This window comes from Urocitellus parryii, chromosome 13 (assembly GCF_045843805.1).
Source record: "Urocitellus parryii isolate mUroPar1 chromosome 13, mUroPar1.hap1, whole genome shotgun sequence".
NCBI classification, from domain to species: Eukaryota; Metazoa; Chordata; class Mammalia; order Rodentia; family Sciuridae; genus Urocitellus; species Urocitellus parryii.
In genome coordinates this window covers 2,534,963-2,678,808 of record NC_135543.1, presented here as the reverse complement: position 1 = coordinate 2,678,808, position 143,846 = coordinate 2,534,963, and the positions used below count along the sequence as shown (strand labels likewise).

The 143,846-nt window shown below is 52.8% G+C and overlaps 1 protein-coding gene across 2 annotated transcripts; it reads right to left on the bottom strand.

The window, feature by feature from the left end:
• Nucleotides 1-32,245: 32,245 nt before the first annotated feature.
• Nucleotides 32,246-130,946, bottom strand: Znf516 (zinc finger protein 516). Of its 2 annotated transcripts, none has more exons than XM_026388680.2 (6): nucleotides 130,911-130,946; nucleotides 88,540-90,482; nucleotides 49,608-51,074; nucleotides 43,211-43,318; nucleotides 42,367-42,434; nucleotides 32,246-36,154 (listed from the first exon to the last, which is right to left on the bottom strand). In XM_026388680.2, the coding sequence occupies exons 2-6, from the start codon at nucleotides 90,314-90,316 to the stop codon at nucleotides 36,110-36,112; spliced, it is 3,465 nt and encodes a 1,154-aa protein (XP_026244465.2). In that variant the 5' UTR covers nucleotides 90,317-90,482; nucleotides 130,911-130,946; the 3' UTR covers nucleotides 32,246-36,109. The 2 variants fall into 2 exon arrangements, with proteins under 2 accessions (XP_026244465.2, XP_026244466.2); XM_026388681.2 differs by having other exon boundaries at nucleotides 43,211-43,315.
• Between the last annotated feature and the right edge of the window lie 12,900 nt (nucleotides 130,947-143,846).

Genomic DNA, 143,846 nt, shown 5'->3' with positions numbered 1-143,846 from the left:
CCTCGCCAGCACTGTGATCCTCTGTCCAACTGATCACAGCCCGGCTGAGACAGGAGCTTTGTATCCCGCTCTTGACAGGCTTCAGCATTGAGTGTCTTTCTGTGTGCTTTATAGTCCCTCATGCACCTTACTTGGTGAAATGTCAGGTTTTTTTGTTGATTTCTTTAATTGGGTTGTTTGCCTTTTTCTAATTGAGTTTTAAGATACTTTTGTAAATTCTGGTTCAAGTCCTTTATCAGATAATATTTAGCATTTTCTCTAAGTCTCTTGCTTGTCCTCGGTTTTCTTACTGGGGTCTTTGGAAGGAGAAGGTCTTAAACAGTGCTCAGGTCTGGTTCACCTACAGGTTTTGCTTTTGCTTTTTCATGGACCATGTCCTTGGTGCAACCTCTAAGGAAGCTTTGCCTTATTAAGGTCTTAACAACTTTTCTGTCTTCTTTTGAAAGTTCTTGCCTGGGTTGATTTCTGTGCTGGTGTCAAGGGAGGATCTAAGCACTCCCCGGGGCCCAGGGCTTCCCCCTGCATCTTTCTCTCAAGTCAGTGGCTCGGTACCTCATCAGAAACCAACTGACTGTAAGTATGAGATTTACCTCTGGACTCTGTTTTGTCCTGTCTACCTAGAGGTCTGCCTGTATGCCACATTGCCACTGTCTTTAAAAACATGGCTTTATTGAATGTTTTGAAATTCAGAAGTGAAAATCCTCAAAAATTCTTATGTTTCAAAATTGTTTGGGCTCATCAATGAGCTTTGCATTACTATATTCAGCATTTGCCTGACATTTTTGTAAAAAACAACCACCACAAAAAAGAAAACTGGTGAAATTCTGATTGGACGGGGATGGGTCAGTTTGGGAGAAGGGCCCCATTAGCAATAGTGACTCTCCCGTCCATGAGTCGGCCACGTCTCTGTGAATCTACATCTCCTCTGACTTCCTCTGTGGCTCTGTGGTTTTCATGGCAGGGTCCTGTGCTTCCTTTGGTAAATGACTTCTGCCCATGTTGTCCTCTGGATGCTGCTGAGAGTGGAACTCTGCCCTTTCTGCACTGGCAGCTGCTCCTGCCCTTGGCCTTGCCCTTGTGTGCTGTGGCCTTGCTGCCCTGTTTATCAGTGCTCAGTGTGAGCTACAGTGGAGGGTTTCTCGGGATTTTCCCATCCTCTGAGAATGAAGTCTTTCTGACCTCTTGGTTGTCGTGGCTTTTAGTTATTTTTCTTACCTGATTTTGCTGGTTAGGACCTTCTGCACGTGGAACAAAAGGAGCCAGAGCCCATATCCCACCTTGGATCTGGACGTAGGAGCAGTTTCTCCTCACCACCCAGGGTGATGTGGGCTGAGGTCTGGCTTCACCGCACACACAGAAGCCCTTCAGCAGGTCAAGGGAGAGTCCCCTCTCCTCCAGGGGCATTGAAGGGCTTTGTTCTGAACATGGCTGCGATCTGTCAGAGAGTTTTTCTGCATCTATCTTGTGTCCATTGTCTATCATCTTCGAGGATGTTTTGCTGTCAAACCAACTTTGAATTCCTTGGCCTGGTTGAGGCATATGATCTTTATGAGACGCTGTTGGACTTGGTTGCTAATCTTCCAATGAGGCTTTTGCATTTAGATTCATGAAGGATGTTGGTCTGTATCCTTCCAGGCCATTCAGAGGAGAAAGACTGGTGCCTTCTCAGGTCTCTCCTGGGAAGACTCACAATCCTGCACGGGCGTGGACCTGTGTTAATTACCAGGAATAAGTCAGCACCTTTCAAAGCCTCCTGTGGACATTTCCTTCCCCAGACCTTCCTTTCAGGATTCTGGCCAGGTTCTCCCACACCAAATGGTATCTGCAAACTGAGAGGAAACAGTTACAACTGATGTTCGCAGCGAATGCCCTGGGAACAGAGATGTCCCTGCAGAGTGAGCTCTGAGTCCAGTCGAATGACAATAGCCAGCTGCTTTCCCAGGGAGCTGTGAGGCCATGGGTGCATGTGCCTCCTGCAGTGCTATGAGGCTGCTGTTTCCTTGGTGGCTGCTGGTTCTCAGGGGTGCAGCAGAGCTTGAGAGACGGCTGGGGTCGCCGTGTTGGAGCACCCCAGGCCCCTGTCTTAATGGAGACACTGCAGTTCTCCTTTAGTAAGTGTTTCGTAGATTGTTACAAACCTTTGGTTCAAGCTTCAGTCCTGGAGATGGAGAGTCTGAAATGAGCTTTACAGGACTGAGGTCCAGCAGTCTGCAGGCTCCACAGGACAGCCCTTCCCGCCTCACCCAGCTTCTTCATGGCCGCGGTGGACGGCCACACCTCTCCAACCTCTGCTTCCCTGGCCCCCTCCTCCCTGACTCTGGCCTCCTGCCTCCCTGTGCCGGTCTGAAGGACGCTGCCTGACAGTGGCACTTGGGTGATCCAGGATGCTCTCCCGTCTCAGGGTCCTCGACGCCATCACGCCTGCGAAGTCCCTCTGCCACAGAAGGCAACATATTCACAGGCTCTGGAACTAGGACAGGGCCGTTGCTGGGGAGCCGTTATTCTGCCCACCACAGCAGATTTAAAGAGGTCCTCACTGCCATTTCCAGAAGTCCTGCCCCTGTCCACCCCCGTTCTTAGCATCGCAATTCTACACACTGAGCTGATGCGGGGCTGTGCCACCCACTTGGACCTGTCCGCTCTGCTAGGTCATAGCTCATGACCAACAGTCGGAAATCTCCCCAGCTTACAGCAGAGGCACACTTACTGGTCATGGTATGTGCCACTGTGGGTCTGCAGTAGTTCTGCTGATCTCTGATCAACTTTACCTTTCAATCCCAGCTAAACAGAACGTGATTTAGGAGTGTAGTCTCAACCAGGGTTACTTTGCCACCAAGAACCAAATACGATCAGAGGCACACCTGTGCAGGAGGCACCTTTAGCATCTCTGAGCATAATCAGTTTGCTGCTAGTTCTAGAAGAGGGACTCCTATGCCTTTCCAACCAAGGTAAATCTTCTTGCTAATCATCTCACTCAACAGTTTGTTCATAAACTTGAGAATTTCTAGCTCCATGAGAAGCAGTTCTACGTATAGAAGAAAGAGCTGAGAGAAAATACAAATCTGAGACAGCTCTTGTATCCAAGTATTTATAAGAAAATAAACTACATCATTGTTTGAATTAAGGAGGAGTGAAGGAACATAATAAAACAAATATCAGCACTGGAGAATAAATAGATTATGCACAGAGAGAATTTCTTATGCAAAATAATTGATCAAGCCAATATATTTGATCAATTCATAGGCTCTTCAAAAAGGAAGGTACCTATGCACAATCACCAACTGTGTGTTCTGAAATTGTATTATACTGATTTTTAAGTAGATAGACCATAAAAATTAAGTTTTGCTCAAGCTATTGTTAAAACTGACTTGCATTATCCCAAAATAGACATTCCCCCAAAGTACACTGAGTGCAAAATCTTGGGCTGAGAGAAACACTGTGCCCAGTGGAAACCACAGAAAGTTTATCCATGTGCAGAAGTAGAAGAGTGTTTCAGACACCTTGAAAGTGTTAAATATGTAAGTCTGGAATATTATATATTATGATGTTCTACCAGTAGACTCAAGTGAGTCTTATAAATAGGACAAACAGAACACAGATGCATTCACTGTGAAAGGCGGAGGCTAAATCAACATCTAAATAGTTTCCTACCACGATTCCATGATCTTTCCCCACCCACCACATCTGGAATCCTGGTCTGACTTCACCACAAAGGCAGCTCATTGCTGACCCCACTCAGGGTGCTTGGCTGGCCCTGCCTGGCAGGAGACCTGGTGAGCTCACAGCTGGTCCTCTCCTCCTTGTGGAAGGGACTGCACATGGGGACACCATGAGGATTTGGGGCTCCTATCCAGATGCCAAGAGGAGTTTCTCACTGAAATAGGGGGGCAGCAGAGAGGCTCCTGTTCCCCTCCCCTCCCACTCCTTACCTGTGTTTCGATCACTGGGTTCAGAAAGGGAAACGGGGGAAGGGCTTGGGCTCCGGGGGTGCGGGGGGGGGGGGTTCAGCTCACCATTTCATAGTGATGTCAAGTCCGGGGCAGGTGAGACGATGGCAGAGCCTGCACCTTGGGGACATCTGCGTGTTGTCTTCTCTGCCACTCTTTCTGCCTGAGCTGGGAAGTTTCTCAGAGGTCTCAGAATCAAAAACTAGACTTCAAATAAGTGGAGAAAAACATGGTTTATTTAACATGGTTCACATTTGGGAGGATAACTGACCAATTTGCTGAGAAAAACAGGAAGAGAGAAACCCCACCAAAATCCGCTTTCCAGGGTGGGAAATCCTCCCGGCCTGACCCCTCAGCCCCAGGGTCTGCTTGTGCCTGGAGGAAAGGGACATGGTAACCACACAGGCCGGCCCTGGAAAGCAGCGGGCTCCTGGGTCTGGTCCTCACACCCACTTACCTCCAGGGTGACCTGGCCCAGGACACCCGGGACTGGTGTCATGCTTCAGGATGGAGGTGGATAGCCCGGTACATGCCTAGTGCGAGGAGGGGAGGAAGGGCGCAGATGTCATGTGCCTGGTGGAGGGGACAGGGGCTAAAGAACCAGCAGTCACAAGTCCACCACCAAACCTGGGTAGTGACAGAGAGTCCTTGGAATGTCCAGCCCAAGTGCCACTTGTGGCTTCTGGATGCTCCACCAAAATGCACCCACTGCCCTCCAGAACCTCCAGGGCTGCTGTTCACTGTCCAGCAGAGAAGTGACCACCCTCTGCTGCAAATCACACTCCCTGCATTGGTCTGTTCGAGCCAAATATTGAGTGGCTTTGGGTTTTAATTTCTCCTGAGGTGCTGCCCAAGTCCAGCGCTCCAGCTCTCAGGAGAGAGGTCCTGGCCTCACTCCGCCCCGTGCCTGCTGCATCCCACACTGGCCACCCCACGCAGCCCTGCCTCTTGGCATAGACCTCTGGCGTGCATCTTCAGGCCACAGTTTTTTTGGTGTGACCAGACCCAGGAAAGTGGTTGGTGTTAAAGCAGCCTCCAAGCCCCCGTAGGGCACACAGTGCCTGCTGACAGGTCCTGCGGATGACCGCGAGGCGTCTGCTCCGACGTCACTGCAGTGCAGCTTCAGCTGGGAAGCCAACTGCTGTCTCCTGGGCTCCCTCGAGGCTGGTGACCTGACTCCTCTCCCGAGGAGCCCACAACTACAGCGTCACTGACCAGGACAGGAGCACGTGCAGCCCTGGTGCACAGGGGAGCCTCTGCGGGCCCCACGTCTCTGGAGCCAAGGCTGACGGTGGCTCTCCATCCATGCATGCAGTGAGGACACTGTGGTGACTTTGGTGACCTTCTGCTGTGCAGATGGAGCTGAGGAGGGGAGCCCTGGAGACAAAACATGGCAGCAGCCCCCTGGCTGGGTAGACTGCTCTACCATCGAGGAGCCAGTCTGCTACACCTCGGCCTCCACAGCTCAGTGACCTCCAGTTCCCCCCATGGACATCAGCCTCCATCCCACAAGGACACCAGCCTCCCACGGCCCACTGGCCTCCATCCCTCTGCTCAGGATCTGCAGGGATTCCCTCAGCCACCGAGTCCTCACTGACCACATCTGATGTCAGAAGTGGGAGGGGTGCAATGCTCTGGGGTGGCCCTGGGGTGGCCCTGGGGCGGCCCTGGGGCTAGGCCACCGACCACAGAGCACAGGAACCGGAGGTGCATGGCCCTCGTAGAGACAGTGCCACATCAATCTCGCCTGCGATGCTGTCACGGGGATGTGACACTGAGGAGAGCTGTGGGGGTGGCCAGGCCACAGGGGCGCCAGGTCACCGGGATGCAGAGGCCCGGCTGTGCTCCAGCACCAAGGGCTGGAAGGAACAGAGGCTCAGGCTTCTGGCCCCAGCTGTGCGTGGACAGCCATGCGGCTTTGCAGACCACCACTTCAGGGGAGGCTTGAATCGCAGCATGGCTGGAGGGCTGTGTGGTCGGCTGGGAGATCCTGGCAGTGGGGTTGGGGTTGGTGTCATTTGGTAGCACGGTATAACCCCAGTTCCATGGACCCCAGAGCATCGCCAAGCCTCCCCGAAATAGCGATGCTGGTGCCAAACGGATGACAGAGCCACAGTTGCTGGAAGTCCCACCCTGCAGACATGGCCGACCCCGTGAGGAACGGAACAGCCAAACCCCAACTGCCATCCTCAAAGACACTCGTGTGCTCCCGAAGGACACAAGTGACATGCTGAGGGGCCACAGCCCCACCTGGTTCTCCTCGGGGTCGGCTCCTGAGTCAGGAGTGGGATTTGGAGAGGGATGGGTCACCCTTCATGGAGGATATTGACGAAGATGGCAGCGTTTGGTTTGGCTTTTGAAAACGAGCAAGGAATTCTCCGGTTAGCGGTCAGAAAACACACTAGAGCCACCTGAGAGAATCACCTTTGGGGAGAATACAGTGGGATCCTGAATCACTGGGAAGCTCAGAGGAGATTCGTCTACACAGCAGGCTAATGCCTTATTAATGATGCTTTCACTGCAGGAATGAGCCAGGACTTAACCTTAAAGCTAGACGGTACCACCGGGGTAGCAGGAGGGTTAGATCTGCATTGCAGACACCTTGCTGGCGGGCGGCAGAGGGAGGTGAGCTGGAGGCTGGCCAGAGGCGGCAGCTGGAGGCTGTGCACATCGGAGACAGGTCAGGATGCATGGTGGCCATCAGGGCTGCCCGGTGCCCGGGTGCTTAGGAGAGTGCCTCTGAGATTCGTGAGGTAGCACCCTAAGGAAACCCGACCTTTGGGTTCCTTCTTCCCACCCCATCCTCAGGCTCCAAGGCCACCATTCACAAAAGGCCTGTGTCATTACCCAGAGCCCCAGCGCCCATCATCGCCACCTTCAGTTTTCTCTCCTCCAGATGGGTCCCAGATCCTGTACCCTGAGGATGGTTCCAGGCAAGAAACACACGGGGTTTTGCTCACTACATAAAAGAAGGCCTTTTAATTCAAACAGTAAGTTTAACAAGCACAGCAGCCACTCAGAGAGAACAAGAGCGGGTGGATGTGTAGAGAGACTCTCACTAGGGAAAAGGCAAGCCCCGGACACTCAGACCCGCGGCAGGAAGGGGCGTGTGCAAGGACTGGGGTGTAAATGCACAGCCCAAGCACAATCGTTCATTGGAGATCAATCCCAGAGTGTCAAAGGGCTGTACTGGGTAGCAGCGAGATTTAAATTGCAGAGATTTAGGCCCAGTGCCACAAGAGCCTTCCTTGGATACTCTCAAGCGGGATCCTGGGCCCAGGAGTGGTGTGGCTCTGAACCCTGGGAGATGGAACACGGCACTGGGCACATGATCTGGGTAGCAGAACTCCCAGGATCACTGCTTTCCTAACACATGTTGAGACTGCTGGGATTCAAAGCTAGACCACGTGGAAGGGTGTTTCCCTGCTGGGTCAGAGATGGGGATCTGTGCTGGCTGAGGACACACCTTGCCCTCTGGGCCCTGCTTGATCTGATCACACAACAGACTCCCACACCGTGGAAGAGATAGGGGACAGACAGGTGCTTATGGCAGGAACCTGAGGTTAAGGGAATAACTCTATAAAATGGCCCACTGTGCTGACCCCCACATGCTTTCATGTCCTAGAAGCAATTTACCTGCAGCCACCTTTCCTCAGCAAATGTTACCTGCAGGAGAAATGCAGGCCCAAAACAATGTGCATAGAAGAAACCACATCACCCTGAACGGGGAGACTGTGACCCTTTTCACAGACCGGGTCCCGAAACTCAGGGAGATCAGGAAAATTCCTTCTCACCATAAAATCTGCACAAACGTATGGATAAAAAATCCAGTTAGAACCAGTCAGCATGGGTCAAAGTGACCCGCGGTTGTCAGGGCAGAGGGGAATTGAACGCCTGACGTCATCCGGCTGTCAGTCAAAAGTCAAGAGGTGGACGTGGGCGGGACTCTCTGGAAACTTCCCTGGGATCTCCAATAAAGCTGGAGAGCAGGAGAGGCACTCTGTCCCTGTCCTCTCTCCCTTGCGAGTGTCCACTTCCCTCTGCCTGTCACTCTGCGTGGCACGTCTGAGCTCCTTCTGACTTGATCAGCGTCTCGGGATGGAGGGGTCCCTCCGGCTGCTTCAGATTCCCAGGGCCCCAGCCCTGTCGCAGGAACAGCCTCTGAGACAGGCTCCGGAGGAGACTCCAGGAAGTCACGGCCCCGTGAAGAGACGCCTCCGAGGGCTGCGGCCCGGGCCTCTGAGAGAGACTCCACGCTCTGCCTTCTATTTGGATCTCACGGGGAAGCCCAGAAGGGAAGAAGAAGAAACTGCTCTGAGTCGGACACTTCCTCTTCCTTCCTCCTGAAGGAGCCTGCCCGCTGCGGTGCTCTGACCAGGTGTAGACACACCGACGAGCCGCCTTCCTCACCATCATCACTGGGATAGACAAGAGCAGGGGCTCTTATCAGAGGTCATTTTTCATGCAAAGTACTCCACGGCGTTCCCTGTCATTCAAAGGGCCTCAGGGTACACCTACACCCCCACATTAGTGGGGCTTCAGGTTGTGACCTTTTGTGGCACTTGGAATCCAGAGCCTCTGGTGAGCACCCTATTTACACACATGCTGCAGTGGGAGCGGCCCTCCCTGGAAACGCAGGAGGGGCTGTGCATTCATCTGCCTTTAGTCTAGACTGCTCGTGAACTCTGCCTGCAAAGCAGGGTGCATTAAACCCCACCGCTCTGTCTTGCAGGCGGGTTTCCATTAGCAGGATGCCAGTTCACCCCCGGAGGAGGACCAGCCTTTCAAACCAGGAGCGCCAACCGAGCGAGGGCCTTCCAGTGAAATTAATAGCTGCCACTTACTTGAACTACCTTGACCGTCTGATCCCATTTATGTGTTTCTGTGGAAGACAAATATCCATGTCCAAATTAGTCTTGACTTAATGGCCTCAGTAGGATTTGAAATGCTGGAAATTTCCCGGAAGTTTTAAGAACATCACTGAATTATTGCATCACCGCCTTATAGGAAGAGACCACCCATCATGATCTCCAACAATAGGGAGCATCTCTCGTTTGCACTGCATGATCAGTATCTGTTTTCTTCTCTTAGTTCGAAGGATCATGTTACTCCTCTGATGGAGACTTCTGTGCCGAGTCTCACCCTGCCCAGCTGACTGGGCCCTGAGTACAGGCCCTACCTCAGTGTTAGCAGTGGCTCAACAATCTGTTGGCTCACCACGACAGAGAGGTTAAATAAAATTCAACCTAGCACACAGGCCCGTGAGCTATGGCCCAGGCCTGCCAGGGGGCGGACCACTGCCTTCTTATGGGTTCCTGGGCCACTGAGACCCAGGAGCACGTGAGTTTACGAATCTCCCTTAGTCTGATACTTGCACTGCACTGCGGTCTGGAAAGACACACATATCCTTGTTTTCTACTTTCAAAACTCATTTCCCCCGTAAGGCTGGACACATGGGCGGCTCACTAACATCGAATTTCAGAAAGCCTTTCCCCTCAGCCTGATTCCCATCCCAAATTTTTGAACATCCCTTAAAATATGTTGGGTTGAGAGAGGTGTCTCGTGAGAGTGAGCCTTTTTAAGGGAGCATTTCTCTGACGTCATATTTTTCAGCTGTGTACTCTGCCTGAAGGTGGAGTGTGTGATTCCACTGTCTGCACGTGACAGTGACGGGGCAGATGCCCCCAGAGTGAGAGCAGAGCCGGGCTGGCAGAGGCAGTGGGTGTGGCCTGTGGAATGTGCAGCACTAATCCCTCTCACACCTCCTCCCAACACAGAACCCACGCATGCTCCACTGTCCCCCTCACTCTCTTCTTCAGTCCTTCCTTGTGACCTGCTTCTTCTCTGTCACCTGTCATTTCTTTGTCCTCATCTTCCAATATTCTCAAAAACTCTTCCATGCTTCAGACCCATCACCCACCAGACCCTTGTGAACAAATGATTCGCCAAAGCCACACCATATTGTTCTCCATCCCATGGAACAGAGAGCGGCAGATACGAGTTGATGAGTCGCCCTGTCTTCCTAGCATCTAGAAGATGGGGATCTTTGAGTTTAGTTGGAGAAACAAGCATGGTTGAAATAAGACCCATGACCTTGGAAGGGAATCTTCACTTTGGCAGAAGAAGCATTCAGACTGTCTTTTCACTTCTGCATATTAGTTGCAGTCAGAAAGCAGGTTTGCAAAGTAAAAGCAGCTACCATGTTTTAGCCCCCACTGTACGCTACTATTGAGCAGTGTAAGTGACGTCCACCACTGCTGGGAGCCAATGCTCAGGGACGGAAACCAGCCTGCCTCACGCCATGACCACGTCAGTGCTGCAGAGAGGAATCTGAACTCGGGTCTGCCCCAGCCAAAGCTCTAAGTCATGAGGAGGTCAAAGATGGTCTCTCCTCTCTCCTCTTCTGAGCTCATGTCTGCCTCCTGGCTCTGTGGACGACACAGAAGATTGGCTGGTTCTGAAGAGGAGCTAGTGCCACAGAGCCTCAGCCTGCCCTGGCCTGAGGGAGGCAAAGGCCAAGAACAGACAGGGGAAAAGCCGATTCCCCGCTCATGTGAAACAGCCTGGCTGTGTCATCTTAGTGATCTGCTCTGTGGTCTTCCTGGACCTACCAAAAACACAGGTAAAAACGCACAAACAGCCTGAGGATCATCCACCGTTTGGGATGCTCCACCCCACAGAGAACTTCCAGAACAGTGGGGAGTCACGTCACAGAAAATGTTCAGGCAGAGAATCATAATAAGTATCTGGCCAAATTAGCAAACCAAGACCAAGACCCAGGACCTCGTCCTCGCCAGCCACCTGGGCCCTGTCAGCCTGCAGCCCCAGCACAGCTCCTCTCAGGACCTCAGACATCCACAACAAAGCCGCTTTCTGAGACAGGCCACGGGCACACTGAGAGGACGGGGCCCAGAAACCTCGCCCACCAGCACCACCCTACGAGGGCAGGCAAGGACAACGGCCTTGAGCATGGGGGAGCCGTCCTCTCTGCTGAGGGTCTAAGCTTCCATCGCAAGCCCAGAGACATGCAGTCCTGGGAATACAGGCAGGAAACTGAGGTTTTTGTTTTCTTAGACATAAAAGTGAATCTCTAAAAAAAATGCCTCCATCATGGTCAGTAGAGTTGCATAGCGGGGGAGGGTGCAGAGGGCAGAGAAAAGAAGCCCACGTTGCAGGGCCCCAAGGGGAGACAGCCGGGCGCACTGGAGGGAGCCCAGGGGCCAATGGAGCAGCACCGTCACCCGGAGCTCCTTACAGCAGTGGATCCGAGGCTCAGCTTGCCGACGAGGCTGTGCTCTGCAGCCTGGGACAGCCTTCCCCCGGGCACCAGTCACCCCCACTTGAGGTGGGACCCTTGCCTCTTCCTCCAGGAGCCCGGTCAGGTCTCCGTGGTGGAGAGTCTAACTGCTGGTAGCCTAGCCTGCAAATGGAAAGTGGCTCACTCTGCACAGCATGTGGGCTTGATGAAGGTGTCTGCGCACTAACTCAGGAAGGGAGGAGGGGTTATTTATTTCCCACATCAGTTGGGACTCTGGTGGGAACGGCGCTCAAAAAGAAATTCAATTCTGTACCACAGCTTTGTCCTGGACATCCCGTCTCATCACAGAGAGAAATAAGTCCCATGGAGTCTTACGAACGTGTATTCTTTTCTTCCATGGGAATATTTACTTGACTGATCCCTGACAGTTTTAGAAACAGATACAAATGCATTTTCTTCAGAAAACAAAGCCACACACAATCCTTAACTCGTTAGGATGATTTAGCAGTGGCTCAGTGCTGCTTTGGGCTGAGCACATTGGGAGAAGTCCCATGCAGATAGATTTTGGACCAACACTTCGTCACCCACTTGAAATATTTGCCATTAAAGACCATGCCCCAAATCCTATGAAAAGACTGCCTTCATTAGAATTGCCCTGCCAACATATGCTGAGGCAATTTTTAAAATTAAGTGTAAATAAACATTATTTTAGGTCTGTGGTAGCAGTGGGGTAAAGACCTGGCAAGGAGGCAGGCTCATCTCATTCCCTACACACGCAGGTGTTTGCTGAGGGAATGCAAGCATGGTGACAACAATAGTTACACTGTGGTACCCAAAGCACCCTTACCTCCTTCCCCTTCTCAAAAAGGGAAAAGAAAGAAAAAGAAAAAAACCTCATACCCAGAAAGGAAATAACCAGTGTGGAAGCACAGAACAATCACACAGTACATTCAGTGGATGCGGTCTCATCTTGTCTTTCATTGGCTTTGTGTGCACAAAAGATATAAAATAGCCCTTTGAGAATTCCATGAAATAACTCTACTTTATGATCAAATAGCCCATAAAATGCACAAGGAGAGCCATGAATATAATTTTTATACCCAAATTGAATTCCAAGCCTGGGTGGTTATTGTGCCTTCCACTAGTTGACTGGACTAGTTATCTTGAGCAAACCACCTAGGAGAGGTCATGAGCCCCATTTTGTGCTGGCCACTCAACTTCCCCTTCTTCCCTGGCCATAGACAGCTCACCTGGTGCCAGGCAGCCTTTCTCTGATTGACTGTTCTCAGTTCTGAAGCATTTGTACCAGAAAACGTGGAGCAATCCATACCCCCTCGCTCCACAGGCTGAGCCAACTGAACTGCCCATCATGTCCCCCTGGGCGGGTGCAAGGGGAGCATGGTTTTTAACCTGCAGTCTGGACTGGTTTCATTAAGGCAAACCCTTCCCTGGAGTTATCCATGGCTTCTCATGAACTAGGCCCTGAATTCATGAACTAGGTGGTGAGCTGAAATGTGGTAGATGAGAAACTCAGAGTCAGGAGAAGCCAGGAGCTGACCTGAGCCCAGCACCCTCAGCCCACCCCTGAAAACACCACCGTCCAGAGGGTTCCCCGAGGTGGTGCACCTCAGGGCTGTCGGAGGATGCTGCCGGGTCCCCAACACAACAGGTCTCAGTTAAGTTCCACACCCAGGCCATGCCTCAGTCTGTCACACCTCTTGGGTCACCCATGCGCTCCTTCACAGCTCTGCAGACACCCACTGCCCCTCCCTGTGGAGTCACTGCCCCTCCCTCTGCATCCCCAAAGTAAAGCCACCCTTCTTCATAGACCAGGCAGCACCCACACTGTGTGAAAGGCAGTGGCCCTTTGTCACCCCTCTCCCTTGTCCACAGTGACGATGGTGCGAGTAGGTGCCCAGGGAGTCTGTGCAACAGTCCAAGTCCTTCGGGGCTACTAGCCAGTTTCCAGAAGGGACACTTTCTCCAGAAAGGCAGGCCACCTGGGTCCTGCACCTGAAGACGTTCCAATCCAATTATAAAAGAGAGGTAGCTGTCCCCATGCAGGCCTGTGACACAACTAGAGTTTCCAGGGACAGAGCCTCTCTGCAGAAGAACTCTCAGCCATGGAGGAGAGCTCACTGGGCCTCCACAGCTAACCTTCAGGCAGCTGCAGACAGCAGTGAAAACCTCAAGGACACACCAGGAACCAGCCACTCGAGGGCACGGGTGCCTTCGAGAAGCGAGGGAGGAAGGCCTGACACAAACATTGCCATGAGGGGCTCCTCCGCCTGGGGAGCGGATGCGCATTCATTCTGGGGCGTGAGCAGAAGGAATCAGAGCTGCACTGACCGGAGACCCACCCACACCTTCCAAAGAGGCCCTTCTCCTGGGAAGCTAGGTGCTCCCTGGCTCAGCAGCCTGGACAGCTACCCCGGAGCTGGTGGACAGCTTGGACAGCGATGCCACAGTGGAGTTCAGGGTCCACTGCCAAGGGGAGCCTGGCCCAGGACAGCTGCGAGTCTTGAGAACCCCACGGTAGCCGTCTTCCATCCATCCCCAGGTGAAAGCCTGTAAGAAGATGTCCCTCTGCTTACCTGTAAAAGAACAGTGACTTTACTCGTATTGTCACAGCTCCAGTCTCTTGACAACAGTGAGTCAGCACACCAAGACGTCTCCAACACTCACGGGAAAGATTTTGCCATTTAAATCTTCCAGGACAGGGCTGGGGCCGGGGCTCAGCGGTAGAGCACTCACCTAGCACCTGCGAGGCCCTGAGTCTGATCCTCAGCACCACATAAAAATAAATAAATAAAATAAATGTATCATGTCCAACTACAACTAAAAAAATAATATTTACCAAAAAAAAAAATCTTCCAGGACATATTCAGAGAGACAGGCAGCTGTGCTAAGCGATATTAACATGTTTATTTTTTAAAAAATAGAAACTCCAAATTGACAGGTTGCTCTGCCTTTAAAGTAAGATATTCAGAGTTCATAAGAAACCACCAGGAGAAAACAGAGACCTCTGAAGAGCTTTATTCAGGCCTTTTTCGAATTGTCCGAGCGTATTCAAAGTGGTCAAATGCAAAGATTGTGTAATTGCCGGGACGTCCAGGCCAGTCCTGCACTGGCTACAGGTGGGAGCTGGGATCTGGGTACTCCACTCCAAACAGTCTTAAGTATCAGGAGTTCCCGAGGTGCGTTTTGTCTTCACTCTGCGGATCATGTTCCTGCCACTCATTGCCAGAGACTGGGAACAAAAGCCTGCTGCTTCAATCTCAATTTGTTACACTAAAAATGCAAAATTAAAGAAAAATGAGGAAAGTTTAATATTACCAGGGAATGTGATTGATAACATTGTGTCATGTTACGATTTTTAATATTATAAACTGAGTTTTATGTTACACTCTTCTAATAGTGACATATTTAACATTTTAAGACTGGATATAATAATTTTATGGGGTAAAATGGATATTATTAGATGATTATACTGTAGTACTTTGTCAAACTCTTGTATATTAAATACAAAAGAACTACAATAAAAATAAGAGAAAATCCTGCCCTCCGCCCAGTGAGAGGGGATGGTCCTGCCTTGGTCCTGTGCTCAGGATCTGAGTCCTGTCCCTGTGGCACCATATAAAAGACGATTCTTCTCCACAGAGGATCTAGCCTCGTCTGTCACTAGCTAGCGTGCTGCATCTTAGCCTCCTTCTCAGGCCTGTCCCCAACTCCTTTGTTCTTGGAATACACTTCTGTGGCCAAGTGGAACGGCGTCTGGAGGAACAATCCCTAGGTGGCCAGGTAAAGAGGGGAAGTGGGTGACAGCAGCAGGTGCAGGCTGCTGGGCTGCTAGGAGCATCTACTGCAGTGGTGCCCCCGAGCCTCTGATGGCCACAGAGGACAGCTCCACCCCGCAGCGTGTCCACAGGGGAGGTTTCTTTGGGATAAATACTTCGCCTAGTTCCCGAGGCAGGTAGGCATGAGATAGAAGCAGGTGGCGTCCACAGAATACAGAAATAAGAAGAGGGCCAAGCCAGGCTCTGCACTCCATCACCAAGAAGGGAGCTGTTGGGATACTACCTCCCGCCAGAGGTGGGAAATGAGGGAGCTGGAGGTCGGCGGGTCCAGTCTGAACAGGGCTCTCAGTGAGGTGTGAAGGCTGGCACTGAGGCTGAACAGCCTGCCAGCTCCAACTGCCACTAATAACCAGATGTCACTGCCCGAGGCTCCGTGTGGAGTCAGGCGTTCCTCCTACATTCCCGCTGGCCTCACGGTGTTGCTGAGGTGTGCACTGCTACATCCACCCACAGGTTCGAGAATAACCCTGCTGCTGACCCCTTCCCTCCACACACACTCTGGCTCACGGCTGCCCTGGGGCAGGAGCATTGGGATGCCCAGGGCTTTCTTCCACTAGAGGAGCCTGGACAAACAGGAGGTGCTTGTCCTCGTTTTGTTCTGACTCCTTTTGAGCAGCAACCTGCTTCAGGAATGGAAGAGAAAGTGGAGACGGCCAAGAATCACCAGAGTCTTCCTATAAGGTTCATGTGATCTGACACAAGCAGAGGTCTGACGGGACATGCCCAAAGAGGGAAGCCAAAGTGTCCTGCAAGTGTGCAGGGCCACTAGGTTTATGGGACCCAGACCTGGGAAGTCCTGGTAGCCCACCAGCTCCATCTAGGTGAGGACACAGAGGAGTACAGAGCCTTCTCCAAGGTCATCCACACATTCACCTGCATCACATCCTGAATAGAGTGAAAGTGAACACAAAAACTCGGCTTCACCTTCAAATGCTGAGCAGACTTAACGGCTGCACAGCTGGTGAGGTGTCTCCTCCCTGGCTTCTTATTCTCCAGCCTACACATTCCACCTGTGTCTAGGTAGCTACGTGGACACAGACGTGGATTTAGGTATCACTGCAGGTGCAGGTCCAGGGAGAAGCAGAGCTCTGTGCACCTTTGTATATACCGTGGGCGTATGTAGCCATTCCCAGTGGTGTTTCTGTTGGGCTTCACTATTTAGGAAGCAGGCTTAGTTAGATCAACAATGAGAACACCAGGGCAGTATGCTCTTCCTGACCTTGCCCTGGGCTGCATGAGAGGTCACAGGCCCACTACCTGGCCGTTTGGATTGATCACCCAACATACTAGTAAGAGCGTAGGCCCTGACATTGGTAAGCACCTGACTTTGCTCAGATTCACAGAAGAGAAATGCAGCCCAAGGTCAAGACTATGCAGAAAAACATCTATCAGTAGATGCACTCACCAACCCGCATTTTGGATCTGAATGATGGATTTGGAGTGACGTGTTATCTCAATAATTCAGGTTCCCTGATTCAAAGTCGTCTTGCAGAGGAAAGTGGAGAAGAGGAGGAGGAGAGGAGTGGGAGGAGGGCTTCGTTCACATACTGGCCACTTTAGGGGAACCCAGGCTGTGGGGCGGCCCCGGACGCACGTGGAAGCAGCAGTCCTCAGCGCCTGCTTGAGCCCTTTCCTGTCATCTGCTTTCTGGAGGTGCAGCTGGTTCAGTAAGAGCTGCCCGCTGTCCCCTCGAGTCAGGCCAGTGGGCGGGAGTGCAGTGCGCGGGCAGGCTCTCAGCAGGTGGGAAGGAGAACCGGCGGCAGGGGTGCAGGTGGTGCCCACTCGGCTGGGTGCTCCTGCTCACCCGCCTGGCCTCTGCAGAAGGCCTCCCTGGGCCTTGGTGGGCCAGGGGCTCCAGCAGCTCCTCCTACCCTCAGCACATAGTCACTGTCCCTCAGACCTGGCTCCACGAGGACAGAACCCCTTGTCTGGCCTCAGAGAATGAGGAAGACCCTTTCCACCACCCAGAGGTACTCCCCAGCCCAGCTCCCAGGAGCACACCGGCACCCGGCAGTGACTCACAGAACAGGTTAGCACAACAGATGAGGAACACGGCTCTCGGTCCCTGAATTGGCTAACGGCGAGTTTTATTTCCAACATGCGACACTCACACCTGAGATGGTCAGGCATGACCACCAGGCAGAGGGTGAGCAGCTCCACAGCAGAGGACCCTCCTCCACAGATGAGCTGTGTGCACCTGGGGCCCAGAGCCACCGTGGTACGGTGGCTGCTACAGTGGGAACAGTCAGACCCTGGAGCCACACGGCCCAAGTTCAAATCCTGGTTCCGCCATTTCTTAACGGTGCCACCTTTGATAAGTTAATTAACCTGCCTCAGCCCCAGAGTGGCAACGTGAGCATCTCCAGATCCACTAAGTGCAGATAATAGAATCGTCCTTAAGTGGTTGTTAGTGGATAGAAATAAGATGCGTATATGAAGAGCACTGTGATGTGTTGTGTTTAGACCAAAATAACTCATTAAAATGCCACGGGAAGCAGCGACGTGGGAAGAGGAGAGAGAGGGAGCCAGCTTTGAACTCGGTGGGAAAAGTACTGGGAGGCAGCTGACGCCTCAGCCGCACTATTCCTGATGTCACTATTTATAAAGCATGTTAAGTGGGTAAGATGTTTTGCCAAACACAGACAATAACACGGTCTCTGTTTTTACCTGACAATCACAGAGGACAAGCCTCCTAGGAAACCAGCAAGCAAGGTGCTCTGGTTTTGTTCTAGAGCAAGAGGATTCTTGTTGCTGCTGCTACTTCTCCGTACTGTGTAGGTTGGCAAAGTCAGTTAGTGGTAACCTGCAGGGTCCCAAAAACCCAGAGAAAACACTAGGAACAAAGAGAAGGGGTCTTCTCATCAGCTAAAGGAATGGATCCCGTTGCAATCAATGTTAGAGTGGCACCAGAACTGTAGAGAATAACAACCAAAAAAAAAAAAAAAAAAAGAAAAGGAAAACTGAATCCTGGAGGAAATGATTATAAATAGCAATAAGTCTATGCTCTCCACTAGTCCAGGCCAAGAAACAAAAGAGGCTCTTCTGGGAGGGCCAGGCAGCCCCACGATGCTTCACCGTGCACAAGGACCCCTGCTCCACTCCTGACAGACATGTGTGCATTAGGAGCCCAGGGACCAGAGGGCCATGTTCCTGCCCCATCCCCCTGCCCGCTCTGCGTCTGGACACCGAGGGGCTCGTTCTGCTCATGACTGCTGGTGATCCTGAGGGATGGCGGCTGTGTCTGGGCTCCTGCCCCATCGAAGCCGAAGAAACGTCATCTCACAACTCAGGGTGTTTCTAGGGAGCACTTTGGTTGAGTTTCAAATTGTCAGAAATTACAAAGCAGCCATTTTTAAAGTCATAGTACCACCAGGCTAATTGCAGGGACCACTTTATATTATGACATGTTGGTGGCACAATACAAAGGTACCACGTGAACTTGTCAAAACAAATAAACCTTTTTTTTTATTTATCATGAAATCTTTATTTCAAAAGAGCTAAACAAATTATGGGATACTGACAAATGTCGACTACGTCATGTGCCTTAACACCTGCAGGAAAACCCTGGAAACGCCAGGAAGGGACTCGCACGAAGCCGAGGCCCCACCATGCTCGCCAGGTGGCGGCAGCACATGGCCCCGCACAGAGCCCCACACAGAGCACGCCCGGTGACCAGGCTTCTCCTGGCCTGCGCGGCGCTCAGAGGCACCACTCACCGCGCAGCTTGCGAGTGTCAGAATCCCAGGAGCCGTGGGGCCCTGCGGCTGGGAGGAGGATCAGGAGGACGGGTTGCAGGGCTGGGCCCAGAGGTGGGGCAGCTTCAGAGCTCTTCTCTCTTTCCAGTCAGAGACGAGACGGGGACCAGAATGAGAAAGGCCAGTAGACCACAATGGAGGCGGCTAGTGCCGACCTGAAAGAAGCAGCCTGCCGCCGAAGGAGATGGGTGGGAAGGTGGCGCGAGACCCAGCCCCCCGCCTAGGACCGGCCGTTCAGGAGGCCGGCTAGAGGGCAGCCCTGGCACATCCGTGTGCACACGGGGAAAGAACCGAATGTGCACAGTCGGGGTGAGCAGAGTGCCCTCAGAGCTGTGCTCTTAATTCTCCAAGAAACTGAAAGTAACTCACAGGCCCCTCGAGGCCAAATTGGTTAAGTAAGTAATAGATCCACAAAACAAATTGGTTACAACTATTAAAAATAATGCTTTTTAGCATACAATCAAATCAAACCAATGGATCATAAAAGAGTATGCAAATATGACATCATCTAGGGGTGCGGGTGTGGGTGGCGGCCTGGGAAGGAGCGACGTGGAGTCCCAGGCAAAGGTGAGTTGGCAGGGCTCTCTCCTGCGCAGGGCTTCAGATGGCTCTGTTTGTGCTTACTCGCCTCTTTTTTTTTTCCTTAAGCACATGTTTAGTCGAACATTAAAGGAGAACTCTTTGGAATAAAGAATGTAACATTAAAAGAAGTGCCCGACATTCCGCCGAATGAAGAAGCCGAAGTAGAGGAGGATGGGGAGGAAGCCCGAGACCCCGGCAGAGGAAACGGAAACAGCCTGGGATCCACCCGCGGCTTCCTCCTGCAGCCCCGACCAGTCAGGTTCAACAGCTCCCGACATGCAGCAGCAAGCACTGTCACGGCCTCCTTCAGTCTGAACAAAATCCCTAAAAATACCCAAATCCCGCCATGAGGCCAGAGACCCCAGTGGAGGGTACTTGACTTTGGAAGCCACACTCCAAGGATTTGATGGTCATCATTAGCTGGAGAAGCAGGTCCCACGATAGGCTACCCATTGATTTTTTCCTACCAATGCATTTAAAAGGACAGTGTGGCTGAATCTCAGCTGAGGCCAGCCTGCCCAGATGGGAGTCATTCATGAGACAGGCTGGGGGCGGGGGGACCACCGTGACAGATCCTTCAAACAAACAGGGGTGTGAGAAGGCCAGGGCCACTCACGTCTGCAGGGGACCGCTGCCGGTGGGACAGGGTGAAGCCTGCTAAGTGAGGTGAGGTGCTTCTCACAGGGTGACACCAAGTGATGTCACCAGCACCTGGGAATGGGAGGTGCCGGGAGGCAGTGCTCCTTTGCCAGGAAGCCTGGGAGCCTCACACCAGGAGCCCAGGGGCCCAGGCTCTGGCCTCGCAGCAGCCAGGTTCCAGAAAGCTCTGTGGCTGGGGTGGCTCTGCATGCCGACACCTCACCATGAAGGCCACTTGGCCGGCCCTCCCCTGCGTGGGCAGAACATCCTTCATTGACCTCCCTTCTAGGTGAAGCCCCTTGGAAGCAGGCTGGTGGGCCGCCCCTTCTGCACACCAGAGCACTGGAGACCCCACTCTTTGTTTTTAATCACTTGCTGCCAAAACACCTGCAGGGGGACTGCTGTTCAGAGGAGAGGGCTGGAAAAGAAGGCAAGGATGGATCGACTGCTCCTGGGCCATCTCTCCCCAGAGAGGCAAGGACAGCACCTTCTCACATCAGAGGGCCCTCGTGGCCAGCAGGAGCCCACAACTGCCTGGGGATTCATGTAGCTCTACTGAACCGAGCGCCAGGGAATTCACTACCACAGACGTGACAGCAGACCATTTGCATGTGCACAAAAAAATGCGACAACTTCTGACAACATGCAAAAGGCCAGGAGCAAGGAAGAGAACCGCAGGCCGAGGGGATGGAGTGGTAAGACAGAAAGATTGAAAAGAGGTGGGCGAAGGCCACAGGTGGTCAGAACAGCCCAAGGCTTGCAGCAGAGGTTCTAGGCCAGAGCTGCACTCTGTCCATCTCCATGGAGTGCTGAGCAGGTATGGACCAGGGTCAGCATCACTGACTCGGGTCCCAGCTGGAACACAGTTGAGCTGGTGGGAGTCTAACTCACTGTTACTGAAGAAGCACCCTTCCCAGGTACCCGGGCACCCACGCAGTGCAGGTATCCAGGCACAAGGCCCATGAATGTGGGGCCATGGTGGGTGAAGAGGGGTCACCAGAGGGACCCAAGAACAGCACATCTTCTCTGCTCCCAGAACACAGCATGCAGTGGCTCAGAGACCCACAAGTTACGTATGGGTACTACAGTCCAGGTCTGAGTCTGAACTGGGCACGCACAAAGAACTGGTGTGAAAAGAGGTTCCAAGCAGGAGTGTGAAAACAGAAGACAACACACAGAACCCCCGCTTTGGCAATTCATGCCCTCCACGCCTCAGAACTCTTGAAAGGGCTCAGAAGGGGGTCTCTAGGCAGGAGCCCAGTGGGCTGCCTCAGGAACAGGTGAAGACTATGCCTCACAACTTGGGTGCCGTGGAGGAGACTCCAGGAGCAGCTGAGCTGGGCGACTGGCATAGACATCAGCGCCCATCAGAGGGGGTGCCCTGGGGGAGACTCCAAAGCCCACAGCAGGAAGAGCAGAAAATGAGATTCCTGCAGCCTGAAAGGGCCCTGGGGGTCTTGAAGCACAGGCACAGCTGAGCAGGATGCACCCTGGGGTGCTGGAAGTTGGCTGCTTCCAGTCAGTAATATGGGTAAGCATCAATGGGTACATGCAATGCTCCCAGAGCTAGATCTTGTGCATACATCTCACTTAATTGTCACAACAGCTCTAGGGGGCAAAAACTGAATTTATCCTCATCTTGCAAGGCCACACAGCAAGTAAGTGGCAGAGCCAGCACCAAGCCTGATTCCAGAGCCATGTTCCTGGGTCCCAGCAGTTAGACAGGTGTGCCCAGCACCAGCTTTGTGGCCGTGTGACCAGGGACATGCAGTTGGTGTCCAATGCTCTGTGGTTGCCATTTTGAGATTGATGACAATTTTGTCTTTGAATGTGTAAGTAAAACCCAGTGGGATCACAGAGCATGTGCTGGTCCTAGTGTGGAGGTGGCAATGTCTTGATGTCACCTGATCATCTAATGAGTGGGGTGGAGCTATAGATTTCATTTAGAAAGCCAAATGTAGGCTCCTTGTTCCCTCCCACCTTTCACCAAAGTGCCTGCCAGACTAAGGTATCAGGGACAGAAAACATGGCCCCACCCTCAGGAACATTTCCAACACATCAGCTCTGGTCGGATAATCTAGAATGCATCTAAAAACAAACAGCCTTATCAACTGCAACTCTCTCAGTTGCTGTTTGCCTTGCAATTATGTTGGTAGGAAAATATTTCCGTGACATTGTAGGCTTATCATAATGGTTCTTGAGATGAGTTCACTATGTTTTCTCCTCTGCAATCTTGCATTATAACAGAAACTTTGTCATTTCCTAAAGTGGTAGTATTAAACAAAAAAGCAGTCTGGAAATCCCCATTGACAACTTTCTTCCAAGAAACCATTTAAAAATTACATAACTGATTTACATTGGCTGCTAAATCCCTTCTATTAATAGTGCAGATTTAAATTCCAGTTCTCCGAGCAAACATTATAGAGAGGGGCTTCTTACTTTGGTTAATTACAAACACAGCAAGTGTCCAGCAAAAGGCCTGACTTCTGTGGATGCCCCTAGGAGCAAGGGCAGCTCAGTGGTAGGAGGCAGGCTACAGCGTGGGGCACCCTACAGTCTGAATTCTGTCCACCGCTCCATGGAGACTCTGCCATCCCACAGCAACAAAGACCAGGCCACATCCAGCCTCACATCTGCCTTGACCTCACCTGGCTCCATGTCCAAACCTATTGCAAGCTACATTCCTCCTCGATCATTCCTACAAGAGCATCAACATCTGCTCATGCTTTGACTTATTATATTTATATTTTTCATGAATCTAGTCACACATGAATTTTGGTTTTCAATTTTTCCTCCTCTTAAAAATTTTGGTCTATGCTTCCAGCTAATTTTAGGATACTAGTTACATATGAGGAAAATGGCAATCATAAAATTGATGGTGATGATGGTGATGGTGATAATGGTGGTGGTGATGGGGATGATGGTGATAGTGAGGGTAGTGGTGGTAATGATGGTGATGGGGATGGGGATGATGGTGATGTGATGGGGATGATAGTGGTGGTGATGGTGATGGGGTGATGGTAGTGGTGATGATGATGATGGTTATGATGGTGGTGGTGATGATGATGATGATATAATGATGGTGGTGATGGTGATGGTGATGATGATGATGGTGGTCATGGTGATGATGGTGATGGTGATGGTGGTAGTGATGGTGATGGTTATGATGGTGGTGGTGGTGATGATAGTGATAGTGATGGTGGTGATGGTGATGATGGTGATGGTGATGATGATGGTGATGATGATGGTGGTGGTAATGGTGATGGTAGTGATAATGATGGTAATAATGGTGATGATGATGGTGGAGATGGTGATGGTGATGATGATGGTGGTGATGGTGATGATGGTGATGGTGATGATGATGGTATAATGGTGATGGTGGTAACAGTTACAGAAATGATGATGATGGTGATAATGGTAATAATGGTGTTGACCATAATAAAAGAGTAATGATGTTGTTGGTGATAGCAGTGATTATGATAAATATAGTATCCTCAGAACATCAGCTTTGTTCTGAAAAACATATCTGTCTCAAAAGAATATGCTCTTTCAGAAGATAATTTGGTGAAAGAAAGAAAAGGCCAAGCCTACTCTAATAAGTCCGCTGATCTCCGACACAAAGACACCACTATTGAACCCCAAGTCTAATTGAGACACATGAACTCTAGTAAATACTTTAGTATTTTCACACTGGTTAGCTCTTAGAAATTGGGGTTGATATCCAGGCATTGTTTAAGTGAAGTCCTGCATGGAAAGTGAAGAAATCATAGAAATGATTCGGCATGGAAGCCACCCAACAGATCCAGAGCCAAACAGATCAGTATGAAAGTGCACATGCCTCTCAGCAGGGGAAGCCTTCAGTGGTCCTTAGCCATGCTTAGTTTGTGCACAAATTGCTCTGAGCTCATCACTCCATGGCAAGCTTCTGCTTGTAGGCATGGGGAATGCTTGGCTTCTCCAAAGCCTCCCTGAACCCTAAGATCTGGCTGAGTGTTCCTCCTCCATTCTCCCAGCATTTGGAGTAGACTTCTCCTGCATTTAGCACATTATTTGTGGTAGAGTGACTGCAAAAACAGACCCATACATTCATCCACCCATATTCACATGACTTGCAAGGTGACTCAGCCTCGCCACCAGGGGTGGGATCTGTTTTCCATCCTTCGAGTCTGGGCCAGCCCTGTGAATTTCATTGGCCCACAGGATGTGCTCCTTTGCCACGAGAATAGTAGAGCCTGGCCTGCTAGAGAACGAGACCAGAAAGCTGCAGTTGTCCCCACTGAGCGTCCCAAAAGTGAAGGCTCAGCCACGATCAGCATATCACCTCGAGGCTCCACAGCTGACTCCTGGGGGCTGAATGATGCCCAGGGCAAGCGCCTATCGGCAAAACCAGCCAGCCAGCCAGGAGCCGTGACCATCACTGCACCCTCAGCGGTGGGGAGATTTGTCTTCTAGGCAAGGACTGGAGCTGCTACCAAGGCCCTCTCTGCCTCTGTGGCATTTACATTGTGATGGTGGGGGCGGGTGGAGGATAAAGTACACAAATGAATGAGCCACGGCGCATGTTCTGCACAGAGAACAACAGGTAAGGGAGCAGAGATCAGGAGGGGCATCTGCATTTTGGATAAATGGCTGGGGAGGGTCTGGAGGAGTGGCCCGTGAGCTGGACCTGAATGGAGGGAGGGAAGGAGGAGCACTGGCCAGGCACAGGCCCGGGGGCGGGGCCGTGCCCCACCTCAGCAGCCTCTCCCAGGACACAGGCAGGCTGCGCGTCTGCTGGCCGGGATGTGGGCTTCTGGGAGTTTCCAGGGAGGACCCAACAAGCAGGCTTTCCCCAGCCCGTCCCAGTTCAGTGCCAGTTAAACCACCTACGTCTCTGGGTGGTGCAGCAAGCTTCCATCCTGGAGTGTACCTAAATGTGAGACTCCAGAAAAGCCTTACAAGTCTAACCCGCCCAACTTTGACTCCCAGTGAGCAGCTGTCCAGAATCTTCCACTAATGCTGATTACTTACAGTGCTGAAGGAGTCACACTGGCTTGGAGAGCTTTTCTGCCTCAAAATGACCCTTCAGAGGAGGGACCAGCTCACCATGGGGGTATGGGACTCACCACCCTGGGCCCTGTGAGGGTCTCAAGCCCTCTTCTTTCCCTGCTCACTGCACTTATTTAAAGCATCTGTATGCATTTATCTAATTACTGTGTGTATCCCCCCAAAGAATGGCAGAGCCTCCACAGTCTGACCCAGCCCGGCCCGGGGTCAGCAGACCACAGATGTTCTGTGGCACTTCCTGGAATGATGGGACCCGGCCATCATTGAAATAGGTTCTGTGCCACTCCCCAGCCTGACTGTGCATATCCCTCCAGCATGCAATAGGTGCTCAATATGTGTTGGCTGAAAAAATAAAGAAGAGAATGAGTTTGAGACTGGGGATGAGATCCATGTGTGACCACTGTCTACCATCTAGTGGTGAAAGAGGGTAACTTCAGGACCACCACCATTTTGGAAAGAAATCAGGGAAATTGGCATCTGGTGTTGGATGGTCCCTGCCTGCTGGCGTGACAGGCACCTTCTTCTGTCCTTCCTGTAGCAGATACTCTGAGGATCCCACACCTAATCATGCATGTCATCAGAGGGGATAAAAGTCCTGACACACAGGAAAAGAAACCCCGAAGCGAGAGGAGAACCCCACACCCAGCAGCTCTCATGCAGTAGACTGTGGGGTCCAGGCCAGGCAGCCAGCTGCAAGGGACAGCCCAGCAAGTCCCTGTGCCTGGGATGCTATTGGGTCAGACATGCACAGACACTGAGACACGGGAAAGGGGCTTGTACTTCCTCAATCACCACAGAGAGAACTGGGGAGGACTGAAATAAACTGAGAAGAACAGAGAATGTAATACTGGGCAGGAGGGCAGAGAAATGTGGTGGAAATGAAGAAATGCTTCTCATGCAAAGCCTGGAAGACAAACGTCACATTTATTATATAACAATAATATAAAATGTAATAAAACCGAAGCGCCCAGGAGACATGGGCATTCACAAGAATTTGGGGGCTGAGGTTGTGGCTCAGTGGTGGAGCACTTGCCTATCACAGGTGAGGCACTGGAGGTTCAATCCTCAGCACCACATAAACAGATAGATAGATGGATAGATAGATGATACATAGGTAGACACATAAATACACAGATGCATAGACACATAGTCACATAAATAAAGTCATTGTGTCCATCTACAACTAAAACTATTTCTTAAAAAAAAAATAATTGGGAGCTACATGGTCTCTGCAGGTTTTGTAACTCTGATTTTTTGAGGTAACTTAAGGCACATCCCTAGCAAAAACTTGATTGTGTATTTGTAACAGGCATGTGGTATTCAGACGTTTCTTTGCCTGGTGGTAGTCCTGCATCAAAGATGTGATTCAGAACACACTAGCCTGTGCTGTGGCCAACAGAAGCTTCTAGAAAGCTCAGAAGACAAAGAGATCCTGGAGAGTGGCCTGACCTAGTGAAGGAGCTGAAGGCCTCTCCAGCACATGGCAAGCAGGTCCTGCAGGTGGCCAGCAAACTGCAAATCCCCTGCGGCAGCATGGACAGCACTCAACAGTGCTTCTCCAACCTGTGTGGTTCCCAAGTCCCAGGTGTCCACCGGACTTCAGGTGATGGGGGGACCTGTGGGACAGGAGCCATGGTCTTCTCTGGAAACCTGCATGCAGCAGTAGGCTCCCAGGCTCTTGCCCTGCCATGTCCGATGACTCAGTAGCCTTTGCTCCGTCCACCACCCAAGTCACACTGCACCCTCTGGCCTGACTGCCCCTCCTCCCCCGACTCTTGTAAGAGGCAGTGAGGGTCCCTAGGCCAAATACAGGGCCTCCACCCACTTTAGAATGTCCAGGGAAAATCCAAAGCAGCTGCGGACACTTCTCGTGCTAGAAAGAGACAATAATGTGACCCATGAAGGGCTCAGACACTAGTGGACTCTTCCTACAGTCACCTATGGAAAGCCAATGTCATTGCACCCCCAGGCTGTCCACCAAAGGTAGCGGGTGTGCAGATCCCAGCAGGTCCCTGTGGTTTCTGTGGGGTGATTCCCACCCAGAGACGGCAGTCAGCTCTTCTGTATGGGCGCTAAATAACGGTAGACACAATTCTGCCTCGTTTGGTGTCACCAGTCTAACCCTCCTAGTGTGCCTGAAACCTGTACCTTTGACAAAAAGAAAAAAAGACTCTCAACAAAGGACAACTTAAGTTTAGAAAATCCTGATTTATAAGTGCAACAGTATTTCTTAAAGGTGGCATCTGAAGATCATGCTACCTGCTGGTAATTTTATAGGATTCAAGGAAACATTGTAACTAATTCCAACCCACATCCACGTGTCACATCGCACTTTGCAAATTGCAGCCATAAGTTGACGTGCCGAGTGAGCAGAAGCTGAGCAGTGCACGGTGGCCCGTGCACCTTCAGGAGGCTGCCCTGGGGCTTACCATGGCCTGGCCAGGCAGACCATGGAGGTGAAATGAACACAGCCATCCTAGGGAGAGGGGGAACGCGGTCCTCAGGGAGACTACGGACAGGGTTGTTCGGGGTTGATGTGTGAAGTGCAAGATACACAGATACGCCTGCTGTGCAGAGGAGGCCAGAGGGGACGTATGTGTCCACTCTGGGACAGGAGAGACGAGGTGCCGGAAGAGGGCGCAGTCAGCACAGGTCTGTGTCTTGGGCTCGAGTATGGGTCAGAAGAAAGGCAAAGTCGGTCAACAGGAGCCAGCACCTTTAGGAAATGAAACGGCCTGGTCCCGTGTGTCCATGGGCAGCTGTGGACACCAAAGGCAAAGACTTCCACAGCACAGGGGGGTGGGGGTTTTCCTGAAGGTGAAGGAGAATCAGTGAAAGATTTCCATCCAGGGTGTGAAATGATCTAACACGGGATCCAGAAAATTCCTGTGGTGGTAACACAGGGACAGGCACAAAGACGAGGTGGTCACCGAAGACAGGAGCTGTGGCTGGAGGCGTGGGGAGGGGATGCCGCACTTCCAGGGCTGTGACGTGTCGATCACTGGGAGGTGCGTGGGAAGCACTGCAGCGTGGAGCCGCGGGACAGCGTGAGACACCAGGGCAAACAGCAAAGGCCAGCCGGGAGCAGCCGCAGCTGCGGTGTCTGTGCGTGGGCAGCACCTGCAAGGTGGGACTTTCCACAGAAAAGCCAGAATAAAATGTGGCTACTGACCCCTCAGCTGGTGACACGGGGACACAGGGTGGGTGCCGGCAGGAAGACTGGGATGGCAGGTGCTTTAGGCTGGCCTTGGAGGAGACGGAGGAGCCCAGGGCCCAGAAGGGTCGCATGTGGCTGGTGTGTGGCGGGGGGTGCCTTGGGCATGTCCAGAGGAGCAAGGAGGATGCACTGGAGGAGAAAGAGGCTGGGAGACAGAGGCTGGTGGGTGCTCAGGTCCACAGCAGGCCCCTGGGCCTCACCCCAGGCCAGCAGAAATCCCGGCCTCCCTGCCCCATGCCATTCCTGAACTCGCACCAGGGCAACTCGGGGCAGCCTCCGTGCCCTAGTCCCTGGTCCTGATACAGGGATGGCCCAGCCCACACACAAAGCAGGCAGACAGCACCTTCCCCCACCTGGCAGGGTGCTGGGACCAGTGGGATCAGCGTAGGGGGCAGCCACACGTTACCTGGGCACCGCATCCACCAGGTCAAGGAGCAGAGGTCTGGAGGCCCCCAACCTGGACTCGCAGGACCCTCGGGACTTGGACTTCTCTCCCGTACCAGGGAGTCCTCAACGCCTGCCTGGAGCAGCACCGAGACCGCACGAGACCAGGTGAGCATCTGAGCTCAGCCCGAAGCGGCCTTTGAGATGGCAGTTTTTGTTCTGTTTCTCTCTCCCTTGAGGCTTAGAGCCACGTCTCCTGAGCTGCACCAAGGTCACTGCCGTACACACCAGTGTCCACCATGACCTTCCATGGACTTCCTCTCAGCTGTGTCCCAACTACACCTTCTCACGGGGCCAGTCTCAGGTTGATGTGTCCCTCGGTCACTCGGTCACCCACCCTGGCTTTTCTCTGCTTCCCTGAATTTCAGTGGCAGACACTCCCTCCCTCCCAACCACACGTGGCCAGCTGCTGTGCTGCCCCTGCTCCCCAGGCTCTGTGTTTCACTAAGAAGTGACATCATCAAGGAATCATGGCCACGTCTCTGCAGACCCGACAGTTCACCTGCTCTACGTACACCAGGGTACCTCCCATCCTACCCTTTAGACTTTCCCTTCCGGAAATTCCAAAGCCACTTTTCTCTCCCACATGGAGACCTCACTGGAAACCACCCGAGCAGGGCCAGTCTGATGTCAGAGGCAAATCACTTCAGTTCCAGGAGACCACCCCAATTCATCTTAGCAAAGGCTTCAGTTGACATCACCTGCTCCTGGTGACCTCTGCGCCAGGTGGACACCATCCCTCTTCCACCTGCATCCTCACCAGGACCCACCTCCCTCACCTCCCACTGCCTGGGGCCCATGGCCCTCGCTCCTCTGCTGTGAGTACAGATCGCAGGTTCCACGCTGTTCTCTTTCCTGGGCAGACCCAACACAGCACACAGCATGTGACTCGTTAGGCAGATTTACATCACCAAAAACCTTCTGCACGATTTTTATGATTTTAAGAAAGTCTGTGATCTTTCAATGCGGTGAGATTCACATGTTTCTCGGGTTCTCTGAACAAGGATGATAATACCGTAGTCTTCAGAAATGACCAGGAAGTGGAGTTGGTGCTCGTCACCTCCCAGGGCAGTTCTGTACAGTTAGCAGCCTGCGCACACGGCTCAGGTCTGCGCACAGAGCTTCCGAAGGCCCACGGTGGCCCAGACATTTCACCACAGCTCACGGAGTAGTGAGCCTTTCTCCAAGGCCACCAGTCTTCTGACCCCATGACCCTGTCCTGGAAACATGCTGTCTGGCCTCAAGGTCCCCTTCGGTGGATTCCCAGAAGGGAACTTGGCACAGCCCAAGGTGGAGAGGCAGCAAAGAGGCCCAGAAGCTGTTCTGCTGCCAAGGCAGGACACAGAGGCAGGGCCGCCTCACCCTCTGCCAGTGGACACTGTGGGCCACCAAGCCCAGGCCCCACTACTATCAAGGGAATGGGCTGGAACGAGGACCTCCTGTCTGCTTCAGCTGAGGAAAAAGGAGCGTTTTCTGTGGTCTGAGGTCCATCCCCAGACTCCAGCTGAAACCTAAGGCCACTGAGGCCACGTGCAGAGGGGGGCCTTGAGAAGTGAGGGGTCACCAGGATGGAGCCTCCTGAGTGGGACCAGTGTCTCAGAGAAACCGACGTGAGCCAGGCCTCCCGCCACATGGGGACACACAGGAGACCTCAGCTGGGAAGCAGAGAGCCAGCTCTGTCCCCAGTGAGTGCTGCCACCTCACCCTCGGACTCCTGGGGCCAGACTGACCGAGAGCAGTAATCCTGAAGCTTAAAATCACCCGGTCCAAGCAACCCAGGGCTGCTCTCCTCCCGCCTCTGCCTCACTGCAAGGAACCTTCACTTCCCTTCCTCTCCTGTGAACGGGGTCAGAGCAGCGTGCCGGTTACACGCTCCAGATCCCCACAGGGTTCCCCTCCCTTGGATCCATGCTCTGGCTTCATGAACCAGCTGACCGTGAGGAAAGCAGGCCTGGGAAACCCAGGGCACTCCATGGCTCTTCTGGTAGTTTTGCTGGTCCCTTGAATAGATCCACCTTGTTTTCATGAAGGGAGACTGTGAACATGAATAACGCAGATCTGCGCTGCACCCCCGTTGCCCGCAGACCACCCAGGATCAGGGGGACACGCAGGTGTGTCACAGACCCATGGATGCACTGCAGTGTTCTACAGCTATTACGTGGGCACACTCGAGTGAGACCTGGGCCACACCCAGGTCCTGCATCCACCTTACACAGTGAGCTCTCCACCTGGTCCTCCATCCGATTCCCAACAGTTCAGGCTGGGGGCTCTCCCTGGCCTCACCACCTGACCCCACCCAGGAGGCGGGGCACAGGAAGTGAGGGGCACAGGAGGTGAGGGGCACAGGAGGTGAGGGGCACAGGAGGTGAGGGGCACAGGAGGTGAGGGGCTGCTGTCTTGGGGAGGAGTCAGGCAGCCTGTCAACACCCCGGGATGGGGCTGAGTGTCTGGGGCGTGAACACAGAAACATCAGTGTCCCTGGGGAAGTCCCGGGGAAGGACACAGGTCCAGCCAGGGTTGGGCCCAGCACAGGAGCCGTCATGTGAGTTGGCCAAGCGGCTGCCTATAAGGAATCTGGGTTGACATGTCCTCGTCGGTATCTCCCTCTTCCAGGAGCCAGCAACTATCAGGTGGGCTCTAAAGACAGGGGTCGCACAGTTTTCCTGAGCTGTGCTGCAGTCTGCATGATCCAGGGCCTCTCAAAAAATCCCTCAAACAGCAACTCATCTCAGTGGAGCAGGGACACGCCCAGGGCTCCCTGCCACACAGAGGACCGGGCACAGTCCACACTGGAACTTTCAGCCAGGATGGTGTAGAAAGCCATGCTCAGGTTCCCCTTCCCCTCTCCTCCACCCAGAGACACAAGCACATCAGTAACTTCAACACAGGCTATTCTTTTCGGTTAGTAGTGTCACTGCCCCGATGGCCTGTCACCTTGCTTTTGATGTCAGCAAACCACAGCAGAGCACAGGACCAGCCCCAGAGAGCCCATCTTCTGGTACACTGGTCTTACTCAGGTGTGGCCGGTTCTGTACCATGTTCACACGTCCACTCCCATGTGGCCCCTGGGGGTTGCAAGTGGCACCAGAGCCCCGTGTGGGCTCGAGAGGCAGAGAGGGGTGCTGGGAGGTGTGCGGGGAGAAGAGGCCAGCAAGCCTCCTCCCTCAGAGCACACACATCTCCTGCAGGCCACACTGGATATCTGGCATCTCTTTAGATGAGTATCTTTCAAATCATCCTCGAACTACTACGTTGATATAAATAAGGAACATTAGCACTTTGGTCTCGCTATATTCAGCCAACAAAAATAAATAACCCCGGCTGTTGATAAGCCACCTTCTGAAACAGGGTAAAAGGTCTTACAAATCTCAAGAACTCCAAGATGTCTTTATTTATTTCAAATTCCAATAGAATGAATATGTTTTATCTAAATATTTTTATCACACAACTGAAACACTGAATTACTTTTTCAGAAATAGAGTTAAATACATCAATCTAGTTACAAATTCTAATATAAAGAGTACAAAATATAATGTTATAAATTGTATTTTAAAAAAAGAAATACAAATTCTATGGTCTTTTGCATTTTACTGTCTCAAAGTACAGTTAGGAAGTTGGTGAAGAATGGACGTTTCCCTTGCTGGGTGGCCCTGGGTGGGTCACTCCCCGGAGGCGAGTCAGGCTCTGGAGTGTGTGTGAACCTCGGCAAACAAGGACCTCATCGCTGCCACCAGTCCTCACCTGTGATTTCTGTTTTTCTTGCTCAGTGACTAAAATATCTGCAAATTATAAGTCACTAAAGCTAAAAGCAGTAAAACACAAACGTTCCTTCAGACACTGTCCGGGCGGAAAGGGGGAAGCCCGAGAGCAGCCTCCTGTCTGTCCAGGGGAGCCTCTCGGCTGGCCGGGTGGGCTCTCCATCTGGAGGGATGCTGGCGAAGCCTCTGGCTGTAAGTACAGGGCTGCGTTCCTCCCTACAGACTAAGGACTGCACCCCTCCCTTGATCTGGCAGACACCCCGATCGCCCCATCAACTGCACTTGCTCTTCTGGTTGAAAGAACAGAAAATGACCAGAATCACCACCCAAGAGGCCCCAGAGAAACTGGGCTTGCCACCTGCCGCACCCTGAGAGGTGTGAGGCCCTGAGACCTCCATGTGCCTTCCAGAGATGCCTGGGTTCCGCGCCCAGCAGGGCCGCCCCAAGGCCAGGCAGAAGGTGCAGGGTAACAAGCCTGTTACAGCATCATGGGCCTCGTCCTACCAAGTGACCCCTGCAGCTCCCAGCTGCCGTTTCCCAGAGCACCTCACTTTTAAAAAACCAGTGTTTCCCTTGGGTTAAAAAATAAATAAGTAAATATCGGGGGCACATCTTAAAATATTTAATACTTTTTAGAACCAAAAAGGAAAAATCCACTTGGCTTCAAAATCTGTCTTGAGTTGACAAGGGTGAAATGCACCCACCTAAGATGACAACAAGACTCTCTAGGAAGAAATGCGGTCAGGTACAGTGGCCAATTCCCCAGAGAGACAATTAGCATCTGCACTGGGGAGGACTTAAATGTTCATTCTTTGAGAATTAAGGACTATGAGTGAATAACCTGAAGGATTTTTAGAAGCTCATCATTTGTGTGTTATGTGAATTCAGAGAGGAGGAGGAGATGTGAGCGAGGAGGAGAGGAGGAGGAAGGTGACAGGGAGAAGGTGGTGGGTGAAGCTGGTCAGGCGAGCAGAGCCAGGAAGCAGCAAGCACACGGGTCAGGGCAGGGGACAGAACAGCTGGGTGGACAGCTGAACCCTTTGTTGCCTAAGCCCACTAGACCAATACTGTAAATCTGTTAGGACACAAGGAGACGGCAGACAGCAGAGGTAGTAGAGAGTTTAACAGTCAGAGGCGACTTAGAAGCATGTGAGACCATCATTCAGAGAAGTGGATCAAAACACAGTGGCTAAATAAATAAGAAATCATAAATCATATTAAATACTATGGTTGGACTGACACCCACAAACTCACAAACCAATACAATACTGATGATCAGAGGAAGAAAGGAGCCAGCCCTCCAGGTGGTGGGGGACACAGTGGGGGCCTGGCCGAGGGCCTGGAGCCCGCCGCCTCACACTGCTCTCCCAGGAGCCAGACTCAGAGGCCACCCTGCCACAGCGGGAAGGCTCACCCCTCTCCCCCCCAGACCAACTGGGCAGGAGGTCGGTGAATCTGCGCTTTCCCAGGTCGCTCTGAAACAGGAAGAATGCAGACAACACCTGTGTGTCACTTTGGGTACAGAAGGTCTTTTAATAACTAAAACACAGAGAACAGACAGGACCAGACCGCTAGTCCCTAAACGTCCCTGTCACCGTTTACTTTCAGCCAAGAAAATAAAAGCCAAGAAAAACGCAGAAATGATCACTTTGGGGAAACTATCAAAATGATCAGACATAAACCCACAGAAGGGTGTTCTGACATCTTAGGTGGACAGAGGAAGGCACCTTAGTACCTCACTCCAAGTAACTTCCCAGAACACCCCACGATGTCGTGCGACGTGCTCGCGGACATTCCTAAGCACACCAAGACAGATCATTCCCATACATATCTGTGTAATATTATCAGGAAAAAATAAGTAAAAAAAAAATAATATAGATAGATATACATAAGCTAGCAGTTACGTTGCATTGTCTGCAAGTGTGGCCGCCACCTCAACTGTCAAGTAATTTAAACTCAGTAACAAATAGAATCCAGACCCAAACATTAACTAACAATAACAATAAAATAATAATAATAATAATAATATAATAATCCAACAAATCATTAGAACAGGAAAGCACACTTTGGGAGTGTGTGTGTGTTTAAACAAAGTCTTTGTATCAGAAGCCCATTTTCTACAAAAACTGCACTAATCCATTACTGTATTAAGTAAACTGTTGCTCTCACCGGTATTAAAGGTTAGGATAATTTCTGTACATGTAAAATTATTGCTTTTTTTGAAAAATATATTTAGCATGCTCATTTTAATCCATTTCCTGCCTTTACAAAATTTCACAATTAAAAAAAAACTAGTAAAGCTTTTGCAAAAAATTTCACAGAACATCTTCATTCAAGGCAGCAGTAACTTTTGATAATGCATAAAATCATATGTGCAAAAATCTGAAACTTTCAGAAATATTACCATCACACATAGTGTCACGGCAATAGGAAAAGAAAATATTTATATCTGTGAAATACGATTAAGATGCGTACACTGCATGGTCTAAGGTCCTCTGTCACGGGCCGAACCCCCACCACCAACCCTCGCTGTGCACCACGAGGAAGAGGTATATAGAGCGTCTCCACCCGCAGTCTGGTGACCCCCACTGGCCGTGAGCCGTTCCTCGCCCTGTGGAGATCACCAGGCCCAAGAGGAAAGACACCTACTTGCTGGGGTGGTGCAGGGGAGAGGTGGGGTGGGGAGCAGAAGGTCGCGGAGCCCGGCACCCTAGTGCTGAGGGCCCCCTCTGCTCAGGGGTTCTTCTGCCGTCACTACAACAGGCCCAGACTGGGAGGACTCAGTGGCTAGGTAACCGGTTAAGACGTGCAGCCCTCCTCTGTGAGCAGTTTGCAGAATGTAGCCCTGTTACAAAAAGGTCCTGAGTTAAACAAAGAAGCCTGCTAGTCCTCGTGTCCCACTAGCTCTCCTTCCCAAAGCAGCGCGACCCCGTCCCGCGGACAGACGAGCTTCCTTCGCTGGACTCGCAGGAAGGTGGGCAGAGCGCGCTCGCAGGCAGGCATCCGCCGGCAGGTAGGGGCCGGACCTCTGCGCGGTGGGGATCCTTCGCCCCTTCTCCACCGCACCCGATCTCCACGGCACCTGAAGGCCACCTCCTTCCCGTGTTCTCTACTGTCCACACCCACTAAGACACGGAGAGGCAGTGGTATCGCTTCCTCGACCTCGGCTGCACCTGCGCCCCGACACCACGCGACAGTCCCGCTGAGCTCTGGGCTCCCACTACAGTGCTTAGCTTCTCTGCTCCGTCCAACACACAAATTTCTCTTTTTTCCAGTGTCTCAATCTTGTCTCGGAGGCCGCGGACGTCTGGAGCCCCGCTGTGCCCGCTGTGCCCGCTGCACCTCTGCTCGCCCAGCGGGCGGTGGCCGGAGGGCGGCAGAGGCGCGGCCTGCACGGGCTCCAGGCTGGGCGTCTCCGCTTCCCAAGCCTCAGCGGGGAGAGGCCTCGCCACCAGGCTCCGCTGCAGTGCGGTGGCTCCGGCCGAGGTGTCTGGTCGGGAGGCCTCCGGCTCCTCCTGGGATGGTCAGGGCGCAGCGGGGCGGCAGCCAGGACGTCTGGGAGGACACCGCCGAGGGCCGCCAGGGGGCGCGCGGGGCGCGGGCGTCCTAGGTTCCCTTCCTGAGGGCGCCGGAGTGGGCGTGGTCTCCCCCCTGGGAGAGAAAAAGAGAACAGAGCGGCTCAGTTCCTCCTCCTCCCTCCTGGAGCCTTCGGGTTCAAGTTCACTCCCAGGCCAAAGCCCCGACTGCAGCTGCAGACCCTTCCCAGCGATTCTGCCAGACTCACTGGACTCCCCCAGGGTTCGCACACACCGACTGCAGGAAGTGGTGAACCAACTGGCCCTGGAGAAGAGGCTGAAGGGGGCGGGAGGGGAGGTGGGGAGCACTGGGAGGCAGCACTCCAGGGGGAATGACAGTCCCATGGCCGGGTCTAGGCCATCCATACAGGTAGGTCTGTCAGAACCTGAGAGAGCTTTCACCAATTTCTGTAAATAATCACCATGTTGGAAAAATAGCAGTGGTATCCTAGGGTGAACCAAAAGGTAAAAACAAGTGTGATTGGAGCCTGCAGCACTCACAAGTGACATCTGAAGTGCCACCATGTGAGTAGTGACACTTGCCATCTGAGGACAAAGCAACATGGAGAGACTAATCTCACCGCACCATAGTAACATCCAACTAAAACACTTCCGAAGTGAAACAGACTGCTTGAAATTAACAGGCACGCACAAACCCCCACACTCACAGAAAGTTCCAGTCTCCAGTTATGCCAACGGAACCCCAGACATAAGGCAGCTCTGGCAGACGTCACAAATTGAGTGCTCTTCTTGAGCTATCAGTTTGAGAAAACTGCTACTTAAAGCTGGTCTGCATTCATCACACCTGCCAGTTGACATACGGTGGAAGCCAGAAGATACTCAGCAAACACACGCGGGGTTGGGTTGGGGGCAGAGTGTGGACGGCAGTGCCTCTGAGGTATGGGAAGCAGAAATCAATGGGGATGTGATAAAACTCCCTCATGTAGCTAGTGAACTTCCTGCAGTGACTTTTGCACAGCAGTATCATGCTGGGAGAAATCTTGGGGGCTCGGTGGGACGTTCACCATCAGTAGGTCCCAGAAGGATCTATCAGGGCACATTCACAAAGAGAAGATGTATGTGGATGTACAGTGTCCTGTGTGTCTACACTTTGTACAGACTGCAGCCCTGGAGGAACTGGCCTTCAATCACCTTTGCACTGACCACAAAGACTTGCAGTGGACAGAGTGTCAGTTATGAACAATGAGCACCAACAACTCCCAACAGAGGATATGGAAGAGGGGGCTGGGGTGCTAAAGCACAGGGCTCAGGAAGTTTTAAAATGTGCATTTTAGGTCTGCAAAACTTGGATAAACCCAAGAAGACTGTTAAGTTGTGTCCATAAATCCAGATGCCCAGGTCCTGTTTTCTCTTTATAATTGGAAAGATGCATTCCCATGCCTCATTTTTAGAGTCATTTTAGACCACAGATCCACTGAGGCCACCATCTTATTATTCAATAAAGCAGTCTTGCAGGGTTGGTTCTTAATGAATGGAAGACAGAACCCCAGAAACACCTTCATGAAGTGGACACACTGTAACATTTTGACCACATGCAAGCTGCATTTTCCCCTGGGAGGGAAAACAGTGGCCCAGACCCTAGCTTCTCAGTGATGCTGACACTCTCCTTAGGGCTGCTCACGTTGCAGGACAGAGACTGACTTCTGCAACTCACGAGGTCTGGTTCTCCCTCCTTTCCGAGGTAAGGGCACGTACATGCAGTCTTGGGTATATGCCAGCGAAGTGTTGGCAAAGAAGCCCAATGTGCTCCAGCCACACGTGGAGGTGCTCAGTCTCCAGGACAGGGCCTGTATCAGACAGGCAGATGGGATACCCAGGCTCAGGGACCAGCACGCAGCACAGCTTGTGGACCAAGACCTTCCCCAACACACAGCCGGTCAGCAGGGGCTCGTGACAAGGTGCCAGTGCTGCCCATGACTTTTGGTAGCACATTAGAGAAAATGAATAACTAGTCCTAAGATGCTCATTTGGTTTTATGAATAAGAAAAATGTAAACAAATGACCTTCATTTTGAAATGTGATATATATGATGCTGAGAACCTAAAAGTGATACTAAAAATAGATCACACATATCTTCAAATACACCAACCTACCAGATTCTCAACCTGCAAAATTCTCAACCTACAAGATTGTCCATCACTTGCAGCATAATATCCATAGTTCAAAATGAGACAAGTTAGGTTGCCATTTATTTTTTCATTTCCTGTTATTTTGATTAATGGAATTATTACTCCAGCTTAACTATTTTAAAATAACACTTAGATTATTATTTATAAGAAATAAACTACTAATCATAGTATTTAAATTTTAGCAAGAAATCCAAACAAATCAAAATACCAGACTCAATGTTTCAATAGTCAATTTGGTCTTTTAAAACCCCAAATCAGTGGGATGAGAGGTTCATCTTTATTGGTTTCAGAAAGTATTTTAATCCCTAATGTTTAAGGACAACATGATGTTAAAGCAATTCACTGCTGCAACAGTAAGCAAACCTCCCAGTTACACTTGGGCATTCACTGGTTCAGAACACCTCACCTCGTCTCATCAGGTCATTCAAAACATGTTCTTTCTAATGCATCCTGTGACCACCAGGGCCTGAGCATCTACACAACTGTGTGAAAACAGGAAAAGCATCTTAAAGAGACAGTATTATGAACACCTCCTCTCTGTGAGAATGTGGCTTCCAGGATTGGCAGTCCATGTGGACAGGTCTGTCTTCAACAAAAATATGAAAGGCACCCAGTGGACAAGGATATCCATCCACTGGTTTGGAGGAGCTGCCCACAGGTGCCCACAAACAAAGATGGCTCTTTGCTACCAGTGCCTAAACACGAAGTTTTTCTAGTTTTACACACACACACACACACACACACAAATTCAAAAGAATGAGATATCCAGGCAAGAGGTAGTGATCATGAGCTACCTCCTGGAAACCCTATCTTCAACTCCAGAGGCTAAACTGCCCATTCCACACCCTGCCCATCAGTGGGATTCACTGCCGCTCTGGGAAAGTCCAGGCCTGTCGTGGAAGAGGCTCACATGGGACAGCTGCAGAAGAGAGACTGCTCCCAGACACACAGCAAAGGGCACTGTGTCTCGTCTCCTCCAAGTTCATGTGTGCTGATGAGAACTTGGATTCTGGCCTGGGACTAGTGACATCAGCTCCATAAATTCACCTGGAGCTCACAACTTCGAGATGGTTCCACTAGAGATCGGTGTGCTAGGATTTCTTAGAATTTTCTAATTCAGAAAACACTAACATGGAAAGTCGGGCAGTTTTCTGTGGCTGGACACCTAACACCCAACAACAGCCGTTCTCAACTGGGGCCCTTGTGAGAACCACAATTAGCAGCTGGATGCATGAACAGAAGACAGAAGACAAAACTCTTCCCAAGCTGGGTTTCCTCGTGTCCTGCCTTTACAAACTAGCAACCTGTCTCTTAAATGAGGCTCAGGTGGCCCTGAGAAAGCAAGGACACCCAGCAGAGACCAGAGGCCCTGGGGGAGGTTCCTAGTACCTGCTGGTGGCTGTGCAGACGTGGCTTCCCATGTGCCTGCGTGCGTGTTGCTCACTGTGCTCCCTGGTTACTAGGACGACAGCTCATTCCCAGAACACTCAGGAGGAGACCTGGCTGGATGCATGCCCTCGCCAGGCACTGCACCTCTTCACTTACTGTGCCCAGTAAGTGTGCCCTCACTGTTCCACAGAAAGGAAACCCAGGGGACATCAAGGTGATTCTAAAGGTGGGCATCAAGGAGAGAGAGCCGCTGTCCTGACACTTCACACCACTCAGGTCTCTGGGTGGAAGTGGCTGACCTCGAAGGAACTCAGTGCTGACGGCTATCCAGCACAAAGAGGCTCATTAGAATCTTTCCTCTCCATCCAAACCAGAGCATCCCTGCCTGCTGGACATGCCCTTTTTTCTCATCCAAAAGCCACCTCAAACTTGACAATTACTCTGAGAATGGGCCCACCCTGCTTCTCCCTCCAGGCTCTGGAATGGGCTGGCCCATGTAGCTGCCTCACTGAGATGCTGAGTGGGCCCAATCACCCTCCTCCCCCGCAGCCAGGACCCCTGCACCCCACCTCCTCCCCAGCCTCCCTTGAATTTTGCCTCCTCCTCCAGCCCCCCAACTGGGCTGCCCAGTCTCTCACTGGGCTCACCTCAAGAGTCTGCAAAGGGCTGCCCGGCCCCCTGCCCAGAACCTCCACAAGCCCACAAGGCTGGGTCGGCAGATGTCGGCCTCCACCCGGTGCTCTAGCGTGGAGGACAGCCTTCTCCCTCACCTCTGCCCACCTGTTCCAACTGGCCCTCCTCCAGCCACGCTCACCTTCAGATAGCTCCTCCAACAGGTCACACTCTTCCACGTCAGGTCTTTCACATTCTGGGCTCTCCTCTGGGAATGTCCACCCTCCACCCTTGTTGCGAGGCAATGCACCTGTGACCTTGTCTAAACCAAGCATGGGAGCTTAAGAATCACAGAAGCAGGAAAAGCATCGGCCTCAGCTTGACCTGCAGTGGATACCCAGTAAACCCCGTTCACGGGGGAATACATGATGACCAGAAAACTCAATTTCCAAGGATTGTTTCGACTGGACAATTGAGCATCTATTATCTATATGTAAAAGTGTATGTCAACTTCTGTCACAGCAGGCGATCACTACATGAGTACGCAGATCATGTGATCCAAAAGAAAGCCCCCATGATCTATAGCTTCATAAGCCCACAGGAAAAGAATTCGATTTAAGTATTTATTAATGTTAGTAGAGCACTCCAAGCCCAAAAAGGAAAGGCCGATAAGCATAAGGAGGCACATGCTACACATAAATAGCTACAAAAACATTGGGGACATCCAGGATAGATCCTATGCCACACTGCAGTTGTAATTTCTGTAAATAATGGGAACTGCAGAGTGAGAAGAAGAACCCTAACATTTAAACCTCTACCCACTACTGATGTGATTTCCAATTATTCTGGCCCACAAGTCTCCATGGGAATTCTTAAAGACACAGTTCCAAAGTATCTCAAGGAAAATGGAGCTTTCTTACCAACCAAAATGTTCAGCGATGGGTCAACAAAAGCACCGTCAAGGAAAGGAGAGACAGAGCTACCGCAAGAGGCCCTGACCTCGAGTATGGGATCCAGCCTAGGGGCTGGTCCTGAGAGGTGTGCTCACTGAGCCCAGACTGAACACCTCGGGCCCGTCTATTATGGGAAAGAAAGCTGACCTGTGCACAGGGCAGAGTCTGCAGTCAGAGTCTTCTTATCAGAGGGCAGGGACATCGCACAGAGAATGCACATGTGCGGACAAGACAGGGGGAGGGCAGAAAAGGGATCGGAGCCCAAGAGCACCTGCCCTCTGCCTACCTGAGGTCACAGGAGACACCCGGGGCCCTGCCGACACTGTGGAGCAACCCTGGGGACCAGGCACACACAGGGCTCTGTCACTTTCTGTGCTCACTCACTGGCCCCCGTGTGAGAGCCACATACTGACAGAAGCACACAGGTGCATATGGGTGTACGCACAGGAGCACAAGCACACAGGCACACACAGAGGTGCACACACACGGGGCACACACACAGGGGACACACATGGGTGCTCATGCACACAGATGCACACAAATGTGTACACACACAGGTACATGTACACACAGGTGTGCACACATGGATGCACTCACAGGTGAACACAGACACACACGTATGCACACATGTGCCCATACACAGAGGCATACATGGGCCCACATGGGTGCTCACATACACGGACACACACAGGTGCACACACATAGGTGTACACAGGCACACACATGGATGCACGCATACATAGGCACCCTAATGCACTGTTGCCATGCCAAGCAATGCCCACAGCACAAGAACCAAGGCACACCGCCCTGCAACACCACGCTCATCATGCTGGCCTCAAACACTCCCTACAGAGAAGCACAAACATGTTTGTAAAGGAGGCTAAATGTAATTCACTCTCAAGTGAACTCAGACTCCAGCCATTTGGGTAAAAATAGCATGAATTTCTAGTGTTTTCCATCATCCCCAGCACCATTGCCCCCCAGCACCATCGCCCCCCAGCCCTGTGCCCCTGACCTCTTGATGTTCACCCATCACCTGGGGACTGTCCAAGGGCGGGTTGTGAATGAGGCCAGCAGTACCACCACTCCCCTCGTGGAACACCCTTGGTGCTCTGGTGGTGTCCCATTAAGCACCTCCCAACACCACGCTGAAACCCAAACACCCAATTATGTGTAGGACCTACTTGTTTGGGAGCATCCGTGGAGGCGGGGTGAACTTCGGAACCTCGGGGACCGTCACACTCAAACACCACTGTGGAAACAAGGGGTCCGTTAGCAGATGGGCAAGCTTCCCGAGCATGCACGCTCACGAGCCCACTGCAGATTTAGCACTCTCACAAAAAGACACCAGTGCCTAGCCTGTGGCGGGAAAACACCAATTTACCGTGACACTTACAGTAAGAGACTGTGATAATGGCTGCCTGGGGCCGCTGCCCTCTAATTCGACTGCTAGAGAAGAAAGCCCTCACTGACAAGGCTCGTGACCAGTGTGGGTGAAGGGACCCTCTTCCTGCATTACTGAACATCTGGCCCACATCACTTTGCATCAGGCTGCTTCCGCGTGCGCCCTTCCCACTCCTGATGAAGCACGCCAACCCCATCTCTCTAAGGCTCCTGCTCTGTCTTGACACTGTCTGCTGCCCCGTCAGGTCTCCCTGCAGAGGGCTGAGGGCTCTGCAGGACACCACTGACCAACCAGAGGATTCTGGGCCTATCCACGGTCCAGCCAGTCTGGCCATGGCTGGCCCTGTTTGGGCTGGAAGGGCACTCGATTTCCATTTGTGCTGAGGACAATGTGATTATTAGCATATGTATTTCTGAAGCATCTACTCTAATTAAAAGAGAACATTTCAAACAGCCTTATCTCAAGTGAAACCACATGCAACTTGGGATACAAAGATAGAAAGAAGGAAATCCTTTCAGGTGCTGAACAGAGGAGCTCGCACCTGCAGTCTACACATGCGCACAACGTGAACCAACGACTGGTGGATGCAGCCCCCACACCATGCTGCCCGGGGACGGGGTTACCTGTGTGTGCCCGCACATGGGCCCTGAGGTGGCTTGGCTGGTGGAAGCTCTTCCCGCATTCGACACACACGAAGTCTCCCGGGCGAGCCTGTGTCCGCAGCGTCCCTGCTGTGGCGTGGCGTGGCGTGGCGTGGCGTGGCACGTTTGGTGTAGTTGGCATGGAGGTGAGGAGTCGGGAGGGTAGGAAGAGGGGGGGAGAGGAAAACATCATTAGTCTGTCTAACACATCAGCGTGGGAGGCCACCTCCAGGCCCTGGTGACAACTGCCAGCCTTCATCTCAGCTCGGCTGACAGACCAGGCATGCTCAGGACTGCAGGGTGCATAAATTACAGGGAATTAAAAACTGCTTCCAGGACAGGATGGGGACCAGGAGGCACCACTGGCTGCTGGGCTCTAGTGGGCATGTGGCTCTGAGCAGCTGGATGCACGGCCACCACCACTCAGCTGTCAAGCAGCATGTCTGTCGGGCAAATGAGAGTGACAGGGCGTGACAGAGGTGATGCATACAGACAACAGGAAGTGGCCAGGACCAGAGCCCAGCAGTGCCCCTGGCTCCTGCCTGAGTGAGCCCGGCCCTCGGCAGCCAGACCCCCTCTGACTCTCCTTCCTGTCTGCCCCAGCAGAGAGGGGACAAATGGGACCCCCCCCCCCAAGCCAGCCAGCAAGGCGGCAGCTCCAGGCCAGCACGATGGTGGCCCAGGAGCTTTGGTGAAAGGTAACAACACCCAGCTGTCCTGGAAGATCACTGACTACGCTGGGCCTGAGCCCTGGGCTTGTGTTTCCTGGAGGAAAGGAAAGGGGCAGGGGGTTTGCTCTCTTCTGCCCCTTTCCTGCCCTGCTCTTGCTGTGGAAAAGCCTGCTTTCCATGTAACAGCAGCTCCGAAGAATCTCCCCGCCTGCCTCTGTGTGCCCAGGGGACCTCAACTCCAGGGAGGGAACACCAACTAGAAAGTCAGGCCTGGAGCAACAAATCCTTAAAAGGACCACCATTTAGGGAGCATTTCTGCCTTAAAGTCTGGCGTTTGACTATGAAAGCTAATGCAAGGAAGACGAGGACCCACAGTGAAGCTGGCTGTAAGGCCCCTGTTCAACCTGCTTTTCCTGCCCCAATTCAGGGTGGCTCCGCAGACCAAAAAACAGCCTAAAGTCACCTCAGGCAACATAATACTGGGGAAATAGGAACACAATATACAGATGTCAAGGTACGTCTTGTCCAATTTTTTTTTATACTTTTTAAGTTGTTAATGGATCTTTATTTATTTTTATGTGGTGCTGAGAATCGAACCCAGTGCCTCACATGTGCTAGGCAAGCGCTCTGCCACTGAGCCTCAAGCCCAGCCTTGTCCAGTTTATTATTTGACAGATCATAAGAAAGATTTTTAGAGAAATCTGAGAACTTGCCCACGAAGCCCAAGGCATCTCTCTGCCTTGCTCAGGAACAGAGAAAGCCCAGGGAGAGAACGTCTATCCAGTACTCGTCTACAGCCACAGGCCACTGCCCAGCATGGACAGGAGCCTGCTCATGATAGAAGGACGGTGGCAGTTCAGGCGGGAGCCACCCAGGTGTCCTGGGCACCCAAGATGCTACTGCTTCACGGTCCCAATTCTAAGGCTTTTGGTCTGGACAATGGTTTGTTGCATATAACCCCCAAAACACAGGCAGCCAAAGCAAAAATGCACAAATGGGACTGCATCTAACTAGAAACCCAGAAAGCCAGCCGGGAAAACCAAGGGGATGGCAGCCCAGGAACGGAGAAAAGCATCAGACCCTGTGTCTGCAAAGGGTTCATGCCTGAAACACACGAACCAAAGCCCCTTCCCCTGCCAGTGCTGGGGGCAAACCCAGGTCCGCATGCGCACTGGCCAGGTGCTCAGTCTCTGAGCTGCATCCCCGCCCCAAGGAAGCTCCCGATGGATGCCTGAGGAGTCCCACACTCACAGCCAAGTTTCTGGGATTGCCCGCCCTCTGTGGGGCACACTCAGCCTGCCCGGTGCTGACTGACGCTCAGCTGCTCGGGAGTGCTGGCCTTCCCCTCGCTCCCGTTTAGGAAAGCTCCACCAGAGAACCACTGCGCTCCCACCCAGCTTCTCCGTCCGCACTCTGCAGCCAGCCCCTGGGAAACATCTCTGGCCAGCACCCCGATCCTGTGGGTTTTCCTCGGTACAGTCTGGACAACGTCTAAGGGCAGGATCCAGCTACAAGCTGCACACAACCTACGGATGAGCAGACACCAACACCCACGACATCCAACAATGGCGACATCATCATTTTCTACATAACTATTTTAACTGGAAATTACTTCTTAATCAGCAACAGGAAAATCAGTGCTTCCACAGCCCACCTGAACTTCGTGAAAAAGCACGTGTGCGTGAGCACACCCACCGCTGATCTGCCGTGCATCTCCCAGAGCACCTTCTCTTCACTCCTGAAGGACGGGTGCTTGTCCTCTGTGGACAATGACATCATGCTAAGCCTAGGCCAAAACAGTGAGCTCATCCAAAAGGTCATACCCTTCACCTGAACCGATGACTGGCAGGTGAGCAGTCTGAACACGCTGACCCAGAAACCTCAGGTGTGTGCAGAAGGTGGCCTGGAGAGCGAAGAGAAGGCCCAAGCCAGCCTCGGGCACACACGGCCTCATCACATGGCTTCTATCGCAGGCAACGCACCCGCACGGGGAGACCAGCAAGTCTCCAAGCACAGAGCTGGAACTTGCTCAGGGAGCACACACGATCGTCATGCTAATGCATCCTTGGTATGAGCGATTTTTTGAAAGTTATAATAAGAAAGACCTTCCGTGTTATTTTATTTAGAATCATCATTCCGTTTTCTTCACATTTCTGCTCTGAAACCCACATTATCATACAACACAGGCAGGCCCTGCGGTCTGGAGAGACACGTGGCTTGGTATTTTACTACTCCTGCATGAGTGAACCACTTGTGCTACAGTCATGTTTCTAAACTTGGTGGTCACACTGCAGCAGACCCCAGAAAATGCAGAGGCTTTTGCACTTCATGTTCCCAAGAAGACAGGGACAGTCATTTCTCTCCTCTTGTGCTGGGGCCCCCAGATGACTCAATCCTACAGAAGCATCATCAGGGAAAACCCTGCAGAACTCCTCTGAGAAACCGCTTTCTAACCATCATGGTGGCTGAGGAGCATCACGGTGCATTCTCTGCACACAGGGGACCCACCCTGTAGCACAACCACGCATGGCGTCCTCAGCCATGTCACACATAGCGGGTGGCATCTACCCTGCCTGCAGGTTCTGCCATGGCTGTGCGTCCAGTGGGTGCCCCCAACAGAGAAGCTGTGGACCTCACATCTGTAGGAGACACACAGCAAACGCATCGGGGGATGAGAGAAGAGTCAGAAAGTATTGGCACCCCCAGGCTGTAAACCAGAATGACTCGCTGACTAGGGAGGAAGGAGACTGCGTCCAGACACGACTCAAAACCACCCTCATTCTCCCACCTCCACCCACGCATACACAGGCCTTGCTTCTGAGCAGAAGCAGGTAGAAAGCAGAACCTCAGGTGTGTTCAGTGTTGGGTAGCACGTCCATGGTGCAGCTGCTCTGCACCTGAGACTCCGACACAGAGGCCAGCAGGAAGCGTTGTCGCACTCTGCTCACCTCTCAGGGGGTCAGACGCACCAAGCCTGCCAGGCTTCCTTCCGGCATGGCACATTACACGCTTTAGAAACTGTTAACAAACAAGGAGGAACAAAAGGTCCAGCCCCAGAGGGCCAGCAGTGCTCAGGGAAAAACGTTCTCTGGAAAGGACAGGGAGCAGGCCAAGGGCACAGAGGACCGTCACGGAGAGCTCCGATCCGCTTGCCAGCAGCCCAAGGAAGTGTGACATCACTGGAGAAAGCAGAGCTCAGTCCCCAGGGTGGCCAGTCCTTCCAAGGGCACTTGACCTAAAGCTGGTCGGCACCTCAGAGCACACGGATCAGAGACCTGGGCGAGCTCATCTCCGCCCCTTCTCTAAAGCTCGGAGGTAGAATTCTAAAAATGCGCTAGTTAATATGTGTATTTAAGCCCAAAAATTCTAAAACACTTTTCCTTAAGAAACCCAGATCATCCCAGAGGCTCAGGAGGCTGAGGCAGGAGGATCACGAGCTCAAAGCCAGCCTCCGCAATTCAGCGAGGCCCTAAGCAACTCAGTGAGACCCTGTCCCTAACTGAAATATAAGAGAGGATTAGGGATATGGCTCAGTGGTTAACCAGGAGCAGGTTCAATGTCCAGTACCAAAACTTTAAGGAAAAAAAAAATCAGAATGAATTTGAGGACCATAAACTTGCAGGTTTATTCCTGTGTTTCAATGTATACATTAGAAGAATAAATAATCTAAAAACACATTTGCTCTATGGACTACTGAGTATTTTTCACATTGCAAAGATCAATATTCAACCTCTTTCTTAAAAAAAAAAAGTCCTTAAAACCATTCTTTTTTTTTTTTTTAACTTTTAAGGAAAACATTTGTTGCTACTCATACTTCAAATTCTGGCACCTGAAGATCTCAAACCTTAACTTCAGTTCTATGAGAACAACAGGTCCTTCCCTGGCCCCAAGGAGCTCCAGGGCCTGCTAATACTTGACCCTAGCCCCTAGCCGTCAGCTCTTTAAACAAGGAGTGGGGGTGGTCAAGACCCGGCACAGACACCCAGCACAGCGGAGGAAGAGGAGGACGGGGTGAGGAGCCGCCAAGACCCACGTACCGCAAGGCAGCCCTCTCCCCTGTGCCAAAGGCTCCTCTCCAGAGGAAACTCACACCCTCAAAACCACGGGTGGCCTCCACCCAAGGCCAGCCACACATCAGCACTGCCCCGATAGCAGCCATCGACAAGACCACACGAGCCTGACCCCAGTCACCTAACTGCACCTGGAAAAGGACAGTGCTGGCCGCGGCCCTCTGCTAGGGGGGTCAGCATGGCGGGCCTCAGCCCTGTGTGCCCGTGAGCCGCAGTCTCATCTGGAGTATCAGACAGGCACAATGGCCGGTCTCCAAGGCCCTCACTGCAGACCCCAGGAGTGGACAGCACTTCAGACTTCTGCCCTGGAGAAACGCTGTGGAGGCCCTCCTCAGAGAGCAGGCCGACTCAGTGTCACTCCACTCCAGAAGGGCAACCCTAGAGCAGGGAGGCACACAGCTCCACGCACAGCGCGCCCGGCAGGTGAGCCCACGTTCCCGCCAGCCCCCCTGTCCACTTGCATGGCCATGCCAAGGCCTGGGAGGCCTCTCGGCAGGTCCCCGAAGCCCAGGGCCTGGCCCTAACGGTGCTTCTGACTTCCAAGAATCTGAGGCACTGGATCCATTTCAAAAACTGACCGACTTTAAGAAACTGCAGGTCAAGACAGACATTCTGTTCCAAGAAGCACTGGCATGACCCCGGTAATGAACGGAGAGAGAGCGCCACAGCAGGCTGATCCGCTTTGTTTCAATAGGGTCTAGATTTCCTGGTGTTCTGGGTGGTCAGGTAGAGTGACCTCTGATTCACATCCAAGAGCAAGAGTATCATATCCAACGGGGCAGGAGGAAAACTGCTGGTCAGTACTGGCCAAGTAACCTAACCTGAAATCCCAGAATCTGAAATGCTCCAAAGTTCAAACTACTTTGATTCACATAATACTACAAGTAGAAAACTCCACAACTGACCCCTGATGAGTCGAAGTACACAAACGACGTTTCAGGTACAAACTTATTAAAATCACTATGTAAAATCACCTTCAGAGTCTGGGCATAACGTACACATGAACCATAATGAATTTTGTCTTTATATTTGGGTCCCATTCCCAAGATATCTCATTATACATATGAAAAGATTCCAAAATCCAGACAAATCCAAAATCCAAAACCCTTCTGGTCCCAGGAGAGGCTCAGTCAGCAACTCCGTCAGCTCTCCACAGAGGTCCCAGGGCCACCGGACCGGGGACCGGGAACACGGGCTCAGGAGCGGCAGAGCAACCAGTTCTGGGTTCCTACAGCTCATGGGCCACTGCTCTTGGAGGGCTGCTCAGATGTTCTGAAGTTAACGTGTAAAACGCAATGGCCACTTCAAATGGACATCCTCCTTTGAGAAACAAGGACAACCAACTTCTACCAAGGCTTTGTTTAAGATGACAAAAAGGGGGCGGGTAGTCCTCCAGTCAGCCTGCTCCTTCAGATTTCAATGTGGAGCCAGGGGCCAGGCTTCCAAACTCAGCAGGGAGGCTGGTTCACCCACCGCGGGCCTGGCACAGTCTCTACAGGGTCACCCTGGAATTGGGGGGCTGCTCCCATCCTCCCGGCTGGCCAGGGCCAGGAGGACAGCATGCCATGTGATGGCACAACTGCAAGCCTTCCGGGGGGCTCCTGGGTGTCCAGGGAAGAGGGAGCCCACAAGTCTTACCTCTGTGCTCCGGCCCGGGGCTGCTGATGCCCCAGCCCTGGTAGAGCGTAGCAAAGTCCTTTGGAATGTACGTCTTAAAGATGTTGAGGATGTCCAAACGCTTCTCGTGGCCCTCGGCTGCGGACTCCTGTTTGCTGGAGTGTGAGACAGGGGGCGCCCCGGCCATTCCTGGCTGGGCCTGCAACGCTGCGTCCCCTCTGGATCCTGCAGCACCGGTGGCCAGAGTCCTGGGCTCCTGGGCCGCCTTTGAGGGGGGCTCGCGGGGAGGTAGTGGAGGGCCCCCTTCTCCTTTCACAGGAGGTGGGCCCTGAGGCTGAGGGCTGAATTTGGCTTTCAGGGAGTCAGGGGCACTGTGCTTATTTGAAGGGGCATAGCCAGCCCCCATCGAGGGTGCTCCGTACTTCTCCACGGGCTTGCTGTTGGCCAGTGGCTGGGCACCCACCCGGGTTATGACAGAGGGCGTGGGGGTGGCACTTTTGCCGAGGCCCCCGCCGCCCAGGACAGACGCTGGCTTGGAGCTGGCCTCCGGCCTGGGTTTGGCTGGGGGCCCCTGCCCTGCAGCACTGGGAGGCTCCTGGCTGTGGCCTGGCTGGGCCTGCCGATACCCGTCAGGACCAGATGCCCACAGTGCACAGGGGCTCGCGGAATGGCTCTCCTTATTCTTAGGCATGCTAGCGGCTTTCAGGGTGGCCCCCAGGGGAGAAGAGCTGCCTTTGGGTCCTGGCGCACCCCCTGGCACCTGAGTGCGGGTGAAACGAGCAAGGAGCAGGGGCTGGCACTCCTTGCCCCCGAGGGCGGGTGGAGGGCCCGTGCGTCCACTCCGGGCCAGGAAGACCAAGTGGTTTCTGATGCTCTTGTGGCCACTGGGCTGCGTCCACTGGGGGGCCATGGCGTTGTAGCTGACCCTGTGCCAGATACGCTTATGCATCCACAGAACCTCCGGGTAGTAGGTCTTGTGGCTGCAGTAAGGACATGGGTGAGTGACCAAAGCAGCTTGCAGGGAGGGGACCGCTTCCTTACTGCCAGGTTCATCCCGGGTGGACCTCATGCTCAAATCGAGCGGGATCAGATCTGCAGAGGGCGCCCTTTTTCCTCCCCCAGAATGCTCTTTATTGTGCAAATCAGACAGCTTTTCTTTAGGGTGGCCAGCATGGCTCTCCAGTGCAGGCTGCAGGTCAGTTCCTTCCATAACTGAAGGGAAATCCACACCGTCGCCAGAGCTGGGCGCCTCCTGCTTGGGGTGAAATGCTGGCATCTTTAAGTCAATAGAAAATCTATGTTGTTCAGGGCGTTTGGAAGTCTCTCTGCTACTGCCTTCAAGTATGGACACAGAAGCTGCAACCCCCGCCTGGCACTCGCTGGCGGCTTTTTCTGGCAGGTTATTTCCAGGTTTGTGACTCTGGTCTCCGTTGGAGAGCACAGTCGATGCTACCTCTTCGGAAGAGCAGCAGCGCCGCGGCTGTCCCCCTGGAGGATGCAAAACGTGAAAGGGGAGGTTACCATTTCCAGTCAGAACACAGCAAGACAGGAATCCAACAGTGGCCCTGGTGCGGGAAGACGCCTGCCGCCGCAGAGGAAGCTCCCGCTCGGGACCTGCAGCCAGGACTTCTGCAGGAGCCACCAAGCAGCAGGTGGTGCTGCGCCAGGCAGGGCTTCTCTCCTTAGCAGCTGGGTCCCCAGCCTCGTGCACCTATCTATCTCCACTGTTACTAGTCAACTGACAGTGACATCTCACTCAACGTGCCCCACGTGTGCAGCGTGGGGGACAGAACTTGATCACCTGTAACCACACAATACTTCTGTGGCTTTCAGCCACTGTGGACTCCAGGCTAAGAACACCAGAGCAGTCAGCCACAGGCCCTAGGCACACAGAGGGCTGACAGTGGCTCAGTCCCTCTGCAGCACCCAGGGCCTGCCCCAAACCGCAGCCTAATCCAGCAGAAGCCCATCCCAAGAACTTCCCCGCAAAGGCAATTTCCCGGTCCTAACCTGGATGCCACCTTCCCTTCAGAGGCTTGTGAGTGAAGAGGTGGCCATTCTATCCTTGTCTGCCTGGTCCCCCAGGGGTCATCCACCCCAAGGAAGCCATGCATGCCCTGGGTGCAGTGCTGAGCTGGGAGCTCCTGAAGCCGGGCGGGAGAGCTGGGGAGAGCGCAGCCCTCAGCTCATCCGGGAAGGCACCACACGTGAGCAGGAAGCCCGCCCTGGACTTACACCTAGAAATTTCACAAGACGGACACCATTCTGGACATGGTGAAGCTTCCTGAACGGTAGAAGGTGGGATTCTTCATCACCAAAGCCCTCAGTGGCCTTTCCTCCCCAGCCATGTTGCTCAGGGGAACATTAAAACCTTAGGTGTCTGTTGAGACGCTCTGATGATCGTGGTTTCTAAATAATATCTTTGAGATTTTGACATTCTGTGGAGTGTAGGCATCTACTCACCCAGAATGTTCCTTTAAAACCTTCTAGGTGTATTTTTGTAGGCAAGACTCAGAAACTCAACCTCATTACAACAATCTATCCCAAGGCTCCCAGTCAGGGTAGGAACACCCATTGCAAGAGGCACTAGCCCAGAGGGAAAGGGGATAAATGTCCCTTTCTGCCTACAGCAGCTGGGGAGCGGCACTCACAAGCCCTTTTAAAGGATTATGCCCATGTAAAAAGGTGTCTAGGATGTGGCGACCAGCAGAATCGGAGAGAGGAAAAGTAAGCCGTCTGCCTCTCGTCACCCCAAAGGGCGGGCATTGGCACAGGGCCAGGTCTGCGCCTCTGTCGTGGGTGGAAGCAGCCACTGCTCAGAAAGGAGAAGGACCAGGCGCCTCTGAGGAGCAGTGCCCTTCACTTGGACTTCAGCAGGGAAGGAGGTCTTCCTCGCGCTGAGCTCAGGGACACTCAGAGCGTGCGAAGTCGGTACTCAGCTCCCAGGGAGGAACAGCGGTGGGTGGGTCCCCGTATTAAAAGGACCGAGAATTCATGAAAACACAGGCCAAAGGCCACCAGTTGGTTCCTGAGTGGAAACACGAGGCTGTGAATACGACGCTGCACACGTGGGCCTTCTGAGCACAACGGCCCGAGTCACCCAGGTTCACGCTCCAGTGAGGACCCTAAAACGTACCCAGAACTTCCAGCACCTCTGACCAAGGAACTGAGTAATAAATAACCCTGAGCAAAGAATATAACCCCAGAGCCTTCAAGTAACTGATGGGAGGAAACTGACAAAAGGCCTCAAAGGAACATCCACCTGACGCGGGCAGAGCGCCTGACCCACATGGCCCCTAGGAGGCCAGGAGAGGCCTGCGGCCTCCTTCAACCTGGCTCCTGGACCCAGCAGTAACCCAGGAGGGTGACGACTCCCGCTTGCTCTTGTGAGGTCTTAAAACAAGAGCACCGATCAGGCTTTGGCAGACCTGGCCCACCGTCTACGGGCAGCTTCACAGCAAAACCCAGAAGCCCCCGAGGCTCAGAGACTTGCTTGTTTGAGGTCTCTGAGAGGCACCTTAAAAATGCAGAAACACACAAGGGCCTTTGCAGAAATCACCGTCCCCTGTATGGTTTCACTGTGGTGGAGCCCACGGTATTGAAGCACTTGCCATCTGATGTCCAGCCTGCATGACCGCTGGGTGCTGCTGTCAGGACAGTGCTGGGCTCTCTGCATCTGTCAGCTCTGCGTTCTGCAGGTAGCTGTGCCACTTTTCCTGTCCCTGACACTTAAAGCCCTCCCCAGGGATGCACTGCTGCTGAGACTCCCACTGTGCCTCAAGGCTGGGCGGGGCCAGGTCTGGGCTTCTCTCAAGCTCTCAGCACAACTGAAGAGGCCACAACTGAAGAGGCCACGCTGCTGTGGGTGCCACGGGCTCCTCGCTCACCACGCGCACACCTCTGCCGCAGCTCAGCCTCCCACGTGTGTGCACTCTCCTAGGACGCTGCCCCACACTGTCACCCCAGACACTCCCCTTTCCAGCCTCCTCTGGAGTATCTGGTGGGGGTTCTCCACTCTGCTCCTGCCATCGTCCCAAGCGGCTGTGTGCATCCCCATGCGTGACACCACATGCGCTCAATGCCACAGAAGGCATCTTCTGCCATCCAGCCTCTCTGGGCTTCTAAAAGATCCCTGAAGGTCCCACGTGGAGCGGGGGTCTCAGTGCTTTGCCCTGTGGGGTCTGGGGCACACGGGGTCCCCATGAGCCACACCAGGCTGTGCCAGCATGGAGGTGGGGCCTGTCTGCAGCCAGAGGCTGCACCCCGAGCTCCTGAAGCCCATGTCTCAGGGAGGGAGAAGTGACAAGAGAGCAGGTGGCTGCCAACACTGCCTCCCTAGGCCTCCCTGAAGGTCTCAGGCCGGCAAGGGAGAGCGCAGGGGGAGGAAATGGCACCGGGGCTCTTGAAGGCCGAGACTGGGAAGACGACAAGGTTCACATGGAGAGACCATGGCAGTGGGGACACAGCTGCTCCCTGACAGAAAGGGCTCCACCAGACGGCCGTGAACAGACCCTGTCCCTGACACTGTGCAGTCACCTGGGAGGCCGTCATTTGGCTCTGCATCCTTCAACTTTGTCACAATAATCTCCTTTCTAAAAGAGGAGGCCCCACCTTAAACATCCTCCAGTTTTAGTGTCTCACTGTGACAGTCTCACTGTGACAGTCTCACTGTGAGTGACTGCCCCACAAACGTGGCACTTTTCACATGCAGCCAAACATCTAGAGCAGTTGTGCAACTTTGGTGGCTGAGATGGGCTACAGAAACCAGCAGGCACACCTGGATCCCTCCCTCCGAGGACACAGGGAAAGCCTGCAGGCCACCTAGGTCAGCAGATCCCAGGTTCTCCACTGCACTGACGGCCCGACCGTCTGCTTGGATGCCGGCTGCCTCAGATCAGAAACCACGGGAAGCCTGGCCACCTGCAGCGGGCCAGTCCCTCCACAGGCCTGTGCCCAGCCAGCCCTGCTCTAGACTCGGGGTGCTGGGCAGGAACAGTGTGCGAATCAGTAGTCAGGGCAGGACGAGCACAGCAGTCCTGTCCCCGGGCCCGAGTTCAGGTCTGACACTCTAGTGCAGACGCGTCTTCTGCAGGCACTTGGCCTGACACAAAGGTCACGGGCCTACCTGCATACGGGGTTTCAGACACCTGACGCTACTCTGCTTCCTAGCCCCACATATCTGTGAGCTTGCACAGTGCAGAACAGCCCAGGGGTGGCCTGCAGACTCCTCGACACAGGGAGAAACGTGTCTTGCAGTGCACCTGCAGGAACACAGATTACAGCAATTCTGTGCGTCTTGCTGTTCTGGCTTTGAAATCGTGGATGGCTTTGAAATGCAGTATCCCAGGTTTGATTTTCTCCTATGAGAGGACTCCTAGCTGGAACTTGGGCGGGAGAATGTGGCCCAGCTCAGAGGCCAGCTGGGAGCTGACCTGCAGCCGCTGCCTGGAGTGGTGACTCCCAGGTCCACCAGGAGAGCAGCCTCGGAGGAATGCCACAGCAACCTCCTCCTGTGACCACACTGTCACTTTTACTAGTGAACCAGGCGAGGAGATGAGCCTGGACCACCATGTCAGAACGAGGCTGACCCTCCCCTCTAAGGGCCAGAACTTTCCCCAACAGCAGAAAGATTCAAAAGCTGCCAACAAAATGAAGGAAACCCCTGAGGGAGAGCAGAGTGTAAGGAGAGAGCCTCCAGCTGAAGAGCAGAGCCACGGGAATGACCCCAAGGTCTGAGGGGACCACCAGCTCAGGGTAAGTCACGGGGCCCAAAACAAAGATCAGGCGAAAGAGCTGGGCCACAATCCTGAAAGACACAATGCCAAACACCATCATCTCAAATGCTGAAATCTGAAAGATCACTGTCTCTGCCCAAAATCCCTAAAGCCTAAAATCCAGAAAGTTCACAATCCTGGGAAATATTAATTCTAGAAATAATAATCGTTAAAAATTCTTTAAGAGCATTTATTAACATTTAAAGGGGGATTTATTTGAGAAACATAAAAACACGGCAGAACTAGCCACACAACAGGTCATGGTGGCGTGTGAACCTCTGTAAGCATGAAGACTAGGTGTGCTGACCTCAGACAACTGCATCTGCAGACGACAGTCCAGAGGTGGAGCCCTTGAGCCAGACTGCTGTCTGGCTCACCGGACACCCGTTCTGTGACCGCAGTCACCCGGAATGTGCACAGGGTAAGGGAGTCACCACCACACACTCAGGTGCACAGAGCAGAGATCTCAGGAAATTTCATCTTTCACAAACGCACATGTTCAGAAAGGCCATCTCCACGTTTCCTGTGGAGGTTTGGTCTTCCCATGGCCTCGGTGCGCGCACACAGTCAGTCATGCAGTGACGCGTTTTTGGAGTCAGATTTGCAAAAATGCATAAAACAAAGGAGAACCCTACAAGCCTTGGTCGGGTTCCACTCCAGCGCCAGGAACAACATGAAGATGGAGCCCGAGCACGGCAGACTGCAGACACATGACGCCGACCATCGTAACAGAGAGAGAACTAAGGAGAACACGACTAAACGGAAAGAAACTCTGACAGATGCAAAAGCATGTGCCGGGACCACGGGCACCCGCACAGGGCGGTGCCGAGGGATGCTAATCTCGCGCTGGTGAGCAGCAGCTTCCCTTCCAGGGCCGACTCGCCCCTCGGCAGGTGCACCTACTCCCGTGGTGCCTGCTGGTCATCTGTGCCAGCTCCCTTGCTGTGAAGAAGGCCTGCTCTCTGAAGAAGGGTGCTGGGGGCAGGCCCAGGCCCCAGAAAGGAGCAGGGGCTGCTGGCCTGCGGTCAGGGCAGGGGGCTCCCCTCCCCCACAGCGGAGACCCGCTGCACCTGCGTTTGGACACTGTATCTAGATCCTGCAAGTCCGCTAGCTGCCTGGCTGCTGCCACGGAGGGGTTTTCTATGTTCACAGGACCAGGAACAATCAGCTGTAAGCTTTCGGTTTTCACCAAGTGTCCACGAAACCTCCTGGGGCAAACCACCCTGCTCTATGGTGGAAACACACCAACCACCTTCCCAGAGTCTGGCTTTTTCTTCCCATGAGAATTATGCTTTCAGGAACTTGGCTTTGAGGATCAACACTCAGGATCTTCATCTTCCAAGACTGTGATTTGGGGAATTTTAGACTTTAGGAATTTGATCTTTGTGATTTCAACATTGGATTATGACATTCGGGTTTGGCACTCTGGCCCAGCACAGGAGGGAAGGGTGAGGCGGGCAGGGCCTTCTCCACACCCCAGCCACACGGGCCGGCCCGGGTCAGGAGCACACAGGGACAACCAAGGCACAGAGCTCCTCCTTCAGGGCTGGGGTGGGGGCTGGTTCTGGAAGCCAAGCCACCGGAGAGCGATGCAGGGGGCGCGCTGGCAGGTGGGGCCAACAGGAGGGCGATGGAGGAACCTGGGGCGTGCTGTCAGGTGGGGCGGCCAGAGCCCTGACACCGCTCAGGGTGTGAACGGGTGGGCAGAGGACATGGGCTCGGCAGGGCAGCTCCGCGGGCACATGGGCGCTGTTAGGAGTCTGTGCCATCACAGGCGGGACATCACCACGGCCAGGCCAGGAATCGGCCCCTTGGGGAGCAGTCGGCACAGCCCCTGTAACACACATTGCAGCCAGGATGGACAGACTGGTCACGGCACGGCGGGTCCACAGAACCAGTGGAGGCCAGGGCTTGGCAGAACAGGCCAGGCGCACGCAGCCGCCCTCCTGTCCCTGCAGAGGTCAGGCGCAGGCTGGGACCCCAGCTCCACAGACAGAGCAGAAGGCACCTCCCCGACACCTGTGATGTGGGGACACTCACCCCCCCCCCCCCGGAACCACACCAGAAGCCACACCTGAGTTTCCGAAGCGCTCCTCCTGGAAGCTGTGGGACGGCTGAGTCTTCATTTCTGCAGGATGATCACTTCGGCTGCTCGTCACCCCACATGTCCCTGTTCTGAGGAGCAACCACAGTTCTGTTCCTCTGTCCACCGCGTGATAAGCACCACCAGGGAAGCCGCGTGCTGAGTGGCGCGGGAGCAGGGAGCTCCAGTGCCAGCTTGTCAGTCTCTGGCAACTGCTGGCCTAGCTCCCCATTCTTCAAGCAGTCAGCATGGTGACCAGAGACTGCTGATTCTGACACCATGTCACTCTAGTGAGAAATCGTCAGCTACAAGGGACCTTGATAGGAGCCCGAGGCGGTTCATCTGTCCTGCAGCACACCCAAGGCACTCTCACGTGGCTGGCATTTTGACAGAGACCATGGGCTCACAGGCCGGAGCTGGTGAGTGCCAGGCCTCCTGTCACCTGGGAGAGGGGAAACTGGGTCTCCCAGCCTCACAGAACGCTTCGCACAGAGGCCAAGTGCACCCCGTGCTGGGTGTGCTGGATGCCAGGAGCCACGTCGGACCCCACACGTCCATGGCCTCCCAGGTAGGTGCCAGGAGCCACGTGGGGCCCCACACATCCACGGGAGGCACGCAGAGCCCTTACACCTACGGCCTCCCAGGTGCCAGGAGCCAGGCAGTGCCTGCACATACACAGCCCTCAGCTCTCCACAGCTCTGGGAAGTGGGTGCTGCTGCCCCATTTTGTAGATGAGGAGACTGAGACACGAGGCAGCTGTGAGGCCATCTGGAGGGCAGGCACTTGAGCCCAGATGGAGTCCAGCGGTCCTCGGCCCATGAGCCACAGCTGCCACACTGAGGTCTCCTGAGGCCCCGGGAGGGTGGGAGGTGGGGGAGGCTGACCCCAGCAGGTCACTGGGCAAGGCTGGGCCTACAAAGAGGAATCTCTGGGGAAGCCACAAGCCACTGAAGAGAAAAGAAGGTGAAAGGAAAGCTTTGCACCTTAGGACAATGGCCGGGTAACCGGCCACAGCTGCCCCTGGGGACCGGGCTGCACACCCTGCGCCTGTCCTAAGCTCGCCAACAGCTGGGTCCAGAAGGCCACGGCAGACCTGTACTACTCCTGGAAGGGCACCTGGGTCAGAGCCGCTGACCCCACCCAGTCGTGTCAGAGTCCCAGGACAAGGTTTCCAGCCCTCACCAGACCCACGAAACCTGTGTTTAAAAACAAAAGGGAACAGAGGCTTCCACGGGTGGCCAGAGGCCGAACCTGAGAACCACGCGGGTGAGAAGCCACGGGTCCCCAATTCCTCCAGGCCCCCCCAGCTTCCCGACAGGCTGAGCAGCACTGGTGGTACAGGAGGGGAGGGAGAATGGGCGCAGGCTCAGCCAGGATTCCAGGAGAACCACTGCAGGGGGCCACCTGCGCAGGGGCGGGGGACCCTCTCCTCTCCGACCCTGGAGTGGGAGGCTGGCAGAATTGAGGGGCTGGGGTTGGGGCTCAGCGGTAGAGCGCTTGCCTTGCACGTGCAAGGACCTGGGTTCGATCCACATAAAAATAAATAAAACAAAGGTATTGTGTCCACCTACAACTAGAAAATATTTTTTTAAAAAAAGAAAGAAACTTGAATTGAGAGCAAAAATGTCAGTTTTTATAGCTTCAGGGAGGAGCCTTCTCTGTCGCTCCCAACCTCCTTAAGAGCTGGCAACCAAAATATAACTGGGCCGAGGAAAGACGGGTCAGCCCGAGATGGACGCACGAGAGGCCGGGGCCTGGCTGGAGCTCGCGGTCACCGGACGGTGAGACACCCAGGCAGGGAGGAGACGCGCCGGAGGCCCGGGACGCGCGGACACTGCGCATGCGGGAAGGCTGGGCCTCCACCGGACGCTGCGGGCCAGCAGAGGACGCACGGGGGCAGTACATCCGGGAAGGCTGGGCCTCCACCGGACGCCCCCGGCCAGCAGAGGACGCACGGGGGCAGTACATCCGGGAAGGCTGGGCCTCCACCGGACGCCGCGGGCCACCAGAGGACGCACGGGGGCAGTACATCCGGGAAGGCTGGGCCTCCACCGGACGCCGCGGGCCACCAGAGGACGCACGGGGGCAGTACATCCGGGAAGGCTGGGCCTCCACCGGACGCCCCCGGCCAGCAGAGGACGTGCGGAGGCAGCACTTCCGGGAACGCTAGGGGCTCTGCAGGACGCCCCTGGCCAGCAGAGGACGCACGGGGGCACCCGCGGACTCCAACAGAGGCCGCGCCGCGCGCAAGCGCAGCAAAGGGTGCTGGGAACGCGCGCCATCAGGCACCGGAAAAGGAAAGGAACACGCCCAGAGAGAGCAGCTGGCACTTCCGGCAGAGAAGGGCACGGGAGGGCCTGCACAGACACGCCTCCCGGAGGCCACGTGGTCCCCAAGCGCGCCAGGAAGGCGGCCAGGGCCTCCCAGCGCGCGCTGAAGGCCACCGCAAGGGCAGGGGCCCCGCGAACCCAGAGGGGGCAGCGCGCCTCCTACAAAGGAAGAGCTGCTCCTGCAGTCCAGCCCGGGGCCAGCAGTCATCTCGACGCAGGGCCCCAGGCGCCTCCGTGGTGAGGCGCCGAGATTAGCGTGTGCGCGCGCACATGTCAAGAAAGAAAGGGACCTGGGCGGGCTCCAGCCGCGACTCCATGACCGTGAAACCCCGTTTCAGGGAACACCCATCTTACACCAAGTCACTCCCCTCCTCTCTGTCCGTTTGAACACAGATTCCTGACCCCTTAAAATGGAGACCTATTAGCCTAAGTCACGTGCAAGACCAACTTACTCGTGTTAATAGAAAACTGCGCCTATCTCTGGGCCCTTTGGAAGCCATATTTTGCTGTTTGAAGAAAAACAATTCCAGAGTCAATGCAGGTTTCCTGGCTGGATGACTTTACCATGCGCCACAAGAAAATCTAAAGCTTAAAATTTCAGGCAGAATTACTTTTCAAAACTGTTCTTCATCAGTGAGTTACCAAATCGACCATTTAAAGGTTACTAAAATACCCCTGCCTTCCACAACAGCTCCCGGTCACTAGGGTCACTACGCAGCAGTACCGCGCCCTAGAGCCTCAGCACATTCTAGAAACCCAGAACTGACCCACTACTCCCTCCTTAACCCAGCGGTGAGAATGTGCCTCCGCCTGTCCTGTTTTGTCTCAGATCAAATCCACGCGAACGTGATCGGAATCAGCCTTTTTTCCATGGCTGCGACACCTCGGAATACCCCCTTCACTCCCTAATCCTAAAAAATCCTACCAAAAATCTGTCCATTTGAGAAGGTGAGAACAAAGAAAACTAACCCATTTTAAAGACCTCTACACACGGTCCTGACTGACAGCAGCAAGCGTCCCCATGTGTGGACCCACACTGAGGCGGTGCCAGCACACACTACGCCCTCGGTGGGGTCCTCACACAGCCCGGTCAGGGCTGGAGAGGAAGGCTAAGGCCACGTGTAGAGATGAGGACGCCCACAGGCAGGGGCCAGCCAGCCCAGAGCAGGACGCCCAGCACGCCATGCTGCTGGAACCATCCTCCTGCCTGCCCGCCGGGGACCGGAGCTGGCATGGCTCCTGGCCACTCCTCACAAAGAACGCCCTCAGCACCAGGCACCTGCACACAAAATGTTTCTTGTACCAAAAATGTTTTAGGAGGAAACAGGTAATAGGACTTCAAGCAGAGCCACAGTGCACACTTTCTCCAACACAGACGATGACTACAGCGCCTACATGGCTTAGAAGGCATTTTGGATGTGGTAATGCGTAAGAACGCAAACCCAAAACCAAATGCTGCGTTTTATTAAGAAATTATGATGATGTGTTTTATTTTTTAAAAAAACAGGATTATTGTTAGTAGAATCTTCAGATTTAAAATCCAGCACGTGTCTGGACTGCAACAAAGGCCATTTCATAGCACAAGTGGTCTGTGTTCTCTGGACAGAGGACAGCGGCTTCACTCAGCAGCTGCCCCAAGTGCCCGGCACCCCGCGCAATGTATGGGAGCAGCCACAAGGGGGCGCCTGTGTCCAATTTCTGACCTGCTGCTGCCCGGATGCTCATGTGTGGTCCCTGCTTAGAACACGGTGGGTGCCTCCGCCTTTGAAGATAGGCACTTATTAGCTAAAGTACACCAAGGGCTTGTGTTAAAAGATCCTCAAACGTGTCTGTTTCTTCTGAAACAACTCTGACGGTACAGCAATGCATCGTGGGGATGAAAGCACTTTATCCAAAGCTCTTAAAGCATCTCACATTTTATTTTGCATATTCATCAATATTATCAGACACTAAAGACACAAGTCTTCACAGATACTTCAATTATCTGGTAAAAATGAATGTAAACAAAGTAATATATCCATGTGCATTGGATTAGGAGTTACAGATGGCATATCTGACCTCAAAAATGACCACTCTTTTGAAAATATATTCATTCAATTATAATGAAGTAGCAATTGCCTTTAAATAGTCTATTAATTTAGTGACTTACTTGAAATCGGTTTCTACTAGGTTTTATTACTTTGCTTCAAAGTAGCTCCTTACAAAGTTAAAGCACAGATATGCTGGAGCATCTCCACAGCCTAAGGGGTCAGCCTCCCTGCAGCCTCTGGACATGAGGTCTGAGCCCCAGGGCCATCACATATCCTGTGGCAAAGCCCCCATCCATTCCACCCAGCCCTGGACCATTCCTGCACCAGCAGGCCCAAGCCACGGCCGTCCAGCAACAAGTCAGAAAACCAGCAGAGCTCAGGCAGGATCAAGGTTAAGAAAGCGGCAGCCTCAATGGAGCTGAGCCAGGGCAACCAGGTCAGGGGTGCACTTATCCCACCAAGGGACCCATTCCCCAGAGAAATCATGACTGTCGGCCTTCTAGTGTGGAGCTGGACCAAGGAGTCCCCTGCTCTGTGGGTGTCCTTTCTTCATGCACTCCTTTAGCAAATCTAGGCAAGAAGGTAAACAGGGGGCCTGGGGCCCTGCCAGAGAGAAGTGAAATGAGCCACTGGGAGAAGGGAGAGGGGGAGTCCTAAGACATGCCTGAGGAAGCTCTGGGGGGGAGGGGTCCCTTGTCCTGGGGACAGGGCCTTAGTCCCCAAGTCCTTTACAAACAGAACCTTACATTACAATGATTTTCATTCTTGGGTACCCTAATGTGTGTCTTCTGATAAAACAGACTGAACTGCTCTGGGAACTGCTATTTCTGAGCACTTGCTAGGACTTGCTACCTAAATGTCCACAAAGTTAAGACCTTATTATTTTATGAAGCTAAATAAATAAATGAACATCCCATCTGACCTCATTACACATCCACACTCCTCAGGCTCTGTGGACTCATCTCGTGAGTGCCCTGGGCCAGAGCTTGGTGAGGTGTGCACTACAGAGCCATTGCTGAGGGTGGCCTGTGTGGCTAGTGGGCCTGTTGGTACCACAAAGTGGGACAGAGTTACGGCATTTCATGGTTCAAATACATACATGGATATAAAACAGAGATCTGCCAAATCTTGCACATGCAGAGTTCACCTATTCCATGAACATTAAACCTTGGAAGTTCCACTCAACTATGGATACTGATATTTATTTTACATTTTAGTTAAAAATCTAAGCAAGGGGCTGGGTGTGGTGGTGCATGCCTGTAATCCCAGCAGCTTGGGAGGCTGAGGCAGGAGGATCATGAGTTCAAAGCCAGCCTCAGCAACTTAGTGAGGCTCTAAGCAATTCAGTGAGACCGTCTCTAAATAAAAAATACAAAAGGAGAGGGTGGGGCTCAACCGGGATGCAGTTTGCCCCTGCATTCAATCCTTGGAACCAAAGGAAAAAGAAAAAAAACTCTAAGCCAGTCTTCCCAGGTCACAACCCGGCGCAGTGTGACCACTGCATTTTTCTCGATCCTTTATTCCTCTTCTCATTGGAACGGTGTTGCTGGCTGTGTCTCAGGAGGAGCTGGCTGAACAGTGTCTGAAGCTGAGCGGGTGTTTCATTAGATCCCACTCACTGCCTCTGCCGGCCAGCTCCTAGCCAGCCTTCTGCAGATGCACGTGGTGGAAGCAGGTTTGTTCCCCTGCGGGGCTGGGACTGCACACGGGCCCGCCTGGGCCAGGCAGGTGCACTCCTGAGCCCTCCCAGCCTAGAAAGCGGGTACATGGGAGGCCTGAGTCTGTGAAGATGGCTCTGGACCAGGAGGATGACACGTGTGTGCTGTGAGGATGTCTGTGTCCAAGTGTGCCTGCGTGTGGGTGGGTGACAGGCTGGAACTCCCCACCCAGCCACGGGGGTGGCTCCCTGAAGACACCTCCTGGGCCAACTCTGAACAGATTCGGACCATCAGCTCCCACTCCTGTGGCTGAATCAGAGGGCGAAGGGCACACTGGGATGTGTCTGCTCAGCCGCCCTCCAGAGAGGAGCAGATCAGGAGAAACGGCACCTCCCTGGCCACCAGCCAGGTCCCTTCGGCTTGGATGGACCTGTGAAATCTTCCCCCAGGAACACTTTCCTGTTCATGTATCCGCAGCCCAGCTCCTAGATGGATATTACCTGTGTCCCTTCTGTCACCCCCATGCAGGGAGAGGCCACGGACAAAGGCCAGCAAGGACCCAGACTGTGCAGAGGCCCCTGTGGGGCCAGGGAGCCCACTCCTGGCAACACACCCCAAGTTAACATGACAGCTACGGACAGTCAGGAGAGCACAAGGGAACCACCTGAAGGGTTATAGGTCCTGTCACCAAGAAGACTCAGGAGCCACCACAACATCACGCCACCCGTCACACTGCAACGTCACACCACAGCATCACGCTTGACATCTGTTAGGTCATCTAAGAAATGCCACCCCAGGCACTTCTACACACTCTCTGTGAGTCACCTACACTTCTCTCAAGGTGCTGGGGGTCACGTTCAGAACCAAGTGAACCAGAAATTGCCGACGAGTCCCAGCACCAGACCAAGAGCCACCTACCCCATTCAATACCCGCTGCCTGGCACACAGTGACTCCAGAGCCGCTGCCGAGTCATCGGCCCGGAAGGTACCTGGCCTACCACCGTGACTCTCTACTGCCATCCCCGTGAACTTCCACTGCCCATGCTGGCTGGCCTGGTCGCCTCTCCACACGCAGCCACACGTGTGCAGTCTCACAGGCACTCACACGCAGGCACCATGCGTGCCATCACACGCAGCTCAAGGGCAGGTGTGTGACACAGCCCCACACACAGGTGGTCACCTACACAGCAGTCCACGTGTCTCCGTGGTTCTCCTCCAGAGAGCTGCAGCATGGTCTGGGCTGTGGGGCGCAGGGCTGGTGACTGCCCAGCCAGGTCATTACAGGCAACCCCAAACCCGGAGAATGCCATCTCAGAGCTCAAAAAGGCCAGCTAAAACCCAAAGAAGACACCTTCTTAAAGGGAGAAATGGGTGTGTATTGTCAGGCAACATTAAAAGCTGCAAGCATCCAATCTCTGTCCTTGATAACTTAGAAAAATCACACATGCACAATGAGCTGAGCAGAATCTCATTTCCTCATCTTCTACTGACCTTATGACACACCCAGCCAGGCACAGTGGCGCACACCTGTCATCCCAATGACCCGGGAGGTTGAGGCAGGAGGATCACAAGTTTGAGGCCAGCTTGAGCAACTTAGGAGACCCTCAAGATGAAGACTAAAAAGGGCTGGGAATGCAGCCCAGTCACTAACTGCCCTAGACCAACCCCCAGCACCAAAACAAAGAAAACGGAAAAGGAAGATGATGCATAAAAAGTAAAAGACATTTCTGAAAAAAAAACAAAACCCATGCCTTTAAAATCTGGGGAAATTCCAGAGTCGCTTTCAATGGTCACAATTTCTTCAAGGAACACAGATGGCAGAGAGGTCTCCCATGGCCCCTAAGCACTCATGCCCATGGTGGCAGCTTCCTAAAGGGACAGGCCCACAGGCCGCACTTTCCCACAGCTGTCACGTGCCACACCGGAGCAGAGGCCACAGCCCTGAGTGGACCACAGTGCCTGGCTCTGCCAGGTGTCTGGGGGGACCTGGCTCCCCCACCCAAGTGGCTCCTGCAGGCTCCTGGTGGGTACCCACCAATCTCTAGTGACAAATGTCACTGAAAAGCAGCCAAGCCAGTGCAGCATGCATGGCAAGGACCCACCCAGCAGTCACCCCACACCACCCAGGCCCACGCCATGGCCACCCACAGCTGGAGGGGCACCAGAGACCTCCATGTGGCTCCCAAGGGCCCAGAGAGGAGCAAGAGTGAAGCCCCCAGCCCTCTCCACGCAGGCCCCTCCGTGGCCCTGGGACAGCAAGGGCTCTGCCTCCCGCAATGCTGTTCCCCACACCTGGGAACGGTCCTCATGTGTTCTGCTCCTGGTCCACCTGAACCTGCGGGGGCACCTATCAGGGACAGGCCTGTGCTGTGGGGAGCCCTCAGGGTCCTCAGGAAACACCCCTGTGTCCGGCTGAGGCTGACTTAAGAGCTCACGGACGTGTGCTGGGTGCAGGCCTGACGACGCAGGTCCTTTCCCAGGCTTCGGCTAGGGTCTGACCCAGTCCACCTTGGCTGGGTGCTACCTGAGGCCTGTGGCCAGGGGCGGGATCATCTAACCAGGAGGGCCGCTTCCCCTCCAGGGCCCGTGCTGTGCTCTGCCACCTGCCTGGCGCCACAGGCCACACAAGAGGTGTGCTGCCCTCTCCTGGCACTCTCCTGGGTCCCCAGGAAGCAGAATGAGCAGGTGGGACTCTGCCAAAGGCGAGACGCTGCTCAGCGAGAGTTGCACTGACTGGGCGCCTCGTGCACACCCACTCCTTCCAGGGACCATCTGCAAAAGAAGGACGCCCCACTCAGCCATGAGCACAGTCCCAGCACCAGCCACGCCTGCTGCTCAGGACCCCGAAGCCTGCCAGGGTCCTTCGTCTGACTCTGCTTAAAGAGTGCCCACCACCCAGCGTCCCCTCTGAGCCTCCTGGTTCACCCAGCACTGCCCTACCCCAGCCTCCTGGCCCACCCAGTGACTCCTCTGAGCTTCCTGGTTCACCCAGCACCACCACCCCCCAGCCTCCTGGTTCACCTAGCACACCCCTCCCAACCTTGTGGCCCACCCAGTGTCCCCTCTGAGCCTCCTGGTTCACCCAGCACCGCTCCTCCCCAGCCTCCTGGTTCAACCAACACCATCCCCAACCCAACCCAGCCTCCTGGACCACCCAGTGCCCCCTCCAAGCCTCCTGGTTCACCCAGCACTGCCCCCCACAGCCTCCTCGCTCACCCAGTACCGCCCCCAACCCAGCATCCTGGCCCACCCAGTGCCCCTCCGAGCCTTTTGGTTCACCCAGTACTGCTCCTCCCCAGCCCCCTGGTCCACCCAGGGGCCTCTCTGAGGCTCCTGGTCCACCCACCACCACCACCCAGCCCCCTGGTCCACCCAGTGGCCCCTCTGAGGCTCCTGGTCCACCCAGGGGCCCCCCTGAGCCTCCTGGTGTGCGTGTGTGCTGCACATATCTGCAATCTACATGCACACAGCTGGACAGCAAAGGGCACCAGGAACAGTTCAGAAACCAAAGCCAACCCGGCGCTCAAGGTGGCTGCTCCCATCCTGTGCCTGGGTATCTGGTAAGTTTATAAAGACTGGTATCCTTGTGTGTGGATCAGAAATACTACACTAGAACTCTCTGCTGACTGAATTTTCTTATCAGATTTAATGACAAAAAATTCCTTATCAAAATTAATTACAATGTATTATTAAAATTAATAAAATTCTACCTCTTCACCTTTCCTTCAAAAAGACTGGAAATGTTGCCACTGGCACAAGTAATCTGCCAACTGAAATTAAAAAGAAAAAAATTTAAGAAGCTAATTTTGAAGTTAATTGTAAAAATTAAATCGTGCCAACAGAAAAATGGAAAAAGCAAGCACCTGGGTCTCACCTAACCAGACACTGAACGACCACGCCGACCGACGGGCCCAGCAGCCTTTCTGGCTTGCTGCTGGGTTCTCCCACTTTCTCTGAAGCCTGTAGCCCAGAGCCTGTGGCCAGGACCACGGGAAGCTAAGGAGCGAGTCCCACGTGGCCCTCAGCTGGGATCTGAGAAGAGGCCGCCAACAGACCACGGGCAGGAGCTGAGTGGGCCTCCACAACCCGGTGGCCACCACTGAACAGGGCCCAGAGAGCGCCTCCGGGACACTCCTGACGGGCCGAGGGTCAGCAGTCCGTGCCCTGCTGCCTGCCCTGAGGGCAGTCCTGGTGAACGCTGGCCTCTTCCCGTCAGCCCAAGGTAGGGCGACACTGTAACGTCTGGGGCTCCCATGACCTGGCCCAGAAGGCCCCTCCACCCGCCAGGAGGCTACAGGACCCACTGCCCACCTCCAGCGGGGTGGCTGCCGAGGCTCCTGTCCCACCCGAAGCCCCGACTGCCTGCCTGACTTTGCAAGGGGGAATCCACAAGGCACTGACAGGTCAGAAAACTCTCTCTGGCAAACTTATTTTGGGACTCAAAAAAAGAAACCAAAAGTGATTTATTTTTATTTTTATTTTTTGGTACCAGAGATTGAACACAGGAACACTCGACCACTGAGCCACATCCCAGCCCTATTTGTATTTTATCTAGAGTCAGGGTCTCACTGAGCTGCTTAGCACCTGGCTAAGCAACTAACTGAGGCTGGCTTTAAACTCGAGATCCTCATGCCTCAGCCTCCTGAGCTGCTGGGATCACAGGTGTGTGCCTGTCATCAGCCCAAAAGTGATTTTTTAAGTCAGACACAAAGTAGAGAAAGAGAAATTTGGGGCACAGGATTCTCCCCCACCTCCCAATGCTCAGCGTGCATTAATAAGCAGTACATGCCTAATCAGCAAAACCTCCCCCTGGGAATTCTGTGACCCGTCAGGTTCCACACACCCACACATCGGGCCCTGCTGGAATCAGCAGCATGCTCACTACCACTCTCAGTGCACCAGTAAAAAGAATCACGGGTCCTCAAAGGAGATGACACATTCAGATGCCACCAAAGACACATGTCATAAAAGGACAGCTAGGATTCTAAGCCCACTCTGCCTCTATGAAACACCAACGGCAGAAGCTGTTCCCCTACGACAAGTGAGTGGCACTCCAAGTCCCCAGGTACCGCCCAAGAGCTCCTCCCAGGCACAGAAATGGCCCATAAACCTGCCTCTCTGTGGGCAGCCTCCCTTGGCCAGAGGCGATGCCACACAGGACCGTGAGGCCTTAGGTGCCATTTGCCATCCTGGGTAAAAAGCGTGCTCCATGCCCGACACTGGAGTGACAGCTCAGAGTGTGTGGCAGCACCCAGGCCTGCAGGTCCAGATGTCTCTGCTTCCTTGCTCTAGAGGAGAATCTTCCAGAATGTGCCATCAACAGTCCCCTCAACACCTCACACAGAAGCCCAGCCCGCAAGGCTCGGCCCACCAACACGACTCAGCCAGAAGCAGAGCTCGGCCTCAGTTCAGCACACAAGACCCTGATCTCGGCTCACCCACCAGACACCACGCCTCACGTGTCAGGGGTGCTGGGGGCCAAGTGCTCACCCGCCTTCACCAAAGGAAGGGAAACTGGAAGCACTGGCGACACCCCAAATTCAACCCCATCGGAAGCACCAAACTCAACAAGTAACGAAAAGGTGTCACTGTGGACTCAGAGGACCCAAAACCTAGTCTTGACCTCTGCTTTCACCCATAAATTGAGCAACCGACAACACACTTTCCACCCACTCCTAGGTGAGCCCCTCCCAACAGCTCTGGCCCTGGGCATGCAGCACTTGAAAGGCCGTCCCGTCCCGTCCCGTCCCGTCCCTGCAGCCGAAGATGCTTTTTAAGTATTTAAAGTGTGACTTGCTTCCTTTATTTGTTTCCTTCCTTCCTTCCTTCCTGGCAGGGCTGGGGCTGGAACCCAGGGGGTCGCACATGCCAAGCAAGAGCTCTACCACCGCGCTGGCCCACCCCAGCCTCCACCTTCTTTATTGGTTATTTAGATGGGGAAACCAGCCTTTCCCTAACTTTCCAATAATCTTGAGAAGTCTGGAGCACTGAAGAGGTGGCCTGAGACCGCTGCGGATGACAAAACCCAAGACCTCGCCCGCCCGCCCGGTGACTTGTTGCAGACTGCTCAGTGGTGGCAGCAAGATGCAGAGCAGCTGCAGCCCACCCTGGGGGGAGGGGGTAGTGGCATCACGGTTGCTGTTGGATACCAGAGCTATCTTCAAAGGCGACAATACCCACGGGCCCTGTCCCTGATCAGGCTGCATTCCTGGGACCAACAGGCAGCTACCCTTCCCAGTGCCAGCACTACCAGAGGAGGACACTGACACACAGAAACTTGAGCTCCCGCCTGGGTATGGGGGGTCAAAGTGCCCGAAGGGCTGTCCCAAAACAGGACGAACTGAAAGGGCCCTGCTCCTGGGAGGGGTGGGAGCGATCCTGGCCCTGCACTCAGCACATGTGTGGCTCTGAGTGACCTCTGACCACTGGGAAGCCAGCAGGGATCCTCCAGCACCCCACCTGGCCACTGCTGGGCAGAAGGAGTCTCCCAAGAGACTGCAGGAGAAGGGTGGCAGAGGAGCCATGCCACTGGAGGAGAAGAGGAAGTCGAATCTGCACACAGTGGCCCCAGGTGACAGCAGTGACACAGGGCACCTTAAAGCACTCCTCCCACCCCCAGAGACTCTGGACCCAGTCACAGGCAAGCAGGGAGGCCAGGGTCACCTCAGGCTCCCTCATGCTCCCTGGAACTCTGGGAGTCTCCGTGTCTCTGTGCCCGGCCCTTCTGCTGGGGTGGAGGAATGAAGGAAAGCCACCCAGAACAAGTCAACAGGCTACTGCTGTACTAGTAAGATACCGTGTGTGTTTCTAGACAATCCTGGGACGACGGTCCAATGTAAGCCCCACAGATCATCCAGCATCTCCCACCCCCAGCTCTGCCCCAGATCACTGCATCCCTCAGAAGTGACTTGATTCTTGGGTAGCAATGTTTTCTCAATGCATCCCACTTCTGGCACAACTCGAGTGGAACCATTTAAAACCAAAAGTGAAAGAGGTCTTTAAAGAATACCGCAGGAAAATATTAAGAAACAAGCAAAAATTGTCAGGAAGATGTCCAGCCACTCCATGTACTCAAGCCTAGTGCACACACCCTGCTTAAAACGTTTAGCTGAATATTTTGTCAAATTGATACAACATTTAACAGTGTGTGCATTTACTGAAAAGATTAAAAAAATTTTTTGAAACTTTTGTTTTGGGGGGTATTGGGGATAGGCTCTACCACTGAGCCACATCCCCAGCCCTATTTTGTATTTTCTTTAGAGACAGGGTCTCACTGAGTTGCTTAGCACCTCACCATGGCTGAGGCTGGCTCTGAACTCGTGATCCTCCTGCCTCAGCCTCCTGAGCCACTGGGATTACAGGTGTGATTTTATGAAACTTTCTGGGGGATACAGGTGCTGGGGCTGGAGCACAGGCCTTGAGGCCTCTACCACTGAGCACACGCCCAGCCCCCTTCTCATGGAGTTTTAAACATTGAAACAAAGTTCTATTCTTGAGAAATGCTAATGCCAATCAAACCATGCTTTTACCCTCATTCTGAAAAACCTCACTCTAACACCGTTATTTCTAACAAAAATTGGAAGATTTCCAAAGACACATGGACACATTGACTCCTAAGTCCTTCATTGTTGGCTTCCAGCACACCAGCCATTGTTTATAAACCAGCTGTTTAAAATTAATCTTTAATACTGGAATAAGTAATTTTCCTTTCTCTTCAGTAGCATACTAGCATGCACTGAAGTTAAGATTTCACTGAAAAACGACATTATCCACAGCTCGTACACCAACTGCACATGTGATTTCCCTCATCTTTTTTTTTAAAGCTTGTACTCCTAAAATTCAATGTTAAATTCTTAAACTGCTGCTCATCAGGAGACAAACACCTATGTGCACTAGCTGTCATGCAGGGCAGAGGGGCTGGATGCCACCTGTGGTGACCTTTAAGTCAAACATCTGAGCCTCGACCCCCTGTCCACGGCCCCAGCTGGGCTGTACACCCACGGGCTCTGCATATAGATTTGGCCACTGCAAATGGAAGATCTGGAAAAAGACGCCTGTGCACGGAGTGTGCAGTTTCCTCCCTGTCATTATCCCCCGAGGAACACATGGTAACACATTAACATGTCCTCTACCTGTGTCAGGTGCTGCTCGTGACCTAGAGGGAGGAATAGGAGAAGACCTGGGGCTTATGCACAGACACGACGCTGTTTTCCAAGAGACTCAGGCCTTCATGGATCTCAGCACCGGAGGGGGTCCCCCACAGACCCCAGGAAAGCACACCTGACTGTCCATCCAGGCTTTAGCCATCAAGGTTTCTTACTTCTGTAGCACTGAGCTATTGAAGGGACTTTTCTTTTCCAAACTAGTTTACTAAAGAACCATTTGTGTGAAAGATAAAATAAATACTGGCATTAAGTTATGGTCTTAAATTTCCTAAATGACACATCATGAGAAGGAAGACATAAAAATGCATCTGCTCCTCGTGCTCCCAGGAAAGGTCTGAGAGTAACACAGTGCATCTGGCTTCCACTACTGCAGCAGAGACAGCGGTTGGTACCCGAGTGAGGACTCAGCACGCGCTCCCCAGTGGAACGGCGGGATCCACCGTGAGCAGTAACAGGCAAGAGGCAGCCGAGGAGACACCCTCGGAAGAGCCTGATGAAGAGCATCTACGGCATCAATGTCACCTGCAGCTCTCACCACGCCACCTTGGCAGGTATGACCTAACGCTGTGACAGTCACAGCAAGCGTGGCTACAAGTACATCTAGGTTTCATGTTGATGGCCTACAAAGGGAACCTGCCCACCTACATGTCAGCTGGCAGGGTCTCTCTCCAAAGCATCACCTGAGGGTTCGGCTGCGGGCGGTCCCACGGAGCAGGAGGGCTGCCACGCCAGGAGCTGGGCTCTCGCACAGTGTGGTGGAAGGAAAAGCCGGTGTGGCCCTCTGGGACAAGCTACCTCACCTGCCCAGGGAAGGACGCTTCTGTACAAGCTCAGGAGGAATTTTATTTCTTCATTTCAACTGCAAGGAGAGCCTGGCTGAAAGAGCACAAGAAATACCACGTCTATCCTGAAGTCTCTACGTTTCTGATCCAAGCTCCCAGTCTCCAAAGCTCAGATCCCATGAAGTGCTAGGAAGTCCCCAGTCTCTGACAGAGTAATTCCTTGAAAATTAACCTCTATCTTACCGCCAAAGGTATGGTTTTAAACAGTCACTCCCATTTGAACTACCAATTAGCTCAGCTTGCAAATGAGTCAATACACAGCTAGTGGCCACTTTCAAGAACTGCAAATTACATTTGTTAATTTATACTAACAGAGTAAGTTGTTTCTAACAATATATCCTTCTATACTAAATGTACAATTATTCTGAAAAGAAGGTCAACTCTTGGCACAGTGGACTGAATTCTAAATTTCAGTGAAAGAGAAGGAGAGACTCAGAGAAAACACAAATTTTAGCTGAGTAATAAAAAGCACTGTGCACTAAGAAGTTTTAAGAAAATGATAAGAGCTTCTTAGTTGGAAATGGCAGTCCGCTCCCTGGAAGGAGGCCACTTCCCCATAGGAGGCACCCGTCTGTGTCACACTTGGCCTCTGCCTCTTATGCAAAGCCAGGAAGCACCCAAATCCATGTGACACCACAGGCCCCACCATGCTGCCCAGGCTTCAGAAGACCTTCAGAGGTGTGGTCTCTTCCAACTATCCAAGACGCGTAAGTTGTCCAAACCTACTCTCTGGGGATTTGGGGTTATAGTCAAACACTGAATTCTGTTTCCCACCATAAAGGTGAATCCAAGACAGTATTTGGATCCGGAAATTGCAATACTGATCTCTGGGTGGGCCTCGGGGAACAGGACCCTGTGGTTCCTGAAACACTCACCACAAAGCCCTGACTTAAGCACCTCTCAGCTTGGACATCAGGGGCTCGTCCACATGCCTGAGTGTGAGAGCAGCTGAAACCAAGGTTTAAAGTCTCACATGAGGCAAAACTGAGATTTTGTCATTGCCAAAGCAAAAGAAAGAAAATGGAAATACACATTCAGTACCACTCCTCCCTCAGTAGACTGCAGATAAAAGAACATGCTCTTCTTTCAGGCCCCACTCTCCCTCTTCCAAATTAAAGAGGGCAGGGGCGCTTTCATCTCAAATCAGACCAAGGAGGAAGAAAACTGAATGCAGAAATACTTAGCTGTTCTCATGCTTGGCAAACACGACCACAGGACCTCCATAAACACCGTGGAGAATACAGGTCGGGACTACGGGATATCGAGGAGTGAACAGGTTTCCACAATGCCACTCAGCCTGCAGCCCGGTGACGGCTGCTGCGAGGTTCTGAAGTGAGACTGGGCAAAGGGTCGAGGAAACGCCTTGAACTTGGAAGTCCCGACCACAGGAACAGTGACCAGCTCTCAGGCCCTTTGCTCAGTTCAGAGAACCGGCTCTGCCGGCGAGGCAGGGGCTTCGACAGCTTGTTCACCAGAGCCCCAAGAGCAGCACCGGGACCTCAGGGACCGCCGCCCGTCCATGCTCACGGCTGCTCCACCGGCCTGGGTGACTCTTCCACTTTACCAAAAGCGTGAGGCAACTGGGTCCATCACTTGCACCCAACAGGCACGGTGACACGTTTAACAGGTGCTCGATCCCCAAACCCAAAGCCTGCTTCAGAATCGGCATCTGGTATCTCTCTTCTACTTAAAACCAAACAAAATAAAACTTGAAAGGATGGTTCTCTTTGGGGGATGTGATTAACTCACTAACCTGGTCGCTCTCAGAGAGAAAAGCCCGGCACTGAAGATGCCCTTCGTGTTCCACAGACATACAATGCCCTGGTGGAAGGACTCTGCCATTGAGTTTCCGTATCGACATTTCAGAGAGCCCAGAGTTAATAAATACTAAACCATCTCAACCTCAGAAGGAAATGGCATTTATATCCAAAGCCAAGAGTGTCCATCTATCACACATGAAATTCTACCATTCTGCTAGTTACCCAGTTACAAAGTTTGCTCAGCCTGGAGGTCAAAAGCAATGGGGAATTTTGACATTAACTTATAAGCGAGGTTTTGGAAATGAACATGTCAGTAAATACAGTAGTTTTAGAACTTCTCTTGCCCATTCCTTGGGCAAAACCCCAGTGGGGTCTTCCACTTCCACACACCACATCCTTCACCCAGGTCACATGCTGCCTCAGCCCACCCTGGTCACATGCTCAAGGAAACTGGCCTGAGATTTATTTATTACAAAAAATAAAAAACAGTAATAAAAAGATTGTATTTGTTGGACCAGATTCAAATATGAAAAAAGAATTAAAGTGGAAGCAAAAATACCTTTAGCAATCACTTCATTATAAATAAAACTTTAATGTTCATTTTTTCTTTGGAAACCTATAAGACAGTGCTAAGCCAAAAGAAAAAGGAACAGCAGCTTTACAATGTGTAACCAACTTGGGTTTGAAGCCAAAATTAAACAAGTGATGTCCAAGCCAGTCGACCAATATATGGAAATAGAATTATCTCCCCATTTAAGGGACCTAAGGAAATGCAGGGCGGGAGAAGCAGCCCCAGAGGGCCCTGGGACCCAGCCTTCCTCGTCCAACCACCGCGTGCCCAAGGAAAGCAGGAGACAGAGGCTGTGGTGAGTCCTGCTCTCTGGGGCTAGGGTCCCCCAGACATGGTCACAGCACTCTACACTGGAAAGTTATGTCTCTAAACACCAGAAATGAGTTCCATCTCTACTTTTTGAGCCCCCAGGAGAATTGTGTCCAGAATTATACCTGAGGCTGTATACACAGGAAAACCAAAAAATCCATAATATATTAAATTTTTAAAATAGGAAAAAATCATTTTCTAGCTGAATTTATGTATTTATGTAAATTTATGTGTATACACACACAAGATAAAAATGCATTAAATCGACACATGTTAAAACATGTAAACAAAGAACATGTACAGACAGATGTAGCTGAACCAAAATATCAACAACAGTTCTCTCCGAACAGTGTCATCATTTGTTTTTGTTTTCTTTATCTGCATTTTCTACAATGATTAACTTGCACATAATATAATAATAGGTAAAGAAAATGCACCTGCATCTGAGATGTTTGCCAGAATATGCACAATAAAAATACCATCATTTCATAAATAGTGCTCTTTCTGGGTTCACTCTTTTCCCAAACACCATGGGGTACCTGCTATGTGCAAGGCCCCAGGGACATGGCCCCACAAGGCAGGCCCTGGCTGCCCATGTAGCCAAGAAAACAGACCTTACTCGGGTGACCACGCAGGAGCCACCTCTGGGTACCAGGGGATCTGACAGCTCCTGCCTCAGTTCCAGGGCCATGATGCTGTTTGCTTAATATGCAATTCACACCTGCATTTCTGAGGATTTTCAGTACAGGCTGTCTTTGGCTTCCGATTTTTTACTCTGATGGTGCAAAAGTGTACCATATCACCATTCTGTTTTTAACTTTCAGCACAGCATTCAATACATCACAAAAAATGTTGAACATTTTATTATAAAAGAGGCTGTATTGGATCTTGCCCTCCCAGGAGCCAAGCAAGTGTTCCGCATGCTTCAGGTAGCTGGGGCTGAGCCCTGAGGTCTGCCCGGTCAGGTGTAGTAAGAGCACCTCCTACTTACAAAGGATTTACCTGGACATCACGCCATCGGAAGTGGAGAGGCCCCCAGAGTCACTTATTCCTACTCTTACCTTAAATCTGCTGGGAGCCCGCCGTCCAGGTGGCACTGCTGAGAGGGCATGCTGGGAGGGGCAGACCATTTCCAGCCTTGAGGGACGCACACGATGGTCTCCAAGCTGTACAGCCTGTCTGGCGTCCGAATCCCTCCAAAGTCCTTACCTGCGGCCGCTCCCATAAAGGTCACCTTACCACACACCTGAGTGCCACAACAGTGGCTGTCAGCTGCCAGAGTCAGCACAACACCTGACCCGGGGGGCACCTCGGCCAGAGCCACACGCATGCCACCCTGAGGACTGTTCCAATGTGGAAAGTGGAGGGGGAGTGACGTCGTGGAAGATGGCGGCTGCTACAGATCGTACCTTTTAGATCTTCTCAGCAGAGGGATGATTCAAACACTCCAGTCCAAGGCAACCCCTCGCAGCATGGCCCGTGTTCTACCCGCTTTAATTCCACCTGGATGTGTCAGATGAGGGGGGGTCCTCCCCAATGTTTAATTTCTTTTAAATGTATTTTTAAACTGTCCAAAAGTAAAAATGCAAAAATTTTTAAACCTGCAGATGACTTCTCCAGCAGGCCACCCATGGGTGCTCCATCAGGGAATCAGCACATGCAACTGAATCCCCACAGACCATGACATCTTTCGAAAGGAGTAGAAACAAACCCAAAACTGGGTGTGTTTCAGAAATGATGAATTCTGGGACTCTCAGGGGAAGCTGTCACAAGACCACATGCAGGGAGAGTTTCTGGGACCAAGGTGACCAGAAACTCCCTCTCCTGCCATTTCCCATATTTAAGGCCAGCTACAGACTCACGGAGTGTTAAAAGTGACAATTGGGGTGTGCAGGGGTGTGGCTCTGAGGTACAGCATTGCCCACAAGCACAAGGCCCTCCCTGGGTGCCATCTCTAATACCACCCCCCCCCCAAAAAAAAACAACAATGATGATGAATTAGAAGGCTCTGTCCCAGGCTCTGTGCATGAGGGCATGGGAGCAAGCGACAGAGTCTGAAGTTCAGGGAGTCAAACGTTGAAAAGGCCACCCCACACGTGTCACCTAGGGGGAAGCTGGGCTCACTGCTTCTCTCTCAGCCACCATGGCAGATGGCCTCACCAGGGCCCTGCACAAAGGAAACACACAGGGTGGAGGTGGACATGGGACAAGAGCACAGGCAGGTCCTGTCAGGGCACTGGGGTTTGAGAGACACTGTCACAGCCTGACCCTGAGCTGACAGCCCCGTCCCGTCTGGGTCCTTGGGGAGTCTAGGTGCAAAGCTGCCACTGAGTCCCTCCCCAGGCCCAGGAGAACCCGCAGGGCCCAGCGAAGGACGAGGAAGCGACACACCTCCCAGTATCCCACGAGGTAATCTAAAGGCTGCGGCCCCTCACCAAGCCAGAGATGCCCAGAGCACTGTGTCACGACCAGGCGACGCAGTATCAGAGTAAAGGCCTAGCAGAACCTCAACACTGACTCCTGCCAAGCGAAGCTTCCCGCTGGCTGGGGACACCAGGCCAATGGGCAGGCCCACCTCTTCCCTCTTGCAATTTTGGACACTTAAGTTTCCTTCCTGCTGTGAACTGCACTGAAACACGTTATTGGCCCTGGTCCAGGAAGCTTTCTGGAACTGCGCTGGGTCTGCCAACAGCCAGCTCTTACCAAAGCAGGAGACAGGAGACGCCCGGCCTCCCTCTCCGCCTCCGTCCCCACTGCACTGTTCCCCGGGGTCCTCCACGGAGCGGATGCCTGAGCCAGCAGCACCGGACAGGGGGACGCCGCCGGGAGGTTCCTCCGTCCAGCTCACCCACTTGTCCCTCTGAGGTCTGCTGGCATGAGGATCACGCCTCTCCCACCCTGACGTAGCCCAAGGAGAGCCCTCAACAGGCTGTGGTGAGCCAACAAGACCAGAGGCTGCTGCACGCACTGCCGTGCCACACCCCGCCACAAGAGTCACCCCGACATCAGGTGAAGTACAGGACATCCGGCCATGGACACGCACAACTTCAGGTAAACAACAAGTGACTTTTTAGCATAAGTATACCCCAATACTGCATGAGTATATACTTACACTTTCTTCTAGAAAGTATTCACTGCTTAGCCAAACTCTGCATTTAACCAGGTGTACTGTATTTGTATTTACTAAACCTGCCAAACCTAACTTCCAAAATAAGCACATTATTTGGATGAGTTACTGCAAGCAAAGCGTTTGTGTTAAACACATAACCCAAGAACTGTGTAAAGCTGACGTGAACACATGCATTATGTATAAGGGGGGATTATTTCACATCTATGTGCACATCACTGATTTACTGAGAGGAATACATTCATGGCAAAGGCAAAGAGATCAGCCAACCAGAGGGCCCTTCCTAACGTCTCCACAAACGTTCCTGGGGACCCGTTCCTAGTATGAGGAGGGCTGATGCCTCTGGGTGCTCCTTTCAGACAGGCCAGGGTCCTGGAGCCTGGCAGCCCCCGTTAGGGCACTGGGACAGGCTGTGAGCCAGCCACGGCCCAGCCCCTGCTCCAGACTCCTGCCAGGCTTTGGGGCAGCGCACAGCTAGGAAGAGGCTGCACGGGGCCAGGATGGGGGACTAGGGCCCACGAGAGGGGCCCGGGCTGGGGACTCCCAGCACTCACCGCTCTACCCTGCCACCCCTCGCCCGCCCTACAGGGCACCAAGCAAGCTCTGCCGCTGGGTCACAAGCTGCTCACATGCCTTCCCTGGGGTGGTCGGGAGGAAGCCTCCTCACCCTCCAAACCTCAGGTTCCCCATCAAGGTTTTGAGACGCCTGATCCCTGCACCTCCCGGAGCTGTGCCGAATGCTGAGAGGCACATAAAGCTCCTCCCACAGGGACACCCAGTCCTGGGCGTGGCCAATGTCTCACACCAGACTGGACCCATCAGGCCTCCAGCACAGCAGCACCAGACAGATCCCAGGCACTAGGGAGGCTGAGGCAGAGGGGAGTTCAAGCTCCAGCCTGGAACTCAGTCACCCTGTCCCCAAACGGCCAGGTTGGACCCCCAGTACCACAGGAAAAGGGAAATAGAAAGAAACAACACATCACTGTGGGGAAATGACAAAACACCTCAGAATGCAAATGAGGATCCATGTGGATCAATGCAGATGCAAGAAAGCCAGCCAGACTAGTGGTAAAAGACCTGCACAGCAGGGGAGGGGCGCCTTTCCAAAGTGTGAAACCCACCACCTCGAGGAACACGTGAGTGATTCTGACTTTCTAGAATACCTAGGATGAAATAATTCACAAATAAGTAAAAAAAAAAAAAAAAAAAAAAAAGAGAAACTTAGGAGAAAGTAGGTGAGACATGCACAATGCACTCTTCCAATCCACCATATATGAAGAATTCCTGTGAGTTAACAAGTCGAGGACAAACTACACTTTGGTCACCTGCGCAAAGTCCACGCACAGGGAAGCCATCCAGGCCAGCCCTGACCACGGAGCAACAGAGGGGCCTGAACGCCCATGGACCTGCTGAGAAAGGAACACAGCCTGGGTCTGTCCTGGGAGTGTCCGTCGCAGCCTCACCCTCCCTCAGCTGCACCTCCGCGCCTCTCCAAGGCCAGGCGGAGGGTGAGGAGTCCAGGTCAGAACCCCCGACCTGTCCTGGAAGACCCTGCCCTGCCAAGAACGTGGGAAGGAGCTGGAAAGGGACAGATTCAGACCTGAGCCAGGCAGAGGCCACTGAGGTCCAGATGGCAAGTGCCAGGTGAGCAGGGCAGGCTCATGATGACCGCCCCTGGCCCCCATACAGGCAAAGGCGATGCCTGGGACTGTCTCTGGCCAAGGGACAACAAGAGAGTTTGGGCACCCTCTGTGACTGGACCTAGAGCCACATCTTGAAGATACCATGACCCACTGTCCCCTGATAGCAGGACCTGCTACTGCGGCTGGTGTCAGCATGCCATTATAGCAGAAACAACAGTGGCAGGGAGACGGAGGTAGAGGTGACCTGGGGAGCTGGGCTGGTGGCCCACTGTGTGCCCAGAGGGGTCGGTGTGGGCAGCCTGAAGACCAGCTCCTGGTCCCCACTGCAGACGCACCTGCTGAGCCCAGTCCTGACCCCCGACAAACAGCAAGGCAATAAGTACCCCAGATCACCACACCCAAATAAGGTCTTCAAAGACCAGGAAATGTACCCAGATGGAAATGAGGGTACAGAACGGTGGCTCTCTAAAAGGTGCCAGGGACCTGAGGTCCACGGGATGCGGCTCAGACCCAGGACAGCCTACACGTGGGCTCCCTCAGTCCCTCACCAACCTGCAAACCCTTTTGTGAAACTTGCTCAGAGGTAGGGAGCGGGCTATCGCCATGGCAACTACAGAGCCGCCAGCTTCTGCTCAGAGCGTCCCAAAATTCCCAGCCAGCACTCAGCAACCGCTTTTCCCCTGCCTGAACTCAGGACTTCCCGGCGTCACCTCCAGGAGACACGTTCAACTGCCCAATCCAGGAGCCTGGCAGGATGTGTCCCAACTCTACCTTATAGCCCTCTCTGACTGACGTTTTTCATCATTTTTGAAAAAGCAATATTTCTTAAAAATGAAAAATTTCAATCTGCTCCACTCTTACCACTTCCTAGTCTAATACCAAAATAATCTGTATAAATCATACTCTCATAAATCCCACAGTAATCAGTTTTTTTGGAAACCAGTAACACTATAGATTCCTTTTCAATCAAAGGAAACACAGCGACTAAAAGCCAGACTGGAAACCTGAACATCATTTTTATATCAAAAATGTTCTCCGACTCCCCACTCCATTAAAGAAATATTGCAATAACATTTAAACTGAAATCGACTGCTGGACTGTCATGTAACAAAAACCTGATTTTACGATTTTGAAGGCATCAGCCATTCATGTCAGGTTTCATCTGCTCCCAGCAGGTACGTAAGTCATCACGTGGCATCTGAATTATCATTCACATGACACTTCTTAATAACCAATGATCACACCAACGTGAAACCATGATCACAATGAATCTGGAATACAGTTTATCACACTGAAAGCAATTATTCTGCAGTTAAAAGAAAGAACATGAGTAATACTCAGATTTGGCACATCTTTACAGCAACATAGTTGGCAGCTAACAGCCCAAATGTCTTACTAATCTGTGAAAGTACCGCTTTCCAATCAATGGCTGCCTCTGTGAATACAGCAGAGGACCAGCCTCTTCACATGGGTCTAACTACGTAATCTCACACACAGAATCTGAAATTCCAGTAATGCAAGAACTACTTTCCAACCTTTAATCCAGAGATAAACATTCCTAGCCTTTTTTAATTCTAGTAAAATACAGATCTAAAACTGCAATTATTTTAATATGCAAAGGCTTATACAAATTGTGTTCGCAAATACTGGGTTCCTCTCAGGAGCCTACAAACAAAGCCCTCAAGGAAAACTTGTCTCACAGCAGATCCAAGGCACAGGAAATTACCTAAGAAACACAAACCAAAAAACAAACAAACCTAAACTTGCAAATGAAACATGGAGAACTTGAACAGAGATGAACACACAACACACACTCCACAAAGGGAACCTAAATGCTCCAAGCATCTGAAAGAAAGTCAAACTCCTAAGTAATTCAGGGTAGCCACCATGAAAAGGACCAGGTGATACAAATCAAAGGAGAGTTGACCAGCCCCGACCGGCCCCAGGCAAGGCTGCCCCATCCTGAAAGAGGAGGGAGGGGGCTGGTCCCAGGTTCTTCCCCAGCTCAGGGAGCAGAGCACCTGCCTGAGCCTGCCCACAGTGGGCTGTGCGGGCCACCGGCCCCCAGGGTCCAGAGGCGGGGGAGATAGGACAGGGCTGCTGTTCTGGGCAGCCAGTGAGGACTAAAGATGACTACAGGGTCCCGGGAGCATCCTCATGGACGAGAGCATTTACAGAAGGTCTGCAGCATGGCCACAGCACAGGGAGGAGTCCCCACAGGAAGAGCAGGCCCTGGGCTCTGTCAGGAGGCCCTTGAAATACGGAGCCCAGAGCTCTCCTCAAGCCAGCACCCCTCACTGCTGCACAGGCCTCATGCATGGACACCAGGGCCGCGGGGACACGCTCAGACCCGCCGTCCCGCCCAGCTGAAGGATGAGCACACAACCGCCCTGTGTGTTCTAAAGCCCAGCTGGGGGCCCAGAGCCCACCGCCTGCACTCTGGCCACACAGTGACACTCTCAGGGTCTTCCCACCGCCTCTGCCTCTGCAGGCTACCAGGCAGAGCCTCTCGATCCCAAGTGGGGAATTCAGGATCAGATGACCCCTTTCCAAGAAGCCTCTGAGACCCAGCATGAGGTCTTACGTAGACTCCGCACTATCAGCCATTGCGTATCAGAGACAGGCTCAGCTGCTGGCTACTCCTGGCCCAAAGTATGCATGCTCAAAAGAAAAGGCCCCAGGACACAGTGACCACGAGTCACAGCTGAGAAAGGCAACTTCCAAATGAGTCTGGTGTCTCTCAAAAAGTACCAAGCACCTACCAACCATGAACAGCAGTGATCCCTTCCACCAAAACTCTGGAGCAACGAGACGCATCACAGCTAATGCCAACTACAAACAGAGCCACAGTCACTGCTGTTAGCAATCACCAGCGCCACCACCCTGCGTGATGTCTAGCTTCTAGATGGTCAATCCAAGTGACCACTGAGAGCCTCAACTACTCGGCAACCTCGTGCCTGCAGAACACAACTCTCCACCCAGCTCATCATAGACTTTGAGGAAGAACCTATCCAGCAAAGTGGAGCAGGATTCCCAGAGCTTCACCAGTGTGCTGCCCCTCAGAACGTCCAGAGGGCATGGCCGGTGCCCCAAGGAGACTTCACTTAGACAAATGAGGGCCACACTGAGGGTGTCCAACAGCAGAGTGCTCTGCAGCCTGGGAACAGAGGGGTCATTCTGCCCTGAAGTAACAGTCCGGGCTGGAGCGGGTGCCCAGGGAGGAAAGAGTCCCCTCCGTGTGTGAAGGGCTGAGGCAGGTGGTTCTGTCGGGGCGGAGACTCTGCTCACATGGGAGGGTCCCAGGTGCCACAGAGGGCAGCTGGACAGCATCAGTGCCATGAACACATGACGGGGTGTGACAAAGGGGTACAGACAGAATGACAACGACAGGACACAGGCAGGGGCCAAGTGTTGACCCCAAACACCTCTGCCCCAGGCACCACACCACAGCCCCACCCTGCAGGACTCCCACAGTCCTCACAGCCAACCTGGACTCTTCCAGGGCACGCAGAGTCCTCAGCTACACCAGAGCCAGCCCAGCCCTGCTGCTCCGCCGCCCCATCCCCCAGCTGACCAGCAGTGGACAGCTCAGAGGACACCAGGACACACACAGCTCTCTTCAGCCTTTCTCTACCAGGTGCGATCCTCCTGGCTCCATGGAATGCCGCATCTCACAGGAAGGGAGTGTGAAAGGAACCCACCTGGGCTGTCTCTGCTTACCCACAACGAGGGGCCATTCCACTAAGTCAGGAGCAACAAGGAACCACTCCAACCTGAACCGGGCAGGGTCAAAAGCACCACTTCTTCAGGATCACACAGCAAAGGTGACGTCTAACCACAGGTGAGATCCAGCAGCACACAAAGCACAGGCTGGGAAACATGAGGTCCAGCAGAGCAAGAACTGAAATAACCTGGCCACGTGCCTCTGGGCCCCATGACAAGCCCGCACAGAGACTGAGGACCTGGGCACTGCAGGCTCCAGCTTGGGGCAGACTGTGTTCCAGGACCTGAGGCTGGAACAGGAAATGAGGCAAGGACTTCACATCCACCGGGACCAGGGCTGAGCTCGGGAGTCCACACTGGCCCTCAGCAGCAGTGGAGAGTGAAGACCCAGCCTCTGAGTGCAAGCTCACGTGCACACAAACACGCCGACCTTCAACAAGGCCTACCCCACGTGCACCGGGAATGAGACTCTCCCGGTGCCTCAGCTGACCGCGGATAAAACAGGAGAACAGATGAGACAGCTCTTAGTTCCCTCCCACTTCTAAAATTCTCCGATTCTATCTTGCGTCAAAAGGAGAATCAGGAATAAATCATACGTCTGAATTTTCCCAGCAAACCAAATGCCTGCTGTGTTTTCCACTACTGAGCATCTATATCCCCATGCCCTGACTGGCAGCAAGAAACCACCAGGGTGTAATCTCCAGGGTGCGGCATCTTTCACAGCACAATAAATTTATTCTGGAAGGATAGGGAACAGTCTTCTGTTCAAACAAACATCAGCACGCAGGCCATGCACAGACCTCAGCGGTGAACGAGTCAGCCTACGAGACACACTTACGAGAAGCTATTCTCAGCGAAATTCTGAAGTGCCGCGGACACAGCACACCCAAAACAAGCAGCATCGTGCCCTGTGTGCACAGCACTGCTCAGGGGAGCAGTGGCCCTGGATGCCCGCTGACCTCCGGGCGCCCTGCCTTGCCTGCCAAGGACACCTGAGCATTCCTCTCAAGAGCAGGCTGCGTCTCCGTACTGCCTCAGAACCCAACGGAGGTCCAGTCTGCACGTCCTTCTCTCTCACACAGCCCTCGAGCGTCCTCGCCCTCCATTCTGTGTCCATCTGCACGCCTCGCCTGCTCCCCAGCAACCTTCATCATGACCTCCATGGGCCAGAGTTTCGGTGCCCAGGTCCCACCCTCATCAGGGAGAACGTCCCAGAGAGCGACACCGCATGCTTCCCATGCTCACCGCCGCCCATCCAGGGCTCCCACGTGGATGGATTCAGACACCTGTGTTCCCCCCCCCAGCTCATCTCCACGCTGCACCTCCCTGGTCTCAGCAACCTGCTCTCCCCTCTGGGTCCACACCCTTCCTGTCTCCCGCAGCCTCTCCCAGTGATGGAGCACTGCATTAAGGCAGAAGCTGACACGGGGCCACAGGGAGCCCGTCCCCCCCCCCACCGTGGGCCAGAGAACAGGGCTCGCGACTCAGCCACCTTCCCAGATCTCGCAGCAGGTCAGGGGAGAAGGCTTCCTGAGAGCTCCCTCAGGAAACTCTGGAGTCAGCACACTCAGAAGGCTGCCCGGCCCAGCAGGCTGCCCCTGGACCAGTGCTCTGGCGACCCCAGCCTCGCACATTCTTACTTTTGTTCCCGGGATTCCCCCTCAATCCCATGTCAATGGGCGACACACACAGCCGCTTTCCCCCTAAGCTGTGCTAATTGCCGACGAGCTCTATTAAAAGGAAACAGGAGCGGCTGCTTAACCTTCTGGCAGCTGCAGGCTCGGCGGCCCTGCTGGGCTCCTGCACGCAGGCGGCCACCAGGCAGGCAGAGCACTCAGCGAGGCCTCTGCAGCCAGAGAGGGTTAGCTCCTGAGGGAGTGCTGGCCGGGAGAGGCGGACGGCAGGGTGCGAGGCCTGCTGGCCGTGACCTGGGGCCTCCCTGGGCCCGCTCCTTCTGAGCACTCCTTACCTCTCCCCTGGTACCTAGGACAGCCTTTCTTCTCCCATGAGGCCAGGGCTTCTCCTCTGCCCTGTGTCTGAGCACCACAACTGCCCAGGACTTCCTCAAGAACCGGAGTTCCCGTGAAGTCCCCATGGGCACCAAGAGATGCAAGGGCAGTGCCAGGGGCTCTGGTGGCAGCATAACAAGAAATGGACAAAAGCAGGCAGGGGAATTCCTCCGGACCTCAGGTGGGGAGGGTGCAGTAATGCCAAGCGCCAAGCCCCAGAGCCGCCATACCAGGCAACCCGCAAGCTGCCCCAGGTGTGGGCTCGGGCCACACGGTCACTGGGAAAGCGGCTTCTTATGCTGCTGGCAGCCTCTCTGGGCTCCTGCCATTGCTGTGCTCTGACCCCTCTGAGCAGGCTCCTTTCTGGCTGCACACGGTGTCCCCACACACACCTGTGGAGCAGCACCCACTCTGCTAGGGGCAGCCCTCCAAGCCCCACTGCGCACTTCACCATGTCCTCTCACCACTCCTCCTCCCTGGTCAAAACGTGGACTTCCACGGTCTCCTACACCACACCGTGCTATCTGCCACCCGCTCAGCAACACACCTGCAGTTACTTACCTGCGGACTCAACTGCACATGGAGTCAGTAAGGCGCTGTGTAAACCAGACCTTCGTGGAGACGGGGCGTGCCCACCAGAACTTCCCAAAGGCCTGGGCCCAAAACAGCCTCGTTGTTGATGCCTAGAAGTCAGTTCTACTTTTTTCTCCCCCCAGTTAAAATTATGATTTATGGAATTTACAGGAATGGGCACACAAGTCTGAGCTCTGAACTTCCAACTCTGCTGTACATGGGCCAGCTGACTCTCATGCGAACTGCGGCCTTGGATGCCCGACAATTCCTACAAACCTGCTCTAAGGACTGCACCAAGTCCTGCCATCAGCACTCTCAGAATATAAAATGGCCTCAGTCTCCAAAGCTGTGTGCAAGCTCTAAGGCACAACGCCAACCAGAACACAGCATTCAGGACACCTGGTCTCTTCAAAATCAGCTGCTCCAAGGGCCTGGCCCAGACCCCACAGGCCCAGGCTGAGAGCAGCTGAATGGATGTGCTGTGGTCTCTCTCCTTCACCTGGTCACCCAGTGCTACCTTAGACCCCACCCCTCCAGCTATGAGGGACAGGTCCACACCTGCAGGAAGAAGCTCCCTGGGATCACAGGGGTGACCTCGTGGGCCCGGCTCTGCATGGCTTCAGGCTACTAACATCCTATTTCTTTTATGGCCAACTTGCATTAAATTCAAGTAGATATTAATATATATCTTGTCATAGAATCATGTGAAATATACGTGAATTTCTCTAATTAAAAAAAAAATATATATATATATATATATATATGGTGCCTATAAGAAGTAACACGTTTCCAAAATTTAATAAACCCAAGAAGAAAAAACAGAATAAGCTCTACTTCATGGTGAAAATGACTTAATGCTCCCAGATTCTCAACTACCAAGGCTCAGTGGACGCACTCACATGTCACCTGCCTGCTGTCACAATGGTGACAGCCCTACCAAACAGAAAAAAATGTACTCTTCAAAGTCAAAATAAAAAGACACAGGACGTGCCTAATATTTCACCAGTGAGCACTCCACAGAGTAGTCCGAGTTATTAGAACACAGCCAGTAAACATGAGCCAGAGCTATAAAACTGAGAGAAGGAAACCAGGAATTGAACCTCACAACAGCCCACCAGGGTTGCACCTGGGCAGTCAGGTCCAGAGCATGAGGGTGAGCCCCAGCACACCCTGCCCGAGAGGGCACACATTCTGCTGCTCTGCCCGGTGGGCATCGAGTGACGGGCGGGACACGGTGGAGATGCGTAAGGGTTCACCTCTGCATGCAATGTGTGGAGCTCACCCCGGGCTCACAGGGCCAGGAAAAGCCCTGCTGCCCAAGAGCTGCAATCTCTCTGCCTCTGGGTGCAGCAGACCACACACAGCACACCACACAGACCCGCAAGGACTGACCTGGCCAACCCCCAAGAAGGGAAGCCGGCAGGGCTTCCTGATTAATCCCAAAGAATGACACCTCGTCCTCACTACAGAATTCCACAGTTCTGCCCCAACTTCCACCATCCTGGAACTTCAGGTGAAAGCAACACCAACAAGCAGGGTTACAGGCAGAAGAGAGAAACAGCCCTGTTTCCATGAAAGACTTCCAAGTTCCGTAACTATGATGTCACCTTCGGTTAACAATGACACCAGGCAGAAAACAGCAAAGGGAATATCAAAATGTTCAGAATTTATAAAAAGTAGACTATTATGAAAACAAAGTTGACCAGGCGACTTTCAATCTCTATGTGAATACTGCTTGGAAAGTAACCTGTTCCAATTAACTGTCTACACCCATAGGTCGACCTCAGTCTGAGGAGGCTAGTCACCTCCGCACACAGACTCAAGTTAACTTAGACCCAGCTGTCTGGTGTTGAGAGAGAAGAGTGAAGGAAAGTGCGTGTGTGTGTTGCACACATATTTATGTGCACAGTGCGTGCCTGCAGGTACGTGTCTTTGTGAGTAGGCATGTGTGTCTGTGTGCCTGGGTATGTGCTGTACTGACCTGAGGGAGAAAGGGGAAGGGGAGCACATCTCAGAAGCACCAGGACTACGTTCCTTGCTTAGAAACTACTCATGCCCAGAAAGACCGTCCACTCACGAAGCCCAGGTGTCCATGCTTTGTGAAAGCACATAGGACAAGCAGTGAAAGTTGCGGTGGTGGAGCTGACAGGTGCCTGTGTCTACATCTGCCAGCTCAAGCTGCAGGTACACTCTAGGGACAGGACACCTGGGCACGTGGCCACCCCAACACGGGACTCTGGACAGGAGCTATCTGGCAGGGATCCCTGGGCATGAGGTTCCCAGACACAGGGGCCCCTGAGCATGGGCTGCCTGAGGCTGGCCCACCTGCGCCTGGTCCCTGGGTGTGCTCACTCACCTGCTGCAGACTCAGGCGTAGCATCTTCCGCGCTGTCCTCCGCTGCCTCGTCCGCCAGCCCGGAGCCGGGGGAGTCGGCCGTGGCGCAGGCCGAGCCGGGGCTGCTGGGCTGGGAGGCCGAGTCGCCCTCACTGAGGGAGCCGCAGCGGGCGCGTGCCGCCCTGTCCCCATCGGCTCCCCTGTCGCGGCGAGCACGGCGGTGCACACGCGAGTGCAGCACCATCTGGTGGTATGTTCGGAAGATCTTGCCACACTCAAAGCATTCGGAGGACTTGCCTTGGCCAGCAGTGGCCGTGGCCCGGCGGCTGGGGCGTGCCGCTGGCCGGGGGTCGAGGTGGCTGGAGAGCATGGGGTCGCCAGGCATGCTGGCCCTCTTCCTGGGGGGGCCTTGTGTGGCCGGAGCATCCTGCTCACGCTTGCGCTTCTCCTGGCTCACCAGGATATACTCACGCCTGTCCTTGTCAAAGGCCACGTCCCCCGCCAGTGCCTCGTCCCAGGCCCCATACTTGAGGTACTCGGCTGGCTCAGCCACCTTGCCCCTGGTGGCCAGCTGCCATGCCTGGTAGCTGTTGACGGGGTCCAGCTCAGCCACCCGTCTTCCAGCCTGCCCGCTAGGGGACAGGTCGCCAGCCACGGCTGGTCTCAGATTCAGGCACTGTAGGAAGAACTGCTTGGTGTCCGGGGGGCCCTCTGCAGGCCCCTCCTCGGCCAGGGCTCGCGTCCGGCTGGCTTCAACCTGGCGGTGTATGGCGTTATGGGCGTTCAAGCTGTCCAGGTTTGTAAACAGATTTCCACACTTGGTGCAGACTTCATAGAGGGACAGGCCGGCAACAATGACCTCCTCCTGGACCACGTTGTTGATAGTGGCAATGGGGTCCAGCTCGCTCTTGGGCCTGTTCTTGCTCCCAGTCTTGGGGCCGTGAGCCTTCATGTGGTTCTTCAGGAACCACGGCTCTTTGAACCTCCGACCACAGATGTGGCAGCCATGGTCGAAGGAGCCCCGGTGCTTCTTCATGTGCGCCTTCAGGAACCAGGTCTGGCTGAAGGCCTGGCCGCACACCTCACAGGGGAACTCCCCGGGGCTCAGCTCGGGCTTGCCGTTCTCCACGCAGGCCTCGCTGCCACTGGGGCCCTGCGCAGTGATGTGGTCCCTCTCGATGTGGCTCAGCAGCGACTCCTCCCGCGAGGTCACGTAGCTGCACAGCCTGCACTTGAAGGGCTTGTGGGCCTGGTGCACGTGCAGCTCCAGGTCCTTCTGACGCTCAAACTGGCTCTTGCAGAAGGAGCACTGGGCCACAGCCTCAGCCTCCTCCGGGGCACTGGCTGTCCCCTCGGCCTCCTTCCGGCTGCTCCGCAGCAGGATCTTGCTGCTGTCCACCTGCATGGCCCCATTCAGCATCCGATTGCAGGCTGAGGTGCTTCTGGTGGGGCTGGCACACCCGTCCAGGCCCTCGGACACGCGCATCTCGCCCAGCTGTGTCTCGCCTGCCTCTGGCTCATGTCCCTGAATCAGAGTCCCTGTGCGGTGACTGCGGATGTGAATCTTGAGGTTGCCCTTCTGGGAGGCCCTGTGGTCACAGTAGGGGCACTTGTAGGGCTTCTCCCCCGTGTGCTTGCGCATGTGCTGCGACAGCGAGCTCTGGAAGGGGAAGCTCTTGCCACAGATGCAGCAGCTATGGCAGGCGGCCCTGTCCCCGTCCACCTCCTGGCTCCGGCTGGTCCTGGGCGGGCTGGGCCCTCTCCTCAGCTCCATCTCGGCCTCTCTGCTGCGATCCATGGGGAGGATGGGGCTGTGGTGGCGGAGCGGCTGTCGGTGGCGCAGGCCCGAAGGGACGTCTTACCTCTCCATCCTCAGAGGGGCTGCTGCTGCCCAGCAACGAGGGAGGGGCCCGCGAGGAGGCAGTGCACGAGCAGGCGGAGAAGGAGGCCCTCACAGCAAGCACCTGGAAGAGACAGAGACTGCATGAGCAAAGCTCCTGCGGCAGTGGGCGAGCAGCAGCGTCACGGCGCCCGTGGAAGGCGGGCCTCTCTGAATCAAGGAGACGGACACCGACAAGAATTCAGATCCATGAACATGGTGCTCTCTGCCTCCTTAGAAATCAGGAATTACAGTCTGAGCAACCTGGTGAGACCTTGGGGTGCAGCTCCACAGTCCAGCACTTGCCTAGCACATGTGAGGCCCAGTACCGTCAAAAAAACAACTAATTAAACAACTATGGGTAATTAATTATGTTAGGCAATTCAAGTAAGTAACTACAATTTTTTTTTCCCAAAAAAGATTCCAAGTCTCTAAGGAAAGCCTGTGGGAAGAGTGTGTGTAGTCCACAAGAGGCACAGGCTACTCAACAAGGAGGGCAGAGAGACCGAGGCAGGGAGAAGGGGGAAGGACCGCTGGCCCTGATGTGAGCCACAGAGGCTGCAGCAGCACTTTACCGACATGCCACTCAGATGTGAAGCAGTAGCCTCTGCTGGGAAGGAAGGAGGCTGACAAGGGAGCAAGGACCTGACACAGAAATAGCCCCTGAGCTCCCAGGTGCAGCCGCTACCCAGGACCAGAGCTGAGGCCACCCTGCCTGGTGACACGGTTGCACCACTCGCACGGGTGCTGGCCAGAGCTCACCCACACCTCAGGTACCACGCCTCCCTGGCCTGGCCTTTGGCACCCTTCCCTCCTGGGCCCTGACCCTTCCCTCCCAGACCCCTGCTCACACACTCACAAAGGGAGCCCCAGGCTCCGGCCACTGGACCGTGTCACAATCCCAGGGCAGAGTCCCTCTGGACCATGAGGTCGTGCACCTCATCCCCGTCTCCCAGAGGCCAGATTCCCCCAGCGCCCACCCAGGGAAGCTGGGCTGCTTCCAGAGGTGGAACCGGAATCCTAATCACTGCACACACCATCCCACCTGGTGGTCACTGCCACTGACATGCCATCTGCCAGCCAGGCAAGAGGGGAAGATTCTGCCTGAGCCCCCAGCTCTAGATGCACAGGCCAGGCCAGCCCATCCTGGCGGCCCACATGCTGTGTCCAGTGCAGAACGGGGAACACAGGGGTGCAGCCTCGTGTGCACTAAGAACCCACATGTACATTTCACAGAAGGTGCAGGACTGGACACATCAGTGTACCCACACCTAAGTCCATCAAAGACGGAGCTCTCATCCCACTGAACCGCAGGCAGTGCGTCCCAGGTCACCCTGTCCATTCCAACCCCGACACGTTCACTGAAACAGATGCAGAAAGGAATACTGGTGACCAGCCTGAGTATGCTAGACATCAGTGGTTGTGACAGGAGCGCCCCAACACATTCTCCAGGGAGCAGGGATTCTGAAGGCAGCACATCTGTCTACCCACAAGGGCCCAGATGCCACACACCAGCCTCTGCCCACAGACAGGCACAGGTGGAAATCTTACTGAGAATCACAGACCTCAGTGTCTCAAGAAAGCCCTCCAACCAGGTGCCAAGGTGCCCAAGGAAAAACACAAGGTGTGAGTAGCAGATCCGAAAATAGGCACACAGGACTCGCTACACCAGGACGCACCAGCAGTCGCCATTCAACAGCAGAGGGCCACGGAGTCAGCGACCCCAACAGCAGGGCAAAAGGCAAAAGTCCTAATACCAGGAAAACACACGGGTACCACAACCCTGTCTCAACAGCAACTCAGTAGACACTAAGTTAAAGTACCTGTCAAACTTCTAGATCTTGACATAAGTTCTGCGTGGCTTTTTAATTTTTCATGATGATTTATTAAGACAAATGATTTTCATGAAGCCCCACTTCATTTGACTACCCTCCCAAAATGCTGATTAGACATAATACATATAACTATGAATTGAATGTATTATTTCCATGTAACTTACTGACCAAATTCAGTATAAAAAATCTTACACATTTAGAAAACTGTATAGAAATAAATTTATGGAGAAAAAAAACCTGAAGCCCGAGGTGACTCCGAAGTAATTTTGTAGTCTCTGCTGCACCTCTAATGTCTGTCCACAGAGGACATTGGTCAGTGCGTCCTCGGATCCTCCGGAACTGCACAAGCCAGCACCAGAGTACCAGGCCTGGACTGGGCAGGGGTCCCAAGCAGCAGCCCCAGTGCCTGTGGAAGTCAAAGCGACTCTTTCAGGTGCAGACTTGCAGGGATCATCGCCCAGGGGGGCCCTCTACAATCTGCTCTACCTTTCCAGGGCGCAGAGCGGCAGCTACTGGGTGGCCTTGAAGACCCAGCTCCGCATCGCAGTTACTCAGCCAGGCTCCACCCAGGACCCCACTGACGGGCACGTTTCATGGGATGGGGTCCTGCACACACTCGGCCCATTCTGTCTCTCAGGAGCAGGGTCAGGAGACCACCTGAGGTCATCACATGCACCGACAGCCCTGCCCGCACCCCTCTTGCAAAACCCACTGCACCTCTGGCAGTGCCCTGTCAGGTCCAGGGGAGGACACAGACTTCACCAGGCCCTGCCGCCCACAGGCCCCTCTACCTGCCCTGCGGCCCACAGGCCTGCTCAAGAAGTGGGCCACAGGCCTGCCCCACGTGGCCTGACTCAGCTGCCTCAGCCAGGTCCCCAGCTGGGCCACAGGATGAGTGCACTGCTGCCATCCTTCCCCAGGGCCCACAGGAGAAGGCCCCGTGCTGCCATCTCCGTTCCCTAGACTCCCTGTCCCTTTCCCTAGGACAGCCTGGATGGACCCAGATAGAGCTGGACACCTGCCCTCCCCGCCCAGAGCCTGGAAAAGTTTCTGTGTCCATTAGATCCCCCCCAAACTAGCTAAAGCTCTGCCCAAACTCCAGCAGGACCCGCGACTCACCAGGAAAGGCCCACGGGAGGCCTGGGCCCCAGGCACGCACAGCCCTCTTCTGCTAGGTTCTCGACTTTCCTTCTTCCCACCCCCATCTTTCAAGAACAAGCCCCGCTATTAACCCCTGTGAGAACACAGCAGAGGAGTTTGTAAAGCACTTAAAATCATCTACAGGGAAAAAACCAGAAATGCTTAATGGAGAAGTGCCGAGCGTAGCAACAGCTAGATCCCAAACTCCCTCCTGCTAAGGAAATCTGGTGTGAACCAGGCTGCGTCCACTCAGAGGCCCAGTACCAGGGACAAGAAACAGCCCGAAACCAATTCCCGCAGGCAACCCTCCTCAGGTGACTCAGGGCCAGATCAAGATCTCCAAGCTCTTTTCTCCTTTGGCTTCAGGCAAAAAATTTTTACCTAGACCAGGGCATTGCTTCCAAATAGAAAGGAGCAAGAATGCAGTCCTGAGAACTTCCACCTGAAGGACATGACATGGGTGGCCACCCTCGGGAAGGGCATGCCTGTCCCATTCCAGTTGGCTGGCCCTCCGAGGCCCCAGCCCGAGTGGGCCTGGAGGGTCTGCAGCGGCTCTGCCTGTTCCCTCGGGGCCAGGGGCTCACACAGCAGCCCCCTGTGGTGAAGAGGGCACAGCTCACGCCTCCCCCACCAACTCTGCCGTTTTCCTCTCAAACCATCAGGCCCAACATGAGCTGCTCGCCAGGGTTCCCTAAGACACGCTGGTCTGCAGCTGCAAACCTGATACAACTAGTCCACGCGGCTGGCAACCCAAACCAGACTGGAGCCCAAGCCGCAGCCACGCAAGTGTGAGCAGGACAGCAGGGCGCATGCATCCGCAGAGGCTGCTGCCCACGTGCGCACAAGCACAGGGCCACGCCAGGCACGGGCCACGCCAGGCACTGGGCCACGCCAGGCACAGAGCCACGTCAAACACGGGACCACGCCCAGCACAGGGCTCACGGGAAAGAACTCTTTTTGGTTTCATTGTAAGATGCCTTACAAACTTTCCAAGGCTCATGCTGGGGACTTGCTGAAGAGGCTGTGATTTAATTGTTTTGGCATAAAAATGACTTGCCGATTAGAGAGTTAAAATAGATTTCCAGTGGACTTCTGTGGGCATGAGTTTCTCTGGAGAGGGGATGAACGGTGTGAAAATACTTTTTAAAAATGCTTTGTGTAATTTTCAAACTAACATATTTCATTTTTAAGAAGTTGGGTAATTCAATCACACTTATTAAAAAATGTGAAAAAGAAAATGTTTATTAAGAAAAATGTATCTTTGCTACATAAAAAAATACATGACAATGCAGTAGAGGAGAGGCAGAGGGAGGACCAAACGGAAAAGGCGAAGGTGAAATGCCGCAGCACTAAGAAGTGCTCGCTCCCCGCAGCCCTGCCTCGTGGGCCAGCCATCGCATGCCGCAGCCAGGCCTGCTTCCCCTCTCGCTGCCCAGACCACACAGATGAAGCGACCTGACACTCTTGAAACTCGGTGGATCCAGGATGAACTTATGGGCCCATGTTCCAACTAACAGCTCCCCCCAGGCAAGCAGAGCCTGGGCACCAGCCCGCAGAGCCCGGTCACCTCGGTGCAACCGTGGTGACAGGCTCCCAGAGCCCCAGCCAACACCTCAGATGCAGAGGCTGGAAGGAAAAGCACGGTGACCAGCCTCAGGGCGTTTACAGCACAACTGCAACGGGGAGTCCCCACCGGACTCCAGTAGAAAGACACTCCTCAGCGGCTCCAGCACCTTCTGAGGCAGACCAGGCACAAACAAGAGCTCGCTCCCCAGGAGCGCTTCGCCCTCCCTCAGCAGGTCAGGAGCTGAGGAGTGGAAGGCTGAGGAGGAGGCCCAGCCTCCAGGCCTCCCGGGTCACTGCCAGGCCAGGCAGGAACCGCACCTGTGCACGTGCCACCATAAACACACCATGTGCCTGAGACTGGAGAAGCTCCCAGGAGGCCAGGGAGGGAGGAACGCTGTGTTTACGAGGAATGCCAGGTCCTTCCAGGCAGGAGTCTGGGAGTCAGACCAGTGTGGGCTGAGCAACAGACTCAGGAAGCTGCACGCCCCCGGCAACCATGAGCATGCAGCCTCCTGTGCCCGCGCCTCCCTCCCTGCCCGCGCCAGGCCCATCCGACCTCCTGGAGACTCCCACCAGTCCCTTCCCACCCTCAACAGGAGCCCAGTCACTGCACTCCGACCAGCAACGGACCTGAACCCCCACCGTGGTGTGCACCCCAGTCTACACCCCCGCACCCTGACCCTCCTGTGGCCATCCTGCCCACCATCACAAGTATGGCCTTGCCACCCACTTTAGCCATCCAGTGGACAGACGAATGGACTGTTCCCCAAAACTGCTGTATGGGGCAGTCAGACTACCTGGATCAAAATCCAGCCCTGCCATCAACTCAGGTCAGCTGTGTGACCCCGAGCGCATGGCCTCTCTGTTCCTCATTCTATTTCCTCATCTCAAAATGTACTGAGAGAAGGAGACCTATACTGTAATCCTGCATGTGAAGTACGGCGGGAGCCCTGGGCACACGTGAGCGCCTCCGGACCTCCGCCGGGACTGAAGAAATGAGCGCAGCGTCTGCAGGGTTCAAAGACAGGTGGTCACTGCACTGACAATATCTGACTGAATAAATCCAAAGGGACAAGAGTAGCAGCTGGGAAGCCAATTAGAAACATCTAAATAAACGGCTGGAGCCTTTACAGGGCAGGGGACTAGATGTGACTGGGACCACCCACATCAGACACGTTCCAACACGCCTGGCCTCCAGGCCTGTGATGGAAGCTGGTGTCCGGCAGCGTCTGGGAATCCCGGCTCCTCTGTGAAGCTGGGGATACGTCAGAAGCTCCTGGGTCTTGGAGATGTGTCATCAAATGTTCAGAGGTGACTCACAAAAAACAGAGCCGGGAGGCAAATGCACCAACAGGCTGAGCGCGGCTGGCCCTCAAGGTGAGTGTGCACTGTCCACTGGTGCTCCACGGCTGCTCTGCACTTTTAGGATCTGGAAGTTTTACACAGAAGCCACTTGCTCCTCCGAAACAGCGGAAGCAGAGCTGCTCAGCCTCCCGCACCTACCCCCACCCAGGCCCAGGACGCTCCAGGGTCCTAAGGAGAGCGGCTGGGAAACCACCTTTCATTCATTCTAGTTTTCAAAAGTCAAAGAAAGAAAAATCCAGCCAACGAGAACTTGTTCAAACGGATTCTTCTTTAAAGACGGTGTTCTGGTGTCTGAAAGACTCGCCCAGAGACGGTGGAGCGGTCCACCCATGAGCCCAGCTGCAAGTCACCTGGGAAGGCCAGTGAGCGCCAGCCCAGGAGCGAGCCGGGTTCCCTCTTCCCAGCGTAGAAAACCAGTAGGCTGTCAAGGGTTTCCTTCCATGTTTTAAACAATGATTTTCTGGCCAGTTAAATGGCATCGTCGGGGAAAGACGATATTTTTACATAGTAAGCACGCCTGCGGATGGACAGGAAATCTTACCGTTCTCTACTCGGTGAATTCAACCAGAACAAAAGCGGAATGGTCTTGTACTGCCCTTGCTGAACCTAGTGAAGTTAACACCACTGTCAGAATCTGAGCCTGAAAAAAGAACCCGAAGGCTAATATTCACACTCTAACTTACAGAGTCATGTCCAAACAGCCCAACTCTTAACTAACTAGTGAAGCACCAGGTCGGACTCCTGCAGGCATCACCAGCAAAGGGCCCTCGGAGCTGAAGGCAGACCCGTCCTGCTCCCCCAAGGGAGCACTGGAGGACCCCCCCCCCGTGCTCTCCAGGCAGGTCCTTCGTGCACTCACTGCCCCGGCATGATATGGCACCACCCTGGCATGATATGGCACCGCTCTGGCTTCCTGCAGCTGCCTGGCTCTACCGGCCCCTGGCTGTCTCCCCTGCAGGCCCCTTGCAGAGAAGCTGAACTTCCAGGTCAGCCTATGTCCGGGACCGGGGCCACAGGTACCATCTCTGGGAACGGAGACTGTGAGAGTGGGCTGCAGGGGAATCTGATGGCTTCATGAGGGCAGGGCGAAGCCCCTCCAAGAAGCCCTCAGAACAGAAGTTCCCTCAGACAGAATGCCTACCGTATCCACAGGGCCGACAGCCAGGAGCACCGGGGCTCTAAAGGCACGTGACACTGAAAAGAAAAGGGCAACCGCTCTCAAGCACCTCACTGGGGACCCTGGGAAGGGCACTCCTGCCAGGCCTGGGATCTGCCAGGCCTGGGATCTGCCCGGCGCGGGCGTGGCTCAGTGGGTGCAGCGGGCTCTACTGCACACTGTGCCAGTTTGTCTCCTGCAGACAATGAATCGGCCTCACGAGCTACACTGTAGCATTATGAGCCAGGAATTAAAATACATCATTAACATCCTGGACAAGCTTATCTTACCACCGAGACAAAGGGCCCATTATCTGCACAAATGGGGGAAGTTCCCCAACAACAATGAAGAGTTCCTCTCCCTACAAACCATTCTGAGGGAGATTAACAATCGAAGCTCACAATCCCCAGACCAGGGTCCCGCGAGCTCCATCGCTGTGCATTCACTGCTGGGAGGACAAGCAGGGCTGACGACAAGGCCCGCGGCGGTTGCTGTCCTCAGACCAATCAATAATCCATTATGAACCAGCCACACTTCCACTCCAGCAAGGAGGACTGAACAAGCAGCATCCAGAATCCCACTTGGCTGCATTCACAAAAGCCCCACCCGGAAGGACAAGACCAGGGGCACAGAGTGCTGCCCCAGGCCGGGAGGCAGAGGCTGCACCACACCAGCCTGCCCAGGAGCACCCAGAGGTGGGCTCAGGACTCACACCAAGCCTTGTGTTAAGGCGGCCCCACAGGGGCTTCCTGCAGGAAGGAGGTGGTGGGAGAGGGGAAGACAAAACCCGCTGCCTTCCAAGGCTTCCTTTGAAAATTCAGCACCCCTCAAACAAATCCAAGCCGGGGCCAACAGGTCTGTCCCCAGATGCAGAGAAATGCCCACACTGTGGCTTGACACCCAGACTCTGATCCCTCAGACCTGATTCAAATCCGCACCTCAGACCACGGCCTCAAAGCCACTGTCTATTTATAGCAAAAGTCCACATATGACCTAAATGTCATTCTTCCAAGTAGGTCACTTTAAAGAAGTTGTTTACCACAAACTGTCAAAAATACATACATATACTCCTGGTTCAGGAAAAATAAAGAGACTCTATTTTCCAGATGTAAGACAAAAACATTTGCTAACAGTAAAGATCACACCGCAAAGTCTTTCCCAAGAAAACGTGAAACAGCATTCACACGTAAGCCGCCCAAATGTTCTTTTAGTAAAATATGAAGGTTGGTACTCAATCTTGACCTTGGGGGGGGGGTCAAAAGTCTACAGTATAATTATTGAAAACTTTCAGAAAGGCCCAAGAATGGAGAGGGCTATTCGTAATACACCCTTGAAAACTGAAAGGCTCTGGTGACTCTCGGAGCAGCAAAAGGGCTGGTGGGGCCACCAGGGCACAGCCTTGAGGGCCCAGGGCCCCCAGACCTCCCTTCTGCTCCCCAAAGCCAATGAGTCCTGCACTCCCATGCCTCAGAGAGAAGAGAGTCCAACCACCTGTCACTAGGAAATCAGCTCCACATGGTCTCCTAAATAAGCTGTTTTCATCCCCAGCCACCACCGGAGCTGGCATGAGGGATGTGGAGGGAAACCCAGGCAGCCTGGTGGGACCTTCCCAATCTCAGAGCCCCATTTCCACAACTACAGTCCTACATCATCCCAAATTGGGTCCCGGGCCACCGAGGGCCGCTCTGCACGGCAGATCCCACACTCCCATGAAACGCGCCAGGTGGGCTCTGTGTTGTTGCTCTCATCTCTTTCCATCCTGCACCACCAACGTGAATACCCGCGTTGCACACAATTCTGAAACCCTGAAAGCTTGGGGGTAACACAGAAAGATGAAGACTCATAAATATCTATTTTTAAAACATGGAAAATCAGGAGGCCTTCCAAAATAAAAAGTGTCACTGAGCCTGAACGTGCAGAAACTGGTACCAATACAGAGTCTAACACGTGTTTTTTTTTTTTTCCAAATTCTTTTATAAATTAGCAACAGAGAAATCAAAACCATGCAGAACTCACGTTTCCCTTCTATGGAATATTTCCTAGTTATTACCAGACATTTTTGAAAACTCTAGTAGCTAAATGCAAAATTTTTTCCCCCAAAATCTGCTTACACAAACAAGTTGTGTGTTTTATGCCATGTTAATCAAGAGTCGAGAACAGTATCTGTCTGACCAACACAAACCTGTCCTACCATCCAAACTCGTACCAAAAAACAGCTTATGTCCCCAGTATAACAGAAGTGACCAACACCTCCCCAACGTGTGCGTGAGAAAGCAGACCTCACAAACACCTATCCAACACGTATGTGCATGAGAAGGCAGACCCCAACTAGTACCTACCTACTACGAGCCTGAGAAAGACCCCACCAACACCTCCCAGTGTGAGCGTGAAGGAGCAGATCCCACCAACACTCCCCAACATGATCTCTTTCCTCTGCTATTTGTGAAATAGCCTAGAAGTCCCCACCAGGTAATGAAAGAAAGAATTGTGCCCAGGAATACAAAGAGAGATAATCATGTGCAGTAAGCCATAAAACAGTCTGTTAAACATTACCTTCGCAGGCAGTCCTGGGTGGCACACAGCAGCCCCTACCTCCCTCCACTAAGAGCTCACAGGGGAAAATCAACATCCCATCATGGATTTTACTGGGATCTAAGGGAGCACTAGCACGCCTGCTGGTCTGCCCTGAGACCGCATCTGCCACCCCACCCACACCAGCTGATCCTCTGAGACGAACAAAACTGCAGAGGACGACTGTGCCCAGATGCCGCACGCACCGGCACATACCTGGCTGGGTCTCCAGAGCCCTCTGCCAACAAGGAGTGTGACACGACCTGGTTCATCACTAAGGCTCGGCACTTTGAGAAGTAGTTGAACATCTCAGCTGCTGAAGGACAGCCATCCATCAGGGAATGTTCACCCAGAGCCACTCCTGAAAAGAACACGGCGTTGCAAGGCCACAGGAGTGCCCGCTCGGCCCACCTAAAAATGTGCAGAGCACGGACGGATTTGCTGCAGCAAGTGCCGAGTCTGGAGGACAGAAGACCACCCATGCTTTCCTCGCATGGAGCACGAAAGGATAAGCAGGCAAACTGGCCCTGGAACTCCCCGTGGTGACACGGTGACACTGCTGCACATGAGGTGATGGTACCTGACCTCTTGGAATGAGGCAGGGGGTATCACACGCCACAGAAACTCCGCAGCTATGCAGGGTGGAAGCCAGTAGAAAACACAGCCAGGCAGGCTGCTGGATGCCAGAGTGTCCGGCCTGGACCCGGAGCAGAGTGTACACTTCCAGGAGCACAGTGCCGCCAGGAGCCACAGTCACACCATGCTTCAAACGTTCTCCCAGGCCCGCGGATCCGTGACTCCATTTGGAGAGTCCCTGGGTCACAGCGAGGTGCACATTTTAAATTAAGGCCGGACTGTCCAGAGCGTCTACCGATGGCATCCATGCTCTGCAGATGGTCCACCCCCTCTTGCTCCCCTAGCTCCAGGCCCCAGCACACAGGCACCCCCCAGCACACAGGCGCACACACAACCCCCTATCCCTGCTCTGGTCCCATGTTAAAGATGCTGCTGGGGACAGGAGGAGCCTGGGAAGAGCATGTCCAACAGGGTGGGGCCTGGGGGTGGGGAGCGAGAGGCTGGGATGCCCACACTCATCTCCAGACACTCTCTATGTGCTCCAGAAAATTACTAACTTGTCATTACTAACTCCTGGCTGGTGAATGGAGGTCACTCGCACTCACCACTGTACACCTGGAGATGCATGTTCATAAGGCCTGTGGCCCTGAGGGGGCTCCACGCACTGCTCCTGAAAAAACACAACTGGGACCAAGGGAGAGTCCACTGTCACCCACCCAGGCCACCCAAGAATGGGCTCCCGTTCGAGGGCAGTCGGGGAGGGCAGCCACCAAACCCATCCTTTCTCAGGTGGAGACCGGCCCGCCCCTCCTCCCTCTTGGCAGAAGCCCAGTGGACAGGAAAACACAGATGCTCACTTTCCCTCCTGCGCCTGACCACCTTCCTTGGCCTGCTCAAACAGCACTCTGTCCTGCCTTACTGTCCCTGCAGCCACTCAAGGACCTCGTTACAAAGCAAATCTGAACCTCTTAGGAACCACGGGCCACGAGCATGCAGGAGACCTGGCTCAACCAAAGGCCCAGAACCTTCATCCATTTTCATCCACGGGTCACAGACAATGAGCTGACCATCCACAAACTTGAGCTGAAGTACTCGTAGCCTCATGCAAGCAACACGGTGCAGCTGGGGCACCTGGCCCTCCTTGCCCACAGCTTCCAGCTCACCAGGAGCCACCAGGCATCTGGACCGACAGGACATTCTCAAGGCCACCGTGACTCAAGTGGCTCTTGCCAGCCAGGTGTGCCAGGAGTACATGAGTGACACATCCTCCCTGGGACCAATAGAACCAAGCACGGTTTAAGCTGAGCCTTGTGCTGCTGTGCACTAATGCCCTGGGCATGATGGTGCACACCTGTAATTCAGCTACTCGGGAGGCTGAGGCAAGAGGATCGTAAGTTCCAGACCAGCCTGGCCGACTTAGTGAGACCCGGAGTGGACATAAAATAAAAAGGATGGAGGTGCAGCTCAGTGTGGAGCACCACTGGGTTAGGTCCCCAGTCCCCAAAAAGGCCACTCAGTCAGTTCAGGGTCAGGGCTCCAACCCTAAATGCGAATACCACTGGCTTCTCAGCTCTGCACGGAAATCTCCTGTTTGTAGTTATTCAGACAAACACAAATCTCAATGCTACAATTTTCTGCTTTGTCTTGTTTTCCAAAATCACTCTGAGGTGCAAGTCCGTCTCCATCAGGCCCTGCTTCCTTTGTCTGTCACCCTGCTAGCCCCAGGATGGGCACCTCAGGCTGTCCCTTGGCTGAGCAAAGCTAACAGGGTGCCAGAAAGGGGCCGGCAGCCTAGGGTGTGGGGCATACAGACAGCAGGCGCTGATGTTTGAGCCTCGTGGGAACCTACAACATCATGCACGTACCTACAACACTGTGCACACAGCCCAGGAAACAGACCTGGTTCCCTGCACTTACAAATGTCCTTCCTGAAAAGCACATTGCAACCCATGTGAGCTGTTTCTCCTCTCACACTGAAGCCTCCATTTCAGGCACACACACCCACTTGCTCTCTTGGCAAGTGAGATCCCAAAGCAGGTCTCAGATTTCGCAAGGGGAAACCCTCCCGATTCAGAAGACCACACCACTGTACGACCCGACAGGGACCTCAGCAAACAACGGTGCCGGGACAGCCCACAGGCACGTGCTGACCCAGCCTCGGATCTAGCCAGGACACTCCACACCAAGGTGGCCACTTCCCTGGACATGACGGGAAACAGCTTCCTCCTGGGCCATGCTGTCTACATAGAGCCAGGGACTTCTCCTGCCGTCTGTGTGCCTAGCATCCCAACGCTGGACGGCTCTGGCACCAGGCCTGGGGGGAAGCCTGCAAGGCTGCTTCACTTATTAAGCCAAGCGCTACTTAGAGCCCCAATTCCTGATGTATCCACAGCCCTAGAGAAAATCAGCCTGGACTGGAAAACCTCAGGAGGACAAGGGGAGGGCTGCCACAGAGGGAAGGTCCCCTGGTCAGCGCACTCCCCCGTGCACACCCCAAGGACTGTGGACACACAGGCTTCCCACCCTCACTTGGGATATGCCCAGCAAGAAAGCTCCTTGGGCTGAAACGGAGCCAGGGGCACCGCTGCCCAGCAGCCCCGCTCAGCCCGCAGCTGGGCCTGGCGAGGCAGCAGCCACGGGCAGCTGGGGACACACACACACAGGCACCCTGCTGGGAGAGCGGTGGCTCTCCTGTGGCAACTCGAGTGACCCAAGGGGCAGCCGCAGTTCTGTGAATGCAGGGATAAAGATGCCCACTACAAACGGGGCACAGCAGCAGACAGAAGAACCAGGCAGCGATCACATGGAAAGGTGGCAGGGGGTGTCTGTCACACAGTGGCTCCCTGGCATGGGGCAGGTGGGTCTCATGGTCCCAAATAAAGCACAAATCACCATCTTGCCTCTGCCACTGTCAGAATAACCCAAAATGGGAACACCACCCAGAAACACCACCTGAGTCCCCCCGGGGTCTGATGGCTGTGGACAGGTCCACCAACTGCAGCCAGGAGCAGACTCCAACCGCCTGGCAGAGGGCGAGCCCCGCACCCCGTGGACAGCGGGGTCTGCCAGCACTCGCGACCCTCAGTCTCTCCAGGGTGCACCTCGATTAGACGAGGACACAGAGTGGGGCATCTGGGCCCCTTCCTCGTCACCACACACTCGTTCCTTTCCGTCCTCTGTCCCCAGGCCCACCACCAGGAGCAGGAATGGTCCACTCAGGGGCTGGACAGCCCAACACACAGGTGCCATCTAAACACAGAGGAACATCAGGGCAGGGGCCCAACCTGGGCCTCCACTGAGCGTGCCGGGACCGCCACGAAGGCCCCGTGCGGGAGCCTGGACTGAGAAGCCGTGGTTAGAGTCCCTGCACCTCAGCCACCCACCACGACAGAAACCAGGGGCAGGTGGCGGCTCTTCTCTTTCTCAGTGATCCCTGCAGTTCAGGCAAGGAAGGAGACCCTCTGCCTGCTTCCTCAGGGCCGAGAGTGCGGGCGGCAGCAGAAGCAAGGTCCACTGTGTGAGCGTCACCAAGACAAAGCCGCGGTGAAAGCACAGGCTGAACTTCCCACTCCGCGAGCGCTTCCTTGGTGCGTGAGGGATGACTGTGTCTCCCTTTGTTCTCCAGAAGTAACAGGGGGACGCTTTAGGACAGACTGAACCAGGTTCTTGTGGCTACGACTCAGCCGCTTCCTGGCACTGTGCTCCCGACCCTCAGGCAACTAGGTGATCAAGAGGGGACCCCGTCCAAGGGGACCCCACCCCAGAACAACAGGGGACCTCCTCCAGGCCACAGCTGCGGCCGTCCACACTCCACACAGGACCAGGAAGGCCACGGGGACCAGCGTCTCACGTGCTGTGGCCCCGCTAGGTAGTAACATGGCTTTCCAAAGACCTGGCTCACCCTCTTTAAAGTGGTCTCTGAATGAAATGGGGTGGGGTGTCACCGACAAGTTCTGCAGCTGTCAGAAATGGACTTATAGGACAGTGAACTTACACAATCGCAGAAGCCAAATGCAAAATGAGGAAATGTACCTCAAGGGCTCGGGCAGTGTGGGTGCTGCAGCCCAATGCTGAGCCCCGGGGCCACTCAGCTGCAGGGGCCTGCTCTGCTGAGGAGACCAGAGCCCGTCACCAGACTCAACAGGTGTCTCTCGAGTGCCCACCAGGAGCTGGGCCAGCTGCAGGCACAAAGCTCCACCAAAGAGCACCTTCCGGGGCAGGTCCTGCCTAACTCGGGCCTCTCCACTGGCTAAGAAAGGCCCCATTCCCAGGCCTCACCTCTGAGCCAACTCAAATCCTGAGATAAAACATACAGGCTTGCTCTTCTCCCCTTTGTCCATGGAGACATCATAGGCGAACACTAAGTTTAACACTTCCCACCCCAGCACCTGTCACAAAAGTGTCTCTGCAGCCTCCGGTGAGCTGAACCATGACAGAGGCCAGCGCACCCTCCTGCCGCGCACTGTTCTGGAGGGCACCTGGCCACAGAGGGCCACAGAGTGAGGTTGTGACCCACCACTCTGTGCCCCCACTGGACTCAAGCAACGGGACAGCTGAACAGGAAACAGTGCACCACGTCCCAAGCCTCCTCAGACCTGGAGCCTAACACACGCACATGCCCAGAATGTCCCTTCAAGTGGGAACATGGCACCGTGGAGGCACGTCTCAGCAGAGTGGCCTGCAGAGCGGGACCAGGGCCATGGCACTAATGACCTGCCTATAAAACCCGTAACCCTCCCTTGTTTACAGGCACACACCTGCTCCAAACTGCACCTCCAGGGAGGGAGCACCAGCCGTCTACACTGCAAAAGCTCCCTTCCCAGAGAGCAGCCAGCATGCAAACTTGGTGAGAAAGAAGTCCATCCTCCTGCTGTACAAAGGAGGACCTTCAAACAGAGCTTCCCACAGGCTGCCCCCAAGAAAGTCCATCCCACATGCTCCAGGGGCCCCTGCACTCCCGGGCTGAGCCCTCCTGAAAACCCAGCAGCAGGCGCTTCACAGTGACCTCTTCTTATTTAATAACTTTTCCAATTATCATCAAACTCCTTTGGACGTCTTTCTAGCTATGGAAGAAAGTGATCCTGTGCCAAGGTCAAAGTAAAAACGTTTGTTTTTAGCTTGACTGCCACACCAGTCTGAGACACTGAGCCCCACGGATTGAGCCCCACGGACTGAACACAGAGGTACTCTCACTGTTCCAAACATGCCTCCCAGTGAACAGGCCAGAGGAGCACAAGACCCAGGACTGAGCACTGCTCTTAGGAGAAGATTAATGCTCAATCAGAAGTTGGGTGTGAAAGCAATCTCATTTTAAGAAAAGCTTGCTGTTGCTTTTCTGTAAGAAAAATGTAATGATGCATATACCCAAGGCCTTCCTGATCCACAGCAGACATCCTGGGGACAAACCGAAGGCCCCGCACTGCAGCCACTGGCAAATCACAACAGTCAGATGATCCCACATCTGCGTGAGCCGCCAAGCCAGCAGACACAGCCCACTGCCCAGCCAAGCTCCTAGGAGCACCTAGGAGGCTCCTGATGTGTCAGCTCTGATCAGCCAAGCAGGTGTCAATCCAGGCCACCAAAATGTCACCAAGGACACCTACCACACCCCATGTGCCTGCACACGTCCCACCACCAGCCATCTTCCTGACCCTGGATCTCAGGGCACCACCCGCTCCTCCACCTACAGCATCTGAGTTCACAGTGCAGAGCGATGGCCAGGGGTAGCTTGCAGCTGACTGGCCCCTCTAAACCTGCATTCCACTGGAATCTGGACTCCTCTGTCTCCTGCGTCACTGGGGTGCGGCCACTCTCCCAGACGTGAAAGTCACTCCCAGTGGCTGTGCCAGCGAGTTTCAGAACTGACACTCACACAGCACCTCGTGAGATGGACGGTATCTCCACCGCATGAGCAATAAGCACTGCATGAAGGACCGTCTTCGATGCCATAAGACATTTAAATTCAACTTTTCAGGTAAGTTTTTTTTTTTTTTTTTTTTTTTTTTTTTTTTTTTTTTTTTTTTTTTTTTAAATACTTATTTATTTATTTTTAGTTCTCGGCGGACACAACATCTTTGTTGGTATGTGGTGCTGAGGATCGAACCCGGGCCGCACGCATGCCAGGCGAGCGCGCTACCGCTTGAGCCACATCCCCAGCCCTCAGGTAAGTTTTTAAGACAGACTTCTTTTAAAATAAAAGATGCAGGGATCCACCAAAGCATCCCCTACTCTACCTGGCCACTCGGTGATTCCGCACCTGCAGCCTTTGCAGGAGGGACCACGGGCTGCGGAAAGTGACGGGTTGCAGAGCCCCTGAGCGCTGCGCCATGTGGCACGGTGGCCTGAGGGGCCAGGGTTAAAACATTCCCTTTTCTTCTAATCTTGTAGTCGAGGTGTCTCGAAAGACCTGGGGACGTGGCATCAGACAGGCTGGGGCAGGGCCAGGTGAGGGGGTGACTTGGCCAAGCATCCCTGGACAGGCAGAGAACTGCAACTGCATTACTAGGAACAGGTGCCACATGAGGACACCCGTCCCCTCCTCACCTAGGCCCTAGCAGAGACCTGAAGTGTGCAGCAGGCCACGCCCCATGCCACGAGAGGCTGCCTGACCTTGCACAGACAGGGCCACCCCGTCCAAGGCCTTCCAGACGCCACAGCAGGGCCACTCGGTGTCTAGGCACCAACGTGTTCTGGCCATGGTTCCCCCTCATCCACGGGCCCGAGACCGACCCCGCATTCCAGAGTCACGGGTGGCCAGAGCGACTTCCTGACCCTGGACACCCAGCTCCGGAGCGGCAGTCCCGGGCAGCGCAGGGAACGAGAAACACGGGAGGTTTCACCCCGGCGGCAAGGAGGAGCAGGCGTTAGTCAAGGAGGCGCGAAGGAGAAAGAGCCTTTTTAAAAACTCTACGCACCATTCCCTCGGGCCAAGGGAACCGACCTACATCAGAGGAACTGAGCGTCTGGGACGGTTCAGAGGCCCCGAGAAAAGAGCTCCAGATCCACCGGAGAGGGAGAAACGGGGCCAGCCTCAGACTCCCTTTAACCCTGTCGGGCTGCACGAGTCACGGTGGAGCGCTGGGAGGCCAGACGGTGAGCGACGCTCACCAGGACCCACCGACTCGGTCTCCCCAGGAATGGGAGAGTCCACACCAGGGCCCCTCAGGAATGCTGAGGCCACCAAAACCAGGGACAGACTGAGGATCAGCCACAGGGCAGAGAGGACACAGCCCAAGCTCAGAGATGAACTCTGAGTGACACCTGAGGATTTAGCTCAGGGTGACAGCCAAGCACGGCAGGTGCTGCTCAGAATGTCAGAGGTCAGCCTGAGGGGACGCCGGGTGAGCGGGAAAAGGGAACTCTGCACCCTCTGCACATCTGGAACCATTCCAAAATGTGAAAATCACGCTGCACTGCATCTGGTGAGCCACGAAATCAGTCACACAAAGGGCTTCGCTGGAGAGTAGAAAGCTATCTCCCGATTCCCAAAAAAATAATAATGATAATGGAATGGAAATTCAGAAAAAAGAATGAAGAACAGGCTCACACACGAGAGCCCGGGCCTGCACCTGGTTCCAGCTCAGGGACACGAGGGTACCCTCTCCCTCGGGACCCTCACAGCCACCCAAACCCCGGAGAGGACGCCACCTCCAAAGAGTCCAGGTACCAAGAGCTGGAGCTCACCAAGGGCTCCCCGCTGCTGCGCGCTGTTCTGGACCCAGTGTGGGCCAGGGTCGCAGCTCAGGGGTGGAGCACTTACCTAGCATCCCTCCCGCCATCCAGCACCACAAAAATAAAACAAATAAATTAAACACACTAAGCATATAAAATCCACTGGATCCACACACCTCTCTGGGAAATAATTACAATTATATTCCCTACTCACAAATAAGGAACATGGGCACAGAGGGCAGGCACATTAACCAACATCACACAGCTCAGAAGTGGCCAAGCAAGGGCCTCTGACCCAAGCTGGAGAGGACAAGGAGTCTGTTCACTCTTCACTCAGGTTGGGGGTGCTTAGAGGGTGGTCCATACCGGGTGTTTAAGATGCACTTGGAAAGAGGCTGCAAAGTGAGGAGGGAAAGAGGTAGGGGGTGGGCAGCAGCAAGGGAGGACTCGGTGAGCAGGAACCTCAAAGGGCAGGACACACGACGAGCCATGGCAGGGGGCCCCCAAGATGCCGCTGGCCAAAGCTTGGGTCTGCCCAGTCCCTCTCCACTCACCACACTCCCCAGGCAAACCAGGCAAAGGCACGTGGTTTAAACTAAAAGGACCACAATCAGGGTGTTCTGAGGAATAACTCCTCCTCCTCCCTGCTCCAACGTCCCCTGTGACTCCTCTGAACCCTGCTGGAGATGGCCACGCTCCCCTGGGAGCAGAGACGAGTCGAGCACTGCAAGGACTTTATTCACAATGTTAATGACTTTATTCTGGTGAGGGGCCCCTCAAAGCAGCCCCACCCCACTGGCACCCACACTCCTGGGTGCTGCCCTCTCCTGCAGCCGGATGCCGTCAACTAATTCAGGGACATAGGAACCCCGAGGACACACTGACCTGGCTCCCCCGGAGTCCTGTGACCTCCTCCTGGCCATCAACACTCCTCCCCTGGTAACCCTGTGTTCCTCTATAGAGGAAGGCCACTACCCAACAGCCACCTGCTACGAGCCTTGCAAGGTGACATGGTCTGCAGCAAGGGACCCAGCTCTGCATGTTTGGTCAGCAAGCATCTGTGAGTGTCCACGAGGACCCAGCCGGAAGTGGGCATGGGGAGCACTGAAGAAGAAAGCAGCTTCGTGAGCAGCCCTGACCCACAGCCCTCACCGCGGAGCCCATGCTGGAGGGCACCATCTTGAGGGGCCCAGAGCCAGTCCTCCACTGAGGCTCTCAGGCAGCTCCCAGAGGGGCTGGAGGGCAGGGAGCAGTGCGCAGCAGGAGTTCCACATCTGGGGTCTCGGCGGCGTGGCTGAGCACAGGCACCAGCACACGAGGCAGGCAGAGGGAGGGACTAAGGGACACAGAGGCCAAGGGCCATCACACCAGATCACTGCACGTTTCACTGGAAAAGAAACAGGAAGCCACCGAAGCCCCTGGCCAGGAGTGAGGCCCCCTGATCCGTGAAGGGGGATGTTGGAGGCCCAGATCCTCAGGCCTTACCCAGGAGCAAGCACCCAGGGCAGTACTGCTGGGGCTGGCGGGAGCGCGGGAGGAGGCAGGGGTACAGGACTGTGGCTCTGGCCTCCGGAAGCCGAAATAGGTCAGTGGGACTTTGGGCCCCGCACAGTGGACTCCGCAGAATCTCTGAGCAGGAGGGACTTACAGGATTCTGGACCTGCCTCTCCTGCCCCAAGGGTTCCAGGGCTTGGTCCTAACCAGAGTTCTAACTAGAGTTCAGGCTCCTCAGGGTAGAAATGGTATCTCCCCTTCCCACCCACACCAGTCTTTATCAAAAGCTCCAGGTAGGTGCTCAGTGGCAGAGGAAACGATGGGCCAAGAGGTGGCAGTGGCCAGGACCCCAGTTCACACACGCTCTGCTCCTTCCCAGTGTGATTCTGAGAAGGACAGGACACAACAGAACAGGACAGGACAAGACAGGCCCACCCACTCTCAAAAGCCCCAGCCTCAAAAGTGTCGTAATCTACATGGGCAACCTCATTTTCTAAGCAGAAGTTTAGCAATTTCCTGCATCTGCAAACACATTCAAACTGTAAGTGCATTCAATTCCTGATTTTCTTTTACCAGATAAATTCATTTTCTGGTGTAAAATAATGGCATGCATGTTAATCCTCTCAAGGCAGCTGCCACAGAGTATGAAGAGAGAGCAGTGCCTCTAGGCCCTATCTGCTGATTCCCAAGCCCTCCGTGGTGCCAGACATCCTCTCAGATGATCGTGATTAGCAGAGAAAACTTGTGCCTGGAGAACGAGGAGCACGTGTGGACTCTGTGGTGCTAACTCAACCCTCCTGGTCGGAGCCATGCATGCCGCGCCCACTGAGTCCAAGGGTGCTCGAAGCTTCTCCACCTCTGAGGGATCACAAGGGCGGGGACCCAGAACCCCTGCTTCCCAAGTACAGGGACATCAGACAGCAAAGGGACGCCGCCTCCTTCAGTGTCTGCGCGGAGGCTGCAGGGGGAGACCCGCCCTTCCCAGGGATCCCCCTGAAAGGCTAATCCCTCAGCCCTGCTCACTCCATCATGGCTCGGTCCTCCGAAGGCAGAGCCTGCATTACGAGGACTTCACAATCGTCCTCCACCTACCTGTGTGTCCCTCTGACCAAGAAGGACCCGACCCGCTCAACCCCACCACGGTGCTCAGACAGGGCCACGGCACCTGCAGGCGCCCCAGGCTGCAAGTTCCTGCCACCTTCCCAGGCTTCAGGGCTCATCCTCAAGTGGTTTTGTTTCTTTTAATGAAGTCGCAGCGTCCCCACAGGCTCAGCTCTGTGTGCCCCAGCATAAATTCTGATGCAGTCAACTCGGGTCTACGCACCAACCTTTCCCCGAAATAAGACTCTGCCTGCCCCCAGCAAAATGTAAAATTAGTCAACGGGGCACTCGGTGAAGTCATCAGGTCCAAATTACACCCAGACTTGATATCATTAAGACCTTGCTGTCCTGTTTTTTATATGACTAAAAAAGCCACACTCGTTATATCTTTATATTTAGAGGCTTCAAAAATAAGTTTGGGTGCTGGTCTCTCAATGTATGCACTGTGCACGGGGCCAGCTGAAGCACACGCCCGACTTCAGTTCTGGGCTTTCCCGATGCTACACAGCCAGGCCGGCCAGGTCCCACAGCTGCCCGGGAACAGGAGCACCTTCTTCAACACCAGAAATCAAAGTCCTGGGCAGGGCAAGGGAGGACAGACCTGGAAACTTCCGCCTGCTGACCAAAAGCTATAAAATTTTTGGAAATATAATTTAATGTTGGGAGTAAACAGACTTGACTTTCTATTTTCATCTTCTGTTAGAAATCCATGGAATCTGAAAGGCTAACCCCAGGCCTGGCTGTCCTAGGCTTCCTTTAACCAACAGTCCCTGATGACAGTACCACTGCACAGAACTGTCCACACAAAGGTGCCTAAAAAGGCAAGTCGTGCATTTGATCACAGTAAGAAATTCAAAATAAAAACATATAACTTAAATGCTTAAAATCATTTAAAATGCTTTAATATGGTACTCCCCAAGACACCACAGCATAAAATGTGGAATAACATCTACAAGACACCAAGCAAATAATCTATTATCAAAATTGCACAGAGTATACTACCTGAAATACATTGATCTTATCCCCAATAGTCAGACCTGTAGATGTCAGAGGCCTTCACCCAAAACCATGCACAGTTTGAAAAAGCAAAAGGAGACGCCTCTTCCGGATGAGCGCCCGTTTCCAGGCTCCCCAGTCTGGAACCACCTGCTGAAGGACCCCCAAGCACGCCTCGCTCTGCTCAGGTCTTGGGGCCAGCAGCCGGAAGGAGCATCCCTGTGGTGTCAGTGCTGCTTCCATCCCGACTGTGAACCTGGCTCTGGGTCCAGTCAGGCGTGGTGAGGAGCAGTCCTGGCCCACGCACACCTGGGAGAGGCTTCTGCAGGCGGCACTTCCTTCCAGCGCAGCGTGCTTTCCACGCCTCTTGTTGCTCTGATGGCCTGGGAGACCTCGGGGCCCCTGTATCGAGCAGCTTGACTGACACGGGGGTCTTAATGCCATGGGCTTCCAGAAATCAGCTGGGGACGGGTCTGCTCCTTCCTGCCTGGAAATTCCACACAGACCCTACTCTGTGCTCTTGTTTTCATTCTGGGGATTATACTCCATTTGATTTTTGTTACAAATAATTTACCACAACCCTCAGCCAGAAGCACTGTGGACTTCTTACTTGTGACTCACCATAAAGCCCTGCCTACTGCAACGCTTACTGTGCACCTGAAATTCATTCTATAAAGTTGATTTTTAAATTTGATTTTTAGGGGGCTGGGGATGTGGCTCAAGCGGTAGCGCGCTCGCCTGGCATGCGTGCGGCCCGGGTTCGATCCTCAGCACCACATACCAACAAAGATGTTGTGTCCGCCGAGAACTAAAAAATAAATATTAAAAATTCTCTCTCTCTCTCTCTCTCTCTCTCTCTCTCTCTCTCTCTCTCTCTCTCTCCCCTCTCTCACTCTCTCTTTAAAAAAAAAAAACACATTAAATTTGATTTTTAGATTTTTGTTCTTTGATGGTGTTTTTATTAGCCGATTAATATGAAAACACCTTCCAGATACTTTATGCACATCAGCAACCTATTGGCCAGAGGAAATAAGAAACATCGATAAAAACACCAGTAACATGAAACACTGTAGGGAATCCTTTCAGAAGTAGGCAAGGTGCGGCAGCCATGCAGAGTAGTACCATTCATCCTCAAACGCAGGAGAAAGGACGCACGATTTCGGGGTGCTCTCCACCGCGCCCTCCTGGGGATGGGGGTGCAGCCGACCACCCCGGCCACGGAGTCTCCTCTGCCAGAGAGGCAGTGCCTTCTGGGCCTGTCTTCTTCTCTCAGCAGGTGTGTGGCCGTGCAGTCATCATTCCGCCTCGGTGGCCCTCACTCCCTCATCTGTGACAAGTGAATTAGAGTGGAGGAAAACAGGAATCTTTCTGACCAAAGCTCTGTGGTGGGCCCACAGCCAGTTGACAGTCCAGGCAGGAGTGGTCGGGTCTCTGGCTGCAACAGTTTCATGAGCTGAGATCCTGCACCATATGTCAACGGGGGATGCTGGCCACGTGCCTGAGATTGACAGGGTCCTGGTCCAGCACCAGGGACTCTCGGTGAGGCTCCTACAGCCCCAATGCGTCCAGGGTCCTTTGGCCCCCAACCAATATATCTGCCTAGAACATCTCCCCTCGTCTTGTCTCCCCAGGAGCGAGTGTCCTATGACACTGCCACCCTTGCAGTCCCTCCCCTGGAGAAGACTGGCATCTCTCAGCCCCCCGCCGTGGCACCCACAGATGGCCACACCACGTGGATTCCTCCTCCCAACAAAAGCCACAGCAAGTCACATGGCTTTTCTCCAGGTCTTGGTCACTAGCCCAAGCTCACCCTCTTCCCAGGACTGCCTGCCGTGGAAGGCGCCTGGCTGGGCTCGCTCCAGCCTCTGCGGCGCATGCGCAGGCTGGCTGAGGAACGCAGCCACGCACCCTCCCGGCCTCGCAGCGGTCCTCAGGATGACTGCGTCCTGCGCACTTGGTCTCACGACCTCTCAAACACCAGCTCCGGGCCGCTGTGCCAGTGCCCAGCTGGCCCAGCACTTGTGCACTCACACATGTGCACATGCTGACCTGTGCTTAACACATCGCCACGTGCACGTGCGTGTGCAGGTGGGCACAACCACATGTACTTGCACACACGTACCTGCACATGCTTACCCACCTCTGCATGTACATGTTATGCACACTATACACTCACACTTGTACACACTTAAATACATGGGTTGCACACTTGCACACATGCAAGCTTGGAGATGTGAACACACATACTTCTCAACTCTGGCAAAACCCAAAATTTCTTTTGCTCTTTTGGGCTCCAACCTTTATTCTGTTCCTTGGATTCTCACCTAAGCTCCCTTCTCTATTCCTCCAAGAACACGAGGTCCTCATCAACATGCCCTAAAAATGCCCTTGGAAAGTAACCTGGTCAAACAAAAAGGAGTCCAAGTAAAGAAAAATGAAAATGAAAAAAATATCCAGCAAAAATGAGTAACTCCAAGAAGCAAAGAATCAACTCTAAACCAAAGCGACTGCATAGGGAATAATAGCAATGACTACATCTCTTGAAGTAAATGCTATATATTGCACAAATAATAAGTCCACAAAGGCACCAAGCAACAGCAGAGAGGGCAGGGTGACTCAACGGGAGGCAGAGTCCAGCGTTTTGCTTCCCAGACAATCAGAGACACTGCCACTGAGGTGTGCCTCCGAGAGACCCAGGTCCAAGACAAACTCCAACATACCCACTGGTGGAACAAGGAAGACGGTGCTTTCCATACACCTTGGGGCTTCAAGAGTTAAAAGAAAGATAAAGTCCATCATCATCATCAAACAGGAAATAACGGGAAAAAGCAAAGAAGCATAAAACAGTGGCTTTTTAATACCAGAGACAACCAAGTAACTCTGCTTAGAAATAAGTGTACATGGAATAAACTCAAAAGACCCCGCGACAGGGTTAAAAACTAAACCCAACTATTTGTTCCCTATAAAAGACAGACCTCAAACCCAGGACCTCAGAAAAGCTGTGCAAGAAGACAAAAATATATCAGAAAAACGCAAACAAGAGCAAAAGATGAAAACACCGGGAAATGTTAATCGAGGGCCCGAGGCGGGGCCCAGCGCGTCAGAGGCCCTGGGATGCACACCCCACACTAAAAAGAAGTTTAAAAAAGTGTATTTCCTGGTTTAAAAAAGAAGAAGAAAAAAAAAGAAAAAGCACTAAATTACACAAAGGTCATCTTACAATTACAAAGGGTAATGAAATCACAAAGATGTCCTTGTCATAAACTTTTAGGTCACACAGCAAGGAATAACACAAATAATGCAGAATAAACTTCAAAAAGCAAAGGCTGCACTAAATACATAGAGCAACAGAGAAAAATGGATCTGGGAAAACCGACAGGTCTCTCTAAGCCTGGCAGAGGAAGTAAGCAAAGGATAACAAGAAACAGAGGATCTGAAGAATGAAGCAAGGTCTGTCTCACACGGGAGGATCAGACTCCAAACTGGCAACTGAAGGCTAGCCTCCACGCTGCCCAGGGAGCCCGGGAAAGCACGGCAGAAGCCACCCAGACCAGGAGCCCAGGAGGCACAGCCAGGACACCAACACCCGCTCAGGCCCAGGGACAACCTACCAACAGTTCAGCCACGTGGAGATTCTAAACTCTCCATAGCGACCCTGGGAACTCAGAGGAAATCAAAGTGAAACTGTCACCATGTCAAGACCTGTAGGACAGAAGACAGCTCAGATGGCTACAGTGTCGGAAAGTCTGCCTCGGCATGGGAACTAACCCACAAAGTGACAACCACCAACAAGAGTGCTCCAATGGTTTTAAAAAGTAAAAGAAATTGGGAAAATTTAAAAAAAAAAAAACTCAAAAACTGATAGGTAAAACCCATTGCTGTCTCTGTAACTGTCCCAGTGACCAAGACAGAGGCCACAAGAACATATAAGACTATTCCTCAAACTGGAAGGCAATAAATTTGTTAAGGAATAAAAAAAAAAAATAGATTTTTCTAGTGAAATATAAATATCCAAAATGTCTTCAAAATACAAAAAAGTAAACAGATGGGGAGTCATATAAAAAAATGTAGAGTTCACACCCAAAACTTTCCATGCCTTTAAACACACACACACACACACACACACACACACACCAGAAAAAAAAAAAAAACCCACATACATAGGCTCTCTGAATGTTTTGGGGGCAAAAATACATCAAGAAAGACACAAAAAAGACCAACACAAGCAGATATTTGGAACACAGTAGCAGGTAGCTATTATCCCCCCAAAACAGACGTTCTCATAAACCAACATATTGCAAGTATCGCAGGGAAAAGTGGACCAAGTAACTGGACGGTGATTCTCAAGAGAAAGACGTGACCAATAAGCACTAAGAAATGCCACCACTTATCATTGTAAATGGATGGTGTTTCCTCCACGGGGCTGGCCAGACCTAAAAGACTGACAACATCAACTCACACCCCTCCTCCTGCAGGAAGGGTACCTGACATGACTGTGTCTTGGAGGTTGTGGCCAATTCCCCCTCAGAGAACTTATCCTAAAGAACTGTTCCCACGGGCACTCCCCACTGAGAATCAGAAAAGCCCCCTGCACACGAGGGAAGAGAGGGAGAACCAGCAGCAGACAGCACAGCAAAAGAGCCGTTCCTCCACAACCCAGAGACGGGCACAGGCACCTCCTCCTGGCTGCTGAGGCCAAGTCTGCCCTGGCCACACAGCACAGGGCATGTGGAGAGGACGGGGTGTGTGCACACAACGGTGCCCCACAACAGAAAGCTTTAAAACTGGGCCTTAAAAACAGTAGGCTGTGGGCCGGGGTTGTGGCTCAGTGGCAGAGTGGCCTAGCATGTGTTTGGCACCGGGTTCGACTCCCAGCATTACAGATAAACAAATAAAATAAAGGTCCCTTGACAACTTAAAAAAAAAAAAATTTTAAAACAGTAGGTTCTCATGTTATTTTTTAAAGTTACAGAAAAATTTTATAACATGGTGCTGTTTTAATTTTTACAGTAAAAGTGCACATATTAAAAACCTTACTATACTCATTAAGCCAAAGTATGCACACCTCTAATATAGTGACTGGCACATAAAAGCCACTCAATAAATAAAAAGCAGTTTGCATAAAATCACCTTCATGTTGTGAAATATCCAACACACTGCCTTTTCTCAAAATGCAATTTCCCCTTTCAATAATCGTAAAGGGGACAGTAAAGATGATGAGGTCATTATGGTCTATGACCTCCACATTTTGTATAATTATTTATAAAGAAATAGTTTAATTTGGGCCAGGAGAATGCTGCCCTATATAACTATAACTAAGTTACCAAAATAAATTTGTGGCTGGAAAACCAAGTCATGAATTACCTGCAGCAAACTCCAAACACCGCCCCATGTTACTGTAGGAAAGAAAAAGTGGTGCATCTTCCTGCCATTTTGTGACATTAGACTTCACTTTGAAAATTTCTGTGTCTTAAAAACAAGTACCTCCACCTCTCTCCCCTCCGGCAAGAAAAACAGACAGTAAGACCCTGGGTACAGCTGCCAATAATTAAAATGTGTCACTTCGTATTAATTCTCTGGGATAATGGCATTCAGATCAACCCCCTGCCAGCTAAGGACATTCTAGGGAAGAAACAAAGTCCACCTCACAGACCTGCAGGGACACAGACCAGTCTCGCTCTCAGCCACAGCAACTTCTCACTTAAAAATAGGACACAGCCCATTTTCTAAGCTCCGGCTTCAGACATCTTAAAGTGTCTTAAACAAAGTGGCTTTCAAACGCTGGTGAAAGAGACCCTGCCCCCATGCTTAACTGTGTAAGCCGAGAGTTCTGTTTTCCACTGACCCTCCAGAACCAGTTGTGGTTTGTCTAAGAAGGCGATGTTTTAATCACAACACTTTAATTTATTGTGATACTGAAGTCCCATCTGACCAGCAGATCCTCAGGCAATTGAGTAGCCATAAATTTCATGTGACTGGTCGGAACAGTCTAAGCTCTGCACCCCCAGATGTATGGCCCACAGGGGTGATTGGCTATAAAAGCTTAAATTACCTTCACGACAAGGACCCACTGATGAAATCCAACCCACTACAACTCGTGGACTTGCCAATCCTCACGAATGGCACAGAGTGAAGGTCCACGTCTCTCCTTCAAGCAGAAATATGTCCTGGGCCTAAATGGGCATCTGTGCACAGTACTGTTTGCTGAGCCACTGAAACAGAGAAGGAGGAGCAGCACTTTCCACCCTGGCTGAGCCATGCAGATCTGGACTGTGCTCTTCTACCTGAGTGCTAGTCAGTTTCACACTGAAAGGCCTGATGCGTTTTCTGAACACTGATACTGTGATTCCAAAAGATAACTCACAGCCCAGTCTGTTCCCAAAGCCCTTCACCTCTGGAGAGAAGCATCTCCTTAAGTAACCCAGCAAGAAATAGAGCCTGAGAACCAACTTGCCCCGAGGACATCTGGATCTGCAAGCAGAAGGAGTGGGTGACGCTGAAGTTACTTCCAGGAACGGGGCCAGCCCCAGGATGAGGAAGCCATCGAGGTTGCACCTTGAAAAGATCACAGTTAACCAACCAGCCCTCAGACTCAGGGGAGACGGTGGAGCCGCCCTGTCCCGACACAACACGGCAGGGCTGAGCACCTCGGGGTGCTCCACTCGGGCCTCTCCCCCTTCCCTCCACGTAGCTTCCTAATCACCACCCCAGCTCACTCAGGACGTGGCCCTGGTGAAATGTCCCTCTTTGCATCTCCCTAGGATTCCCAGTGGCACAGGAATAAAATACCACTCAGACATGCTCCACACGAGGAACAAGAGCTCACTGCGCGGCACTGCGCCTCTCAGAGCTGCACGCGCTGAGTCACTTGCTCCCCGCGCCCTCCGAGGCTGCCTTTCTGGACCAGCGTTGTCCCCACTCTTTATTATTTAATGCCCTATTTTTAGAAGACTGATGAACATGCGCTGCTTCAGAGCCATCTGAAGAGAAGCGACAGAGGCTTGCCGTTCCACAGTGGAGCCCTAAGTAAGATCCCCGCACCTGAGCATTTTCACAAACTCGACAGAGAACGGAAAGGCACTGATTTCTAAACCAACAACTGTACTTCACATTTCCAAGACCCAAGAGGACAGAGGAGAGTGACCAGCTCCTCCATGCACAATGGAGGGGGGCACACCACCAGAACTGCTGGGCCTTCAGGGGAAGGGCACGCTGTGGTGCTTGTGCCTACAGTGATTTTTCATTTATTTGTTTATTTGTTTATTTACTTATTTATTTTTGCATTACAATTCTTGCAGTCATTTTTTTTTTTAAATGAGCTCTGCCGGGGGTCTCCGCTCCAGGTATACCTCAAGTCCAAGCAAAGTTTATGGTCCCCCACGTTTTGTAAAGTTGCTTTTCATACTGAAAGGTTAATGTAAGCATCCAAATTATTAAAAAAAATAAAACAGGTTTAAGGCTCAACATATAATATAAATAACATCTAAATGAATTAGACCACCATTCTCAACTCTTACATCAACAGACTGCTTTACAGCTACAAAAAATAGGAATAACCACATCCCCTAAAGTTTATATTTTGAATCTAAATTTATTGTGAGCAGGTGAGAACAGCACACACACACATCCATGGTTCAAAACTACTTCTTGCAAATTACAAGAAAAATTAACGCATTTCAAATTGTGAAATCATCGTTAGGACCCCTCCACCTGTCAACCCAGGCCCTGGTGACAATTTTAAGCAATATGACTTCTGGGTGTTTGAATGGTGGCCTGGTGAACTGGTGCTCCAGCACAGAACAGGGCCGTCCTGGTGAACACACCACACCCTCTCAGCAAAGGACAACAAAAACTGATCAGGGCCAGGCACAGTAGCACCGGCCTGTGATCCCAACCACACGGGAGGCTGAGGCAGGAGGCCATCTTCAGCCACTTAGCGAGACCCTCAGAGACTTAGCAAAACATTGTCTCAAAATTAAAAATGAAAAGGACAGAAGGTTCCCTTAGAAGATGGAACCCTTAGGAGGAGGGTTCTTTGTTCCAAGAGCAGCTCGGTGGGAAAGCACCCCTGGATTCAGGCCCCAATTAAATTTTTAAAAAATGTTCAGGAAAAGAATGAATCACAGCACTATAATTTTCCTCCTGCTTTCTGAAGTTCTCTGGCATCACATGCACCTGGGGTTCAGGTGCTCTGTGTGATCACTTGGTTGCAGTAATTCCTGCTGCCATCCAGAGCTGTTATGGGCTGCCCGGGATCCATCCTGGCCTGTGCAGCCTGTCCTGTGATATGAAGGAGGGAGCGAAAGGTATACAGCTCCTATCTGGTCAGAGCCGCAGCATGGGTGCATGCTGGACGGGAGCCAGAAGCAGCATCCACCGTGCTGAGTGTTTTTGGCACAACTGCAATACCAGAATCAAGAAGTCCAAGTTACCAGACACTGTGCCAGAGGTGGGCTTGGGCACAGAGCAAGGAAACCTTAGGAGGAGGTTCTCTGTTCCAAGAGCAGGCAGGAGGGCAGGTCTTGGTCAGACCCAGCTTCCAGACATCCCTGCAGTCTCCCAGGATTCTGAGATATTTCAAAAGTGATAGATTTGCCCTTTGATTGAAAGCAAACAAGAAACAGACAGAGAGAAATCTGCAGCATGAAGGTTTTGACTCAACTGTGCCCGGCCTGAGCCAGGTGAGGCACCAGGTGAGCCACAGCCACCCAGGGCAACACCACTCCAGAGGGCAGCCCACAGCTCGTCCACACCTGCAGGGGCTGCACGTATAGAACACACCAGTTTCAAAGACTCAGGGTAAGGAAAAAACAAAAACTATCCCAGTAATACTTCTTACCTCACTAGATGTTTCAGAAGTATTTATATTGAGTTTAAAAGAATCCGATAAAATTAAAGTTAAAATTCTGTGCTATTAACCTCTTTAATGTGGTCACTAGAAAAACGTAAATTTGCAGATGCACTTGTATTCTCTCTCTCTTGAGCAGAAATGGCTCAGCAACAGGTGGACCCAGCCACATCCTACCTGCAGTCTGCTCCTGCACAGCCTACAAGCTGAGATTGGTTTTTACATCCTTGGGTAGTTGAGGGGGAAAAAAATCATATTAATATTTTATGACACGTGAAACTACATGAAATTCAAATTCTAACTGTCCATAAAGGTCATCTATTTGCTGAAGCTTCGTGCCAGGAGTCCAAGATGAGCCAATGCAAGAGGTCACCTGGGCCAAAAGCCTGAAACACCTCCTGTCTGGACCTTTGCAGAAAGAAGTGGCCACGCCCTGCCCTGCAGGTCCGCAAATACAGACCCAAGTTTTGGCAGGTCAGGAGGGAGGGGTGGCACCCACCCCTGTGGGCTTCAGGGGTACTAGAAATTACATCAGAGGCAGGAGGGACCAAGGCCCGCAGGCCACGGGAACAGGGACAGCTCCCCACACCACTCCAGGAAGCTTCCTGCATCAAATCCTCCTTAGACTGTTCCTGATGGACTTCTCAAAGCCCTCACTTGTTCTCAGAGCACAGAGGGCCACAGACAGATTGGGGGTCCCGGAGGCACCAGCCGCCTGGCCTGGTATAGCAGGTCCCCAGCCTCTCTTGGGAGATTCCACAGATGCAGGGAGATGGTCATGACACTGGCTCCACAATGTGACCTCTAGTGTTCTACAATTTCAAATGGCTCAAACTACGAGAGGAACAAACTCTAAATGCATGTAAACAAGCACAAGGTGGTCACAAACCCAAGGTAGCTGCCCCAAAAGGAGTCCACTCAGAGAACCCAGCTGTGGTCAGCATCCTTGCGGGAAAAGAGGTAAAACTCAGACTGTTATTACTATTAAATGAGATGTAAAGAACTTGGAGTAACACCTTGTCCGTAGCAGACACGTGGTAAGCGTAGGTTGAAGGAAAATGAATGACTTATTTGGAATACTGGCTACTCAAACCTTAATACAATTTGACTCGTTGGTAATAAATAGTAATCAAAATTCAACTTCTAGTGTCACAGGAAACAGTGAGGCTCACTAACTCGCGTCCTATCGTCATGGTGATGGGAAGCAGCTCCCCATGTGCTGCATTTGCTCTTACGACCCCAGCACCCTGTACCAAAGGAGCCACCACCTCTGAAAGCCATGTAGCACAGCACCAGCCTTGGGGGTGTTAGTGAGGCACCGTCCAGATAAAAACGGGCAGCCTGTGACAGGCCAGTGTCAAAATCAATGGACAGTCTCTCTTCGGCTCCGTACCACAAGACTCCCCGCTCCCAGACAACTGCAGGGCTTTTCCCGACGGTCAGGGCAACGATATGAGTGGTCACGTGGGGCTTCCGTTTCAGCAGCCACAAGGCTCAGCTTCTCAATTTTGGTTCACATGCAGCACTGAAGGGAGTCTCTGGGCCACACAGGGGTCTGCCTCTTCCCGGGCCCCACCCATGCCTGCACCTCCTGTTGGGTGTTGGTCTTTCACTGCACACTGCATGAGGGACCTTCAGGGCACTGCACCCCTCGGTGCAGTGACACAGGCATAAACGGGCAAGCTGTGCCACCAACACGGAGTCCTGAGATCCCTCCCGATCCTGGAGCAGGCCCTGCTCTCTGAGCAGCACAGCAGAAGGAAGCTCCCAGCGGCTGCCGTGACTGAAACAAGTCTGAGCTACGTCGGTCATGGTTTTTCTTTTAAATGAAGGGTTTTTTTTTTTTTAATATCTTGTTTATTTATTTATTTTTTTAATGTGGTGCTGAGGATCAAACCCAGTGCCTCACATGTGTGAGGCAAGCGCTCTGCCCCTGAGCCACAACCCCAGCCCTGGTCGTAACAGATTTTAAGAAACTTCTACAGAGGTCAGCTCTGGTAAATAATGGAAAAATACTATGATCCTCTTCAGAAAAGAGGAAAGAATCTTAAATGTGGGTCAACTTAGTGATGTCCCCACCTTAGGAGAAAACCTAGAATGTTGTCTGTGTTTACTCACATTGACAGTGCAAAAGAGCCGATGCAGGGGTGCACGCCTGTAATCCCAGCGGCTTCGGAGGCTGAGGCAAGAGAAGAGGATCATGAGTTCAAACCAGCCTCAGCAACTTAGCAAGGCCCTAAGCAACCCAGCGAGAACTTGCCTCAAAATGAAATGCAAAAAGAGCTGGGAATGTGGCTCGGTGGGTGATGACCACCACCACCCGGCCCCACCGCCAAGTTCAATCCAAGGAAGGAAGGAAGGAAGGAAGGAGGGAGGGAGGGAGGGAAGGAAGGAAGGAGGGAGGGAGGGAGGGAGGGAAGGAAGGAAGGAAGGAAGGAAGGAGGGAGGGAGGGAGGGAGGGAGGGAGGGAGGGAGGGAGGGAAGGAAGGAAAGAAGGAAGGAAAGAAGGAAGGAAAGAAGGAAAGAAGGAAGGAAAGAAAGAAAGAAAGAAAGAAAGAAAGAAAGAAAGAAAGAAAGAAAGAAAGAAAGAAAGAAAGAAAGAAAGAAAAAGAGCTCAACTTTTCTGTGCCTCTTGCACAGCAAAGAAGCACTAATTGGTCCCGGCCCAGTCCCAACTTCACTGGAACAGCTAGGAGAAGAAACACCTCCACAAGGGCCCATCCATAGAGCCCCAGGCACACACCCGCCAGTGCCACAGGTCAGTGACACTGGTCATGTGACTGGATGACCATCAGAGAGAAAGGAGGAAAGGACCTGCCTCCCGTCTGCTGGGTCCTGTCACACCTCCTCTCCTACTTGCCATGTCCTCTGCTTCGAGACAAGTGCCCACTGCCACTGGCCAGCTCTCCACCTCTGCCGCCAGCCTGCCCCCTCCCAATCCCGTCCTCTGTCATCATCTGGCCCTCTGCTCCTCCACCCTGAGGACCACCATGCTAGCAGCTCTCCCCCAGGTGCTGGCCTCCATGGCAGGCCCTATCTGACTCTTTTCCTGTAGTTTCTGGTGGCTTTTCTCTTTAAGAGCTTTCTTGATCCCATGCTGGTCATCTGTTTTCTATATTTGCTCTCTCGCCGAGAGTGATGCTGGTTACCACTGGGCTTCCCAAGAACAGCTGTGCCCTGGTCCCCACTGCTAGGCGGGGGATCTGTGCCAAAAGCAGCCTGGTTTGGGAGACAGGGCTTTCCGCCCCCTCCTGGCCTACACTCTGCAGTCGCCTCAGGAGGCGATGACTGGTCCAGCCCGTATCCAGACTCGATATCCCCGTGTTCTCTTCTCTGTGGAGCTAGAGCTAAGCAGCACGGGAGAAGGGACCTGGGCGCTCCACAGGCCATGCTGACCACTGGTCTCCAACTGTGCAGAGGCTGTGTGCTAGCTCAACACCCTGATGTTCTACTGCAGACCTTCCCCACACCTCACTTGGTGCACTCCGCATAGTCTCCTGGAAAAACGACTCAGCTGGGTCTGATCGCCCATCTGTCTGCATCTCGGTACCTGCAGAATGTCAGAATTCACCCAAAAATCATCTTCAAGTTTCCCTGAGTTAGAACACATACGTGGACTCCATACTGTACTTCCCTCTAAAATAAGTCCCAACAGAAATGACGTACATTTAGAGGAAAGTATAAACCATCATGAAAGCAAATGTTTACCCTCGCGGTCATTACACCGAGTCAGCTGAGCGCTCCCCACCAACAGACAAGCCACACTCTTAGATAAGGAGCCTCTAACCCACTCAGACCAAGAAGGTGCAGTTTGACAACACACCCCTGGGGCTGCGGAGGTAGCTCGTGGCAGAGTTCTTACCTAGGACATGCCAGGCACAGGGTTCCATCCCCAGAACCTCCAACAGTAACAACCAGGACTTATGCCCACGTAATCGCCTAACAGAGCCACTGTGGTCCCAAAGACATGTGAACTTTCCAAAGGGACGACACTCCCATGCACGGCAGGATCTCCTGGCTGCCAACCATGCACACACAACTGCTTCTCAAGCTTTGCAGCTAAAGGAGAAAACTGGCTACAGATTATCTCCCCCTCACACACACAATCTCAACCTCTAACTGCAGGGACAGATGCTTAAAAATGTGCAGACATGAGGAAAATCAACTTTACTTTCTAAAGTTCACATTCCACACAGCCGGTAAACTTTCATCAACCTAGAAATAACTGATTAGCCAATCTTCCTGCAAAACCATTAAGAGATTCTGTTCTTCTGTAGCCAGGGCAATTTACAGAGGCTAATTTTAATCCTGCCACTACACCACTAATCCCAGGACTCCACAGAATTGTCCCCAAGTTTACATTGTGACAGTAAGTGCTTTTACCCAGAATCCATTTACTCGTGGCTGCATTTTTTAAAGTTTTAGGAACAAGATTGCCTTCTTTGCCTTTAAAAAAAAAAAAAAGCCATTTATGGAAAAAGTGGAAAAAGGAAGCCACTTGGCACCATGGCTGACAATGCCCTTCCCAATCATGGTGATTTAAATCACACCAGTGTTGCTCAAAGAGACGGATTATCATCATCATGCTAATGTCATGCTAAAGACATGGAAAACGTGGAAATGATTCATCTAAATCTGGAGGGAATATGATCATCAATGAATGATGACATTTTCTCAATATGGCATTAAAATGGGCTCTGTGTTACTGAAAATATCAATATGAATCATGGGTCACCCCAGCCATGTGCATTCACACAGCTCTCTGAGCAACACCCAGACTACCCCCACTACCACCCTCCACCCCTAGTCCACGAAGGCCTTGCTGGGGGGCACACAAATGAGTGAGCATAAATTTGTTGACTTCCTTCCTCAAAACAGGAAAAACAGTGTGATTAAGACTAGGCGCAGTGGTGCACACCTGGTAATCCCTGCGGCTCAGGAGGCTGAAGCAGGAGGATGGGAAGTTCAAAACCAGCCTCAGCAACATAGTTAGAGATTAAGCAACTCAGCAAGACTTTTCTCAAAATAAAAATTAAAAAAGGCTGGGCTGTGGCTCAGTGGTTCAGCGCCTCTAGGTTCAAACCCTAGTACAAAAAGAAAAAAAAAAAAAGACTAATAAAACCAAGTCAACAGGAAAGAGGCATCCAGAGGCAACTCCACAGCCAAAGGAGATGTGAGAGACTGAGGGTCCCCTGCAATGCTTCCTATTAATAAAGGACTGTATGAAGCCACCCGTGTGAATTAAATGCACTGAATTAAACACTTCAAACTCAACATGCGTAAACAAAGCAGGTCCACACTGAAGCTCCATGAAACTATGACACAGGCACGTCTGATGGCAGATGCACCTTCCAGGGGGAAAGACGCCAAGTCTGAAGGGGAAAAGGCTCCACTTCTTAACCCCAAGTTAAAATCCCTGGCACAACCAGGAACAGAACAGTGATCCTCTCAGCTCAGCCCAACCTGGGGCTCTACTTGCAACCAGAAGTCTCAGCCACTCCTACTGGCTCTCTTTTTCCTGAATTAACACAGTCACCCAACTCTTACCAGCCAACGACTGCCCACAAAAGTGACTTCAGGGAAAGGAGAGCAGGAGACCTGCGTGCCCCCCTGAAGCTCCAGCTGACCGAGAAGCTGCCAAGGCCCCGGCAAACCCTCTGCACAACTCCCAACCCATCCCTGGCTGCACTGAATTTCAAAGAACGTTCCTGAATCCAAAATAAATCAATGCCTAGCACAGTGCCTCGTCAGCTCATGCAATACAGGTTAAATGGTACCATATGGCAAAGACAGACACATGCTGCCCTTTGCTGAAACAAAGGACAGAGACTCCTAAACAAATGTCCCTTACTGACACATGTGAGAGTTGGAGACTGAAGAGTGTCCCGGTGTCAATGACAGTGAAAGAAATCACTCATCAGCCATGAACCAAGAATTAAGGGTTTTAACAGAGAACCTCGATTTTTAAGTCTCGCTTCTGTCCTGAAAGCTAACACCACGTTAATCTACACACATCTGAACAAGAAAAGAGCAGGAGAGCTGTGAGCAAAAGGCCACGCTGACATCCCAGGGTGTGGGAAGCAGGAGCCCAGTCTACCTGCTTCTCAAGGAAGAGCTACCCGCTTCACTCTGCCTGGAAACAAGGAGACAGCTCCATCTCCTCCCACCCTCCCCTCCGCTGAGCACTGCCTCCACTTCACAATTACACACACGCTTTATCTCAGCAAGTCGATTTTCTGACTAGTAAAAGCAATTCCTGACGACCAAGAAAGTAAGAATCACACACACAAAACACACAAAACCCTCACCAGAGAGAGAGAACTTCAGTCGATGTTTCTTTATTCTCCTGAGTTATGTCTTACTCTTTACTTGTGAAACATATTTACATGTTTGCTTTCTAAAAACAGTCAAAATTCTAATTTCTGTGATTTGATCTTTGGTACCATTTGGACTGAAGATTAAATGCCAGATCCCTTTTGGAAAACTACTTGTAAGGCACGTTGAGAGCCACAAAATCACACTTCTCCGCAGTTTGCATATGTGCATGGAAAGTGTTTCACACTGCACACAAGCACGACAGCTCTGGCCCTGGCAGTGCAGGCTACAGCTGCTCCCATCACGTGTGGCCAGATGCAGGGCATAAAGAATGAAAAATGGACAGTTGCAACTGCTGACTGCCACCAGCTCATAGGAAACACTCTCCACACCTCCACAGGCAGTTCAGTCTGTTAATATACCGTTCCTGTGGCTTCCTAGGTCATGCGCCCAAACTGCACCTCCCCAAACCAGAAAAGCAGTCTCAAAGATGCCTTTTAAAGCCCGGGACGAGACACTCCAAATTCACAGTAAGTCTTTCTTTATTCTTCTTCCCATGATGCTAATTTTATTAATAGATTCTTCACAAATAGAAAGAAATACTAAATGTGATTCCTTTCTTGAAATAGGCTTACAACAACTTTCCAAAATTCCTAAAAATTCAAAGATAATATGGCCTCCAAAGATAACCTCACCTGACCACTCCAGGCAGAGGTCACTCCTCTGAACAAATGTTCCACCTCCCCCACTTCAAACTCAGTTGTTCCCAGGACAAGAAAGAACAGAGGCCAGGGCTGCATGTGGACATGCTGTCTCCTCCACTGCCCTCAGATACACTCCAGCCCGAGGCAGGCTGCTGCCTGCACACTGGGCCTGCCGCGGGTAGGGGCCACCTAGAGAGGACAGGAGGGGGATGGCCCAAAGGGAGCCCAAACAACAGTCAATCAGCACTGGCTGGTCCCCACACTCGCCCTCCCAGGACCTCCATCTTCCTCCCCGCTGGAGCACAACTCTCCCAACCGCCACCTACTTACCCTTCACAGAAGACCCACATCAGGATGCCGCAGCTCACTGGACAAGGCCGACTGAAAGGAGATGCAGCTCCCCACAAGAGTGGAAGGGCCGCTGCCCAGGCTGCCTGGCCCTGAGAGCTGAACACAGTCATAAAGTCTTCCACACACCAGACTCGCCAGTTCTGGAAGCCAAGGCCCAGGTGTCCAGCCCCAGCAGCCCAGTGCAGGCCCTTGTGTGAGTGGCCGCGGGGCGATGAACAAATCAGGGCGCAGAGACAAAGCCCACATCCAGCCCCATGAGTGGTGCACTGACCCCTGGCACTTCCTCGTGCAGGCAGGAAGGTGAGAGTTAACTGGACTCTTCCACCGCTGCCAGCCAGCGCTTCGGAGGGGAGGGATTAGGCTGCAAAGCACGCATCACTGAAAGGACTCACTGTGCCAGAACAGCCTCTCCAGGCACCGAGGTACACACACTCACAGCATGGGCGACGCCAGCTTCGGGAAGGAATGCTACTCCCAGGCTGAAATATTTATCATGGAGATACCTAATCCAACAAATTTAGGTTTCTTCTTGCTTTCTTCCCTTAGTCCTATTAATTATGACTAAATCTCATCAATCACAAAGTTGGACGGCTCTGGATAAATTTGGCCTTCTAGAAACCAAAGAGAAAGCTGATACGAAAGTCCTGCCCTCAACAGCAATGCCTTCATCAGTCAGAAACCTGCTATATTATAAGCAAAACTCCACTTGCAATCAGATAACTAACACATGGCCACAAGTCCCTTTCTCCTCAGTCAAAAGTAGAATACACACAGGACGGCACAATGTCCCCAGGGCCCAAACAAGCACTGGTAAGAGGAGAGCACAGGCCGGCTCCCTCCAGCCGGGGTAATCAGCTTATATTTCAGCTTCCTATTTCCCTTAATGCCTATTTCCATGGCATTAAGGTAAAATGCCACTGAAACTCTCAATACAACTCAGTCGGACTTACAGCCACTCCCACAAAATTCTTTTTCTAAGACTCTTTGTGATAAATCATGAGTAAGACCAATGTGGATCCTGGAAAAATTAATAAATAAAAACCCACAACCACCCCATAACCTGAGTCCTGGCTTTCAGGAAAGATCTAGGACTAAACTCTACTTAACTCACCAGATCGCACTTTCCTTTTTTGCCCATTTGGGAAGACTGGAAGCGTCTGTTAGAGTATTCCCCGCTTCAAAGTATTCCTTAAAGAATCTCCTTCTCTTTTCACAGAAATGTTGCTAAACTTAATCGCATCAAATGCTTTACTTAAAAAGCCCAAATTATCTTCTCTTTGGACTCAGGTAAGAGGAGTTAAAAGTCTCATTTATGGAAGTAGAGACGATGTGCATTTAACATTGTGACCTGTTTTACAAGAGCTCCCTCACTCAGCTTACTTGATTGGGGTCTCTGGAACATCTTATAAAATCAGAAATGTAAGACTTTGGCATTCCAAGGAGGGAAAAATTAATCTCTAAATTAGTTACTTTGAAAAGCTGCAGTGCTAAAACACTCTGATGTAAACCTGTGGGACATCAGTAATTAATATCAGGTATACATCCCAAAGTTAAAGTTCTTGACCCTAGAATGTTTCAGTATATTGCCTATTTGGAAAGACTTCTGATAAAAGCTTTCAGAAATACAAATAAGCAAATGTCCCTTCCTTCTATTCACTATTAAAAACAATGAGATGCTACCAAATACGCTACTTTGGTGTTCTGTTGCATTTCAGATAGGAATGTCCACTTCTCTTGGTTAGTTTTATTACAGATCATTGGCACTGCTATTCTTTTAGAATATTAATGTATTCTGGATGTTTCAAAATATTCAAATTAACCAAGCACAAAAAAATCACACTAATAAACTAGAGAAATATTATAGACATCTGTATCTTAACACATCAAAATTCTAACTCAGTTACAAAAATACTTACCAAGCTGCCTCTCCTAGAACCCATTCTAGAGGGCTATACGGTCACTCTGGTGAAACTAAAGATGTCCTCCTCCTGTGACCCAACTGTGAACACCCCTGACACCAGGCCAAGCTGCTCAACTGCCTTCTCCCTTTTACTAAGGGGGAAAGGGGGCCCTCAAAGTCATACACAATAGTGGAGTGTCATATATTTAACCGTGGCCAGTCTGAGTAAATAGAAATGCAGCTATTTTGTGGCCACAACTAAAGACTGCTAGAAAAAACAGAAACAAATGATAATATGAGCTCTTTTCTTAACATGGCAGTAGCAAGTATCCTATCAAATGGCAAGCATGCCTAGTTCCTTAAAGTAACACATTCCTAAACCAAAATGCTTCCATCATAACAGGGTGGTTTGCACCATAATCTCGAAAACATCCTGTTGGGGGGCTCTCCTACTCCAGTCGACGCATATCTCTCAATTTTTAAGTCACCTTTAATCAAGATTAGAGATTTAATGGCAGGTTCATGGGACATGTTTTATGTTTAATTAAAACCTCGTCTAAAGTTCCTCTGTGACTCGCTGGTTAAGTGAGTGCTCTAGGGGTCCAAGCGCTCTGTCCTTTGTTATGCAGTGGACACCCCTAAAGGCCCGATTGAGCCCACAGGCACTTCGGGGCTTCTAGAAACAGTCCAGAACCTACTCCGGCCTCCTTATCGTCAGACACCGACAAACCCAACACGCGCAGCCCCTCGTCAAGATGCCCAAGACCAGGTGCCCACCGACCGCTCCCGCCCCAAACCTGCGCCCATTCCGCGCAGGACCCAACTCAGGTGGGAAGACTTATGTAACCTCCTCGGGGGGCCACGCCTTTCCCACCGCCCCACCTCCGCCCGAACAAAGTGAAGTTTAAAATAGAAACCAATTACCTGGTCTCGGCCGCCTCTGCCCCGGAGCCAGCCGCGCCGCCCGACCCTGCGCCCCGCCCGCCCGCCCGCGGCGCCCCGGTCCGCACGGACCCCCGCCTTTGTTACGGTGCGAAGTTGGGCTGCGGGTCCCCGGCTCTTTCACTTCTTGGGTTACAGTGCAGCGTGTGACGTCCGCTCCACATGACGGGGGCGAGGGGCGGGCGCCCGGGGGCGGGGGCGGCGGGCCGGGCCTCCCTTCCCCGCCCACTGCCCGCCCCCTGGACGCCCGGCAACCCGCGGCACCGCCCCCGCCCCCAGGGCGGGCAGGTAGGCGCCCCGCCCCCGCCCCGCTCGCCCCCCGCCCCCGGCCGCGCACTTCGCCCCCCACCCCCCAACGGCGCCGGGGGCCCAGCGCCGCGGCGGCTCCGAGACACAGAAATAGGGATGATTTAATCCAACGACGAGCCCATTCCTCCCGCCGCAGAGCTCGCCGAGGGGGCGGGGGAGGGGGTCACGTCGGTAGGACTCGGGGTGGGGGCGTGGGCCGGGCACCAACTCGTCGTGGAGTTGGACGTTTCCGGAGCCAGAGCGACGGAGGGCGCTTGGGGCCACCGATGGACCCTCGAGGTGATCTCGGCGCGGCCTGGCACAGACACACCCGGAGTGGATCAGGCCCCTCTTCAAAGAGGGAGGCCCCTGGGTCCTTAACCGATCCTTGCATTAACACCAACCGGAGTGTACAGAAGAACAGCACCCCACAGGGCTCCCCCAAAGACACAGCGTCTTCAACGCTTAAACAAGCAGAAGCTAAGTGGACCCGTCCATGCACTTCCTGAGGCGCGGGCTACATCAACCCCACAGCACTGCCAATATTCCTGGGAAATCGCTGCAGAGTGAGTCCGTAGGAAGCACTGGGGTAGCCCGTGACGCCACCCATGAATACGCGCATTGTGCGGAGCAGATGCGGCCAGGGCGCAACATTCATAAGTGGGGTGGGCAGCAGAACTTTCACTGACCATAAGCAGTTCACATTCTAGAATTTGCCATGGGCTGAGTATCAACTTCCAGTGAGAAAAATAAAATCTGAAGTTGGAAGATAACATACTGCCGTTCACTTTTCAACGGAGTTAACCTCTGTTTCAACAGTCCGCCTTCTCTGTACCCTTTTCTCGCGGCGAGTGGGCTCCACCACGCAGACCCCAAATGCGCCAGGGCGCGCCTGACTGGTAAGAACCAGCCGGATGGAGCTGCACATTTCGATTCCTCAATTGCTAAGAAGCATAATCATATCTTCCTCTTTTCCCCTGCTGCAGGTTTCAACTTGAATCCAAAAGTACCTCTAATGCCCATTCTTCATAGGAGGGCGTTCGAAGGGGGCAGAGTCTCCACTTAGGATTGCTGTGTGCGCGTTTAGGTGGACAGACTTGGATAAACGCGTGTCCACGTCTAAATCACACATCTGTGCAAATGCAGGAACCTGCGGATGCGCGGGTCTGGGCGGATTTAGTGTGCAGACACACGGGCGCATGCACACGCGCGCGTGCGCGCGCTCACACACACTCACATCCCAAATTACCTCCGGGATGGAGAAAATCGCTTCGGATTGGCCAACAGAGCCGTCACTCACACCCAGGGGGCAGGGAGACTTCGCCAGGCAGTTTCTTTTCTCTTTTCTCCCTACCGTCTCATTTAATGTTAAAACAACAGGCAGACCCTGAAAGTTAGCCATCTACGCAGGGAGTCTGCCTCCTTCAAGGCGGGGAGCATCAAACGGTCTCTACTTAAATATATCTCCTACTTTCACAATGGTCGAAAAGGGAAATTAGCAGTCGGGTGAGGCAGCTCCATGTAAGGAGGAGGGGGTCATCCGGGAGGGGGGGACGCCGGTGAAGAGTTGTTCTCACACCCAGAAAGGACTTTGACCTTTCATTGATTTAGAAATTTTTTTAAAAAAATGTTTTTCACAGGTCAGATTATAACACACGCTCATCCCTAATTTTTTAGCTCATTATTTTATTTTTATTATTTAAGCATGCGCCACAATCATGCTTCCTTAAGAAAGAACTGACCTATTTTTGGCTGGAGATGAACGACCATGTTAACAGATGTTAATCTTGTAATCTGTTTTTCCTGTAAGCACTTTACATACCCGGGTTTCAGACCTTAAAAATAACATCTTTTCCAAAAAGACCTGACGTCACAATTCACAGTGAAAAATCACACTCCCTCTTCCAATTTTTTTCCCTGCAATGATTTCAAAGACATTAAATCTTTTTCACTTTATAAATGCTGATTTGTTCTGCCTCAACTCCCACAGGCTTTTATTTGCATTTCAAATTCCACAGGTTACACCAGTCGCCTTTTCAAAAAATGTAAACCAACAATGAAGCAGCAAATGGCTTTTTGTGCATCTGGATTAAATAAGGCACAGAATGAATATGTTTAAAAAGAGGGCTGTACAAGTTGATCTTTGCACACCCGGAGACCAAGTGACTCTTTATCAGTAAGCCAGCGGAATGAGTGAGATACAAATACAGCCCCAGAGCTCCTGGGCTGATCCTGGTCTGCTGCGGGAAGCTTATTAACTTCAGTAATAAATGGGGCTGACTTACAGACCCACATTTTTCGTGTTAAAGGCTGGTTCTCTTGGGTCTCTAATTGCAGCGATCCACTAGCTTCCTAGGTCACAACGCCGGATTGTCACCACACACCAACCTTCCTCCATAAACCGCTGGTTTAAATACCCCACTCGGCTGGCTTTTAAACTTATTCATAACAAAGTTTCTTTAAAACTTGACGAGGTGGTTTAATCTAAACACCGATCGTAACTATTCTCCCTGAAAATGGCAGAGAAGGTGTCTTTCCAACCCCCGCCCCCACCCCGCCAACGCACATCCCACTGCACCCTTCTCTTACACACCCGTGTGTGTGTGTGTGTGTGTGTGTGTGTGTGTGTCGCCATCGATATTCCCCTACCCCCACCCCCCACCCTTCTCCGACCTCAGCAAGACTCGGCTCCTCTCCGAGGAGTCCCTGCCCCCCAGGTCCCTTCCCCACCCCACTAGGAGTCACGGAGAGAAGCTCGCCCCCGCCCCCACCCCTGCCCGAACTTCCCTTCCCGGAGCTCCCACTTCTTTAATGTTAGGATCACTCAAAAGCTCCGGGCTGATGGGCAGGCAGCAGGGGAGAGGGCAGTAGGAACAAACCACCACCACCACCACCACACCACCACCACTACCTCCCCCCCCCCCCCCGCAAACATGTCCCTTAGGCAGCAGCGCTCAGTGCCCACAGGCATCGATCCCATCCGCCAAACCCTTAATAATTGAAGCGGCTCCTAGGGCCCCACAGCCCATCACCCACCTTCATTAGCCAGAGCGTTTTACTTTAAAGTAAGGCAATTTGCTCTTTGTCTCCTAATGGATGAAGAGCGCATCGGAGCTCCCCCTCCTCCCGCGTCGCCTTTGACGAAGTGTACAAAGCCGGAGCCTCTTCCGCGCTCCCATCCTGGCCCCCACCCCGCCCCTCCACTGCGGTAAAAACCACCTCCCCGGCGCTCGCCCGCCGCCCGAAGTTGCATCTTCCCACTCCGGGAATGGCAGAGAGGAGCAACTACCAACAGGGAAAGCCAAGTCGCCCCCCCGCCGCGCCGGGGAGCCCCACCTCGGCGTGCCCCCACCCCACAAGGCACACCAGGGTCTCAGGCACGTCCAGGTCCCCGGCCTCTACGACCCCGCCCGCACGCGGGCGCCGCAGCGCCCCCGCCCGCGGCCCCTACCTTGGCGGGGAGGCGGCGGTACCGGGGAGGAGGACGCGCACGCCCCGCGCATCTGAAGGTGAAGCTGAGCGCCCGCGGCGCGGAGCCGAGCGCAGCACTAGACCGACCGCGCCAGCTGCGCCCCGGCGCGGGGGACGCGCGAGGGCGCGCGGGGCCCGCCACGCTCCCGGCCCCCTCCCCGAGCCGCCCGCGCGCGCCCCGGACGCGCCCGCCCCGATGGGGCCCCGGCGCCCGCCCAGCACCGGGGGCTGTGCGGTGCAGGGAGGGGGCCTGACGCCCCCCGCCCGGCGCAGGCCCCAGGCTTCCCCCAGCCCGGGAATGGTCTGCCCTGTAGGAAACGCACACGCTCCACTATTGTCTCATCAGCACAAAGTTCTGCCACACTGCGGAGAAAGTCTGGAGGCTCACGATGACTCAGACGCAGATAATTCTTCCCCTAATCGCACTGAATCACGATCCCAGCGGCTAGTGGTCGCCCCCTCTTCTCAAGGTCTCAGGCTGCCGCAGCTCGGGTTCCTGGAGGCTGTTTACGCGCGCACACACACGCACGCATCCATACGTGCAGACGTGCTCAGGATGCAGGTCCAGCCGGCTCACGCACCTGGGCACTGAGCCTCAAGCCAGATCTAAACCTGGAGACCCTTCCTGTGGTCCCAGATTTGTGTGCGTTCCTGAACTTCCTGAGGAGTGTTTCTGGAAGTTCGGGTGCAGAGTATCAATACACGAAGTCCCAAATCGAGAGCCAAGGGTATGCTGCAAAGAGAACAGCTGCTCTGCTGAGTGGAGCTCAAACGCGATTGTCACTGTGGCTGTTTACTCGTATCCTTGAAAGTTCATCTCGTTTTGCTTTTGTTCTTAAAACTTCATTTCTTCGCCTCAACTACTCTACGTGGGACGTAGTTAGTTACAATAAATTGAGTCTGGGAATAGAAATCCTAATTTAACTCCAAAGAGCTTTAATGGTACTTGGCAGGGAGGGGCTGGAGGGGGAGGGGAGTTGGAAGCGGAGGGGGGAGGGGCCGGGCAGCGCGCCCCGCGATCCGCGGTGACGTAGGCCAGGGGAGCCGTGGCCTGCGGAGGGGCAATACTATCTTCTCCCACCAGGCTCTTGGCCATATTGTTCTGCTTTTCCGCGTGATAACTCCGCAGTGGAGGTGGATTCTGGCCAAGACGCCAACGTGGCTCTGCTTAACAATCGGCGCCGAAATCCGGGCGGGTTACCTTTCGCCGTGGCATTTCTCCATGCCCGGCGCTCGCAGCTCTGCTCGTGCAGTCCGAGCCCTCCCCAGCTAGTGGCATTTACAACGGAAACTCCTTCGGTATAGACGAGCTGCAAAGGGCGGTGCTGGTGCCCTGGCGGAGCTGGAAGTGGGCGCGGGGCCGTTCTGCCTGTGTGAGGTTCCCACGTGCGAGGGTGTGTTTCACGGGAGGAGAGGGGAGCAGAGGAGGGAAGAAGATGACGACGAGGAAGGATGCGCGGATCATGAAATGTAAGCGCGGCGCGACTAACGATCCGCACCAATTTGGAGAGCAGGCATGTGAAAGGTCATGGACAATTGTTGCTGGTTTCAGCCTGCGTGCCTAAGTGGGGTGTATTCTTGAGCAATCCCATTTAAGTCTGATTCACTGAAAAGTATTGAAGTGCCCACAATTCACCACAATACATAGTGAAAACTCAAAAAAGAGAGTGTTGCCCAATTCAACTATTAACATATAAGTAAGTAGCATGTGTAGACATTGCATGTGTGTTATGTACTCTACAACAGACTAACATTCTCATGCCATGAATTTTAACAATTTGGGGTAGTATTTTGAAATGGATGAGTCGGTGTAAATCTACTACATTCATCTGCATTCTTGGGTCAAATTTCAGACTACAGTGATGCACTAATAATTTCCATGTGTTGAAAATCCACATGTTAGATCAACAAATGGTAAGCAAACTTCCATTCTGCACATAGTATTGTAAAACCTCCGTGGCTTCCCTCTTCTCGCCGGGGTAGGGCCCTTCTTAACCCATCCACGTGATTCCACTAAGGGCTTTGTCTGTCACAAGAATATTGTGTTTTTAAACATTCTGATTTCCTTTCTTCCACATTTCTCTATGATGCACACAAAGTCTGAGAATGTAATGTTGATGGATGAGCAAGAGTCACATTCTGTGCCAGTGAGGCAAGCAGAGAAAAGGGCAGCCCCACTTTGTTACTAAGTTGAAGTGTATTTATATCAGTTGTAGCAAAGTTCTGACCTTTGTTAACTGATAGAACACCACTCCCATCGTGTTCTAGACACCAAAAACAGGTATGAAAATGTAATAGCCAATGTGTTCCCAGGCTATTCCTATGACATAGATAGCATTGCCAAAATTTCAACTGTTTAATAGCTTCAAACCTATGCAGTAGCCACGAGAGATCCAGGACCCTTTCTCCACATCATACAAGGCCCTGGGTTCCCTAGAAGTGCGTCTTCTATTTTTGAAATCTTTAGGTATATGACAGTCCTTGGGCAGAGCAAAGTCAGCAGTATTCATGGTTGGTTTTGGGATATTTATAGCATAATAACAGACAGTAATTCTGGATGATGAAATGGATGGGGGAAGAAAACACTTTCCCTTGCCATTGCCTAATGAATTATTTGCTCAGCATTTGGGACTCTGCTCCTTCCAGCAATTTGATGAGGTAACCTTCAGTGATTGGAGACATTTCGATAAGAACAGCTCTCGAGGGATTCTAGTAAAGAATAGCTAAGAGTAAAAGACAAACAAAAGGCAAAAAGAACCCTCCCCCCCAGAAAGGCCCTGCCTGTGTCCAAGACTGAATGGAAACTCCCACAGTGGGGCAGGAAGTCCCAGGAAGGTGCCTGCTGCCCACGCAGGTCAGTGCACTCCTTAGCAGTGAGCCCTGCCTTAGTTCTCGTGAATTTATTAGGGTCTTCTAAATTACATCTCAGAAAGGAGAATGACATGTCCCTTTCTGTCTTTCACTCTCCCAACTAATGTGAATTCACACATCCCTGAGGGGATTAGGGACAAATTTGATTTAAGTTGTCAACAAGTGTTCCTAGGTGGAGGGAGAGTGAGAAACAGTATTATGTTGTCTGGAGTAAGAAACATTTCACATATAAATGAAACTGGCCATTTAATTCCTGATATTTCAAAAATCAATGCTTCTTTTCTAAAATCTTTGCCTTTCATGCAGCCTCAAAACTCAGAGCCAGGCTCGGTGGTGCACATCCCTAATCCCAGCAGCTCGGAAGGCAACTCAGTGAGCTCTTAAGCAACTTGGTGGGACCCTGACTCACCACAAAAAGTAAAAAAGGGCTGGGGATGTAGCTCAGTGGTAAAACACCTAGTACCCTCCTGCAAAAAAAAAAAAAAGAAAAAGAAAAAAACAAACCAACCTCTGACTACTGTATTGAGAAACACAGGGAAGGAAGCCTAGCACAGGAGCTTGGGTGCCCTCATGGGAGCTGAACACATGGCAGTCCCTCCGAGGCTGGTGAGGCTGCTACGACATTGTGATAACACTGTGAGAGTCCTCTGTGTAGTGACTTCAGCCTCCTGGAATCTGAAGTTAACTCACAGAATATTTGGAATCTTGATTTGGAAGCTATCTCAGTTCCACTTCTCTCCTTTCACTCTGAAGGTGATGGACTGACGTAGTCATGAAATCGGTACCATGCATCTCTACACACATCACCTCTTATGAAACTGTGCCAGACTCGCTTGCCAAGGAGCCTTCTCTTGTGATTTACGTACAGGACAAGTCAGGGTCCAGCTGCTGTGGTTTGACTTAGGGTGGGGACTTTCATGTTCTTTGTAGCACTTGTGGAAATTTGTTCATCTCTCTGCAGAAGGGAGTCTGAAGCTACCTTCAGAGGTAGCCACCTGAAGATTCTGTGAAAAATATATCCCTTTGCTGGAATGAAATGCCTAGCTCCTTTTTCCCCATGGTGAAAATCATAAGAATTTTCCCAGAGAATCAGCATTTTTAACAATCTGTCCTTGTTTTCAATATAGAAAAAAGAACAACTGCGTGACAACACACCATTCTTACTGCGGCGCAGGTTTTCTTCTACTGATTCAAGCCACGACGTCACATTTTCTCACCATTTGCAGTTTTTGGTAACTCCATCAGGACTTCACAGCAGGTAGACAACCCTCAAATCTGTTCTTAATTTCAACTTAAGTAAAAGACTCTCAGCAACAGCTGCCTTCAGAATAACTGGTACAGAATTCCACAGATGTGGTTCATAATAGTTTAAAGAATGAAAGGAACTAGGCCCCAGAGCAGAATTCACTTAAGGAGAGACAAATTCAATAAGGATTTCTCTTTTGAAAGATTTCCCATGTCCGGGAAGAGAGGGGCCTGTTTCCCTTACTCCCTTTTCTCAGAGTCCTCCATTACATTAATTACTTTACCGACGGGTTGTGACCTGTTAACGCCCCACATTTACAACAGCAAGACCACTGGCTCCCTCAGCCCTGCAGCATCACTGAGTGTGTGTGCACATTTAGTTAAACTTTTCTAACAGAACTGAGAGAGAACAAATGAGGGAGCCGGCAGCCTGTCTTCCCCCGTGGGCAGGCCGTGTCCGCCTGCAACGAGGCCAACAGGGAAGACGCGCTGAAGACTTTCGCGTGAAGTCACACGTGCAGGCCAGCTGGAAGGAGGGCAGAAGGGCTCTCCGGAAGCTGGGTGGGGTCAGAGATGAAAGGACAGGAGTGACTGGGTGAGGATGGGTGGTCATGATCAGGGAGTCAGACACCGTCAGTGGAGAGGCTAGGTACCATTTAGGGAAGGACTTCTTTTTTTTTTTGGTGGTGCTGGGGATTGACATTGAACCCAGTGCCTTGTGTATGTGATGCAAGCACTCTTCCAACTGAGCTCTATCCCCAGACCCTGGACTTTTTTAATACACATAACAAAATGTACCATTTTAACCATTTTAAAGTATACAATTCAGCATCGTTAGGTACTTTCACAGAGAACTTCATCTTTCCAAACAAGCTGCACCTTAAACACCACCTTCCTGCTCTCCATCCCCTGCCCCTGGGGTCCAGGGGAGCTCTCCCTTCTGTCTTCCTTCTGTGAGTTTTACTGTTCTAGTGAAGTCCTACAGCACTTGCCCTTGTCACTGGCCCAGCATCATTTCACTCAGGATGACATCCTCAAGGTTCACCCATGTTATAGCAAGTAACTGGACACACACACACACACACACACACACACACACACACACACTTTTTTCCCCTTGAGACAGCATCTGGCTGGGTGGCCCAGGCTAGTCTCTCACTCTCAGTCCTCTCACCCCAGCCTCTCTGGTAGCTGGGGTCATAGGTGTGTGCCACCTCACTCAGCAGCTGATGAAATTTTGCCTCCTTTAAAAAAGACAGAAGTGTGCTAGGGGCGCAGCTCAGCAGTAGACCACTTGCCTTGTACGTGTGATGCCCTGGAGTTAACCCAGAGCACTGCAGAAAAAAAGAGGCAGATTATAAATGGAAGCAAGAGCTCTCCCCTCCAATAAAAAGAAAAAGAAAAAAATTCTTATAAACTAGGCACTGAGGCAGGAGGGTCACAAGCTCATGGCGTCTCAGCAACTTAGTGACACCCTGTCTCAACATAAAAAAATTTTTTTTTAAAGAACTGGGGCGTATCACTCAGTGCTAAAGCATCCTGGGTTCAATTTCCAGTACCAATGAAAAACAAGCAAGCAAACAAAGACCTTATTAATGGAATAGCTATGATCTTACCAAAAATAATCCTCAAGAATTTTTCTGCTGCTCCCTGAAATGGTTGGTTCCTGATCCAGCTGCTCAGTGGATGCCCACCTTACTTCAAGGTTCAGCAGAAATCTGGTAAGCCCCACTTTCTCCCCTGGTGGAAGCCAGCTCTTGGGGAACTGCGTGGAGCCAGCCTGAGCCTGGCTTTGAGATGAGTCTCTCTGGGTAGCATTTTCAGAATTCATCGATGACTTACAACCAGGCCTCAACCAAAAAGCAAAACAAAAGAGGAAACAAAATGTCAAGGCATATTTAAAAATCAGAAAATGAAGGCCAATGTAGAGAAATAGAAGAGCTGATCTGCCCTGCACTGGAGCCCGGCTGGTCAGTGCAGAGCCTCCTCCAAGACCATGTGTCTCTCTGGAAACTGGCGCAGGCCAGGTCTCTGAGGCCACCTGTGGGTGTCCTTTGGGAAGCAGGTCCCCAGTGTGCCACGACAGATGGGAGCCAAGTGCCGCGTGGAGTTTTGTCAAGAGACTGGTGGTTTGATCTCCAGTTCTGCAGCCTGTTGCAGGGTCTCACAATGGCTGTGCTTCTGTGTTTGGGTGAGGAAATGCTGTTCGATTGTTAAACAGTCGCACACCAAAAAATCAAACATGTCACACAAGTTTCGGTGTCCCACGACAGTCATTCATTCACCCCACACTGACTGCCAGGCACCAGATCCAGTGCTCATTTTAAAAAGAATTTATTAAAGGCTTCCATGTGGCATCTGTGTTAAGAGCTGGTATTTCATGTCACTTGCTACGTCACAGTAGTCCATCACGAAAAAGCCACACTCATTCCATGCAAGGGATGCAGAAGGAGAGGTTCTGAGTTCACTGCTGGCCCAGGGCAAAGAGACAGCTGTGGCAGGATTAGGGGCTGGAGGCAGGGGCCTGGGCCATGGCAGGCTCTTGAAGGCAGCGGAGACACAGCTGGCACTTCGAGGGTGACCCTACAGACACCATCTCCTTGCCATAGGTGTGAAACCAGCTCTCATGCCATTCACTGCCCAGCTGCAACACGTAGGTCACAGGCATCTTCTGATTCTCCTCATCACCCACATCGGCATCTATCACTGTCCACCAAGTGCGCTGCCTTCCACACACCCGTTGTGCAATACACATCTGTGCCAGAGCGTGCACTAGCTGGTAGAGACACAATCTCTGTGCAAGTCTTTTTCGCTGGGCACCATGGCCACACATATAATCCCGGCCACACATATAATCCCAGCCACTCGGGTGGCTGAGTCAGGAGGATTGCAAGTTCAAGGCCAGCCTCAGCATCTTAGCAAGACCCTAAGCATCTTAGCAAGACTGAGTCTCAGAATAAAGATAAAAAGGGCTGGGACATGGCTCAGTGGTAGAACACATGTGGGTTCAATCCCTAGTGCAAAAATGGAAGAAAGAAAATCTTTTTCATTTAGTTTCTCAAAGGATTTGAGTTGACTTTTAAAAACAAAACAAAATACAAAAGGATCATATACCAATGAGAAGAATCAGGTCAAGAAAATGGGAGAAGAAAATTGGCGAACTCAGGGCCACGTAAGCCCAGCCCGACTCAGCACAAGCACATGGGTTGCGTGTTCCCTGTCCTATGATTGTTATAGATGGCAGAATTTGCCTCTGAGCTTCCTGGTATTCAAAGCAAAGAGGGAAGCACTATTCTTTACAAGACCTGTACCGTGTGTAGAATGAGAATGTAATAGACTATATTCCCAGCAATACTGTTACAAAAGAAAAAAAATCTGGCAGTGTTCCTCATTCCAGTTTGGAAACAAAACAATCAACCTATAATTCAATAATAATTCATACCAAGGATGTCATCTAACAAGTGAGAACCACACAGCTACTATGCCCAAGGAAAGTGAGAATCACGAAGTCGTCTCCATGGGAGTCAAGGGTGGTGTGTTTTCTCCCATATGTGGAAGCCGAAGAGAAAAAGGGGGAAGGGGATTTCCGTGACAGTAGAGGGGAGACCAGTAGAGCAGTGGATGGGGACGGGAGGGAAGGCGAAGTACTGGACAGACTGCGCCATGAGTGCATCATGAACATCGCACAGTGAACCCGCCGCCTTGTAGACTCACAACGTTCCAATAAAAAATAAGAAGTGCAGGTGTTCTCTCGGTACATCAGGGTGGACAAGGGTGAGTTCTCTAATGACAGAGACCCCCGGCCCCTGCCTCGGTGTAGTCCCTGGTATTGTCGATACCATGAGTTGTCTGTCAGGACATGGTGGTCAAGAGTCAGGAGGTGTGCGCCTGCTGTCCCCACTGCGGGAACACCCACGGAGTGAGGTCGCTTCTGGAGCCGCTCCTCCTTTTCTTCATGAGTTTTTATATTTTGTTTCAAAGACTGTCATTCACAGGTATCGTCATGCTTAGCAGAATCTCGGAATCCCTGGAGCGCAGGTATTTACAGACTTTCCTGTTGAGACCCAACAGAGATGTTCCCAGCATGCACAGAGCCTGCCCCTTCCTCCGAGGTGCCCTGGCCACTCATGCACGTGGGGAGACTTGAGGCCCTGTGGCTGAGCTCTGGTTCCCACAGACAGCAGGAGCTGCAGGCCACACCCTGCTTCTTCCCGTGGAATTCCAGAGCTGACCAGCTGGGCCTCTGTGACAAGGGGGCTTCCCGCCCAGCCCCTAGACTTGCCAACTCCTGGGGTGGGGCGTCCTTCAAGCATCATAGTACCTGCTGCCAGGGCAGGATCCAGACAAGCACTTCAACCACTTTATTTCCTGCAGCTTACGCCCTCTGGCTTCTAGAAAGCCTTTATTTAAAATAAATACAGAAAAGATGTGTTACACTCTGATTCACGATACAAGACAATCCTCCATTAAGTACCAGACACTATTCAAACAAAGCTCATGGATGGACTGACAAATTTACAAAAGCCGGGGACCCCAGAGGAGGGGCTGCCTCCTGCCTGCTCTCCCTGTGGTGCTGTGCAGGCTGCGGCCCCAGGGCCAGCAGAGGGGGGCTTGCCTTTCCTTCCCATGAGCCTCAGAGTCACACAGCTCTGTAAGTTCAGGTGCGTAAAAGCGAAAGGGGATGCTGAAACTGAGTGACTCTCTGCCTGCCCATTTTTCTAGAAGATAAACAGTCCTCCATGTTCAGGGTGGAGAAGACAATACTCCACTCTTCAGCCGCTCCCAACTCCTCTTGTTCTCAATCGCAACTGAGCTTTTTATCTGGCTGTTAAAATCAGACTTCACTAGGATAGTGGCTTATAGACAAAACCAATAATGCACTTCAATTCCAGATCTTGCATTCTTTAAGAAGCATTGTTTTATTTTATTTTGTTTTGTGGAGTGGTGGTGGTGGGGGGTTCAATCCAGGGCCTACATTGAGCTACACCCCCAGTTCCAGGAAACTCTATAACATGATTTTACTAACATTTCCAGTTGTAGGAA

Bases quoted from the DNA above. Each gene is read 5' to 3' on its own strand.
- Znf516 (XM_026388680.2), bottom strand. From the start codon at position 90,316: ATGGATCGCAGCAGAGAGGCCGAGATGGAGCTGAGGAGAGGGCCCAGC. The intron at 43,319-49,607 runs GTAAGACTTGTG...GCCACGCCACAG, and splicing joins CCCCGGGCCGGAGCACAGAG to CAGGGACGCTGCGGACACAG. The intron at 36,155-42,366 runs GTAGGTCCTACA...TTTCTCTCCCAG, and splicing joins CCACGGATGCTCCCAAACAA to GGGGGAGACCACGCCCACTC.